General features: G+C 36.9%; 2 protein-coding genes across 10 annotated transcripts; one reads left to right on the top strand and one right to left on the bottom strand.

Moving 5' to 3' along the window:
* Nucleotides 1-22,968: 22,968 nt before the first annotated feature.
* SGCE (sarcoglycan epsilon) lies at nucleotides 22,969-93,615 on the bottom strand. Of its 9 annotated transcripts, XM_058424545.1 has the most exons (13): nucleotides 93,438-93,614; nucleotides 76,752-76,859; nucleotides 67,127-67,249; nucleotides 65,615-65,772; nucleotides 60,745-60,817; nucleotides 56,177-56,375; nucleotides 40,916-41,078; nucleotides 38,321-38,532; nucleotides 37,371-37,397; nucleotides 36,451-36,639; nucleotides 26,392-26,435; nucleotides 25,489-25,523; nucleotides 22,969-23,242 (listed from the first exon to the last, which is right to left on the bottom strand). In XM_058424545.1, the coding sequence occupies exons 1-13, from the start codon at nucleotides 93,544-93,546 to the stop codon at nucleotides 23,192-23,194; spliced, it is 1,491 nt and encodes a 496-aa protein (XP_058280528.1). In that variant the 5' UTR covers nucleotides 93,547-93,614; the 3' UTR covers nucleotides 22,969-23,191. The 9 variants fall into 9 exon arrangements, with proteins under 9 accessions (XP_058280528.1, XP_058280531.1, XP_032616914.1 ...); XM_058424548.1 differs by lacking the exon at nucleotides 25,489-25,523; XM_032761023.2 differs by lacking the exon at nucleotides 76,752-76,859.
* A 166-nt stretch (nucleotides 93,616-93,781) lies between these two features.
* On the top strand, nucleotides 93,782-106,930 carry PEG10 (paternally expressed 10). The gene is given in 3 exon segments (XM_032761022.2): nucleotides 93,782-94,040; nucleotides 100,567-101,738; nucleotides 101,741-106,930. Coding segments are annotated over 3 exon segments (2,352 nt in total). The 5' UTR covers nucleotides 93,782-94,035; the 3' UTR covers nucleotides 102,916-106,930.
* The last annotated feature ends 6,033 nt before the right edge of the window (nucleotides 106,931-112,963 follow it).

The following is a 112,963-nucleotide window of genomic DNA, read 5'->3' as shown; positions in this document are numbered from 1 at the left end:
GTCTGAGAGCACAGATTCAATTTTTTTTTTTTTTTCCTAAAGAGAACCTCGGTCAAACTCTAGAGTATTCTCTCAGAAACTACTGATTATTAAACTCAAGTTTGCCTAAAAGATGTCACTCCTACACCAGCTTAATGTCTCATTAAGACTGTTTTTCCTAGAACCCTAGGGTGGCTGAACTCCAGTCATGAACCCTCAGCTAGCTAATATCTATCTTCTATGGGTTTGACTGTGGTTAACAGTATTTATAAAGGAATATTAGGGATTTGCTTTTTATCACTTCCTCAGATACTTTAGAATGTACCTGATAATTAAGTCTGGCAAGCACCTAGCAAAGACCGCCTGGACAGTAACTTCCTGATTTACCCCTAGAATTTCTCTTGAGTTTGAAGCCATTGGTTAGCATTGCGGGACATTCTATAAACAATTCTATGAAACTCATTGTGTCAACTGTAGGAATGTTGATTACATCACACAATGGGCTCTTTTTGTGGAGTCTGAAGTTATTTCATTCTGACCTTACTGTAATATTTGCACCTCTTCTAAACAGTTCATTTGCTACTATCTTAGGTACATTGTGAGTTGGCTTTGTATGTTTGCCGATAAGAAGCAAGAGCTAAATTTGTGCTCCATCCAGAAAACAGGGTACTTTGGTATTATTTATATTAGTCTCATTCTTGATCCCTTTTTCCTTCTCATATACTTCAGATGATATTATTTGGCTATATTTTGCCTAGCCTTGTAAGCCATCTTACATTCTTTTTTGAAATGAGGCAGTCTGGTAGTCCTAAGTGTTTCTTCAGACCACACCAGTCAGGATGATCAAGAGTCATAGTATATACAAATAGTAGTAGTAATATTTTTGCCTTACTGGTTATGTTTGAAAATCCTAGTCTTCTAAGTCATTTATCTCCTCATTAGGGTCCCTGAGTTGCTCATGAAATGTCCCTATACAAATGTTCGCAGTTCTCTGCAATTCTCTTTATGAAAATAAGGCTGAAAGTTATCCTTATCCTGTTCACCTCGTGTGTTTCTTTTCAGCCAATACCGTTTCCTTTTTTTTTCTTTGAGATTACCAAAAATTCCAATGGTAGCTATGCCATTTCCTTCTCTAACTGCCAGTTGTTTCTTCTTTTGAAATTGCTGGTCTGTGGACCAGATGTCAGGCTGCAAACTCAAGATGTTGGTACACACTTGCCCTTATGACGTAGCAGTAACGTCTTCTATAGATGCTTCTTACTGCCATGTCAACATGTTGCAGTCTGGGTGTGGTTTCATTTTAGACCAGATGGTCTCCTACTGGGATGTAGTCTCAGCTGACCCCTTTTTCTTTTATGCCAGAGAATGCTGGAGGATTCAGGAAAATTCCTGTATTTTACAGCTTAGTTTTCCTGGCCCTTCAGAAAAATATGAGACACTGAAACAACCTGATATGATGGTGCCTAGAAGGAGTAAGGTCTTCCTTATGCTCAACCCTATCTTACATACAAAGGCCTTTGTAGAAACAGCAGTATCACCTTTAGGGGGGCTCTATGCTATGAATTTCCAATGATGTATGACAAAGTGAGTAGTGACCAAATTGCTAGAGCAATGAGTAGCAAGAAGGAACATGGAACTTGAAGACGTTGAGTGGACTACGCAAGAAAAGAGGTTATACTACCTCCCTCCTTACCCCCTTTTCCAAATATCCTAGATGGAGGCAATATTAAAGAGGCATCTTTCATGCAAGGGTCAGAAAAGGCCTCTGTGGAGATAATAGTTAAGCTCTGGAAAACTCTTATACATAGCTAAGGAATTTGAGGAAAAACAATTTTTTTGGTGGTTTGGCCAATTAGAGAATGAAGCCATAACTAATTACTTGCCATTTTCAATTTTTTTCTTAAAATGCCTGCTTATTTTTTTTTATCCTTATGCAACTTAAGGGTTTGTCTTTTTCTTGGTAATTTAGAAGTATTCCTTGTATAATAAGGATGACAACTCTGTCTAATTTTGCAAACACTTTTCCCAGTTGCCACTTGTCTTCTGTTTTGACTGTTATTTCTTACATTTTTTGTTTTATCAAATCCATACATTTTTCATTAATAGCATAACCCTTATTTAGCCCCCCTCCCCCACACCCCCGCTAAAAGCTGTCTACCATTTTTATCTTTTGGTATGTGTCCAGAGCAGTATCCCTAAAGTGTGGAATGTGTTGCCCCCAGAACCCAAAAAGCCTACCAGGCACTAGGAGCTTCTTTATTTGCAGTAGGGAATACAAGATGCAGCAATGTGTTTTTTATTTTGATGGACATGTCTTGTCATAGGCCTGACTGCTGGACTCTTAAAAAGTGTAAGTGGCAAGACTACTAGTCTTTTAATGACTTATTTCCCATACTCTAGAGTACATGTGTCTCACCAGGACCTCCAGTGTGATAACCAGTTTATGAGCATGATGTCCTCAACATAATCAACATCATATCCTATGGGATGTTTAGATAGTTTAGATCTCTTCAGACTATTTTATGACACACAGCAAAAGAGTTACCATAGTGAAGAAGCAAATGAGTATTTTTGTCTCTTTCATGTGAATGCAGACAATTTCTGATTAGAACGGAAAGAACACATTCATTAAGCCAGTAGACATGTACCTGAGGCCTTACTACTCTGCTCTAGCAATGAAACTGTGTCTGGCACAACAGTTGCAGTCCAGGCTACTTCTTGGTTGAGCTTGTTGTAGTGTACTGATATTCCTCAAGATCCATCTGGTTTCTACAGGGCCAGACTAATGAATTAAAGTGATATGATAGGGACCACTATCCTTGCATTCTTTGGATCTTTAATGGTTGCACTAATACCTTCCATCACCCCTGGAATAAGAAATTGTAATTTACCATCTTTGGCAGTTGGGGAGGCAGTTTCAAAGTCTTCCACTTGGCCTTCATCTTCTATGATAGCTCTTGCCCCTCAGGCAAAGGACCCAATTGAGGCTAACTTCAATTTTCAAGTATGTAAATTCCAATTATACATTCAGGAAATGACCACAGGGTCCTGGCTAAAGTAGTAGTAAATGGGGTGCATGGTCCAACAGGTTGGATCCATGGACGTAGTGAACCTACTTTGGCCAGAACCCCATTTACTACTTAGTCTTTGCGTGTGCCCACTCTGAAGGCCATGAAAATACTTTTGGTCTCCATGTATCAATGTCAAATAGTTATCAAAATGGCTGGTTACTCTCCTTTTAACACCAACAATCACATTAGTAAATGTCTGTAAATCTATGAGGGAAGAACTGAAGAAAGCTTTGCAGTACTGTATATATTTGTCATTGCATCGCAGGGTTCTTTCTCTTGGGAAATTGGCTAACTCTTTAGGTAATGGGTTCCAGATCTGAACATAGTCTCAGATCTGGGAAATCAGCAAGGAATTGCAGTGTTTCATTGGGCTACAGCTCTCAGCCTCCTGCTCCTCTATTCTTGCCTTCTGGTTGTATATGTTAAGTAACACAGTGATTCCCTGCCCATCTATTTTTCCCCTAGAGACACCATATTCTATTATCTATACTACTCCTTGCTGTTAAGACCCTTTAGCTACCCCCAAGACTCTAATGGTAAAGCAACTCTGACAATTATGTGCCACTACCTGGCCTCCATTGTTTTGGGGCCTATCAACCCATTGTGAATAACAAGACTAGTTCTGTGTATATTCCCAACCCATGTTTCAGAGTCCCAGGCTTCACATAAGGGTCCTAAATTTAGCGTAATAGACCTGCCTTGGCTGAGCATTTAAACACCTCTGGTGCTCTGTAACCCTAGTTATTAAATCCTGAACTTACTTCCCACTGAAGGTATAGTTCCTCTTTGTAAGCATCCTGAAAGATCCTGTGGCTATAAAACTTAGCTTATGTCTGTTAACTGCCTTCAGCTTCTCATCCTCCATCTACAGGACAGTCATACAACTGAGCGATAACCCATTGACTTAACTGTCCCTGTAGGTGCTGTTCCTCCCAAAACCTTCAAATGCCTCAATTGTCACATTAGTAAGGGTGCTTCCCTCCACCAGGACATTTTCCCAGGACACCACTAATGGAAATTTCAGCAATTAAGCTATCACTTATGCCAAGGACTTCATGATTCACATTCTGCTTAATAAGGGCTTCTCGTTGCCTGCCGAGCATGAGTGAGCCAGTCTCCTAACCTCATCTTACCATATACATTCTCAGACCATTCCAGGTACCAACTGTGTCACTTTGGGTTCCCTAGAAGCAGACAGAATCATATGGGCAATCCATTTACTTAGGAAAATACTTGTGAAGGATAAAGGAGAAAGGTACCAGAGGTGGTCAGAGAATTGGGTAAGAAGAGCTTCAGAATGCGATGCAGCTTCAAGAAAGTCTTGGCTAGGATGATGGGGAGCTCCAAAACCAAGATTACCATTGGAAGTGTCAATCATTGAGTGGGAATGAGCTGGCTCTAGTACCGCTTCCATGCCCAGTCATTGGCTGGGATCAGCAGCCCAGGGAGAGCCAGGACTTCCTCACAATAGGTTTTTTGAAGGGAGAGCTGAGCGGCACATTTTCACGTCAACCACAAAGAATGAGGTGAGCATTTATAGTTAATAACAAATAAATGCAGAAATTTACAGTTAAATTCATGGGCTTCATCAAAACGTCAGAAATAAAACTAGGAATAGAATCATATGTGAAAATTCTTAGTACAGTGTACATAGAATTTTAAGCAAGGAAAGAAGGGAAACAATATAATTTAATTTTTATCTAATTTCTGATACGGAAAGAATAGCTCAAGCATATAAACAAAAGAAAGCAAAATGAATGTGATTATAATACTTAAGAAATATTTCTTAGTCAAAAGAAATGCTGCAAACAAAATTGAGTCAAATTGAAAAAAAAAATTGACAAATAGACCACTTTTAACAAGAACTCTTACAATTTTTTTTTTAAACACAGGTTTTCTCCAACTTATGGCTGTTTCATAGTTTATGATTCCATATAGTACTTTAATCCCATTACTTTGGTCTCCATTACATAAATAGTTTAGCTTGGAGGGTGCATCAGGAAGCAACACTGCTTAAAGCTAGGCATTCTAATGGAAGCTTTATTGAGTTTTCTCTCTGTTTTTTTCAAATGTGCCATAGTGGGCTTTTGGTTACACCTTCCTTAAACATTTAACAGAGTAAAATTTATGAGTCTGTGCTATATGGAGCAGAAATCTGGGCCCTCAATTGACCATTTGTTTGTGATTAAGAGCAAATTCAGTTTCTTCCTGAGGAGAACCTTAGCCAGGTCTTAACTATCTACCCCTTGGCTCATCATGGTGTGGCAGTATGATGGCTCTTCTGGTTAGGCTTTTTAGCATGCAGAAATATTTCTCCTAACCCTGGGGGATCCTCTAGCAGTTTATACTTCAATTTGTACTCTCAATCATCCAAACAGAATAGCTATACTCCAGATATTTACCAGGGGTGTTATACACTTTCACATTTATTCTGCTAACTGTGATGTTTAGTCTTACTGCTTCCATCCTTTTTTTTTTAAATCTTTCTGTTACAGATTTATTTCCTATTGGAACCAAGTCTGTGAGTTCACACCCACATGCCAGATTTTGCTTCATGATTGTCAGAGGCTAGTACTCATCCATCTTGTTTTATATGTATTTTTTGTTGACTGCTCTTTATTATAGTGATTTATTTTTCTCTTTTCTAACATGTTGAAATGGCCTAGTTTTTATTTATTTTCTATTGATTTGAGCCTCCTATACCCTGCTTCTGTCATACCAGTGGTTACCTTATCTTTCTTCAGAATCCTAATATTATCTGAGTAGGGCCATGTAAAAGAAAGACATATTATTGAAACAAAAATGAAAATTGCCATGAGCCCATTTTTTACCTCATGAAGCATGTGTACACTTCATTTTTGGCAAGGTACTAGCCTTGAAAATACCAATGCAGTAAGGGGATTTCAGAAAGAAGACACCAGAGAGTTTGTAAGCCCCTCTCTCTCAACATTCTGGTCATCTTTAAAATACCAGGGAAGCTATGTGGAGAGAACCGAAATAGTAATGTCTACTATTGCCAGCCTATGCCTGCTAGCTGCTTTTTTCAAAGGCAAGGTCCTTTATTATTTCCTTGTTATGTATGTATTTTGAATAGGGAATATATTTAGATGGTTCAAAAATAAAATATTAAGGGCAGATAGTGAAAAGTTTTATTTTTCCTCTAGAATTCCTTATCTGCCTAGTTCCCATGACTGCTACTCCCCAACTACACATAGCCAGTCTTACTATCTTTTTATGTATTCTTACAGAGTTCCTTTATACATTATAAGGAAATGGAAATATATATTCCTTTAACATTTATCCTAAATTAACTTATAAAGTTCATGTGATTCCAACATGAATATTGATAGGTTTTTAAAGAAATAAGCTTATTCTGAATTATATTTGGAAAAATAAGAAGTGCAAGAAAACCTCTGATTTAAAAGAAGAGCAGTATGGGAGGGTACTTTCACCAGAAATAAAAATGTATTATTTTATAACATTGTGTGACATAATATAATAGAAAGCCTCTCTAATTAAAACTGTGTGGAGCTGATGCATGCATAGCTAGTGATACAGAGTAAAAAGTACATAAATTGTCCCATACATGTCTATGAATTTAGTATATGCTATAGGTAGTAACTCAAGTCAGTTGCAAAAAGATGGATTGTTTAATAAATAATACTGGCAAGAAGTATTTGTCATTTTAAACAAAATTAAGTTGGATCCCTACCATACATCATAAAAGTATAGAAAAACTACAAATGATATCCCGTATTACTTTGGAATGATAAAGTATTCTTTATTCAAAAAGTATTCAAAATCCAGAAGTCATAAAAGATTGACAAAATCTGCTATATTAGAAAACATTTTTTTGCAAAGCAAAAACAAGTAAATCCAAAGATAGACTGAGAAAAGACATTTGTATCTTATAGACAAAAGGCTAATCTCCCCAAAATACAAAGACTTCCTAGGCATTGATGAGAAAAGAACAAACGACAGATAAGTGAAGTGGGTGCTATGGTCTGAATGTGTATGAATTAGTATGTTGAAACCTAATCACCAATGTGATGGTATTTGGAGATGGGGCCTTTGGGAGATGATTAGGTCATGAGGGCAAACCCTCATGAATGGGATTATTGCCCTTATAAAAGAAGCCCCAGGGAGTTTCCTTGCCCCTTCCACCATGTGTGGACACAGAAAATGGCCATCTAGGAATCAGGAAATGGACCCTTTCCAGACATCAACTCTACCAGCACTTTGATCTTGTACTTCCTAGCCTTCCATACTGTGAGAAATAAATTTCTGTTGTTCATAAGCTACCCAGTCTCTGGTATATATTATAGCAGCCCAAATGGACTAAGACAGAGGGGAAGCAGTATAAGCAAACTGTTCACAGAAAGGGAAATATTAATGCCTTTTAAATATATGACAAGATACAAGTTGATAAGACACTGTGTTGAGTGAAGGTTATGGCAGGACAGCACAGATGCATTGCTGTGGGAATATAAATTCCTAGGGTCCCTATGGAGGGCATTCTAGATATACATATTAAAATAAAAAATGCATATACCACATCTGGTAACTTATACTCATATTGGTGGAAAAGGGTATATAAATAAGGTCATTCACTGCAGTATTACTTGTAATTGATTGTACAATTGATAATTGTAATTGGAACTAATATCATCAATAAAGGAATAGTGGATTGATGATGTGGTAACCATAACTATATAACACCATGTAGTGGTAACAAAGAATGGGGAGATTATGGGAAATTTCCTAGGGAAAAATCCCAAGGAATATTGCTAAGTGAAAAAAAAATTTCAGAAATCTGAGTATATTTTGTTTTTAAGAAGAGAGGATCTCACTCACTCTGTCACCCAGGCTGGAGAGCAGTGGTGCAATTTTGGCTCACTGCAGCCTCAACCTCCTGGTCTCAAGTAATCCTCCTGTCTCAGCCTCCCAAGTAGTTTGGCACCTCTGTGCTTGGCTAGTTTTGAATTTTTTGTGTAGATAGGAGTCTATCTATGTTGTCCAGACTGGTCTCAAACTCCAGGCCTCAAGTGGTCCTCCCACCTCAGCCTCCCAAAATACTAGGATTACAGGTGTGAGCCACCACACCAGGCATGAAGTGTGTCTCTTGTAGACAGCATATAGTTGGATCATTAAAAAAACTCCATTCTACCAATCTCTGACTTTTTTTTTTCTTTTTTGAAATGGAGTCTTACTCTGTCCTGCAGGCTGGAGTGCAGTGGTGTGATCTCGGCTCACTGCAAGGTCTGCCTCCTGGGTTCATACCATTCTTCTGTCTCAGCCTCCCAAGTAGCTGGGACTACGGGTGCCCGCCACCATGCCCAGCTAATTTTTTGTATTTTTAGTAGAGACAGGGTTTCACCATGTTAGACAGGATGGTCTTGATCTCCTGACCTTGTGATCCACCTGCCTCAGCCTCCCAAAGTGCTGGGATTACAGGCGTGAGCCACCGCACCTGGCCCAATCTCTGACTTTTCATTGCAAAGTTTATTCCATTTAAAATACAAGGATTTACTTCTGCCATTTTATTAATTATTTTCTGCCTGTCTTATTATTTTTTTTGTCCCCTATTTCCTCCACTACTGCCTCTTTTCATGTTTAGTTGATTTTTCTGTAGTGAAAGGTTTTGATTCCCTTCTCACTTATTTTTGTGTACCTTCTATAATTATTTTCTTTGTTATTACTATGGAACTCATTTAACATCCTAAATTTGAATTGATAACTGCAATAGCATACAAAATCTCTGCTTCTATACAGCTGTATCCCCTTTTGTGTTATTGATGTCACAAATTACATTTTTATGCATTGTGTGTCCAATAATATAGATTTATGTTTTACACATTTGTCTTTTTTTTGGACGGGGATGGAGTCTCCCTCTGTCACCCAGGCTGGAGTGCAGTGGCGTGATCTTGGCTCACTGCAACATCCACCTCCTAGGTTCAAGCGATTCTCCTGCCCCAGCCTCCTGAGTAGCTGGGACTACAGATGTGCACCACCATGCCCAGTTAATTTTTCTATTTTTAGTGGAGACGGGGTTTCACCATGTTGGCCAGGCTGATCTCCAACTCTGGACCTCAGGCGATCCAACCACCTTGGCCTCCCAAAGTGCTGGGATTACAGGAATGAGTCACCATGTCCAGCCCACGTTTGTCTTTTAAATCATGTAGAAAATAAAAAGTGGAGATATAAAGCAAAATTACAATAGTATCAGCTTTTTTATTTGCTGATGTAGTTAACTTTACTGGAGATCTTTATTTCTTTATATGGCTTTGAGTTACTGTTGAGTGTCCTTTACCCTGAAGTACTACCTTGAGCAGTTCTTGTAGGACAGGTCTGTTGGTAAGAGAATGCTTCAGCTTTTCTTTATCTGGAAATATCTTAAATTCTCTTTTTTTTTTTTTTTTTTTTTTTTTTTTTTGAGACAAGAGTCTCACTGTGTCACCGAGGCTGGAAAGCAATAGTGCAATCACAGCTCACTGCAGTCTTGACCTCCCAGGCTTAAGTGATCCTCCCACTGCAGCCTCCCAAGTAGCTGGTACCACAGGCCCATGCCACCATGCCTGGCTAATTGTTTAATTTTTGTAGAGACAAGGTCTCCCTATGTAGCCCAGGCTGATCTTGAACTCCTGGGCTCAAGCAATCCTCCTGCTTCAGCCTCCCAAAGTACTGGGATTACAGGCATGAGCCACCATGTCCAGTCACACACTTCCCATCCCCATTTTTGAAGGACAGTTTGCCAGACATAGAATTCTTAGTTGACAGGTTCCCCACTGCCCCCACCCCTGCAGGATGTAATAACTATGAGGATCTTGATCCAGAAAACCTAAACTGCCTTGAACTTATTTTTAGTAGAAATTTAGATTTTAAGGGTGCTGCCAGTGAGGGCTCAAAAGAAAATAAGAAACAGTATTTGAACCTGCATGAAGGGAGGTTCTTGTCATGTAGTGGTAGAAAGCTTAGGGAAATTGTTTCCTGGAAATAGAACTCACAAATGATAAACTTAGATACGTAGTTAAGGATATTTCCAAGCAAGATATTGAAGATATGCCTGGTTTGCTTACAGTAAAAAGTGAGAGAAAGGAGACAAAAAGTAACCAAGACTGTATGACTTTTAAAATTCCAGCTTCTCTGTGTAGCAAAATAAGCCTAGAATCAGAAATGGCTGCCAAAAGTGTGGCACAAAAAGATGGTCGAGTGTATGACTGTACAACCTTTTACTAAAACCTGAAAAAAAAATGGTCAGAAGATGAAGTTGTATAAATGACACTTATAAGAGATTAAGGTTGTGCCTTACAGATCTTCCCAAACTAGGGGGCTTCTAGGAAACATAAAAGTGGTGTCCCTCAGCAGGAGGCCAAAATAGAGAAGGAATTCTCTCAGAAACATCTGGGATTGTGGCTTTTGTCTAATGAAGTTAATATCCATGAAATCCATGGGATGCCCTTAACATTTTTTCTTTCATTTTGACCTTGGAGAATCTGATGATTATGTGTCTTGGGGTTGATCTTCTCCTGGAGTATTTTACTGGGACTCTCTAGATTTCCTAAATTTGAATGAGATTACAGGCATGAGCCACCATGCCTGGCTAATAATTTTTATCTTAAAGTTTATTTTTCTGATATCATATTCCAGCTTTCTTTTGGTCAACATTTTTCTGGAATATCTTTTCTTCTGTAATTTCACTTTCAACTTATTTGAGTCTCTGAATCTCAATTGTGTCTCTTGAAGACAACATATAGTTGGATTATGTTTTTTTGTTGACTTGGCTTGGTTGTTGGTGGTATATAGGAATGCTAGTGATTTTTGTACATTGATCATTTCTCTAATGATCAGTGATATTGAACTTTTCTTCATATGCTTGGCCACATGTATGTCTTCTTTTGAAAAGTGTCAATTTATGTCCTTTGCCCACTTTTTAATGGGGTTGTTTGTTTTTCTGTTGTAAATTTGTTTAAGTTCCTTATTGATGCTGGATATTAGACCTTTGTTAGATGCATAGTTTCCAAGTATTTTCTCCCATTCTGTAGGTTGTCTGTTCACTTTGTTGACAGTTTCTTTTGCTGTGAAGAAGCTCTTAAGTTTAATTAGATCCCATTTGTCAATTTTTTGCTTTTGTTTTGATTGCTTTTGATGTCTTTGTCATGAAATCTTTGTCCATTCCTATGCCCAGGATGGTATTGCCTAGGTTGTCTTTCAGGGTTTTTATAATTTGGGGTTTTATATTTAAGCCTTTAGCCCATCTTGAGTTGATTTTTTATATGGTGTAAGGAAGGAGACAAATTCCAATCTTCTGCACATGGCTAGCCAGTTATCCTAGCACCATTTGTTGAATAGGGAGTCTTTTCCCCATTGTATGTTTTGTCAGCTTTGTTGAAGATCAGATGGTCATAGGAGTGCAGGCTTATATCCTCTGTTCTGTTCCATTGGCCTATGTTCCTGTTTTTGTACCAGCACCATGCTGTTTTGGTTACTGTAGCACTGTAGTATAGTTTGAGGTGTCAGGTAACACAGTGCCTCCAGCACTGTTCTTTGTGCTTAGGACTGCTTTGGCTATTCAGGCTCTTTTTTGGTTCCATATGAATTTTAAAATAGTTTTTTTCTAGTTCTGTGAAGAGTGTCATTGGTAGTTTGATGAGAATAGCATTGAATCTGTAAATTGCGTTGGGCATTATGCCCATTTTAATAATATTGGTCCTTCCCATCCATGAGCATGAGAAGTTTTTCCATTTGTTTGTGTCTTCTCTGATTTCTTTGAGCAGTGTTTTGTAATTCTCACTGTAGAGATCTTTCACCTCCCTGATTAGCTGTATCTTAGGTATTTTATCCTTTTTCTGGCAATTGTGAATGGAATTGCCTTTCTGATTTGGCTCGTGTCTTGGCTGTTGTTGGTGTATAGGAATGCTAGTGATTTTCGTACATTGATTTTGCATCCTGAAACTGCTGTAGTTGCTTATTAGTGAAAGGAGCTTTTGGGCTGAGACTATGGGGTTTTTCAGGATGTAGAATCATGTTTGTCTGCAAACAGAATAGTTTGATTTCCACTTTTCCTGTTTGGATGCCCTTTATTTCTTTCTCTTTCTTGATTGTTCTGGCTAGGACTTCCAGTACTATGTTGAATAGGAGTGATGAGAGAGGGCATTCTTGTCTTGTACTGATTTTTAAGGAGAATGCTTTCAGCTTTTGCCCATTCAGTATAATGTTGGCTGTGGGTTTGTCATAGATGGCTCTCATTATTTTGAAGTATGTTCCTTCAATACGTAGTTTATTGGGAGTTTTTAATATGAAGTGGTGTTGAATTTTATTGAAAGCCTTTTCTGCATCTATTGAGATAGCCATATGGTTTTTGTCTGCACTTTTGTTTATTCATCATCAAATATTCATCATTAATATTTATTAATCATACACACATTTATTGATTTGTGTATGTTGAACCAACTTTGAATCCCAGGATGAAACCACCTTGATTGCAGTGGATTAGCTTTTTGATGTGCTGCTGGATTCAGTTTGCAAGTATTTTGTTGAGGATTTTTGCATCAATATTCATCAAGGATATTGGCCTGCAGTTTTCTTTTTTGTTTTATGTCTCTGACAGGTTTTGGTATCACGATTATGCTGGCCTCATAGAATGAGTTGAGGAGGAGTCCCACCTCCTTAATTTTTTGGAATAATTTCTATAGGAATGATACCAGCTCTTCTTTGTACATCTGATAGAATTTGACTGTGAATCCATCAGGTCCAGGTCTTTTTTTGGTTGGTAGGCTACTTACTACTGATTCAGTTTTGGAGCTTGTTATTAGTCTGTTCAGGGAATCAGTTTCTTCCTGATTCAGTCTTGGGAGGATATATGTGTCCAAGAATTTATCCATCTCTTCTACATTTTCTAGTTTGTGTGCATAGAGGTATTCATAGTAGTTTCTGATGGTTATTTTTATTTCTTTGTGGTCAGTGGTAACATTCCCATCATCATTTCTGATTGTTTTATTTGGATCTTCTCTCTTTTCTCCTTTATTAGTCCAGCTAGCAACCATCTATCTTAATGATTTAAAAAAAAAAAAGCAGTTCCTGGGCCGGGTGTGGTGGCTCATGTTTGTAATCCCAGGACTTTAGGAGGCCGAGGCGGGCGGATCACGAGTTCAGGAGATCAAGACCATCCTGGCTAACACGGTGAAACCCCGTCTCTACTAAAAATACAAAAAATTAGCCAGGCGTGGCAGCGGTTCCCTGTAGTCCCAGCTACTCAGGAAGCTGAGGCAGGAGAATGGCATGAACCTGGGAGGCAGAGCTTGCAGTGAGCCAAAATCACGCCACTGCACTCCAGCCTGTGTGACAGAGGGAGACTCCATCTCAAAACAAACAAACAAACAAACGAACACCCCAATTCCTGGATTTGTTGATCTTTGAATGGTTTTTCATGTCTCAGTCTCCTTCAGTTCAGCTCTAATTTTGGTTGTTTCTTGTCTTCTGCTAGCTTTGGGGTTGATTCGTTCTTGCGTCTTGAATTCTTTCAGTTGTAATGTTAAGTTGTTAATTTAAGATCTTCCCAACTTTTTGATATGGGCATTTAGTGCTATGAATTTGCCTCTTAACACTGCCTTAGCTGTGTCCCAGAGATTCTGGTATGTTTTATCTTTGTTTTAATTATTTTTAAAGAATTTCTTGATTTCTGCCTTAATTTCATTATTTACCCAAAAGTCGTTAAGGAGCATGTTGTTTAATTTCCATGTAATTGCATGGTTTTGAGTGATTCTCTTAGTCTTAACATCTGTTTCTTTGTGCTCTGGTCCCAGAGAGTGTTTGGTATGATTTCCATTCTTTTGCATTTGCTGAAGATTGTTGTATGTTCAATTATATGTGCCATGTAGTGATGAGAATGCATACTCTGTTTTTTTGGGTGGAGAGTTCTGTAGAGGTCCATCAGATCCATTTGGTCCAATGTTGAGTTCATGTCCTGAATATCCTTGTTAATTTTCTGCCTCAGTGATCTGTCTAATACTGTCAGTAGGACTCCCTTTAATATTTCTGGTAGGGCAGGCTTTCTAGCATTTTTTTAGTTTGTGTTTATCTGGGAATGTCTTAAATTCTTCTTCAGTTTTTCAAAATAAGTTTGCTGGATATAAAATCTTTGGTTGATGATTTTTTTCTCCCAAGGACTTTGAATATGTCATCCCACTGCCTTCTTGCCTACATGGTTTCTGATGAGAAATCTACTGTTAATCTTGTTGAGGAGCCCTTGCACATATTGAATTACATTTTTCTTGCTGCTTTCAAGAGTCTTTCTTTGTCTTTGTCTTTCAATAGTTAGATCATCATGTGTCTAAGTGTGGATCTCTGAATTTGTGCTTCTTGGAGTTCATTGAGCTCTTGAATGTGTAATGTTTTTCATCAAAGTTTTAGAAGTTTTGGCCATTGTTTCTTGATGTATTCTTCCTGTCTGTCTCTTGCTCTCTCTCTCTTCTCCTTCTGAGATTCCCATTATGCGTATGATGATATGCTTATGGAGTAAGACAGGTCTCTCAAGCTGTATTTATTTACTTTCATTCTTTTTTCGTTTTATTCCTCAGACTGGATAACCTCAATTGTCCCATATTCAAGTTTGCTGATTCTTTCTGCTGCCTGCTCAAATCTGCTGTTAAATCTTTGGGCAGGAGGATTGGGTTGCTCAAATCTTATACATTTCAAAGAAATGTTTATCTTCAGGCCTGGCCATTGGCTGGCCCCTGGAAGGTAGCCTCTGAGCCCTTGGAATATTCTTCCTGATATGAGTTTCTGTATGCCAAAAGCCCTGAACCATGCTGTATTTATGGTATTTATTGTAAACACCTGTTTTTGTATGATTAAGCCCTTGGGCTACACTGTACCAGTTTGACTGGATAAGTTTATCCTAGAAAATTGATTTATGATGAATGCCTGGTTTTGCTCTGTGGTGAAGACTGGATGGAGTCTGAGTAGCTGAGGTCATTCATATGGGCACTGCATGCCTACGTGACTGACCCCCAACAAAAACTCTGGATACCAAGGCTTAGGTGAGCTTTCCTGGTAACACTTCACATGTGTAGTCACACATTCCTGCTGGAACAATTAAGGGCATCCCCTCCACTGGGAGGGGATACTTGGAAGTTTGAACCTGATTTCTCCTGGACTTAATCCATGTAACTGCTCCCTCTGTCAACTGTGATATATCCTTTTGCTGTAATAAACTGTAACCATGAATATGGCAGTGTCTGAGTTCTGTGAGTCTTTCCAGTGAATCATTGAACCTGAGTATGGTATTGAAAATTCCCAATACAGCCCCTGTAGTGAAGTTTTCATCTCAGTTATTTTCCTGTTTATTTCAGAATTTCTGTTTCTTATAATTTATATCTTTTTATTGATATTCTCTATTTGTTGGGATATTAGTCTCATACTTGCATTTAGTTCTTTAGACACAGTTTCCTTTAGTTCTCTAGATATATTTAAAATAACTGATTTAAAGTACTTGCCTAGTAGGTCCAACTTCTATGTTTCCTGGGCAGTTTCTATTCATTGATTTATTTCCCATGTATGGACCATGCTTTCTTGATTCTTTGCACATTTATATGTGGTTTTGTGTGTTTTTGAAAACTGGATATTTTAAGTAATATGGTGATCCTGGAAATCAGATTATCCTCCCCACTTCTGCTCCCCAAAGCGTTGTTTTGTGACTTTTGTAAACTAATCCTATAAAGTCCATATTCTTTGTCATGTGTAGCCACTGAAGTCTCCGCTTAGTTATCTTAGTGGTCAGCTAATAATTAAGCAGATATTTTCTTACATGCCTTTGCAAAGGAGTTCTGTGTGAATGTTGGGGAATGCTTTAAAAACTGAGACAGGCAGTTGATAGCTCTGTGTTAGCATTCACTGTCTGATTGCACAGAGACTCAGGGTTATCCCAAGGTGAGAGCATAGGACTTTCTTAGGTCTTTACTGAGCAGTCACACAGCCCTACACATTCATGTGTAGATTCCAAAAAGATAATGAAACTTTTCAAAGCCTCTATGGAAATCTCATTCCCTAAGCTTTTCCTGATAAGTTCTTTGGTTAATCAATTGTTTGTCCCAGCTGTTATCCACAATTTTAGGCAGCTGGAAAGTTTATAAATTGCCTGTGTTTTCAAAAATACCCCAGGGAGAGCTCTGAGTCAGGTCAAATAAAGACAACTTTGCAAGTGGGTCATCAAGGGAACTACCAGACAGGTAAAATGACAATTCTCTTCATTAGAGGCTTAGAAGGAACTCTACCTTTGTTCCGTCTCTTTTGGGAGCTACCAAACAGCTGCTTTTCACCATGATTGCAGAATGTTTTCAAAGCTACTATGGTGCTGGAGAGGGAAAGATGAGAATAGGGCCAGGTAAAGTGCCATGAAGCTTGCCGTTCTTACCAAGATTCTACTGTTTTTCCTGAATAAACCCACCCTGGATTGCTAAAAGTGTAGCAAAGTTTGGTTAACTTCTAGAGTTTTACATTTTTTAGTGCTGACAATTTTTACCAGTTTTCTTATTTGTTGAGAAGAGAATTTTCTGTCTTTACCATCTTTACAAACCCAGAGTAATTTAAAAATGTAAATTGCATGTTATTATTCTACTTCAAATGCTTTATTTCCAATGTTTTTTTAACCTTCATAACTTTTATATTAGACATTAGGTTAATTCTGTCAACAAATATTTACTTAGCACCAACTAGTACCAGATAGTCTACTAGACTTTGTTCATTATCTTCCATAATACACTATGTTTTATTCACCAGTGCATAGTTCAATGCCTAGAACACAAAAGGTCCTAAGTCAGTATTCACTCAATGAATGAATGAAAGGGCCCTGATACTCAATCCAATAACATTTTTAAATGTTTAAAAAAAAAAAGGAAAGGGGGTATGTTATTCTACTAGGCCAGTTATCTCAATCTTTCTTTATTGTCTTAACATTTAATTTGCTTTAGGTACATGCATGGACTCCCAAATTAAGGTAATAATCTTAATCACATAAAAATTAAACATAATATGAAAACTACATGATAAACTGCCTAAAATGAACTGCACCCTATTAATTGAATGCAAAGTGAGATGATCTGATCACAGAAATCCTTGGAGCAAATGAACAACCTTTAAAAATGTAAGATTTATTAAGAAAGTAATAAAATTTGTACAAAAATAATAAGTAACGTTGTATTTTAATTTTGTGAAATGTTAATAAAATACCATCTCAGACTTTTTCTGATCGTTAGATTCTGGCAAATATCCAACTTCATGTACCTTATCGTTTTTGCTATTGGAGAAATAGTTGCGACACACTTTAGCTGCTGCATGAATGTTCAGATGACAAAATGAGCACTAGTTTTCTCATCAGATCCTGTGGTTTCAGTAAAAACCCATATCCAGATGACTTACCAATCATAGCACCAGCCCGAACCTCTACTCTGAGTTTCAAATTCATATATTCAATTGCCTACTAATTTTGGTTTTCTCAGAGGTACCTGAAGTTCACTTTGCATAAAACTAAGCTCATATCGTTTCCTCAATCCTGATTCTCATCCACTATTGTCTGTTGTCTATCACAATTGCCACCATTTGACCAAGAAAAACCCACACATCAGAATTGGCTCCTCTCTGTTCCTCAACAGTATTTCCAAAGAATCAATGTAGCAACAACTGCTGCCTTTTTACCTCCTAAATAGCTCTTGAGTCTCCCACCACTATCCTAGTCAAAGCTACCATTTCTCCAATTACATCTACAATAGATTTCAGACTGGTATAACCACACCCATTCTGCCCAACTGCTCTATCTGTTCCCTATATTATTGTTGGATTATTTGTACGTATAAAAAGGTCAAATATGACCACATCCCATTTTTCATTCTTAACATCCTTCAGACTTTATTTTTCTCCTTTAGGTTCATGCATGGTTTTGGCCTACCTTGGGTCTCACCTTCCCCTATACTTCACCATCCCTTGCCTAGTCTTCATTACTGTGGCTACATTGGACTTTCTAATGGAACTCTAGACTCACTAGGATCTCTTCTTCCAAAAGGGCTCAAATAATTCTCTTCTATCTGCCTCAAATATTTTTTCTTCATCATCTTAGCATTTTCTTCCTTTGACATTTCCTTAAATTTTTATTGAAGATTTTCTAATTACTCAAGTAAGATATGATTACATTCTTCCTTACAAAAAATTAAAACATTGCAAATAAAGTCAGGATATAACTTTCCTAATCTTAGCACCATCACAAGTTCAGTTAGTTTTGTTTTTCTAAAATCACCTTTGTTCCAACTGATGGCCTTAGAACTCTTGAGTCACTTGTCACCTGAGGCTACTCATCTTAGGCTGCAAAGCCACCAATTATTTCACAATGCACATAGTGTTTACTCCTGCCCTGCCCTTTTGCTCATACTTGGAATACTTCTTCGCATACCAGCACTGAAACATATCATTCTCTTAGTTTCTTTTCAAATAAACTATATTTTCTGTTGCAGTTTGAATTAACAGGGAGTAATCAGCCAAGGTGTTGCAAAGGATATCAATTGCATCATTGTCAAGAGTCCTCTCCAGGGAACACTTATTCCTTCAATTAACCATAGTCCATGGGCTGGCTTTTGGTATTACAGGATCAAGAGCCTGATTTTGCCAAAATCCCGTAAGGAAAGCTACCATTTAGGGGTAGACTCACATTAGACACATAGACACATAGGCCAATTTTTAAATATATAGTGAAAAATATCACTTTCCTAGTGCCATGACCAGTGCTGTGTCTCCTCAAAAGAGATAAACATGAGAATCCAAACTTAAATTAGAAATTGCTTGGTGCATATGAAATCAAGCTTAAAGGCTCTTAGAACGTATTGTCAAGTCTCTTCCCAGGAAAGTGGTACCAACTTAAAATCTCACTGGCTGTATATCCATGCCAATTTTAATACACTGCCCAACACTAGTTGTCAGGCAGACTTCCATTCTCATTCTTTCAATTGACATCAAATGACATTTTTTTTAATTTCATTTCCAACTTTTAAGCTCGGGTACATGTGCAGGATGTGCAGGTTTCTTATATAGGTAAACGTGTGCCCTATGGTTTGCTGCACAGATCATCCCATCACCCAGGTATTAAGCCCAGCACCTACCAGATATTCTTCCTGATCCTCTCTGTCCTCCCATCTCCTGCCCTCCAACAGGTCCCGGTGTGTGTTGTTACCCCGCCATGTGTCCGTGTGTTCTCATTATTTAGCTCTCACTTATGAGAACATGTGGTATTTTGTTTTCTGTTTCTACATTAGTTTGCTAAGGATAATAGCCTCCAGCCCCATCCATGTCCCTGCAAAGGATATGATCTCATTCCTTTTTATGGCTGCATAGTAGTTCATGGTGTATATGTACCACATTTTCTTTATGCAGTCTGTCATTGATGGGCATTTAGGTTGATTCTCTCTCTCTGCTGTTGTGAATAGTGCTGCAGTGAACATACACGTGCATGTATCTTTATAATAGAATAATTTATACTCCTTTGCGTATATACCCAGCAATGGGATTGCTGGGTTGAATGGTATTTCTGTCTCCAGGTCTTTGAGGAACCACCACAGTGTCTTCCACAATGGTTGAACTAATTTACACTCCCACCAACAGTGTAAAAGCATTCCTATTTCTCCACAACCTTGCCAACATCTGTTATTTTTTGACTTTTTTGTAATAATAGCCATTCTGACTGGTGTGAGATGGTATCTCATTGTGGTTTTGATTTGCATTTCTCTAACGATCAGTGATGTTGAGCTTTTCTCGCCCTGTTGCCCAGACTGGAGTGCAGTGGCACGATCTCGGCTCACTGCAACTTCCATCTCCTGGGTTTAAGTGATTCTCTTGCCTCAGCCTCCCAAGTAGCTTGGATTACAGGTGCCTGCTACCATGGCCAGCTAATTTTTGTATTTTTAGTAGAGATGGGGTTTTACCATGTTGGCCAGGCTGGTCTTGAACTCCTGACTACCCCTCAAGTGATCTGCCCGCCTCGGCCTCCCAAAGAGCTGCAATTACAGGCTTGAGCCACTGCACCTGGCCAGCTTTTTTTCATGTTTGTTGGCTACATGTACGTCATCTTTTGACAATTGTCTATTCATGTCCTTTGCCCACTTTTTAATTTTTTTTTCTAGTAAATTTAAGTTCCTTATAGATGCTGGATATTAGACCTTTGTCAGATGTATAGATTGCAAAAATTTTCTCCCATTCTGTAGGTTGTCTGTTTACTCTGTTGATAGTTTCTTTTCATCTTAGCATTTACTACTCATTCTTTTGGTATCAACCAAACTTTAGGGAAGCTTCTCTGACCTTGCTGACTAGGTCAAGTCCTGCTGTGATAAACTTTTATAGCATCAATTACATTCCCTCATAGCATTTATCACTATTACGGTTGTATTTTTTTTTTACATTTATTTGTACGATGACTTAATATCTGTCTTTTCCAGTAGAATACAAACTCCTCGAGAACAAGCCTATGTCTAATTTGGCTCACCATTGCATCCTTAGAACACTCTCTGACTTATAGTAACATATTAGGCATTCAGTAAGTAAGCAAATGGTAGCGGTGTTTCATAGGAAATTCTGAAATGCAAATTTTTGAAGCTGCCCTATTTTTGGATGGCTTGCTTAAAGGCTTTTATTCATCCTTAATTGGTATGGTCGAGATATGAGAATAGCTGAGATCTTGGACCATTGATCCCAAGTGTCACTCACCTCACCTGTTTGCTATGTATGTACTTGGAGGCACTGACCTTGATGTTATTTTCTATTTAATTTTCTTCTAAGTATTCTCTTAGCCTCAAATTTAGCCTTAATAGCTTTACTTAGTGCTCTTTTCTGTCATCAGTGTAGACTTACAGATGTGAATTTTTAATGCATATTTTGACCTAAATAAATGTTTAGGGGCTTTCAATTTCATTACTGCCATTGGCACTTCTGTCTAAAGATCAACAATTCCTTGTTGCTCACTGCCCAGTACCATTACTGATGTAGCCTCCAAGTACTGAAGGGGGATAGAAATAAACACACAAGTTTGGTGGGAGAAGGCCTTACTAAGGTCAATGTTTAAAAGAATCATGGTCCCTTAGTCAATTCTAAAGAATCAATTTATAGACATGGAACCTGTGGAACCTGGAACCTGGGAGATCTTGTAACCTTAGGTACACACCATGTGGAAATTGAACCTAGACCTTCCTCAAAGAGACGCTGTCATGTATATGGGTAAATATACCCTGGAGGATGGAAAAGCCACAAACTTTTAGGAATTATTTGGAATCTAAATCTGAGTTTACTTGAATTCCTGAAAATGTAGAGAACCACTACAGTCAGTATTTTAGGGCAAGGGATTATGCTGGCTAACTGAAAAGGTGTTTTAAGTTTACCATCAGGACCCAAAACTTACCATATAGTCATTTGCCCACTAGGAGAGTATAGTTGGGATAGAAAAGAAATCCTCAGCATGTGGCAGAATCCTCACTTTGTTAAAACAACAACAACAACAACAAAAAACCTTAATAGTCCTTAAGGACTATTAGGGTAGCATCAACCAAGGGGAAATTATCTGGACTCTTTTCCCCATCAAAATATTAAGTCAGAAGCAAGATCACTTTTTCATGGGGAACTGCAGTGATTAAAGCTATTATTAAAGATTTGTAAGATGCTGGCCAATGATTTCTCTCCCCATTCAATACCTCAATATGGTCAGTGCAAAAACCAATGCTAACTCCAACTGCACTTTGCAATCTCCAAATGGCTTCTTTACCAGAATAGATGAATAAAGTTCCTGATTTCTGATCTATAGTCCATGATATGTCGATCGTGCATTACTTTATTCTTGCTCACTTGGACTATTAGAAGCAGTTTGATTTCACCTGGCAAGAGCAACAGTTTGTTTACTCTGCGTCTGTGCCAAAATCTGGTCCTCTGGAGCCTTGACAACATTGCATTCCTCCTAGGCCATGACTCTGATGCAATACATTTACAACCTCAAGCTGATTACTCCTGGAGAACAGCAAGTGGCAACGCCTTAGTTAACTTAGGAAGAAATTAGAGTAAGAGATACGTCTTTAAGAAATAAGAGAACCTACATCCTCTGTCCTAGAAAGAAGAGGGAGGTTCTAATGTCAACGATATGACAGACCATTCTCCCTAAGTGGAAAACAAGTTACGGTACCTAACATTAACAGGGAATCTTTCTGGATTTCGGAATTTTTGTGACCTCTGGCCACCTAATAGGTGACACAAAAATTTGCCCAAAGTAGATTAAGAGAAGGTTTTCCAGCTAGTCCAGTCTGCAAGGAAAGCTGTCCTGTCAGGTGATGTGATAGCCACACTGATCCAGTAGTATCCAAGATGTGTGAAGCCGGCCAAAACTATAGAGCCTTGAAGATAAAAGAGTTACTGCAAGGTACTCTGGGGTTTTGGAGCTAACTGATGTCACATTAGCAGTAACTATTCTCTTTTTGTGTAACAGCTCCTATCTTGCTTCTAGATCCAAATATCCTCCCATTCCAGTAGGTGTAGCTAAAGAAAAAAAAACCACCAAATATCTGATTATGAAGTCAGGTAAGTATGCAACCTGGGCTGCCCTGAGTGATTGGGTGTCATCAGTTTCACAATCCATAAAACTAGGTTTATTCGAAAACACTCCAAGTGGTATATAAAACAACAGGATTTACAGGCCACAAGAGTTAAAGTATTATTTAAATGGGTTGCTCAACTGGAACACTGAGGCACAGGCATTTTATATATTTATAGGAAGCACTAAATAAAGTCTTGTGGAATGAGAATGAACACATAAACCTGTTTCTAGCGATTAAAAGATTTCTACTAAATAGGAAGCAAATACTTTATTGAAGTAAATTTCACCAGTAATTAGGCTTCATTAATAATATTTATTTTAAAGATCAGCTTTTATTGTAACAAATATAAAGTCATCAATGTTTTACAAATTGTCAAAAATGCTTTAAGTACAAAAAAAATACATTAGTAAAATGAAAGTTATATTGTATTATTTGGTATACACTTAATACTGCCAACATGCATAACATATGCCAGAAAAGCTCATGCATTATTGGAAGAGAAAAGAAATGTGATATAACTGCTATATTGTCTGATTATAAATTCATTGCTTCAGTCAGTTTTCTTTCTTCAGGGATACCATTTACCTGCAATGTGTAAGAATGAATATGGGCAGGAGTTAGTCAGGGCATGGATACTTTTAGATTTTGAGCAAAGCAAATTATGGCAAGGAGAAAGTTTCCATCTTCTTAATACAATGTAAAATAATTACATTGCATTATTTCTCTGTATTTGGTTTTTTTAAAAAACAGAAAACAAAAGAAAAAATTCTAAATCAGTCTTCTTCTTGGACCAGAGCTATAATATTTTGTATTTCCCAAAAGGTACAGTCTGAAAATTCCTCCCACAATAAACAAAAAGAATGGAAGTTGACTGCAGGATGTATAACTGTACCTTTTAATCATGGCTTTTAAAAAAATATCATGTGGGCTGCTAGGGCAGAGAAAATGAGAAAACCTGAAGGGGCATCAAACCTAATGGTTTGGGCCTAGTCCAAAAGTTAGTGCGATTGTCAGCTTTTAACTGCTCTATTATCCCAGCTAGTGCTCAAGTCCAGGAACACAACACCAGCAGCTAGTTCATTTCTTAAAGCTTTGATGGGAATTTCAAAGAAAACAAGGAACTAAATGAAAAAAAAAAAAAAAAAACTTCAGGATATACTTTCCCCTGATAAATTCCATATAGGTAGCTACAAATGAAATTACTTGATATCCAAGACGCAAACTCTTGTGCCTAAATTACCTTCATAAAGAAAACTGACATGGGCATAATGTTCTGTGGTACTTGGAAAACTATTTACTGTTTGATGATAATCATGCATAAATGTAGCTGCCTCTTTGCAGTATTAGGATAATCAGGGTAAAAGAAAAGAAAAGCTGCCGTACTCACAAAAATATATAAACAGCACTGAATCCATGCATTTGCAGATAGAAGAATTTAGAAATTGAGAAATAAACTTTTTCATTTAAATGAACAGAATGGAAATAAGGAATGTAAACTGCCCATTAGCCCTTCTCTCCAGGAGGCATGCGTCCATTTAGTTTTTTTTTGTTTGTTTGTTTGTTTGTTTTTTTCAGAGTCTCACTCTGTTGCCCAGGCTGGAGTACAATGGCACAATCTTGGCTCACTGCAACCTCCACCTCCCAGGTTCAAGTGATTTTTCTGCCTCAGCCTCCCAAGTAGCTGGGATTACAGGTGTATGCCACCATGCCCAGCTAATTTTTGTATTTTTTTAGAAGAGATGGGGCTTCACCATGTCGGGCAGGCTGGTCTTGAACTCCTGACCTCAGGTGATCCACCTGCCTTGGCCTCCCAAAGTGCTGGGATTACAGGCGTAAGCCATCGCACCCAGCCTCCATTTAGTTTTAAATGTACCAGAGGCACAAACACACCAATCTTTCATAATTATAAAAAAATGCTAGGGTGGTCTCTCTCCCTTTGGCACTTAAGATATTTTGGGGACTCACTAAAAAAAACAATAACAACAAAACAACCAAGAGGAGATAGTGTACTTTAGTCAATAATATGATCCAAATTGCAGAAAAATGTAAGAAAACAAGAAGGTAATAGGCTCTAGTATTAACTAAAAAGGAGAGCAAAGCTTTCTTCACTCAAGCAAAATACCTGCTCCCTAAAAATCTGTTTCAGAAAAATAATTTTATAAATTTGGTTAAACAACCTTAAAATCCCCTAGGAAAACTCTTTGGCTCTTTTATTTGTTTAGGCATAAATTGTCCTTGTATTTGGAAATGCTCTGTATTACTAAAATGTAGCAAGTTAACAAGAGTACTTGCTAAAAAATGTATGTGACTACTAAACAAATTGCCCTAATATCATCTACTCAAGTTTCCTAATTCCCCTAGTGGGTAAGTAAGTAGTATCTGGATTTTTAAATACTCAAAATAAATATTTACTGTTTTTCTAGAAATTGCCTCCTTCCTACTCACTCCATGCCTGAAATAATTAAGAATCAGAAGATAGACATCTTAGGAGAGATGGAAGCTACATGGTTAATAACGAAGAAGTTCTATCATTTCTATCGTAGAAATATTCTTTTAGAAATTTTCCTTTAAAAAAAATAGCCATGAAATTAGTGGTAGTAGGGATTCATTTATCTTTTTTCTCTCTTTAGGTGACTCATTTTTATAACAAAGTCTGTTCCTTCATCAATCTTCTGAATGCTTACAAAGTAGCACCAGCACATCAATATATTGAACAGTCTTGTTGAAACATGTTAGCATTTAATTAAAACAAGTAATCAAAATTGTAGGGAAAAATTCTGATAAACATTATCTTGTAATTAAAATCTGATGAACAATTTCATTATACTTGCCTCAAATCTTTGAAAAGTTGTCAAACGAAAATCTCCTTAAATTCACGAAAGCAGTAATAGAGAAGATAATTTCTGAATGAAAACATCCAATACATTTCTGTATGTGCCTGAAGTTTTTAAGAGACTTACTTAATAGTTTCCCTACCACAATGCCACTATTCATACTCAGAATTCCACACCCAACTTAGATTTTTAAAACTTCTCTTGCTTTTCCAAAAGAGCTACAAAGGCATTAATGGTTGCCTGGCAATTAGAACTAGGAATCGACCACTAATTAGAAGACAATCATGAATAAGTTATCTACTCAGTATATAGATGAATGAAATAATTGGCTGTGGAAAATTTTTAGGGACACTTGAAAGAAATAAAGAAAGCAAGTCTTAGGGAAATAGAATAATCCAAGGAGAATTGTCCGCCATCTTGTTGTCATTGGTCATGTTATAACAGCTTTTTAAAGCGGCTTTAAAACCAGGCCAGCCATTTCTCATTTATCCCCCTGAAGCCTCAGTGATTAGCCACAATGGTTTCCTTTTGTGAGAGTCAGTTTCAAGCTGCTCACTTACTGAGACAAATCCTGGATGCATCCAAGCTAAGAATCTTTCATACCAAGGAGAATAGGGAGCTTCACTGAAGGAAAGGGGTTTCATTCAGTCTTCCTTAATTAGACAGGACCTCCATGGATGCTTTTGCTCTAAGATCATTTACCCTGTGTTTATCATTCTGATGCCAATCTATGTAATAATCTAAGCTATTATTCTGAGGTTTTAAGTCTGATTAAGGAATGACACAAGTGTTTTGCCTTATTTAGTGAAGCTAAAGCTTCATAAATTATGTACTGCCATAATTATCTTTTAATCTATTAGATGCATTCATAAACATCAATTTATTATTCTTAGCACTCACCTGTAGTCTGCTGTTGGGGAATCTGAGTCTGATGTGGCAAGTTCCTAGAAATGATGAACATTTTTGAGTAAAACTGTTTGTTTACACACTTGTAAATAGAGAGCAGACATACTAGAATGAAAAACTTTACGGGTAAACTATGACTCCAGTCATGTAATCCAGCACAATTCCCCTCCCCTTTCATGAGCTTACAGATGAGGAAACTGAGGTCTGAGGAGAATAAAAATTAACAATATTTGATAACATGCATGAAATTTTCACTACAGGCTATACTCTAAAGTACCTCACAACAACCCTAAGAGGTAGGTGTTAATATTTTTCCCATTTTATAGGTGAAGAAATAGCCTTGGAGGTTCAGGGCCACATAGCTAGGACATGGTAGGTAAAGATGTGAACACAGTGGCTTGTGCTCTTAACCTATACACTTTCAGATCCAGATCACACATTTTCACGGAACAACATATATAACCATCTTCATTGACTATCCCAAACATCTGTGCTCTTTTATCTTCATGTCAGGAATGACACTGGCCATGCATCCAGATGCATTGGTGGAATGCAGAAGTCATCCTTGTTCCTTCCCTCTCCTTCAGTCCCCACATTCAACCACTTAGGGACTTTTGACATTTCTTTTTGTCTCATTTGGATCTGCCCCATTCTTCCCCATCTCCATTGCTAACTTGGTTGAAGCCATCATCATTTCTCACTTAGATCCTTGTAAGGGGATTGACTTGTTTCCTCATTTACATTCTTGTCCCCTTATAATCCACTCTGCACATTGCTGTCAGAATGATCTTCTAAGGCAGGAGTCCCCAACCCCTGGGCCACGGAACTGGGCTGCACAGCAGGAGGTGAGTGGCCTCATCTGTATTTACAGGTGCTCCCCATCGCTCGCATTACCACCTGGGTTCTGCCTCCTGTCAGACCAGCGGCAGCAGTAGACAGTCATAGGAGTGTGAACCCTATTGTGAACTGTGTATGCGAGGGATCTAGGTTGTGCATTCCTTATGAGAGTCTAATGCCTGATGATCTGTCACTGTCCCCCATCACCCCCTGATGGTACTGTCTAGTTGCAGGAAAACAAGCTCAGGGCTCTCAGTGATTCTACATTATGGTGAGTTATATAATATTTCATTATATATTACAATGTAATAATAGAAATAAAGTGCATAGTAAATGCAATGCACTTGGATCACCCCAAACCATCCCCCACTCCTAGTCTGACATGAAACCAGTTCCTGGTGCCAAAAAGGTTGGGGACCACTGTTCTAAGACACAAATCTGATTATGTCATTTAAATAACACATATTTCAATATTTCCTTGTATCTATCTGCAGATTAAATTTCAGATTTCTTAATGTGGCCTGGAAAGCCACAATATATCTCACTCCTACATGGAGTGCCCCATGTCTGCTTGAAGCCAACAACCAACCACCATGGCTACTACCATGTCCTGTACCCAACCAGCTCCCATTTGTTCTTACAAACTCAACTCAGAACTTGTTACAGCATACAGGTATTACTCTTATAATTTAAAAATTCCCATAAGAAATGTTATTAAAATTTTTTACATATTATTTTTAACTAAAAAAATCTCAAGAACCCCTTCCTATGCATCCTCACTCTCTAAGCAACCCACAATTAGGTTACCATTTAGCATGCTTTCATTCACATGCTGATGGTCATTGTATTCTCTGTACGTAATATTTAATTGCCCTAAAGTATATTAACAGTAAGAACCATCATATTTTGTTTAGTATCCTCAGCAGTAAGCATTATAAAGTATATACATTTATTAACTTACAGATTCAGTTTCACATTTTGATACTAAAATTAGTTTATGAAAATCTACAATTTAGGTTCTGTATGGAAGAAACTCTAGGAGTCAGTCCTTTGTAATAAAGTTTGATCCAAGCTGGGGATTTTCAGTTTTTTGTTTTCTCTTTAGCATTGGGATGCCTCTTAATTGAAACCCTAAGCAGAACTGTGATGTACAAAAGAGATAAATGTGAGGTTGCCTGGGTTGAAACAAGGGAGTTAGGAATCCTGTCCGCTTTGTTTTCTTTGTCCCTCATGCTGGCCCCTACAGCAATTCTAAGAAATCTGTAAAAAACAGTTTGAAAACCACTGATATGAATTATTTCAGCCAGGCAAATCTTATGTTCCAAATACAACAATCTAAAGTGGAAAACAGTGCATGCTAGTTAAATACTGTTTAAACTCTTAATTTAATCTATAGGTAACACCTTTGAGCGATTTTTTTTAATGTTTCAGTTCCACTTTAAAGATATTACCAGGGAAATAATAAACTCAACTCTAACACAATTTGAGGAAGTTACTTAATAATTCATCCCAATGATTATATTCTTTTTTATTGTTACTTATCAGCCTTATCCTTGTGTAGGCGAGAGGAGTATTTCTTTTTTAGCTTGTTTGTTCTTTCAGAATTTCACACAATGTATTTATATTGGTTTTGGTCACAAAAGTAAAAAGATCAATTTATAAACTACAAAGAGGGAATAAGTTCTACATTTAAAGATGGCAAGGCAAACATCTTTACTACAGAAGTCAAAATGCAATTAGATGGGCATCTCACGCAGGGTGGGAGGATGTGTTTTATTTTACCTACTCAGGTATAACTAATCTGGGTCTTATTCTACACTCAAAATGAACACAGTGCACCTTCTACACATAGGCACACACCACACACAAGCACTTCCTCGTTCCTTACCGTCTCTAGCTCTACCTACCCCGTTAGCAGATTGAATCAACACATTTTGACAAAATACAAAAATTAAACAGGATAAAGAAAGTATAGAATGTAGGTGTTCTAACATAGGTAGTGGTTAGTAAACAAAGACACATGTTTTCCGAAAGCACTAGATTAAAGATCCTCCAAATTCAAAATCAGCATTTGGATGAGGTAGTTGGATGCCCCCCACTTCTCTTGTTGGCCCTCCCAACTGACCTTTCTGTGGAATTTAGCTTGGAAACCACTGATCAAAGTCAACCTATGCCCTGTCATTTCTTTTCTAACCTCCGTTTTTTCCTCTTTTGCTACATTGCTAAACTTTCTAAATCACAATGGGCTGGGCTAGGTGAAAAGAGATGGCTGGTTGAGAAAAATGCCACACACAAACTAGCAAGAAATTTGGAGAAGATGCATAAGAAAGCAACTGTGTGTCTTACATTGATTTAGGGACTGAAAACAGTGCGTGTTCTGAGTGGTTGTGTTTGAACAATGCACATGCACTCCTTGCAATTTCAAAGGAAACTTAGATGAGTTATATTAAAAGTGCTTATGTGTGCAAAAAGGTGCTCAACCAAAAAAATACTGAGATTCAACTTCCCCTGATTGGGTACAATCTATCTCCTGTTTTGAAGGAGACCCTTGAGTCTCCAAGATGTGTGCACATAGCTCTGTTTTTGTGGCTTCCCAAACTTGTAACTAAATGCGAACCTGTAAGTATTAAAATGTGAATACATCTATGATAGGCATATTTAAAACTCTGTATTTCATTTAAGAGTTGAAGGGACATACTTTGTAATAGCACTGCTTCAGGCATACTGGAAAAATGCCTTCAACCCCAACTCTGCTAGTTAAGATGCAGAGAATGCAGGAAGAAAGTGGCGAATTCTCCTCTTTGGTGAGAGCAGGCTGCTAAAGGCAATTATACAGGAGGCGGGGGTCGACTTCAAATAGAGGCCCTATAATCCTTCCAAGGAAGGACCTTAATAAAGTCATAAAACAATTTAGTGATTATTAGACTAAGTGAAAAATTATTATGTATAAACTGCATTATGTAGAAATTTAAGAAAACTGTAACTAAATTATTAGCATTAATTATTTTCTCAGTTTATGTTCATTAATTTCATGCATTTAAATAGAAAATTGTGTTAGTTATTGCACAAACTTCATTCTTTAAGAATGTAAGAGTAATAACTTGCAAATTAATAAATAAGTGAGTTGGGGGGAGTACACAATTATTTCTTATTTGTACAACCATTTTAAAGTAATTTGACATTCTTGGATACCCTATACCGTAATTCTGTGAGTAAGGTTGATGATTATCAACTGATTATATTGCTACTTGTTTCAGACTAAAAAGCAAAATGATGATTTGCATAAAGCCACAGAATCCATGCCAGAGTTGAAAGAAAATGACATTAGTTGTGTGAAATACAAAACATTTCTCTTTTCAGTTAGTATGGTGACATCATTTAACAATAACAAATAGGTATATATTTTTGGAAAACAATGGCTCTGAAATATTCTTGGCTGCTTGATACTTCTCAACAGGACACCATAATCTTAGTCCCCTGAAACACTGTCTTCAACTGATATTAACTTTTATTAAAACTTAATTTTTATTTATGGAATTTTACCATAAAGTTAGTTGTCATTGTGACCAAAAGCAGGACAAATGGAAAAACATTTAAATAAAAGCTAAAATGATTAGATACTGTCTTCAATTAGAAGACTTAATTCTACTTTTATACTTGTTAATTTTCAAAAGATTAAGTATAACCTATCTCCTGTTTTGAGAGAGACCCAATTATCCTGGATTAGGAATTATGTTTAGAATAATGAATAAGGAAAATTTTTGTGTAGCAAATTAATATCTTCCTGAAAAATGTGTGGAGTACTATCCCCAATTATTCATTACCTAAGGGGCCTCATGAAGATGCCTACCACTCCAAAAAAATCAATTGGTATTGATGTTGGCATAAGAAAAGAATAGTGACGAGGCAGATCTTTCCCCAAAAGACAGCATACCTCACTACAAATTTAATAATAAATTTTTTTTAGAAAATCAAATATTTAGGATCCTTCAGTCAATGTCCCTTTCCCCAAGCCTAAGACTACAAAATAACATTTTTTCAATGGCTTTTAGCTGTTCCAGGCACTGTTTTCTGATTAGCTCTCATCTCGCAACCTCTCCACACCATTTTCCTCAGGCAGTTTAGGGAGGTATGGAAGAGTCTAGAGGCTGAGAAGTATAAACTCCCAAACAGCTCCAACCTCCTAGACAATGTGCATGGACTGCTCCTCTTTCAGTTTCACATGGGAGAATTTAGGAAAAACTGTTCCCCTTTTAAAACTCCATGTAGAGGAATGTGAATAACAACCCTTCTTACTCAGAGCTCTGGATTTTCCAATCCTGAAACTTAAGTCTTTTGATTATTAAGCCAGGAATTCTCAATCTTTGTTGAGAACCTCTCTGCAGGAGCTCTACCATAACATACACTCCCACCAGACTCCAAATTCCCATACTCAGAGCCCCAGAATGTGTACTGTAAAAGCTCTATGGTGATTCTGACACAACATGGTTTGGGAACAAGGCTAGACTCTCTCTTGACATTCCTTTGATGACCTAAAATGTTATTACTTGGAATTAAATTTTTTTCATTTAAATAATTACAAAGGGCAATCATTGAGGTACACCGGTCAAATATGTAATAGATTTTTGATGTGAAGTCTTTGGTCACAAACATAACCCCAGTCACAACAATGATTCTTTGGGCAAAGTCAATTTACTTTTAAGAATTACTTTACAATGTGATTTCCAGGAATGAATTGTAATAAATAAGACGAATGTCTATAGGGGGAAAATTATTCCTGCTATTAATGGCAACACTTATTCACTAGGCTACAAAGATAACTAAGTACAGATGCAGAAAAACTTACTATATGAGGGCATGAGGGACATACTACACAATACCTGGCTATAGCTTCTCATGACTGTCGAGGTCATGGGACGCAAGAAAGGTCTAAGAAAATGCCCAGACCTGAGGAGGCTAAGGAGACATAGTGATTATTGTGTCCTAGATGGAATCCTAGAACAGAAAAAGGACATTAGTGGAAAAGCGAATGACATCTGAAAAAAGTCTGAAGTCTAGGTAACAGTAAAGTACCGATACTGGGTTCCTCATTGTGACAAATGTACCATGGTACTATAAGATGTTAACAACGGGAGAAACTGGTTGAGGTGTACCTGGGAACTCTCTATTATCTTTGTAACTTTCCTGTACCTCTACAATCATTCCAAAATAAAAAGTTTATTAAAGAATAAATACATTAGCCAAGATCAAATTAAGTTGGCCTTACATTTCTAGACTGTGATAGTTTTAACAGCCTATTTATATTGTCTCTGTAATTTGAAAAGCAAAAGAAACACAGTACAAAATGAAACACCTCATTTCTAGGCATGTGCTACATCTCCAGGTTCTGCTCCAGCTTCCCTTTCCACTGCCTCTTTATTCATTTTGCTTATAACCTGAATCAGAGATTCTTCTGAGGTCAATGACCGACACTATTTATCCCTGCCTAGATATCAGGATAGGTAAATAATCTCAGTTCTGACCTAATTTAACTTTGTTTCTTATCAGTGTCTCAAATTTATCATCTGAAAGTGATTAAACATTTTTTCTTACTGACTAATTTATGGTGCCAGTCTGGAGCTCTGTGAAACATTCTACCAAAAAGAAAATATTACTATGTAATTGATAATGGTGGCAGCCATTCATTACATAACATTGTGAGTTCTCTATACCTCTGATGTAAATTGACATGTTTAAAGGAACAAACTAGTTTTATGCAGTTTTGAAAGAAAGCTTTGAATATTCTTGAGTCTTTGCTTAGAAGCCAATATAAACCTTTAGCCATATCCATGTCTGAATATTTCCGGTATCAATCTGAAGAATAAACATGAAATCCTTTGGCTAGCTAAAAATTGTTTATGAATGATAAATTCAGTACACTTAGTATGAATGTGAAGATGAAATGCATGCCCTTATAGGAAGGGTAAATTAATAAGTACAAGGCAGCATTATCCAAGTATATACCTGGTTATTGAGTACTGTAATGCCTCCCCAAATATAATATCGCATTTTAATCTTGAGAATTCATTTCAATCCAAATGACCAAAATATTTGTGTGTGTCTACTCCGTGCTGAAGTAAAACTTTTAAAACATGGCTGTTTTTCTGGGAAAAAGTAAAAGTTGAATTTGCATAAAGGACAGCTACGATGAACCCCATACAATAAATTCCCTATTATCTGGCATGGTTGGAAAATGAGGTTAATCACATATTCTGGCTTATAGGGAGTTACCATAGAGACTGTGCACATATTATCCATTTCTAAGAATAAAAGAAAGATAATATACACTCAACACTGAAACGACACCGAATGTAATTTAATTTTCCTCTGATGAGTCAGACGCACTTGATGATCCTGCAGTGCCTCAGAATAATCATTGTGAACATCATCAATTATCTATGTACCCTATTTATATAGAAGTGCTAGTTAATGGAGCTTTTCCATTAGCAGAAATCTGAATAATGTGAAGGTTTTCTGGACTTAAAAATACGTATGTGTTTAAATTATTGCAAGTTCAATATAATAGCCTATTGCATTTGCAAGTAGAGAGATCTGATCAACCTAATGACAGTCTTGAGGGGTTATGGAAGGACCAGAAAGATCCATTTGGTGTAAACTAGATAGAAAATTTTATTTTGCTTGTATATTAGTAGCAACATTGCAAAATTCTAACCACAGGGAATCAAAATACTTTTTAAGGAGCTATTCTTATTTTCAATATATATGGTTAGAAAGGGTTATCTTAAAATGACAGCAACCTTTTTCCTCTCTTAAATTTCACTAGCAATAGAGTTTTATTGATTTACAAACATATTCAAGTTCCCCTACTCATTATAACTAGTTTTCTACTCTAAAATTCTACAGCATTGTTACATTATCAATAGAAGCATTTCTCAAACTGTGTTCTTTGAAGAGTTACCTATTCTGAACTTTTCCTATCACAAAGTGTATCAGCACACTAAGGGACTGAAGACTGTTGTAGCTTAAAAAACAGAGAAATAAAACCTTTACATTACAGTACTCGATAACCAGGTATATGCTTGGATAATGCTGCCTTGTACTTATTAATTAACCCTTCTTAAAAGGGCATGCATTTCATCTTCACATTCATACTAAGTATACTGAATTTATCATTCATAAACAGTTTGGTTAGCTACAGGATTTGTTTCATGTTAGAATTCTGCAATGTTGCTACTACTTTTTTCCAAGTGTATTTGACCATTCCATTTTTGAAGGATATCTGTCAACATTTCACTGGCACGCTAGGGTAAACAATATCAGAAATAACAACCTTAAAGAATAAGTACAAATTCTTTTCATTTTGAAAATGAATGACAAAGCCATTTCATAATTTTCATCTAAAAAAGGGTAAGAGGTGGTTAAATTGTGAATTATTACAATATTCTTGAAATTTTACCAATTTTTCTCATCAGTATCTAATCCTGGTAAACTGGGTTTTATGATGACGCATAATAGGTGGGCTACTGACCACCAGAGAGCATAGAAACCCATCCGTTGCATTCAGTACAACTAAATTTTGTAGACTTTAATATTTATATCCCTGATATATTAATGTTTCAAAAATTCAAAATTCTAAACATATACAATTTCACCCATTTCTTAAATTGCCCACTACCCGTTACTTACTCTCTCACACACACATGCACATAAACAGGCACCTTAGTCTGTATGACCCTAAGTGATGTTAGAGAACTTTAGAAAAATATTCATAATACTTTTGGGTTTCTAAAGTATTCTGGATAAACTTATCTAGTCTATCTATACTACTTATATTAATTATTATTTAATCTTCAAATTACCACATGCATTCTACCTGGTTACAAAATAAGCACTCAATGGGAAAAATGTACCCAGCAGAGTTCCCAGGTAAATGTGTTCACTTTAATATTATATCCTAAGGGGTATGTATGTGTCTGTGTGTGTGTGTGTGAGAGAGAGAGAGAGAGAGACTGAGAGAGTGAGAAAGAGATTTTTCTGCACAGCTATTCCATCTATAAAAGTAAAGTGAAAAAGAGGAGGACCTCAAAAGCCAACTTCGTGACTTCTAGTGCTTGGGGCAATTGAATTCAACTCATTTTAACATATGGTTAAAAAGAAAAAAGGCCGGGCATGGTGGCTCACACCTGTAATCCCAGTACTTTGGAGGCCAAGGCAGGTGGATCACCTAGGCCAGGATTTCAAGACCAGCCTGGCCAACATGGTGAAACCCCGTCTCTACTAAAAATATAAAAATTAGCTGGGCATGGTGGCAGGTGCCTATAATCCGAGCTACTTGGGAGGCTGAGGCAGGAGAATCACTTGATCCTGGGAGGTGGAGGTTGCAGTGAGCCGAGATCGCGCCATTGCACTCCAGCCTGGGCAACAGGAGCGAAACTCCGTCTTAAAAAAAAAAAAAAAAAAGGAAAAAAAGAGACATGTTCTTATAAATAACAGTTTTACCCACCATCGCCTTATATAAAAATGTGGCCACTAGGCTACATTATATCAGCAATATATGATGTAGCATAATGCTGCATTACAGCATTATATAGCATGGTCTCCCAAATGCAACTGTACAATATCCTCACCCCTCACCCTTATCTACTCCTTACAGAGTCCTTCCAGGCTTTCTAACCCTGATCCCTATAGCGCTAGACAAGGTTTGCACTAATAAAATAGGTGTTTATAGCCCAAATTGGAGCTGCTTGCTCTGATGTACAAGCAGATCATAAAAAACAACCCAAACACCCTTAATTCTGAGGCAAAAATTTAGATTACAAAGGTCTATGGTAATAACATTTTAATAGGTTTAAACCAAATAATTTTAACATCTCTAAAAATAATCAATTTGAAATGTTTAGGATATGGTTCTTTTTTTTATAATTAACTCATCTTTGAGCAAACATGTAATGTTTAGTATCAGTGTCAATTTCTTAAATATTAAGGTATATGTAGTCTTGTTCGGATTAGTGGAGGGAAAAAAAGCGCATTTCCTAAAAGTAATTGTATTGTATATGTCAGGAGAGTAGGGGTGGGATTTACACAATTAATGTCCTTTTGTTATTTTCTCTTCCAGTTATAAACAAACAAATGCAACAACAGAAAGCTCTGTTCTTTACAGATATTAGTAAAAATATACATGCATATTAATAATTGTGGCTCTAAGTGGACACTTACTGCTGCGTTTGCATCAATGGCATGTTTGTGCTATCATAGTTGTCTGTGTGTAAAGGAGGTATGATTTCCCCAGTCACAGGGTGGAACACAGGAAGCGTTGACAGGGGCCATGCTATCTCTCTATTCTTGGACATGTCTCGAAGCTCCTTGGTAGATTTCTGAATAGCACTGTGATGGACCAGTTGGATGCTAGGTCAAAAAGAAATAAAACAATATATATTTAAAATCATATATTAGCCTGGTGGGTCATCAATTTGAAAAAGTTATGAAGTATTTTTATCTTTTAAAATAACGACATTATTGCACTTTGGGCATTCAATAAACTATTTCAGAAAGTCATACATCTCACATACTTTTAATGTAACAAAACTGAAAATTATAAACCGATTTTAAAATACATAGGTGTTTTATTAAACTAAGCTATGAAGCATTGTATTAATATTACTGTCCTAAGTAACAAACTAGTTTTCTATTTATTTTCTATGATTTAAGATAAAACTACCATAGCTTTTATATTTTTGCTTCTGGTGGGGCATTTATAAATACTCACAGAAGTTTCATTTTATGGTAGGTAATTACTGTAGATTCTGGAAAACTTGTATGAAAGGTCTTTTCATCTGTTCTCTGGTTTATAGAAATGCAGATTGGAAATCACATAATATAAATGGTAAGTTAATATTCTGAATCTGAAATATTTTAGGTTTAATTTTTATCTATGTAATCTTAGTTTTCAAACCCTTTTTAGTTTTAGTTTCTACCCCTCCTAAATATCTCTATTTAGAAAGCAGCTTTCACATTTATGAAATAAACTATGAAAGATGACGAATGAAAAAAAGCTTGACACACATGTATGGAGCATGATGGGCAACTGAGAGGTGGGAAAAAATGATGAAGAAAATAACAGGAAAGAAGACACTTACTCTGGTGTTTGCATGTTTCTCTTTTCCCTAGAAACAAAACAAAATTTATGAATTAAATAATAGCATTGATATTTGGAACATTAAGACTATATGCTCATGGGATCTTGCATGATGTGGAAATGCTGACATTGTCACTATTAAATGCAACCAGGCAGCGTTTGCCACCAGGTTTATGACATTACTTGGATGAGTACACATAGAGCGATGGAATACTGATGAGAAACACATAGAAAAATGAAAAAAATGGAGATTAAGAATCAAGGCCTTGATTGAAATAAATTCTGTGACATAATGAAATCAAGCTACATGTAAAAATGAAAGAATCTGTTACTTGCTGCTTTATTAATTTTTTTAATTAATGCTTTGTTGCCCTGACTTCCAGATAATCTTGGGAGATTACCTTAATTGACGTAGATGTCCTGAAGGTACTAACTAATCATGAAGTGAAGACTCGTTACTCAAATTATGCCTTATTTTCATTAATTTACTGCTAAGTTGGGTTTTAAAAATATATTTTAAACATTAAATTGTGTTACCCTGCTTGACAGCAGAATGATTTCAAGAGTTTTGACCATTACTTCTGATCAAACTAACACAATTTTTTTAAGTGCAATTACCATGTCAGTAGATTCTGCAGTTTCTGCTCATACAAGATGGCTTGTATAACCAAAATATCTAACCTCAATTATTCTTGGGACTGTTTTGCCAGTGCGAATTTACATCTAGCCTTAATAATTTTTGAATAAAGTAATTATATCCCCTAATTTGATTTACTAGACTCAAAACTATTTTAATTCATTTTAAAGGAATAAAGTATTGCGGTTTGGACACAATTTGAGTTCATTTACAAAGTATTTTATGAACTAAATGAAACTTCGCTTTTAATGGAATCTTCTATGTTGTTATCTTAGCAGGATCTCTAATTTTCTTATTAGTTTTAAAGTACTCACACGCCTTCCCGTCGGCAGCACATGATATAAGCAAGTATTAGAAAAAGGACCAGTGCTACTGCCGAGGGCACAGCCAGTGTAATTAGGAAATCCGTGTAATAGTCTCTGCTTTTCAAAGAATCAGAAGGGGGTTTGTATTCTCCACCATCAGGTAAAATCCCCTCTCCACGAATCACTTCCTGATAGGTGGACACTTGCTTTGTTTTATCAACCTGATACAAAAGAAGACAATTACACAACAAATTAATCGTTGCAAACATTATGAGATTTTAAGATCTGGATACACTAAAACATTCTTTGACAAATTATCTAAAAAGCCATCTTTTCCAATTACTTTATCACCTTGAATTTTCAAGTATTTATTGGAGGTAGGGAATGTAACAAATGAAAGTAATAAAGGCTTTACTTTGGTCTACTTTCTATGTTCTTCCTAAAACATATATACATATACATTTACATGTGTACATATTTAATGTGTGTGTGCCTATGCGTGTAGTTGTTCTTTTTCAGTTTCCTTCCTCTAAAGCAGTAGTCCTTTACACTACCATGTAAGTGTCTTACTTCCTAGTGGCAAAGCTGAAGTGCAGATTTTACCAAACCTAAAACTGGCTGAAAACAGGTATGCACGTATGGTTTCTAAGTTTAGCGAAAGAGAAAAGGAAAAAAAAAAAAAAAAAAAAAAAAAAAAGAGGGACAATTTCCAAACGTGTTGTCCTTGATCTTTCTGCCTTCCAGCTGACAGAAGTAACTTTTATGTTAGATAGTCTAGGGAATATGGAACCTATCCCAGTCTTACTTAATTCTGTCCCAGTATCAAAAAAAAAAAAAAACTACAACAGTTGCACTATGTTAATTTACCTCCAAATTAACTGAGCTGCTTTCACTGAAGTGCATTTAATTATGCTAAGGTTTTTATTGAAGGACACTAAAAATGTAGCCATGTGAAATTTGCTACTAAAATAAAATGCTGGGGAGAATTAGTTGTAGCATTATTCACTATCTTCTCCCAAAAAACTCCACTTGAAAAATTTTGTTAATAATACAGTGTTAGTAAAAACTTTTGTTTTCTGCCAAGGAATTGATGTGCCTCCTTTTTAAGAATGAGAACTAAATATGAATTTCATTTATTTTTGTCCTGCACATTAGGCGGCTTGTTGTCCAACACAGCCTTATGCTTAGTTTTGGGGGGTGAAATTTAGGTCCTGATTTTCCATTTCTTTTATATTTTATTTATTATGTTTACTGTATGACTTTTATTTAACCTTCTGAAATCTTTTGTGGCAAGATGTGACATAAAAATAAATACATGTAAAATAAAAATTCCCAACCTTTCCACTTATAAAGCCTTAACAGATAAAAATCTTCAAGGCATATATCATTTTTTAACTTTTAGACACTGGGTAATAATCCTAAACATAAACTCATTTTCCAGAACAATCACAAGTAAAATGGCATTGTTAGGGTCTGCTGTCCACTGATGATGCTGGGAGAGGAATCTAAGTTATGGTTGCAGCTGCTTAGTCTCCTGCACCCTTGTATAGTTAGCACCATGATTGAAATATTGAGCAAATTTGCCTATAATAATAATTTTGCTTGATTTAGGAAGGCAAAGAAGGCCATTTTTCTAAAGGCCATGAGACAAGAGGCATGAGAAGAAGAGTTCAAGGCAAAAGCCCACAAGGAGTGCTAAGTGTTGCAATGTGAGTAATATGTTCTGCAGGGTGCAGCTGGCTCTCTAACACATGAAGTGATAGTTGTGTTTATGTGGCAATAACGTTGTTCAGATGTCAACTTTAAACTTAGATCTAATTCACTCACCACCAATCATAAAGAATTGACAGAAGTTAAATCTAAAAGATCACTAAATAATTAAAACATCAGTTGGACACATTAATATGAAAAGAAAAAACAAAGAATTGAAACAACTCTCCTGCCTTTCAGATAACAGGATCAAAATATTATATACAGATATATAAAATATGCAAACATATATAAAATATTACACATATCTTACATATATTTGAAACTTTACATTTTCCTAAATCTGTTAACATGCAAATTAAAATGTGATTTGGAAAGAAATATTATGTTTATGAATTATGAGTAAGATTCTAACTTTCTTCACTTGGAATTGTCTCGTTTCTTGGACTTTCCCTATAATTTGAGTTGTCAGAACATTAAATCATAGCACAATATTGCTTTATTTTCAGATTTATTATTGTACTCCATCCTCTCCTTCCAAAGTGGGTTAGTGGCAGAATATTTAAGAAGAATCTTTCTGCACATATCATACTAACTCCATTATCTGTGCTCATTAGCAGCTATATGGATGTCCAGGGGGTTCATTTGGACCACCTGCCAAGCTAATCCAGCCCCAGCAACTAATCAAGGATAGAATAAGTACCAAAGTGGATATATTCTTTCCTAAATGGATGCACTGTTAACGAGCTTACCAGATCCTTAATCTCAAGGGAAGTCAACTGCAGTTAAAGTAAACCCAGGATTTATTCCTAAAAGCAATTCAGGTTTTAGTCAAATGTTAATTCCAGCCACATCATTTTTAATTAAACTTGCAAAAACAAAATAAAAACTTACCAATGAAATTTTGCACCAGTCAATGTAAAATTGAGCACGAAATTTTTTATCACATGTTATTACAGGCTCCATTTCTTGACTACATCTCAGTTGATTCTGTGGATTTTCAACTTCTCGTAAACAAGAAGAAAACGGGACATCTGCACCAACCATGACATAAACACTGTAAAAATGTGAAACTCTCAGGTTATCCTTTAAGAAAATTGAAAACACTAAAAAACAATCTACCTTAAAAGCAGGATTTAGCCTTTTGAATTGAGAGATTAACTAGACTCATCCCTGAGTTAGGGGCCTAGGCTTTAAAAACAATGATTCATGTAGGGGCTTCCTTTCATTCATTCCTTTATTCAACCAATATTTACTGAGTGCTTTGGTATACCAGATACTCTCTCCATTCTATGTTAATTTCTAAAAACTTTCTTTCATCCCATTTATTTTCATTCAATATAAACATGCATCATATTCTGATTACTATATTTAGTAATTACTATATTTAGTAGACTATTTACATTAAAAACATTATCCTTAAGGTAAATTAGGAAATAACCCCACTACTACAATAATAAATAGCTAAGTAATACATTTCACTTAATTTTCTTGTAATAAAACTCTTAAATTACATCCCTGGAGGTATGGAGCTTTGGGTAGACATTACTATTTTACCTATCAGTTCTGTTAGTTTTTCTACCACACAAACCCCTATATGCTTGGTCTCTCATTAGAAGGCCTTACAATCTTTTATCTAAGACATTAATATAAGAGTAAAACTATTGTTTGGTAAACACAAAGAGGCAAACAAAATCTATTTTGTTGGTGTGGGGGAATTATGGGGAAAGATCTCTACTTAACTGGCTAAAAATTAGATTTCACAACAGAAAATAGTGACAACAGTATTTAAATAATCTTGGAGCAGCTTGAGAAGATAGGAATCTCATTGGCCTTTCAAAAGAAAAGAGAAAACCAGGAAATACTACAAGTAAATACTATTCCTTTTCATAATTACAATGCTAAGAAAAAAATGACAATGTAAAATGAAATAAAACCATCAAAATTCCAGCTGCCTTCTTTGCAGAAGTTGACTAACTGATCCTAAAATTCCTAAGGAAGTTCATAGCACCCAGAATAGCCACACACACACACACACACACACACACACACACACACACACACACACAACACACACACACACACACACACACACACACACACACACACACACACAAATTTGGATAAGGAAAAACAAATTTGGAAAACTCACAATTCCCAATTTGAAAACTTAGTCACAGCTACAGTAAGCAAGTCATCTGGTACGGGCATAGGGACAGACATACAGATCAATGGAATAGAACTCAGAATCCAGAAATAAGCTCTCACATTTAATAAACTGATTATTATCACAGGTACCAAGACAATTCAAAAAGGAAAGAATAGTTGTTATAACTAATGGTGCTGGAAAAACTGGATATCCACATATCCTGTCCTACCTAAGAAGGCAAATGAGAAGCATATGTGAAATTCATGGTCCTGAGGCATAGGCTCACTAAAAGATTGAAAACTAATCATAGAATTACAGAATTCTTCCCCTCCCACAACACCCGACCACCATATTACTAAAGGTCTACTTATGGTCATTCCTTTTACTCCATACATTAGTCCAGCTATCAAGAAAAAAATTATAAAACATACTATACAGCAAAAAACACAGTTTGAAAAGACTGAACAAGCATCACACCAGAATCAGATATGGCAGAGATGTTGAAATTATCAGATCAGAAATTTAAAACAGCTATGACTAATATGCAGAGGGCTGTAATGAATCAAGTGAAACTACTTTGCAAGAAATGTTAAAATAACTTCTTTTGAGAGATGGAAAATGATATAGGTCAGAAACTCAGATCTATATAAAAGTAGAGCATCAGAGAAAGAGTAAGTGAAGATAAAATAAAACCTTTTATTTTTCTTAATTGATCTAACAGACAACTTGTTTAAAATAATAATAGCAACAATTATTCACCATGTATCCATAAATGTATATATCTACATATATGTTTATATACACTTATAGATAAGCAAAATAAATGACAGCAATGATACAAGAGAGATGAGGGAGAGACGGGGATTATTTTGTCATAAGATACCTGCAATACCTAGGAAGTAGTGTAGTGTCATTTGAAAGTGAACTTGGATTGGTTATATATGTATATTGCAAACTCTAAGACAATCACTAAAAGACAGTTTAAAAAATACAACTGATATGTTAAAAGAGGAGAGAAAACAATCATAAAAAATGCTCAATGAAAACTATAAAAAGTGGGAAAAGAGTGGAAGACAAAAAACAAAGGCAACAAACAGAAAACAGTAACAAATATGGTAGATTTATTTTATTTTATATTTTATTTCATTTTATTTTTTTATTTTATTTTATTTTGGAGACAGAGTCTTGCCCTGTCACCCAGGCTGGAGTGCAGATCTCGGCTCACTGCAACCTCTACCTCTTGGGTTCGATTCTCCTGCCTCAGCCTCCCAAGTAGCTGGGACTACAGGTGCCCACCACCACACCCAGCTAATTTTTGTATTTTCGGTAGAGATGGGTTTTCATCATGTTGGCTAGGCTGGTTTTGAACTCCTGACCTCAGGTGATCTGCCTGCCTCTGCCTCCCAAAGTGCTGGGATTACAGGCGTGAGCTACCATGGCTGGCCTCAATAATCACTTTAAACATCAATGGTCTAAATACCCCATTGAAAAGACAGAGACTGTCAGAGTGGATTGAAACACAAGATGCAACTTTACTCTGTTTACAAAAAATATCTACTTTAAATATGAAGACACATATACATTAAAAGGAAATGGATGGAGAAAGATATACTATGCTAACAATAACTAAAAAGCAGGAGGAGCTATATTAATTTCAGACAGAGCCAACCTCACAGCAAGGAAACTTATCAGAGACAAAGAAAGGCATTACATAATGATAAAGAGGTCAATTCTTTAAGAACATAAATCACTCCTTAACGTGTATATGCCTCATAACAGTGCATCAAATTACATGAGGCAAGAGCTGATAGAAGTGCAAAGAGAAACATATGAATCCACTATTATAGTTGGACATTTCAACATCTCTCTATCAGAAATGGACACAACCAGCAGGCAGAAAATTGGTAAAGACATAGTGAAACTCAGTATCATCATCAGTCGACAGGTTTTAATAGACACTTAGAGACTACTTCATCCAAAAATAGAATACACATTCTTCTTTAGTTCACATGAAACATTTAACAACATTCCAGACCATAAAAAATTAACACATTTAAAGGAATGGAAGTCATACACTGTCTGCTCTCAGACCCCGGTAGAATTAAACTGGAACTCAATATCAAAAGATAACTGAAAAATCCCAAACTACTAGGAGACTAAACAACATACACATGGATTAAAGGAGAAATCTTGGATGAAACTTGAAAATATTCTGAATTAAATAAAAATGAAACCATAACTTGTCAAAATGTTTACAAGTCAGCAAAAGCAATACTTAGAAGGAAATTCATAGCATTGAATGCATACATTAGAAAAGAAGAAAGATCTAAAATCAATAATTGTAACCTCCCCCTCAGGAAACTAGAAAAAGAAGAACAAATCAAATCCAAAGTAAGCAGAAGAAAAAAAAATTAAAATCAGATAATCTGCACAGGCCTATATGTAGTAGGGAAATTGAATCAATAATTAATAATCTTCTAAAACAGAAAGCATCAGCTCCAGATGGGTTCACTGTTGAATTCTACCAGACATTTAAAGGAGAAATTATTGCCAACTCTCTACAATATTTCTCAGAAGACAAAAGCCAAAAGAATACTTCCTATCTCATTCTATGAAACCAAAATTACCTTAATACCAAAACCGGAAAACAACATTACATGAAAAGCAACTACACACCACACCAGCATCACTCATAAACACAGGTGCAAAAATCCTCAACAAAATATTAGCAAATCAGATTCAACAATGTATAAAAGGAATTATACACAATGATCAACTGGGACTTTCCCCAGTTATGCAAGGCTAGTTCAACATCCAAAAATCAGTTAATATCACATCAACAGGCTAAAGAAGAAAAATCACATGACAGCATCAACAGATGCAGGAAATGCATTTGACAAAATCCAATGGCAATTTGTGAAAAAAAAATTCTCAGTAAACTAGGAATAGAGGGGAATTTCCTCAATTTGATACCTACAGCTAACATTACATGATGAGAAACTTGAAGTTTTCCCACTAGTATCAGGAAAAAGTTAAGAATGTTGCCTCTCATCACTGTTTTTTAACATCATACTGGAAGTCCTAACTAATGTAATAAAAGACAAAAAAAATAAAAAGTATACAGATTTGAAAGGATTAAATACTATCTTTCTTTGCAGATGATATGATTCAAAAGAATTGATTAAAAACTCCTAAAACTAGTAAGTGATTACAGCAAGGTTGCAGGAATCAGTAATAACCTTCCAAAACAGAAAGCATCAAAATACATGAGGCAAGAGCTGATAGAGCTGATACTAAGATTAATATACTAAAGTCAGTCACTTTCCTATCTACCAGCATGAACAGGTAGAACTTGAAATTAAAAACACAGGCTGGGTGTGGTGGCTCACACCTGTAATCCCAGCAGTTTTGCAGGCCGAGGCAGGTGGGTCACCTGAGGTCAGAAGTTTGAGACCAGCCTGGCCAATATGGCAAAACCATCTCTACTAAAAATACAAAAATTAGCTGGGCGTGGTGGCACACGCCTGTAGTCCCAGCTTCTCAGGAGGCTGAGCCAGGGGTTGAACCCAGGAGGCAGAGGTTGCAGTGAGCCGAGATTGTGCCACTGCACTCCAGCCTGGGCGACAGGGTACCCTCCAAAATAAAATACTTAAATATAAATATAAGTCTAATAAAATAGGTATAAGATCTGTATGAGGAAAACTACAAAACTGATGAAAGAAATCAAAGAAGACCTAAATAAATGGAGAGATACTCCATGTTTATGGATAGGAAGACTAAATATTGTCCATATGCCAGTTCTTCCCAAATTAATTATAGATTCAATGTAATCTCAATCATATTCTCAGGAAGTTAATTTGTGGATATTAACAAACTTATTCTAAAGTTTATATGGAGAAACAGAAGACCCAGAATAGCCAAAACAATATTGAAGGAGAAGAACAAATTTTGAGGACTGACACTACCCAACATCAAGATTTACTATAAAGCTACAGCAATCAAGACAGTGTGGTATTGGGAAATAATTGACAAAATAGATCAATGAAACATAATACACATTTAGAAATAGACCCACATAAATCTATTCAACTAATCTGTGGCAAAGGAGCAAAGGCAATACAATGGAGGAAAGACAGTCTTTTGAACAAATGGTGTTGAAAAAACTAGACTTATACATGTAAAAAATGAATCTAGATACATATGCCCTTCACAAAAATTAACTCAAAATGCATCACATATCTACATGCAAAATGCAAAGCTATGAAACTCCTAGAAGATAATAGAGGAGAAAATCGAGATGACCTTGGATTTGATGATGACTTTTTAGTTACAACACCAAAGGCACAATCCATGAAAGAAAGAATTGACAAGATGGACTTAATTAAAATTAAAAATTTCTCTTCTGCAAAAGACACTGCCAGTAATACAAAAAGTCACAGACTACAAGGAAATATTTGCAAAATGCATATCTGATAAAGGACTGTTATCCAAAATATACAAAAAACACTTAAAACATAAAACAACAAACAATCCAATTAAAAATGGGCCAGAGGCCAGGTGCAGTGGCTCAAGCCTGTAATCTCAGCACTTTTGGAGGCTAAGGTGGGCAGATCACTTGAGGCCAGGAGTTTGAGACCAGCCTCGCCAACATGGCGAAACCTCATCTCTACTGAAAATACAAAAATTATCTGTGTAAGGTGGCATGCTCCTATAGTCCCAGCTACTTGACTTGGGAGGCTGAGGCATGAGAATCGCTTGAACCCAGGAGGCGGAGGCTGCAGTGAGCCAAGATCGCACCCCTGCACTCCAGCCTGGGTGACATAGTAAGACTCTGTCTAAACAACAACAACAACAAAAAGCCAAAGACCTTAACAGACACCTCACCATAGAAGTTATACTCGTGGTAAATATGCACATGAAAAGATGCTCCACTTTACATGTCATCATGGAAAGACAATTGAAAACAGTGAGATACACAACACAAAGATTGGCCAAAATCCAGAACAGTGGCAATATCAAATGCTGGCAAGGATGTGAAGTAACAGCAACTTTTATTCATTGCTGGTGGGAATGCAAGATGGTGTAGCCAATTTGGAAGACAGCTTGGCAGTTTCTTACAAAATAACATACTTTACCATATGATCCAGCTATCACTCTCCCTATATTTACCCAAAGGAGTTAAAAAATTATTTCCACACAAAAGCCTGCACATGGATATCTATAGCAGCTTTGTTCATGACTGCCAAAATGTGGGGGCAACCAAGATGTCCTCCAGTAGTAGGTGAATGATAATTAAACTGTGGTACATCCAGAAAATAGAATATTCAGTGCTGAAAAGGAATAAGCTATCTAGCCATGAAACGATATGGAAGAAACTTAAAAGCATATTACTAAGTGAAATAAGCCAATATGGAAAGGCTACAGACTATATGATTCCAATTATATGACATTCTGGAAGAAAAACGACTATGGAGACAGTAAAAACATCAATGATTGCCAGAAGTTGGGGGGAAGGAGGGATGAACAGGTGGAACACAGATGAATTTTAGAGCAGTGAAACTACTCTGTATGATACTATAATGGTGAAAACATGTTATTATACATTTGTCCAAACCCACAGAATATAAACCACCAAGAATGACACCTAATGTAAGGTAGGGACTTTGGGTGATAGTGATTTGTCAATGTAGGTTCATCATTTGTAACAAATGTACCACTCTGGTGGGGGATGTTGATAATCGGGGAGGCAATGCAAAAGTAATCTCTGCACCTTATGCTTAATTTTTCTATAAACCTAAAAATTCTCTTAAAATAGTATATGCACAAAAAAATCAAACACTTTAAGAGCTAAAACTATTAAACTCTGAGACGAAAACAGGTGTAAATATGACCTTGGATTAGGCAATGATTTTTAAAATATGACACCAAAAGCTCCAGCAGTAAGTAAATTGAACTCTATCAAAATAAAAAAGTTCTGTGCTTCAAAGAACACCATTAAGAAAAGTGAAGACAATCCATGGAATGGGAGAAAATATCTGCAAATCATGTATTTAATAAAGTCTTGTATATAGAACATATAAAAGACTCTTACAACTTAATCAAAAGATGAATAATTCAATTAAAAATGGCAGAGGATATGAATAGACCTATTTCCAAAAATGATATACGGATATCTAATACGCATATGAAGAGATGCTCAACATCACTGGCCATCAGCAAAATAGAAATCAAAACCACAATGAGATACCACTTCACTTTCACTAGGATGGCTATAATCAAAAAGACAGATAATAGCTAGAGATGGTGAAGATACGGAAAAGCTGGAACTCTCCTATTTTGCTGGTGGAAATGTAAAATGCATCTGCTTTGGAAAACAGTCTGGCAGTTCCTCAAAATGTTAAATACAGAGTTACCATATGACCCAGCAACTCGATTCCTAGGGATATACTTAAGAAAAATGAAAATATATGTCTACACAAAGACTTGTACATGAATGTTCACAATGACATCATTCATAATAGTCAACAAGTGAAAACAACCCAAATGCTCATCAACTTATAAATGGAGAAACAAAAGGTGGCATATCCATAAAATAGAATATTATTCCATGATTTAAAATGAAATACTAATTTATTCTACAACATAGATGAAACTTGAAAATGTTATACAAAGTAAAAGAAGCCAGTCACAGAAGACCACATATTATATAATTCCATTTATACAAAATGTCCAGAATAGGCACATTTATAGAGACAGCAAGTTCCTTAGTGGTTGCCTAGGGGTGGGGGTGGGGGTGACTTCTAATGGGTACGAGGGTGGGTGTGTGGTGTTGGGATAATAATAACTTTCTAAAATTGGTTATAATAACGATTGCATGACTTTGTGAATTTACTAAAAATCACGATTTAAAATTGTACATTTTAGATAGGTGCATTATATGATATGTGAATTATACCTCAATAAAGCTATTATTTTTTAAAAACAAAATGAAATAAAAGTACAGCACAAAAGTTCAAAGCTATGTAAATGTAAATATGAAGTCACGACCAAGCCTGAGATGACAACTGTGTTCGAGAATATGTTCACACAAATTCATTTGCTCTTACATCAAATTTATATTAGGATTTAAGACTCATTTGAAAGATTATCTTTTAAAAAACCTATCGTACCTTTGGGAAACAAATAGTAAATAATGGGCTAAAATTAAAGATCAAATTAAAAATTCAGAACAAAAGTAGATATGAGAAACCATTGGTATTTAGATGATCAGTGGATATAAACATATTCAATTTAAAACAAGTTACTACTTTTAAGCCTCGCATACATTCAGTTTCTATCCTCTTAGTAACTACAAAGGCAACACCATATTTTTCCTTGGTAATTGTGAAATATATTTTTAAGGACAGAGATTAAATGAATGTTTCTTACAACTATTAATGGCCCTCTTGCTTAGACAAGACATTGATTTGTATTAGCAATTAGTAAGATTTTTAATTAATTCCTCTCAAGGTAACATAAATAGGCATAAGAGATTTTCATGCTTTGAAATGTTTTTTTTTCTTAAATTATAAAACCAATATAAAAACATTACAGAAAACCTGAGGTATAAAAACAAAACTCATTTATATTGCCAAAAGAACTATTCATTTTCCAATGTACCTTGCAGAATATTTTTCAAATGCATATATTTTAACCTAATTGCAATAATCTCTAAAATACAATTTTGTATCCTTTTTCACTTACTGCATCATAAGCATATTCCACATTGTAATCTTTGTAATTATAGTTTTATGGCAATATAATTTCTTTTTAAGTACACATGATGTATTCTGCAATTATTTCAGAGTTGGACAACTAAGTTGCTTCCAATTTTTTGAAGTTATAAATAATATTACAAAGACTATCTCTGCATATTCTTTAATGTGACTATCCTAAAAGGGAGGTCTAGAAGTGGAAACATTTTTATGACAGTTGACACATACTGCCAAATTACTTTCATCTCTACTTGGATGATCCATAAGCTTTTCAACTTAATATGTTCCAAACTGAGCTCATCATTACCCCACCCCACCTCCACCTGTTCCTCCTTCCATCTTCTTCTCTCTCAGTGATTGACATCCCCAAATGCTCAAGTCATGAACTCAAGCACCATCTCTTTGACTCCTCTCCTTCTCTCCACATATTCAATCCATCATCAGTCTCTGACATTTACCCTGAAATAACTCTCATACACACCTGTCCACTTTGTTTTGTCCCACCGCTACAACTGTAGTTCTAGTCACCATCACCTTCCACAGGGAGTGAAGGAACAGCCCCTTAATAGTGCTCCTTGAACCCAGTCTTTGCCACTGTCCTCAGGTAGCCTACTGGCTAAATGAATGCATGAATGAAAGGCATTATACCAGTTTAAAAACAAACGGAACACAAATGTCATGCTCAAAAGCAGGAGATATTGGATTTGTCTCATTAAGTTTTTTTAAAAAGCATATTTATGGCTTCTTTTGTAGAATCACTAAGTTTGAACATGCTGGCTTTTTAAAATATGTAATTTTGTCTGAGTCCATGTGTAATAATAATAACTATGCTACACATGCTAAAATTATGTTTTTCATAATCTGTTGTTTTCCTTTCAGCTAGTTGTTATGTCAAAATTTAAAATTTGTATGAAGTGAAAATGAGAATGATCTTTACCTTTATGACCCTAGCACATGTTTTCAAAATTTCAAATGTGTATAAACAGATGAGACAGGAGGCTATTATCAAATATAAGGCTCTCAATGAATGCTAACAAAACCTGGTACTTCAAAAGATTAGAGACTGGAGTGCACTAGATAGAGTTCTTTCTTGTGAAGAATTTTTTTTCTTCCAATTTGAACAATTCAATTTCTCTTCTTTGAGGTAAAATGCATTTATTGAGGCCTTTAGATTTATAATGTGAAGAAACAAGTAATGGTAAATAATTTAAGTCAAAACTCCACCTTTTCCAGCAATAGCCAAATAAATGGATCCAATGATTGTATTTTTTCCTAATTGCCCAATTAATGAATATACCTTGTTATTTTATGTATATAGAAGATAAAAGACAGTTTAGAGAAGAATATGTCCATATATGTTACATGTTGCCTGGGAAATGTTGAGCTCTCAAAAGCAGCAGCACAAAACTTCCTGCCTTTTCCTCCACCCCACTTCTTTTTAATGTACATATCTGCAATTAATCAATCAAAAAATAAGATACAAAATAAAGAGTAAAAGATGTATGGGATTATAGTAAAACACATATAATAAAATAAACAAGTGAAAAAGTGACCAGAAATTAGGAAAACACTGAAAACTCGAAAGGACTAAATTCTCTGGCAAGCTAGAGCACTGCATTTGGCACTTAATTGTCTTGTACCCAAATTAAAATTAAAAAAAAAAACAACACAGTAAATGTCACAGTTCTCATCATTAGAGAGGGGAAAGCATGACTATTCCTTAGAGACCTAAATGTTTTATTGGTACTAAATTCTAAAAGAATTTTTTCGTGTGTTCATGTTCCTCTTGTTCGGGTATCCTCTGGCAGTGGAAAATGGATGCTATTGGGTCCCCTAAAATCCCAGCACCTATATCCACACAGCATTTCCTCCATTCAGTGTTCCCTATTCTACAAGTGTGATCTCTCTAAAACAAAAATTTTAGTATCAACCATTTCCTGCACAGGTCCCTAATGCTTCAGGATGAAATCCAGATAACTTTTCCCAGAAGACAAGGTCTTACATGGTCTGGTCTTTGCCCCTTCTGGATCTATTTCTCCATTTCTACACTAAGTAGATTTCTGAATCCACTATGCTCTCTCCTACCTACGGTACTCGCCCAAGCCCTTTCTCCTGCATAGCATTCCCATTTCTCATTTTCTCAGCAGGCTAATTTGTACTTATATTTTCAACTCAGTCAGCCTTCAGCTCCTCTATAAACGTTTTCCAGCTGTAGACCTGTAGTGAGAGAGGAGCCCTCTCTGTGATGCCTCAATTGTGGTACTTAAAACACTGATTTTAGTTATCTGGTTATTTGCCTGCTCCCTAGTAGATTGCAATCCTAGATTGTGTTTTTAAAATCACTGTACTCCAAAGACTAATAAAATATTCTCCCATTAAAAAAATACTAAATAAACCTTAAACTATAAAAGAAAAAAATGATAGAACTCAGAAGAGTAGATATTAAACATATAGTTGCATTGACTTCGTTTTTTTGTTATAAAAATTGATACACGTTTCCAATTTTATTAAAGGCATTTGCAAATATCTCTATATCACCACTGTTCCATAAAAGAAAGGATATTTGTACCAAAATTATAGGAGGGACATCATTTAAGAATAAAGGGCAATTTGGCCAGGCACGGTGGCTCACGCCTGTAATCCCAGCCCTCTGGGAGGCCAAGGCGGGTGGATCACGTGGTCAGGAGTTCCAGACCAGCCTGGCCAACATGGTGAAACCCCATCTCTACTAAAAATACAAAAATTAGCCAGGCACAGTGGCAGGCGCCTGTAATCTCAGCTAATCAGGGGGCTGAGGCAGGAGAATCGCTTGAACCCAGGAGGCAGAGGTTGCAGTAAGTCGAGATCCCACCACTGCACTCTAGCCTGGGTGACAGAGCAAGACTCTGTCTCAAAATAAATAGATAGATAGATAGACAGACAGACAGACAGATAGATAAAGGGCAATTCTGTAAGTTACCATAGATAGAGACAATTTCAGAACTCTACTGAAATTGGCCCAGGATCATGACTTTCCATCAGACCAATATTGGGCAGCCATTGACTTCCATTCTTTTCCTCAAGTATAACTTCTCACTGAGGCCTTTGACATACAGCAAAAAGCAGACAATCAGCAGGAGTACTTTGTGAGATGGTCTAGAGAATAAACTAGGATTCTCTGTTGTTGATTGAAACTGGATCCACATGCTTTGGTAACCAGAGGAAATAGTGGTAGGTTTGACAATCTCTTAGGAAAAGTGAGTATATTATTTAATCCTCACACTCCATCATTCCCTTCATAGCCACCATTTACACTACATCACTCGCCTGTGGTTGGCAGCCATGACATGCCTGGAATGAAATATGAACCTGCTCTTCTTCCCACCAGCTTTATCCCAGGCTAAATACATCCATGAGGCCTTAGCCTCTGGCTCAACATCAGCAGCAAAAGTAGCACCAAGACCATGCCCAGAAACAGCACAGTTGCCTTGGGGTTATCAGTCTGGCAAGTGAAAAGGAATCTTTTCAGAGGGCTCAGCCTTCCTTTGCAGGAGCTTATTCACTTTGAAGTAAATCTTCATAATCATTTTCTGTTTGATTTAGGAGAAGTTTGAAAGCTGTCAGTGAGTTCTGCAGAGATTTAAAAAAATGCTCATCAAGAAGGATGAGGAGCTGAGATGCTGCAGGTTGGGCTCTTGGGGACTGACACTTAATGACACTTCAGGCAGTAGAAGGGCAGTAGATTTACTCTGAGGGTCTACTACTGAGGGCTACTCTTGGTCATCTGCTGTTTAACTGACTATACATATCAAATATGAAAAAATTTGCACTTAGTACTTGTGGCTGACATGTGAAATAGGAAATAATTTCATGGAGATCTTTTTCTTAAATCTGGGACTAAGACTTATGCTAAGTATTACACAAAACACATTTATTAGGTGCCTAGTTAATACTTCTGAAGTGTATGAATATATTTTTAAACAAAAATTTTTAAAAGGGATATAATTCCTTTGCTAGCTCTGAACCTATTTCTTGATCTGTTTAATATTTCATTTTTAAAGGATTTATAGCCTCTGATATTTTCAAAAGAATATACAAAGGCAGAAAGCATATTAAGTGAATAAAAAATCATAATATACACAGGTAAAAAGGAAAGAATTAGTTAAGCATTGGATTTTTTTTCTAAATTTAAGGCAACAGGGCTAAAAAATTGTTTCTATTACCATGATATTACATAACAACTAAAGAAAACATGCAAAATCATTTGCAGCGACAAACTTTTCTTTCGAATTATAACTCAAGTAAGATTTTATTTTATGAGTATTTGTATACGGACACTGGAGTAATAGAGTTGGCATTGTGTACAATTTATAGAAATGCTATTTTAAAAGACTCCATATGAATATTTTGTAAAGGTTAAGACTTAACATTAAATTAAAACTCATGGAAAGCATTTCAAGTTGGGAAGGGATCTGAGACAAGAGTCCAAATAAATGCCACTGGACTGATTCTCTCAAATATCTGACAGCATGTGCCACCCTCTAGCAGGTGTTGGGGGTCAGTCAGTTAGTGATTGAATTCTCAAACAAGTACTTGTAGGACAAAAATTCTGTTCTTAATATAGAGTCACATGCTCAGGCCCAGCCCTAGGCTGAAAGAATCAGTCTCTAGGGGGAACAAAGGCCAGGAACCTATCTATATTTTTAGTAATGTTCTATTGGCAATTTTCAGGCTAGATATAGTTGGAAAGCAGTGCTTTAGGTCACAGTTTGGTTTATGGAGTTACTTAGTTCAATTTAGTTTAGTTCAGGTTCTAAAAGTACCTCAATGGGTGGGACCTGCACTACTAACTGGAGAAAAAGTGAGACCAGAATAAAGCACAGCAATGAAAAACTCTACCAATGCCTTGTTTTTGTGCTGTTTCCTCCAACATTATTTGGTCATTGTTTTAACAATTGTGGAACACATTACCTTAAGAAAACTGTTTAAAAACCTCCATATTTGGAGAATGCCTTCAGGAAGATACTCCCCATTCATCTCATTCCGCGGTTCTGCTTTAGTTACTTTATACGAAAGAGAACCATGTTGTGACTATGAAGTAAAACTTTAAGCTCTAGAATTATGTTTTCATATAGAAAGCCAACTAGCACATAGACAAGAGATAAAGCAACCATTTTCCTCAAAGGACTTCTATGTATGCTTGACTGATTTCCAAATCCATTGCTGTAAAAAAGAAGATAAAATTTAATTCTGAAATTTTTAAGTTGGACTTTACAGCTCACTGTTTTTTCCCATTTGCCTTTTACCTACTCCCACAGACTGCATCCATGTGTACGTAGTTCTCCTTTAGAGCTATCCTTAAATTTAATTCTTACTAATCCAGGTATTCTAGCTAATTCTAGATATCACCTGTATAAAAGTGTTTCCAGGATTATGGGTGAAGAAGTTGAAAGGAGAATATGCTATGCAAAATGTGATTTATTCCAGAGAGTATACTTTTATAGGATTGAGGGAGGAAAAGAAAATCTGCCTCAACCTACAGATTAAAAATTAAAGATCAAAGTTTGTCTTGATAATAACTTTACCCAGGCAGGATTGTTTCTTGACCTCTACAAGGTCAGAAGTCATGCTTTCTACCTGCACAGCTTGAGAACTGACAAATACCTTTCAAATGCATTATCTCACTTAATCATTATAACAACTCTGAGGCAGAACATAATCCCCACAGGTACGGATGAGGAAGTTGAGGCACTGAGGAGTTCAGGGTTTGCCCAGTGTCACCCAGCTTGTGAGTGACAAGGTCAGGCTTTAGGCCTTTGTGTCACAGGAATGGGTTTCAAATCCACCCTAGCCATCAGTCACCGACACATGGTGGAAAGAATGTTAAAGACGAAGAAATAGTTTCCTAGAATAAAGTTACAGCAGTCTGCGCATCCTTCTGCAGCTAATAACTGGGGCGTCAATTTCCTTTGAAATTCATGGCCCTAAATAATCAGCTTCTTTATGGAAGGTACAAAAGACTTAGTGCTATAATTTATGATGCTGATCCTCATCTACAATTAGATTTCACAGACCAGGAACTTGAGATATAAAAAACCATTAACACAACATCTTTGTCAATATAGAAAATTACTAGTATGTTCATATCTTTATAATATCTATTTCTTATTAAAAAGAAAAATGCAATAGGCCATCTTCCATCTATAATAAGTTTGATAAGATCACCATATTTAAAAATCTATATTTAAGGCAATGAGATAAAGGTCTGCTTACCCCTCCTTCAGGTCATTAATGGGAAGTGGCACCCTGCCACCCCTGTCTAGGGCCGATGTGATGTTTATGGCATTCAGGCGCTCTGGCTGCCACACATTTTTCACTGCCCCAAGAAAGTCTCCAAGAACCTCACTGGCCAACATTTCTTCTACATTCATATTCTTAATGAAGAATTCTGCTTGATATGGCAACGGGAAGTCTAATTTTGGTGAAAAAGGGCATGCATATCTTTAATGAAGTAGTCTTTTAAAAAGGAAATGAAAGAACAATTTGTAATTTGTTGAGTTCTGTCATAATCCTGGCAGCAGGAAGCAATATTAATACTGACTTTAAAGGCTTTCTGTATAAGAGAGGATGTATCTAAAAACATAACCGACATTAGAAACAGAACTTTATCTACAATATAATAAAATCCAAGGCTCACCAGAGGCTCATCAGGGCAATTTATAGTTATAGAATTTGGCAAAACAACTAAGAAAAGCTAAATCTGCATTTTAAATTTATAATATTACTAAAATATTACTTTTTCTGAAATAAAAATCAATTATATGTCCAAAAGGAATTCTAAAAACCAGAACAATTCCACAGTTTTTAATCACACTATAATTAGATATTCTAGAAAAATTATAAAGTTCTCATGGAATTCCACTTCACATTGTTGGAGATTTAGTGTTTTTTCCTCCGCAATGTGTCATCAAAATTTCCCTCTCGATATTTCATGATTAACATCTTAAAACAACCCCATGTCAAATTCAGCCTTTCAACATGAGAAACTTTAAGTAAATATAAAGATAATTTGTTACTCAAATGCTACTCTTCAATTACAAATCATCACTCTCTATATTCTAATTGTTCTCTTATGATAAATAATAGCTTTCTGTTTATTTGATAATATTTCTGTAAGAATAAAGATTAATTTTTTAAATGTATTTACTATGAGGCAGGCCAAGCTAGGGGACTTAGGTGAATTAGAACATTTAATTCTCACAACAAGAGGGTGAGTAGCTGCTTGTGTTTTTCATTGTACTTTCATATGTGAAAGCTTATCTTTAGAGAGGTCCAGAAGCTTATCTCATAATGTGAACTTACCTTGTATAATTTTTATCTATGCTAAAATAGACTGCATATATAAGGTGCTCAGCAGAGCTACCAAAACATAGTAGGAGCTCATAAAATATTAAATGTTAGCTCTAATCATAATAATATGAAAAGGTTGATTATCTGAATTTGTACTTTAAAAGGACAAGAAAATGTTCTAGGTGCTATACAGATTTAAATTCCCCAGTAGTAATTACACTATGTATATCCTCTCATTTATTTCAATAAAATACATGTATCTGTAAGATATTCCACTTTTATTTAATGAACAAAAAATAAAAATTACATTAAGTACCTGAAATCTTGGTTAACTTATTTCTTATGAAGCATCCTATTAAAGGACATTTGATGCCTGAGATGAAGTCAAAGAAGAAACTACAGCTTCAGAATTTTCAACAGAGTTTTCTAGAGTGTGGTCATCACTTTTTAAAGATTTAGTTTTTCAAAGCCCTAATCATAGAAAGTTCTTTGCTTATGTCCTATATTGTCACTTGTTCTGCTTACAATTTTGTTAGATTTGCTTAATGTACAGCCCATCTGCAATCTAAAATATATTTATTCTCATTTATGCAAATAAATTTCCTGTTTTATAGACATATTTCCTGTTTTATACAGATAAATAGCTTAATCATGCTACATTTATCTGCATACCTAGAAATAGTCATGCAGAAATGTGTTATGAGAAAGTTTCTTGGCAATAAATAATAAAATATTTATAAATAATACAAATACAGCTTTTGAATATGCCAGAAGTCTAAAATCTATTCATTTCATTCAATGTTTTTACATCCTGTTTTCTTAAAAAGTATCAACAACTTTTTTCTTATGATCAGTCCTACTTTTTGGAGAATTATTATCTGGCTTTTCCTGTTCCACGTGACCCCGCTTCATGGCTCCTTTTCTGAGACCTGCTGCAAAGCCTGTGGTTGCCACCACACCCCTCAGAGGCTTTGAGCTGGGCAGCTGCCTGCTATCTACCCATCCAAGAGCTGCTGCCAGGCCTCCCAGAGATGAGTCACAGCAGCTTTCTAACTCTGGGGAAATCCCATGCCTGCTATATTTGGAAATCACAGAGGCCAAGAAAACAGTAGGCCAACAGATTGGTGGCAGGCCTCTGAGGCACTAAACCCAATTTAGAGAATCACTTTATGTACTCTCCTTGAGCTTCATGCGGTGTGAGTCTACATGACTAATTTCCCATTAGGTCTCTCAGAAAAGGAGACAGCTGGGCAGGGAGTTGGACAGAGCATGACTACCCTGATACACAACTTTTGTTATTTCTTTTCCTAAATCTAATCTGGGATAAATAACATGAGTGTAGGCCATGCTCAAACATGTACATCCTACTGCACATATACATTTCTGTCTAGACCAGCAAGGACAAATGCATGGACTTTAGTGCAGTGGTTCAAATAGGTTTGGGCCACTAACCCTACATAAAAAGCAGAGGAACAAGCACTGCCTGGAGTAAAGGTGGAGGCTTCTAAAACCTGTCTACTACTCCTTCTCACTAGCACACCTTCCAAACCCGTTATTTAGACAAAGAGCCCTGCTGCCAATTTTCAATCCTACAGTTGTCTAGCAGTCTTCCATTAGTATCTACTTGACCACGGGTCCTCATATATCAACAACAACATCTATTGAGATGCCTTGAGTAATCTGTATCTACAGCACTGAGACTAGATTTGAGAAGGAAGAAGTTCAAACTATAGACCAAGCTTTCAATTTGTAGGGACTTTTACACCTGACAGAGTTTCAAGTCCCTTTGAGAGCATGATGGTGAGGTGAGATGGTCCAAGGCCACTGCAGTATAACTTTATAACTATAATGATGAATTCCCAAGGAGGAAGGAAACTTTTCAATTATTCTGCTCATTAAGTGTATTCCAATTCTGCAGGGCCAGCTTAGACAGCATGTAAGCATCCAATCACCACTGCAGTCAAGAACGAAGTCTCCCTGATCCAAACATAAATACCTACCAAAAGCCTTTGGGGAGTGGGAGAGTGGACAGGGACTCTTCTGTCCAGGCCCACAGAACTGGCACTTGGACTTGCTTTTCATATATGAAGGTCATTTTAAATTTTAAACTTGCACATTTGTTGTCTACAATTGATACCGGTAAACACCTGGGGGAAAACATTCACTTAAGGGGGTTAAAGTCTTCAAGCAATCTCTCCATACATATGTTTAATTTTACAGAAATTCCTTCTTTCATATCGTGTAAAAGTAATTTTTAACCCAGCCTTGACTGCATTATCATTAATGCTAAATTAGTAGATTCTGATAAAATGTTTGGTGTTTGCTCATTTGTTTTTAGTTGCACTAGTAAATAGAAGCAAAAATTCCCCTATCAAGAATGTACAACTGTTTTCTTGTTTTTAGAGGGAAAAAATTCTGAATCAGTTTCCCTCCTGTCATCCTCATAAATGATATCTAACATAGGGAGGATTATTTCATGATTTATACATTTCAACTACAGGCCAGGTGCGGTGGTTCGCGCCTGTAATCCCAGCACTTTGGAAGGCCAAGGCAGGTGGATCACATGAGGTCAGGAGTTTGAGACCAGCCTGGCCAACATGGTGAAACCCCATCTCCACTAAAAATACAAAAAATTAGCCGGGCGTGGTGGCAGGTGCCTATAATCCCACCTACTCGGGAGGCTGAGGCAGGAGAATCGCCTGAACCCAGGAGGCAGAGGTTGCAGTTAGCTGAGATGGTGCCATTGCACTCCAGCCTGGGTGACAAGAGCAAGACTCCATCTCAAAAATAAAAAAAAGAAAATTAACTACAAAGTATTTGGTGGCATTTTCCCAGTCGATTGATTAAAATACTTGAGAGTGTAATTCTGAGAATACTTCCTTATCCCTAACCTTCAAAATTCTTAGGAAATCACTTACAATCTGAGCATAAGAAACTTTAAATTGCTGAAAGACTCTACAAATTACTAATACACTATAAACTATTTAGGAAGGAAACTGTACCCTAAGTTATGGCTTATTTGTTTTCCAGAAACCCTATATTATCACATACACTTAGACTATTACCTACAGTAAATTTTTAAATAAAATAATAAAACTAGTTAGTAATTTTTTTTTTGAGACAGGTTCTCACCCTGTCAGCTAGGCTGGAGTGCAGTGCTCCAGCCTTAAATTGTGAATCCTTATCCCGTGAATCCTTATCCCATACCTATAAGAGAAGTGCTATTGTTAGTCCCATTTCAAGGTAATGAAAAAGGCTTAGAGAAATAAGAGGACTATCTGTTTGGCTTCCTATCTGAGCTTTTCACCATCATAACACACCATAATATTTTATAACAAATTACATATTACTTAGTTTTCTTTCCTACATCTTATTTCATCAGTTATATTAGGTATGTGGCATTTTAAAATTCTTAACTATATTTTATGTAGTTATAAAACAATGAAATACTTCTTGTAAATAAGAAATGATCAACATATTTTCATACCTACCTTCTGCAGACATTATATTAATTATCAAATTATGCCTTGCAGTCTCAAAGGTGCGCCTATTGTAGGCAGTTATCTATTATAAAAGGAAAACCATATTAAAGAAGTGAAATGTTCTTTGTAAAATGAAATTCATTAAGGATTAAAATGAAAACAAATTGTCATTCTTTCCATTTTCATTATTTGTTGATATACTTACAAAATATTCCTTCTCTGGGCAATGAGAACTCAGAGCTTTTAGCAATATTATGGGAAAATAAATAATTAGTCAGGTGTATTTAATGTACTGAAACAAAAAGTTAAAATCAGACTCTTTCATAGAAGGCCATTAAGCACTGGTAGCAATGCAGATGCATCGTTAGTAAATGGATTAACCATTATGAATTACTTACCGGTGATGTTCTAAGATTTCAAAAAAAAACCCAATAATTTTTGTACTTTTAAATGGAGTTTAAGAATTATAATGAAAAGTACACTTTAAAACAAGCACATCTTTGTGTTTTTTGCATTTAGTACTAAACTGCACCCCAATCAGTCAAAAAATGTCATAAATAACCCTTTGGAAATCATATCTCACTTACGATGGGAGTAAAGTAGTAAGGATCATAGTCCATGAAGCTTATGGAACATGCTCAAAAACACAAATCAATCTCTTCATACGGGCAAATATTAGTAAACATTTGCAGAGCCAATAGACTTACATCAAAGTCAATTCAGAAACAGCCAGTGCAAACAACACACAAAGCAAAGGCCAACAACAGGATATGGCTTCAAAACTTAAGGCCTATTTAACTTTATAACAGATATTAAATCATTCGGACACATCTGCAGTACCTCAAAAAAAAAAACAAATGATTGTGTCAAAATCTTAGAATCCCAGCACTAACCTTCTGGCAATGATTGCAGCTGGAGGTGACACTGAGACAAAAGAGTAGGATAAAACTGACTTCAACTAAAAATAAATATCTTGTGCATTTTAAAACAAATATCAAAGATTTTTATACATTACATGAGTGTCAAAAAAAATAAGTTGCAGTCGTTGAAAATACTGAGTTAGAACAGTAAGAATTTTGAAATAAATAATTCCAAACCTTTAACAATGTTTAAAAGGTATATATTTTGAAAGGCATATTACTCCATAAAGTTAAAAGAACCTCCCTCTCCAGGATTTGTCAAATTTCCATCATATTTAATTATTTCCTTGCTGCTATCTGTTGGGACACATGATCAATTAATTTCACACCAGACATTAAAATTAAGAGTAGCCATTAAACAAACTAGGAACTTTTGCTCAAATGAAACATACAAAAAATGCAAAATGATTTTGTTTGAGAAACTTCATCATTTGAAAAGTTTACCCTGCAAAAAATTTAATCACATTTTCAATAAAAAGTATGATCCTCTACTATTTGTTACAATATCATGAAGCTTCAGCTCAGAAAAAAAAATAGATTTTTTCAAATTAATAGCAATATTTTTATGGGTAGCCTTCCCTTAATCATCATAAATTTCATTATTATAAGTTTCATAAATTCCAATAAATGTCTTTATTTTTAAATAATGCAGACTACTGAAGGGAGTGAAGAATATTTCATATCAGGAGGAAGAATTTTATTATCTGATTTTATAGTTGATGCTTAATTTTAACAGCTATAACAGAATGTAGTCCTTCTATCATTTCCAATGAGACATTTAACTGCTGTAATATCCTCAGATTTTACTTATTATGATGATGTGAAGACCGTCAAAGCAGAAGAGTATGTGTGTCTATGTATGCATGCTTTATTTTTGATTCCCCAATTTCTAAAACAGAGCTGATCTATTTTAGATACTTACAATCTAAATATTTCAGATAAACATCCATTGAATGAATGAAATACTAGACTCATATGATTAAATATTATATATTTAAGATATAAAAATTATTGACTAACTTAATAGAATATTTTAAAATACCATACCTGTTACTACACATGAATGTAAAAATGAGCTATTTACAGATAAGTCACTACATTATATGAAAGATATGGTAAAATTTCATTTTTATCTTTTTACTATATTTTTATACATATTCATAACACTGTATGTTAGTCATAAAGTATATAATGAATGCACTCACAATGAACTCTTATGAAACCATCTCAGTACATGTGTTTCTCTCCTAGCCTAAGCCTTTACCCCTCCCCAACCAGAAGTAGTCATTCTGGATTTGGTGTTTAACGATCCATTCATTTAAAATACAGTTTTATTATAATTGCATGAATGCTTAAAGCATATGGTTTAGTTTGCCTGTTTTTGAGCTCTACCAAAATGGCAAACTATTACATGTGGTCTTCTAGTACTTTTTTTTAAATTGAACATTGTGTTTAAAACATCCATATTGCTGGGCAAGCTTAAGTTCACTATTGCTCTGAACATTCACTGTGTGAATACACCAAGATTAATATATTCTCTTGCTGATAGACTTTTGGGTCTCTATTGTTTTGTGGCTTTCCAGTGTTGTGCTATACAAATGTTGCTTGATGAGCATGATTGTACATGCCTCCAGGAGGGCATTCGCAAGTACTTCTTTGGGGCATATTGCTAGAAGTAGGACTGCCAGATAATAAGGTACAGGGATACTCAACTATATGAGATATTCAGTACTGCTTTCCAAAGTAGTGATGCCAACTCCCACATCCACCTGCAATGCATTTTACTGATGGCAAAATTTTCATTGTGATCTCCATCTGAATATTCCTCATTACCCATAAGAGTAAGCTACTTAAGTTTATTAGCATTTATGTCTCCTCTTTAGCGAAATATCTGTTTCTTATTAAATTGCAGGATTTCTTTTTTATTTTAGATACTCTTAGTCAGCTATATGTGTTGAAAATATCTTCTCCCAGTTTGTGGCTTGTCTTTTTAAATCATGCTCTGGTTTAATGGTTGATAAACAGACATTCACAAATTTCATATAGTGAAATTGATAAATTTTTTCTCTTAAAAATATTTAGGTCTTACTTAACAAATCCTTCCCTATCCATAGGTCAAAAAGAGATTTTTCTACATTTTAATATCATTGTTTAAAAATTTGCATTTTACATGTAATCCCGAATCTACCTAGACTTGAGACCTGGCATATATTCTGTTAGATTTATTCCCAGTACCTCAACTTTTTGTTGCTATTAAAAATGGTATTTTTAAAAACGTGTATTTTCTCAATATATGCTATTCATGTATAGAAATGTAACAATAATTTATAATGATCTCACAGTTCACTGCTAGCCTTTCTTAAGGTTCTTAATAGTCTACAGACCATTTATATCATTGATGGTTTCCATTTCTTCTTTTTAAATCCTTAGGGATTTAATTTCTTTTTCTTTCTTTACTGTACGGGCTGGGACCTCCAATACATTCTGTAATAGATTTATCAGACAGAGTAATTCTTGTTTTGTTCCTGAATTTAAATGAAATTTCTCTAACATTTTACTATGAAGAATGATGTTTGCTATTACTTTTGGTAAAAACTGGCAAATTAAGGAAATTCACTTCTATTCCTAGTTTGCCAAGAGCTATTTTTTCTTATCAAGAATAGGTAGTAAATTTTAATAAACACTTTTTCCATATCTATCATGACAATTATGCTGTTTTTTCCTTCTTTAATCTAATAATGTGGTAAATTACATTTATATATCTTTTATAACTTTTACTGAATATTTAAAAAAATTAATTTGACAATAGCTCAAACTAACTTGCTTCTTCTAAGTAACTGTCTATCTTATAGCTACACTGCCTTAAGGAATACAATTTATAGATAGAAATCACTGAACAGTTAATACAAACTTCAATTCCAACTGAATTGGCCAATATGGAAGCTCACATCCAGAGTACACGGCTGACTAAAACTTTGGAGAAAAATTCATAGCATGTTATCCTCTGAAAGGACGTATTCTTTTAGTTTATACATCCATTCATTTTTTTAAAGTATTGTATTAATTCCCACTAAAGATTCAATGTAACAACTGTTTCGTTTTTGTTAATTTCTAGTATCTCCCAGCTACAATGCTAGGTGCTGGTGAGGACCTGATGAATGGTAACATCACCATCACTTCTAGAATAAAGGCTAAACACACCAGGATGGCTTACAGAGCCCTCAAAGTTCTGCCCCTACCAGCATCAACACCTCCCATGTCCATCATTTGCCCACTGGGGTACATCCTATTCCAGCCACACTTATAGTTCTCTGAGACTATGTGACTTTTCTTATACCTCCAAGATTTTGATGTGTTGTTTCCTCTGCCCAAGATGGCCTTCCTTCTACTTTGTGAAGTAAATTCTTTACCTTCTTACAACTCTGCATCAAACAGCACCTTCTTACTATAGCAGTTATTACAGTGTTGGCTAAGTATTTGTTTGCATCCCAGTCCTCCAACCCCTGAATTGTAAGAAGACATGGCAAGATTCACCTGTTATTTATCATTCTATCCCTAAGCACCTATCACAATGCTTGGCACATAGTAGGGGTATATAAGATGTCTGTTGATGGCTATATTTCAATGAACATAAAACGTGAATTCAAAATACAGAGCAAATAAGTCTATCAAGTCTACAATTATTTTTTCAAATAGAATTCATATTATAATCTATTTCTTTTAAAGTCATATTTTTTTCACAAATTTAGACTGTCATTTTTAATATAAAAGCTGAGACAAAAACTTCATAAACAGAAAAGAATGGCACATTTCCAAATGTTATCTACTGTGTTTCCATGCACAAAATATTAAAAACCACCATCAGGTAACTTTAGTTTCAACACTTAAAACTCAAATTACAATACACACACAAACACACACATATATGTATAGTTTTGCTCTTTCTAGGTGTAAATTACCTCAATGATTGTTGGCTTCCCCACATTTTCAGCTGTTGGGGACCCATATAGGACTCCATCACTATATGGTGTCCTTTGGATATATCGAAGCCATCCAGGTCGGTCTGGGTAACCCATTAAATTTGTATTAAATGTTATGGGATCATTACTAATCTCGCCTAGATAAGAAACAGAGAATTAAGACATAAGACACTTATTTTCACACATGTTGCTTTGGTAGTTTCAATCAAAACATTCTGTCTAAAATTTTTTTCTTACATTTGTAGCCAACTAAATACACACATACAAAACCCATCTGGGAATTTAAATTAGGGCACCATGTTAAAAAAAAAATCCTTTTGGTTGTTTAATTTGTCTCAAAATCTGATGCAACAAAGAAAGCAGATTCATACAATTTTCTTGGAAATATATTTTTCATCACCTAACAGTGAGATAGTTCTGCCAGTGAGACAACTATCTTTCAGGATAATTCCTTAATCATGCTGATGTACTCATTCTTTTGCAAAATATTCCATTCATGAAACTCTGGACACTATCATATGAGTATTAAAGATACTCCAAAATTATAAGTCTCATCAAAACAAAAATAATGTAATTTTAAAACACTGGAGGATAGGATGAAAAAGATGTTACAAATCCATAACAACTGTACTAATGACAGCATTTATTAATCACAAGCAATAATAACAGCATCATTTATTAGCACATCCTGGCCCTGTGTTAAATGCTTTACAAGCCATATTTAATCTTCTTGAATACTATTAGGAACATGGCTAACTACATTGTGGGAGAGTTTTCAGGTACAGTATTCATCATATAATCTTCAAAAAGAATAGTTATATCAATTCTAATGCTAAAAACATTCTTATACAATATAATTTTCAGAAAATTTGTTTTTATTTGCTGCTTAAGGAAGAGTTATAATGATATCTTTTCTCTTGCTATTCTTTGTATATCTTCATTAACTTGATGGCATTTATGATCATTCAAAATAACATATTTAAACCAATAGTGAATTAAATAAGACTTCATAATTGGTATCACTTAAAAGGAAAAATTAATTTCCATAATATTATGGAGTTATATAAAATCTCCTATTGTAAAAGCTTTTTAAAAGCTCTTACCTAATGCCATTTTTCATTCTTCTCTACAACATATGTATAGTTTTCCAAAAAATTAATGTACTATGTGAGAATCTAGGTCTTAATATAGAAAATCATAAGTTTACAGCTATAATTATTTCCATGTGAATATAGGTAGGTCACTTGTCAGAGACATAAAACTCAAGACTGAGAATCCAGAAATATGCTTTCTTTAACATTCAAAAATAAATTATTTTTGTCTGTAATTAAATTCCTAATCTGAAAATGAGAAATGTCCTATAACAATTTATCACATATTTAGACCATTTGAAATAATGTTAATGATATTTTATCATATATGTCTAGATTATGCAAATTAAACAAAAAATTTAGTAGGTTAACTGCTTTTTTTTCCTCACAAAGAACATACCAGGTTTTGGGTAAGGTGGAAATTCCCCCTTAAAATATTCTCTTTCCAAAACATGAACAAAGAGGACACCTGCTGATGGGTATACATTCCGATCAGAGTGTACCTTGGAGAAAATACTGTACACTGAAAACGAAGAGGAAAGATAAGTGACAGAAAGACAAATAATGAGATACACCCTTGATAATTCAGCTTACACTGTTTATAAAGAGGGGTCTCACTATGTAGACATTTCTGGAAAAACTGAAGCAACATGCAAGGAAACCGTTAATAACAATTTGTTTTAAATGGACGTGATTTCAGGACAAAATGAGAAAAAATTCTTTTGATTTGTGTTTACAGCCTTTTCAAACACTACATAGACAAAATGATGCACATTTAATATTTTAGACTGTTATTAAATAATGAAGCTATCCATAATATCTTTTTGATAATTTCTTTTTATTTCAAGTTATTACCAACAAAATACATCATGAGAACTGACCAGCTACATAATTGCTACAGATTTTTTTCTTCTTTCCTTTTTTTTTTAAAGCAAAGTACATAAAGTAATTTTTAAGTGGTAAGAATCCATACTATACTAATTGTTTTCCAGACAAAGCATGTCAGACTATATAACACTATCAATACATGTAATGTAGTTTTTACGTATACTTATAAAAATGCATTGGATACTTTTTCTGGGTATTCATTCCTTGCATCTCTCGTAGAAATGATTTATTCAATTTTCCCTGATCTTGATATTTAATAATTCAAACAATATAATCTATTATATTATGCTGCATCCTAAATAAGCAATAACAATTACATAATAAAATTCAGGCAAAATAATTTGTTTAAGTGAAATAAGCAAATTTCATGATTTACCAGTTACTTAAGACATATGATATGAGCACATTAAAATGGCCAATTGTTTTGATTAGTTTCCACTTGTTTTTGCTCTGATAGCATCTTCTCCACTAACACATTATTGCCATTACTCTTGTCACTTCTACAATCTCTTTTGGGTTTCTATTTTCCTGATTGGCTAGTGGCTGCAATTTTTAGATAGATAAACCCTATCAGGCCAGTTCTTTCTTTTAAGTCATTAATGGATTTGTAAATATGGTAATTAACCTTATGAACCACAAGGCTGCTCACTCCAAGCTCACAACTTACTAAAAGCCTTGGATAGCAAGATCACTGAACTACATTTTTCAGCACAAAAATAAAAAATCCCACAAAATGTTTCTTTGTCTGTGAAAACTTGTTCCTGCAGTTCGGTGGATGGCTGCCAGAAAAGGGGGAACTGAGCTAAAATATTTGACTTGTAGCTTCACGTATCTACAGATTTACTGCTAAAAACATAACTTCAAAGGCAGTGTAACAGAGGGAAGGAAGCTAAAAGTTATGTTTAAACTAGGTATGTAGAGAGATCTGTTCTTTCCTGATTTGTTTTGTACTAGTATTCATAAGTGATCTTCCCCGTGGCATTTACAGTACCCAACTTCTACTCAAGAACAATGTACTTACCAGCAGGAATAATCCCATTTCCCAAAACAAGAATGAATGAATCACAGAAAAATAGTAAAGATGAGAATTTTATACTTTTTTTTTTTTTACCAGTTTGATACCACAATGTACCCCGAATGTGAGGTGCTATGGGGAATATGAAGATGAAAGAGACCCAAGAGACCCTGCCACTGCCTTCCAGGAGTTCACCATCTGGTTTGGGAGACCAACATCCACCTAACTAGGTATTATCCCAGAGGTAAAACTGCTTTGGCAACACCTGGAAATACGGGAGGAGCAATTAAGGTTGGACAGATTCGGAAAAGATTTATGGAAGAAGTGGAATTCAATATGGCTCTTAAAGTACTACAGTAGTAGGATTCTGAAACTCAGAGATGTGGAATTTCAGCATTTCAGCAGTGAACATATGTGCAAGATACAATACTGGATACTGTGGGGGCCTTTCAGGGAAGGGAATTAAGTCAGTAATGCTGGATCCTGGGGTAAATTTAAGGTAGGGAGAGGCAAAACTGGGAAGAAAAGAAGAGTCAAAATAGGGAGTTTTGAACTCCTGCTAAGAAGTCATTTCAATCTGCATATCAAAATATTTAAATTCAGGATCACAACCCTACATCCAAAGCAGAGAACATTTCAAATAATCTAAAGGAATCTCTTTGTAGTTTATCTAATTATCTAATTTATTCTTTCGAGAAATTAAAAATACCTTGAAGTACAGCACTAAGTTTTATTTACCTTGCTATTTTCTCGGCAGCTAGAAGAGAGTCTGGTATATTTGAATAATTGTATCAATGCCTATGGAATGGATGAGTACATTCTAATACAAAGTACGGCAGAGGTAAACACAAGTTTCCTATTAGTGAACTAAATATATATAATACTTAGAGGGGTAGCATTCTGTAGATTATCATCCTTCATTGACATTATAAACTAATAGTCTCCCTTAGTATTTGCTGCTATAAGGTGGTAAAAGCTAGCTAACAAAGCAAAATGAAAGGTTGTTCATATTAAATAATACTGAAATGATCCCATTTTCTACATTGCCCTCCACAGGTCCTGAAGTGGAACCATTAAAGAAAGGGTACCTACCACTCCATATCATCTCACTTCAAGAACTTGCATAGAACATCTCAGTTTCTGCTTTTATAAAAAAACATTTCTGCATTCTACAGAGCCAAGACACAATCTACCATGGCCCTCCTGGGTTTGAAGATGACAAGCACATTTCTTTATTCATGTGTACTCAATTGCCTTTCAGCAATCTGCTGAACTGCATACTTGCTGGTCAGTTACCTTGGCAACTCCACAGTAAAGGCTGCTTCACTTTAAGTATAGTATGCCATTCACTTTGAGAAAAACATGATACAGATGTATGACACATTCATCATCTAGAAATGGAAAATGACTAAGCCACTATGTTTTGTTTGTAAAAATAATACTTCCTTTCTGTAGCATCAGTTTAAATTACAGGCACCCACACAACATTTTAGAGCAGTGCCCTTTGCCTTTCCCTTTCGCATTTGTTACTTGCAAAACAAATAGCTCTTCAACAGAGGCAATTTGGGCAGTATTTACACCTATGCTTCCTTTCAAAAACAACAAATGACACAGAGAATTCGAAGCTATAGGTTCTTGTTCTAAACATGAGCTATATAAAGCTGATTGGGGTCCACTCCAACACCCACAGAGGCTATTACTAACAGTTAACACATGTTGCACTCACATATACCTAGGCAGCACTCACAAACCGTAAGCTTAAAGCATGTTGTTTTCCTTAAGAGCAAGTCTTGAAAATCAAATTTAAACACTCTAAGAATCCACAAGACTAAGATCTAATAATATCTGAAATATACATGTGTACAGTGCCATGCTAATCAAGCCAAGGTAACAGGGTCTGGCCTCTCTGTGTATCGCATGGTTTTGCAATCTTCTACAGCTGCAAATCCATTACCTCTGCAAACATACGCCACTAGATATAAATGAAACTGGAAACCTATGGGTGGTTAAATCCATGCAATTCTATCACTATTAATGGGAAAAAAAATGAAAACCAAAAGTCCAACCCACAAGAGGTCAAAAACATCATCTCCAAATAGCAAGCATAGCTAGATTTACAAAGATTAAAAACTTCTGAAGACAGGTAGTCATAAGGAACAGAATTTTTTAAGTAATAATTACATATCTGAGTAGAGAGAGCCAAAGGGGTATGTAAGCCAGTAGCTGGGATCATTATCTCACTCTCACTAAACATAGCTCCAATGTATCTCATCACCATGTTACCAAAACCTTGTTCACAAAACTGTTGTATGTATGTTTCATTCACAGGGTATAGAATCTGCAGCCATTTCAACAACTCTATATTATGTGACAGCACAGAGCCCAGAATCAAATAACAGACCATGAAAGCAGTAGCAAAAAAATTGGGACCTCATGCTAGCTAAACAATGTCTTGTTTTCCTTTACTAATAGTCCAGTAGAAACTTTCTCTCTCCATAATGAAGATATAAGGGTGTGCATGTGTGCTTATTACAATTACCTTCAAAGCAAGTTTGAATGTATTTAGTAAACATTAAATTTTGAAAGTATTATGGTGGTACGTTGCCAATGAATCCACAGCATATAACTTCACAATTCTCACAATGATTATTCTTAACGGCATATGCATAAGCACAGGCACACACACAGTACCTTCGCTACAAAAATGTCCAGAGAACACTTGCCAGCCCTTTTTCTGCATCACCAAGAACAATTACATGGCTATAAAGATAAAATAACAACTGAGTATAAGACCCTGCAAGTTTGAGCTAGTTTTAAATGTTAAAGCCATCTCTCTTCTGAAATCTTTGAGAAGAAAGTCATAAAGTATTGTCAATATTTATGTCCAGGTGACTTTTATTAGGTACCCAGTATGTTTAGGTCTCTCTTATAGATGCTTTATTAATAAACTAATCACTTTAAAATGTCCATTTATATCATCATTTTCTAATTTTTAAGGTTTACAAGGATCTAATAAAATCTCAGTTTACCAGAACCACATGAAATGAATTGTTCCATGGAGCTGATGTTTCTGAAGTACTCTGCAGTTGATTCTTTTTCATGATGGTATAAGATCATCATTTTGTACATCAATTGTTGCACTCTGCTCTATTATACGGTGATACCCGTATGGACTGTTTGGTTGCCTTGTCATTTACCGATCACACTGTGGGTCCCAGTCTGCTAATGCTTTTTAAGGTTGTGTATTTTACAGATTTTGTTTTCTCTTCTGTAGACAAGTTGTCAGCTGTCATTTCTCATTGCTAGCAGTATGTTTCCCATAGCAGCTTCTCTATTCCCTCTAATTTGCTGTTATTAATCGGCTGCAGGTTTAGAAACCAGACTACCAAATGAGGCAGGGTTGTGCATTAAAGTAAAATCAAATGCGTGCTGTTTAACGCACATAGGGCTCTGCTAGATGTAAAAGACAGGAGCCTGCATTCGCATCATCTATTTTGGCTGCCGAAAGACTCTTTTGTGGCGTATTTCCTGGTTCTTAGTTGACGCAGTACACTTCTGAATAGATGATCTTACTATACTTGAGAGAGAGCCATTACTTAAGGCGATGGCAGCAGAAACTCTGTTATAAAATACATTCACAAATAAATAGGTGTACAATTGAAAGTCTTAATTCAACCCATATATTACATAACCATGAACTGTCAAATAAAAAATGGATTGAATGCATTGTATAAAATAATTACTTACATATTTGATATGTGGGAAAAACACACTGCACAATTTAAACAAGGAGATCTATGGATTAAATGATATATTGCCTTTAGTTATAGCTAAATCAGCCTAAGATACTATAACACAATATAATTAATAAGTAACTTATTAATAAGCAATTAAAGTCTATTTCTAAAAGCATTTCAATTTTATCAATTTGTTTCTCACATGAAGAGTTTGAAGATGGAAGCTATTCATTGGGAAGCATCGCAAAGGTGTTTTAACTAAGTTCAAATTATTTAAATATGATAGTATATATTTCACAGCTAGGAAACTAGTTGTTCAAGTAATTTGAACTTAGTTTAAGTATTGCCTTAACAGTAAGTATTATCTAAAAAAATGTTTTGGATAAGAATGATTAAGAAGGTTTTAAGGTATGTCGAGGATATAAAGAGAGTACTAAACAGCCACCTATCTGCTGTATCTTTTAAAATAAATCGTTACCTAAGCAACCAGGTTTCATCATCCCTGATAATTAAAAATGTTAAGTACTGACAGAAAAATAATACTTCTTGTCTCATATTTTATAGTTTTAACATCTAAAAACTCTTTATGAGATTCAGAGTCCCTGTATACACAGGAATTGATTACAATAGGCAAATCTCACTTGCTGTCTCTGCATCAAAAGAACTCATTTCAAGGTTTGCACAGCCTGATACATTTATGGATTCCTTTCTAATTTATTTTTTAACATGTTGTTACTACAGTCAAATTGAAATTTAATTATTAAACCAGGTAATTGCTGTAGAGAAATATTTTAAGAGATATCAATATCCAGCCAGTTAGACAACCTGTTTTTGTTTTTCTCACTAAGATTTACCTTGTGTTTTATCAATACAACTTTATGAATCTTGGCTTTGAATCAAAAGCTTTTCTCAGCAGTCTGCCCTTCACCTTTAATTCACTCAACATCAAAGTACTGCAGGCCATTCATCTGGCATTGGCCAGCTATTGTTTTTTTTCAGTCACAGATAGTTCATGCCTTGGCTGTGGAATCCATCACTGAGAAGGCATTACAGTGTCTTTGTAAGCTTCATTTCTCTAAGAGATATGGCCACTTTTCTTTACATGAAGTAGGAGAGGAAACCATTAATTGAATCTTCTACAAAAAAGCAGAAGTTTCTTCATGATATTTTTCCCAACTAAAACCACTTACTTTTAATTTTTCCAAAGTGAAACTAAACATCTTGATTATTGTGTGATTTCATGTGTATGAGTTTTTTAAATGTCAGTTGGTAAAAGGTTGCAAACCATTGCTAATTGGTGATCAATAAGCTTAGTGTCATAGCATGCTACATTGAAAAGAGCTTTACATGTCATCCTGTCTGGGCATGCCAAATATTTTCTTTATTAAGAGACAGATCATAACATTATTTCCTACCTGCATATGGCCTCTGCCTCCTACTTAACTCAGTAACCCCTGACAGTTACTAACAATCAGAGTTTGCATGCATTTGCTCTCCTGGAGAGTTCAGTCCATTTTATAGATAACAAAATTGAACATAGAGGGACTAAGTGACTGCTTCAAGCCTATAGACCCATAACTAGAAAATAGAAAAAAGGAAGAGTGGGTGTGTCAAAGAAGCTGATGGCCCTCAGCTTGCTCAAGTAGGTCTCCTACTCCCATTCCAAGGAAAAAAAGAAGAGATTTCATAGTCCATACCTGGAGTATTCCTTATTACTTTTGTAACCACTTACTGGGTGCTGGAGTAGAATGTCAAAAGTGTTGTTCTAAGGCATTCAAATTCCTTGGAATCCTATTTACAGAAAAAGTACCATCCTACTGCTTTAGCTAAGAATTGGAATATTCTTTGCTGGGCCTGGCAGCTCACGCCTATAATCCCAGCACATTGGGAGGCCAAGGCGGGCAGATCACCTGAGGTCAGGAGTTCAAGACCAGCCTGGCCAACATGGTGAAACCCCATCTCTACTAAAAATACAAAAAATTAGCAGGACATGGTGGTAGGTGCCTGTAATCCCAGCTACTCAGGAGGCAGGAGAATCGCTTGAACCCGGGAGGAGGAAGTTGCAGTGAGCTGAGATCATACCATTGCACTCCAGCCTAGGCAACAAGAGCGAAACTCCATCTCAAAAAAAAAAAAAAAAAAAAAGCTAAACAAAACATATATTTGTTAAATTTATTTTATATATAAATGATCCTATCATCTTTTGTGCTCTCTTGAAATTTTCAAAAAGAGATGACTGGGATTCATGGTCAAGAACATCTCAAAGAACATTCTATATCTGAGACAGCATTTAAAATGGCCTTGCCATACAAGCTACTAGTATTTGTTATTATAATTTTAAAAGTGATGAAACAATTCTCCTCATACAGTTGACAAAACTTACTCCCTGTATAAGGTATCTTGATAATTCAGAACTATAATGATAGGATATAAATAGGATGAGAAGAAAGAAAAATAATCTAAAGGATGAGATCAAGCTAAACTGAAGAAATAAGAAAATGTGATAATCTAAACTCATTACCTCCGTAGATTCAAGATGGAGTGATCATTTCTATTCTCTTGGGTCCCAAGGAGAAAATCAGTGTGAGGTTCAATGACACTGTGAAGTTTGAAACAGAAGAGACTGGCGTCTCTTAGAGATTCTAGATGACACTATATGTCAAGGTCTTGAAATGCATTTCCCTGAGAACAGCACCATAATAGATGACTCTGCTGAGTGTAGCAGCTGTTGAGAGAGTATTTTTTTTTTGGCAAATCAAACAGCAAGAGGAGAGAGAGGCATGCTCAGAGAGGATAGAGGTTCCAAGGATCAAAGCTAAAGAGAAAAGACTGAAGAAAAGGGATGACTGCAATCTAGTGAAAAATGATGTGAAGTCTAGAGGAAGAGTCTTCAGAGATCCTAGGTGAGGGACAAGGAACCAGGGCATGTCCCAAGTCCTTTGGAGATGACAGAGCAGAAGTGCAGTGCAGATTGCAACAGTGAAGGACACTGAGGACCCATAACCAGAAAATAGATTAGAAAAAAGTAAGAGTGACTGTGTCAAAGAAGCCGATGGCCCTCAGCTTGCTCAAGAAACCAGCCAGATAAGGGTGTAATCAGGGGTGATTCCCTTGAGGGAACTTGGGAGAATCTGATGGCAATATCTAAAGAGAATGTGGGGAAAAGAACTATGAGATCATGGGCCTGTGTCCTGGAAAAAGTGCGTCTAGTGATTTTTAAAACAAATTTTTGTGATCTTTTCATGAGAAGTTACTTGTATGAAACTCTATGTATGTTTTCTTACAGATCTTAGCAATGAAAATTCCTTAAAAATACACAAGTATTTGTAGGTTTGTTTCAAAGTCACTTGGGAAAGAAGATGTTGGGAAACTGTCTCATTGTGAAAGAGATCTGGGGGTAGAAGTGTTCAGCTGAAGAATAATTTGGCTCCAGCTATAAAAATGTTAGTGACGCCCAACTTCAGAGATGTATGAAGAAAATGAAGTAAGCCAGGAATCAATCCTACAAGTACCCAGCAGGTTTCATCTGGCATTATCATCTTATCACATAAAATTACTGTTCTTTTGAAAACATTGTAACATTACTATTATTTTTATAGACATTTTGGTTGCTCCAAAGTTAGAGAAACTACTATTCTGCTGATGTTCATGAACACATGTAGTTAATATTCTGTGTGAAGGATCATAAAGCCAAAAAAAAAGATATATTAAGTGCAAGTTCATAATGGTAACTGATATTTTGAAAACAACTAATATTTTGACTGTTAAGTAATGCCTTTTCTCCCTAATGAAATGCGTTATTTCAAAGGTCTTGGAATATTGCTGATGGTCACATTTATAGATATTGAAGAAAAATTTAGAAGGATCAATCAATCACTTACAGGTCAAGCCATCTTTCCAATAGAAAACAAGTGCCACTAAGTAATAGCAAAACATATCAATTTGGTTTTGCAACAGGAATCATCCAAAATTAACCAAAATATGATTATTTTTCCAAGGTTACATACATGCTATTTAAAATGATACATGTTAAATGCACGTTTTTCAATATTATAGATAACTTGTTGCAGTAACCACAGTAGGACAATTTTTATAAGTGGCAAGCTAGTGACTGGATAAAAGTTAGCTTAAAAACATAGGAATGGTTTTTAGTTTTTCTTTTAAAAGGGCAAAGCTACAGCCAAGGAAAAGGACTTGAAAAATAATGGATTAAGAATACAGAGGATCAGAAGTTTTAGAAGATTAGGAAAACAAAATTTTATTTTTTCAGACTTACTAACAACAACAAAAAAAAGCCACACATGACTAAAAAAGCGAAGAGACTATTGGAAGCAGACATTTAATTGGCTCCCCCAAAGGGATTTAGATTTACAACCTAAACTCACCATCTTTCATCCCAGCAGCCATTTTTCTGCTGATAATAAAATTGTTGGCCTGTCTGGTCTTCCAGTTAACTGTTCCATTTATGCCATCAGCACAGCTTAATAAAAAAGCTTTTCAGAATAAAACAAATGTACAAAAAAATAAAATTAATGTCATGTTAAAATGACTGTCACAGATCACCTACAATTAACTGGGATCAGATTCCTTCCAGCCCAGCTAACTGTTTAATTCTAGTCAGCAAATTTTTGTTGTATGTCGATACAAGGAGTATGTGGGGATACAAGACAACCAAGGCATAGTTCCTGCCCCTGAAGGAGCTTACAATCTATGGGGATTGGCAATTCATGTACATATACATATACATACATACACATATATATACACACACACATATAATAAATCATACTAATTATACACACAAATGGTAGAAAGCATACGTGCTATAAGAACGCTAATGGGGAAGCAATTATCTCTGGCTAGGAATGTTGTGTTAAGTTTAAATAGCTTTTAAATTCACAGTTGAATTTTCCTTACACTGGCAGCAATGACTAGGATAGGGGTTAAGGAATACTAAATAGGGGCTACTGCAAGAGTATCAGATAGCAGTCAGGGTGAAGCACAAGGAAACGAAAAGTGGTGCCAATTACAAGACAACATGGAGATAATACTGACAATACTTTTTCAAATTGCTAGGTGTAGGGATAAAAGGAGAATCAAAGACGCCTTTGAATATTTTATCTAGAATGACATAGAATAGCAATACGTTAGGAACCTCAGAAAAGTCAGTTTCAAGAGAAAGATGATTAATTTGATTCAGGATATGTTAAACTTAGGGTACTAGTTGGACATCTAGGTGAAACTATCTGAAAAGAAGAAGATAATGTAATGCGGCTTCACATACAGATTTAAAGTTCTTCTCCAGAGAAATGATTATTGAAGCCAAAGCCCTAGTGTGATTCCTTAAAGATACCAAGTCCCTGGTTACACATACATCAGGCTCTTACATAGAAAGTGATCTGGAGCAAATATATGTTCCTGTTCTTGACCCATTCATCGATCCTGTTTTTCATCATCCAAACTGCCAATCTGCTGTCTACTTTCTGATTTTTCACCCTTACATTTTAGACATGATAGATGTGGGCACCATTTTTTCTGATTACAATATTGGCTCTCCATCCTATTCTCCCTTGGGCTACTTTAGGTAAGTTCCTTCTGGATTCAGCTCAGCCCAAGAATTGCCCATGGGATCTGTCCTAGCTTCTCTGTGTTTGTTTTTTTGTGTTTTTTGTTTTTGTTTTTGTTTTTTTGAGATGGAGTCTTGCTCTGTTGCCCAGGCTGGCATGCAGTGGTGCAATCTCGGCTCACTGCAACCTCCGCCTCCTGGGTTCAAGAGATTCTCCGGCCTCAACCTCTGGAGTAGCTGGGACTACAGGCGTGCACCACCATGCCTGGCTAATTTTTGTATTTTTGGTAGAGACGGGGTTTCACCATGTTGGGCAGGCTGGTCTCAAACTCCAGGCCTCAGGTGATCCACCCACCTCGGCCTCCCAAAGTGCTGGGATTACAGGTGTGGGCCACCGCACCCGGCCTGTCCTAACTTCTGGACCTGAAATGCAGTAAGAAAGAATGCTCAAAAGGTAAGACGGACAGCAAAAGCAAAACAACATTAATAAATACATTAACATATCAAAAGCAGAGGATGATTCAGCAAAGAAAGAAGACAGAAGCAGTCGCAGAGGTTGAAAAATGAAGTCTGAAGAGTCACATAAGCCAAGGGAAGAGAGATGTCAAGAAGCAGAGTGTGATCAACATCCTCACTTACTGCAAAAAGGTCAAAGAGGATGAGAGCTTAGAAAAGACTGCTAGATTTGAAAAGTGAGAAGTTACTGGTGACTCCTTGAAAGTGGAGTTCCGATAAAGTGGTGAGAGTAGAAGCCAAGCTGCAAAAGGTCAAGATGTAGATGCAGAAATTACAGTTAATCTTTCAAGAACACTGGTCAGAATAGGGAAGCGAAAAGATCAAATGATAGACTGAAGAGTAGCAAGGTGGACAGAAGGTTGGTTATTTTAGTAGGGATGACATATTTTGTATCTAAATAGAGGAAAAGATGTAAGGAGGGGAAGAGATTAAGGATAAAGAACAGGACCATAACTGGTAAGATACAATCCAAGAAAAGGTAGAATGGGTAGGACCAAGCATGTGGAAGTAAGGAAAATACTTTGGGCATGAGAAAAGGAAAGGAAAGTGAAGACAGCAACAGTTAGTGGGGTACGGCAAACTTAACTTTAAAAGAGCTCCCCACCTTAATAAATCAGAAATAAAAGGCATATTTCCTTTTCAAACTGAATTTTCAGTAAAAATCTGAACTTAAACTAAATTATGAAAAATCCAACCCTTCAAAATGAGAAAAGAATACAATTCAAAACCCAGATTATTACTATTATTATTATTAGTAGTAGTGTTTTTAGAGATGGGGTCCACTATGTTGCCCAGGTTGGACTAGAACTCCTAGGCTCAAGCAATCATCCTACCTCAGCTTCCCAAGCAGCTAGGGAACCACTGCTGGGACCACTGCAGCCGGCTAAAACCGAGGTTACTGATTTAATCATTACACACTGTATGCTTGTATCAAAATGTCACAGGTGCCCTTTACATATGTACAACTATTATGTATCCATAATTAAAATTTTAAAAAGTTGTTAAACCCAGGTTATTAAAAACAAACAAAACCTCAGGTGATCATGTCAGTGACACCTAGGAGTACAAATCAAAATCCACAGCACCCCCCAAAATAAGCTACTTAATTTGTATTCAATTTAAAAAAAATGTCAAATTAAGAATATTAATTTTATCTACTAAATGACCAAACTTATGAATTTCTCTAATAAACGGTTTGTTTAATAACTAGTTATGTATTTTTAAATCTAGATGAATAATACAGGAGGCATTTCCCAATAATTTAAGCTAAAACAGGATCAGAAATGCTAATAGTCTCTTGTGGCAAAATACTCCACCCCCAGGGTTTTCCTGATGGCTATGTTCCAAAAGCAACATGCTGGTTACATAGGAATCACGTAGGCAGCTCCCCCAAAATACATATTCACATGTACCCCCAAAATATACATAGTAAAAAATTCTAAAACACATATTCATGACTCCACCATGGAGAGTCTAGGTAGGTGGGTTACACAATTCCATCAGGTAATTCACATACAAAACTGTGAACTCTAGAAGACAGAGAAGCCATTACAGAACCCAAAGAAATATAAACTATTACCTAAAAACCCTACCCATTCCAACCTCCAACTGATTTACAGATACAACCAATTTGTAAAAACATGCAAGACCTTGCTGGATAGTGGAATATCCCAACTAGAAGGACAAGAAACAGGTGGCCAAATTCTTCTCTACAATGTTCCAAAGAACAATGTATGTGTGGATATGACAAGCAACATTTAGATTTAACTGCTTCCCATCACCAGCTCCTGAGCAAGGTGCTTTCACATATACTGTCTAATTCAATCCTTACAAAACCAAATCATCTATTAATGTGTCTGAAGATTATAGGGGCTTAATCTTAAAGCATAATGAAGTAAATCCTGCAGGCAAGCAGACACTCTATAGAACTCTCCATTTCTCCATGAACTGGGTAGTTACCATAAAGAAAGAATGGGTTGAGTGCCCAGACAGCTTCTCTTTTGTTCCTTCCTTTATTCTAGCTCAGGAGTTCTCAGACTATGTTGTGCATTAAGAATTATTGTTCAGAGTTTTATACACAAAACTACATATATTATACCTTATGGGTGATTTAAAGGATTTACTAGGATAACTTTAGGTCTATGGAATTTTTTCTTACACTCTTGCTTTTAAAATCCGACTAACCCAGCATAAGATTTAACACCACTACATGTCCTTGGCTAGTGAATCAATGCATCATTGCTCATACTTTCCAGGTCCTGTATAAGGGCAGTCTAGTTGGCTGTTACAGGATTCAAAAAGCAAATTGAAATGGTGTCTCAATTGTTTAAACAGAGTGGCAGGGTAGAATAGTTTAAACACAACACACAGATGTTGCTCTATTTCAAGGCCAGCACTGCTTTTGAGCACATTCATTTTTTAAAAGTTTGTATTGATCCAGATGAAGTCCTACTTTAACCACAGAAGACTGAAGTCCAATAAATCTCAATAAAAGGACAATGTTTTATGGCTCTACTCCCCAGGCAATATCACTAAAGGCAAGACACGATGCCACAAATGATGTGCTTAAACCAAGTCCCACATATTGAGGGAGAAACTTTAATAATAGGAAATAACTACTTATTTTTAATTGTATGTCCAATATCATGGATCCACTTGACTAACTTCTCGTATAGAAAAGTATTATATTCTGTACATTGACAAGTACAGAATACTCATTGAAAAAGGCTAGTATTTTAAAGTTTAATTTTTATTAGAAAAGGAACAATGCATTTTTTTAATGTGAGAATGAATTTCTCTAGGACGGAAAAATATGACTCAATATTTAAAATATTTATCCTACCTACAAATTTTCAAGATTAAATCTAATGTGTCAAGATATGTCAACCTTGTAGAGACTGGTTCTTGGACTTCCTCCAAAGACACTGGACTATCCTCAGGAATCTAAAAAGGAAGAGAATGCCACTGTGCTCACCAGGTTCATGGTAATCTACGTTACAATTATATCTGGGTGTGAGTTTAACTCTAGTTCATAAACACAAAAACAAAAAATCACATGCATCTTGCATTTACAAAGCCCAAGCTAAGAAGGCATTCACACAATTAGCCAGGATATCACTGTACATAATTTAATCATCTTTTCAATGTTCCCCCTTCAAACTCATCAAAGCCTAAATTAATCCAAAGGTGGCTGGCATGCCTTCACCTTCCCTAGAAACCATACGACAGTTAAAGTTTGTCTTAAGATTCCATGATTCCTTTTGAGTCTTCTAGCAGCATGACTACATTTCATCTGGCCTGGGGCAAGCACTCTCTGAAGAGATATTACTGTTTCCCAAACCTGAATAATTTGCTGACTAGGGGAGGAGAGGATTGCTATTTAATAAAAGTAATTGAAGAGCTGTGAATAGTGACTGATTGCTGATGAGCTAATCAGAATATCAAGGAATGGAAATAATAAATAATAACTTATTCAGACATCACTGTCCAAGTAAACAACCGGATATGCCGAATGAAATTTCATCTGATTATCATACTCACCTTAAAACCAAACTATCAAGTCTTTCTCTGTCCACTACTTCATTTGTCTCTTTCATATTCCACTGTAAGGGGGATGGAAAACTTTGTTTTCAGAAGTTGGTTATATAGCTCACGTGTCCGGCATCCCTTCCCTTCTCTTACTATCCCCATCCAAGTTGTTACACTGCTCCCTGACCCTCTACATTTTTCTCTTCCCTTCTTTTATGCAATTCTCCTTATTTCTTTTAAAATTGTTTCCTATATCAAAACATTGTTTTTACATTTTTCCCTGTAAAAAATGTAAGTTGACCATTACTTCTCTTCTTTAGCTACAATGTCTTAAATACTAAGTGCTGGCTACTACACCAAGGGTTGTACACACATTAACTAATGCAATCCTTACAATGACTATGTGAAGTAGGTAGTATTCACTCTATTTTACAATGAGACTACCAAGTTTAAGAAAACTATGTTAACTCACCCCAGGTCTTATGTTTACTAAGTGGCAGAGTTGAATTTTGAACCCATTTCGTGGCTGACTGCAAAGTCTATGTCATGAACACATCAATACTACCCCCAAATACAGTCATGCATTGCTTAATAATGGGGATACTTTTTGAGATATGCATTGTTAGGTGATTTTGTTGTTGTGCAATCAAAGAACGTACTTACACAAAATGATATACACATTTTTATTTATATATTTTTTTCATATAGAAAACCAAAGTTCCCATCACCGTTACTATGCTATTTCTGTGCAGTGGAAATTAATCTCATGCACTATGGGTACCAAAACAAGAACAAAAACAATTTGTTGAAAGAAGAAAGCTTTAAGTTTTGGAACCTATGGGGGAAAAAATGGCTTTACTGAGGAGGACTGTCTACCCCAACCTCTGAAAGGAGTTGGGAAAAGATAATCCTAAAAGAAATGTTACAGCAAGGCTTTAAATGAAGAATGCCAGAAGAAGCTAAAAAAATTAGATATAAGAGACTTTAGAGTGAAATAAAACTGTAGTGCAGAAAGGCAGTGTTTCACATCAGTCTTTACAGACAGAGTGTCTGGGTTCAAATCCTAATTTTTGTCCATTGGGCAAGTTACTCAATGTTTCTGTGCCTCATCTGGAATAGAATAGTACCCATATCAGTGACATACTGTTGAGTATTAAATGACATAATGTATTTAAGAACTTTAGAAGAATGCCTAGCATATAATGATGTCCCCCCAAAATGCAAACTATTATTACATTTACTCTTCAACTAATTTGAATAAAATTTTGGATTTCTTTAAATACAATCATTTTTAAAAATATATCTTCAAATGAAAAAAAACTGTCATCACTACAGGTGGCATTATATAATAATACTGCACTCTCACTTTTTTCCAGAATAATGACACATATGAAAAATGATATTCTATAGAAATATATAGTACAGTCAACTGTAGAGGCTACTCAGAAGAGGCAACAGCCATATCCAACTCCACTACATGGTTGCCCAAGGACTAAAAAAGATGGCATCTCAGCCAGTCCTCATTCTCTGCACTCAGCCAAGTTGAGGGCTGCAGTTTAACCCTTTTGAGGGAAGCCTGATGTAATAAGAAATGAATTACATCGATATTTACATTCTGACTCTCATAAGTTTTTAGATATTTATTCAGAGGAAACAATGCAACAAACGCAAAAAGTTATGTGTGAGCAAGACTCAACTGCATTAAACACAATATCAAAATTGAGTGGAAAGTTAAACATTAAATATAACAAGTTTTGGGTTGACAGAATAGTTAATGGGGAAGGGAAGGTTACTAACTTATCTTGGTATTTTCTGCTCCTTTGCTCAAATAGCCTGAGAAGATAAGTTTGGGTTTCCACTCATGGGAACAGAACTATATATATATCTCAGGTGAAACAGGAACACCAGTGGGAAATTTAACAAAAACAATGTATATAAGCAACAGTTATATGCACCATTACAATTTAATGTCCTCACTTGCACAATGTTGGACTATTGTGAAAATAATAAAATTAGTGAAAAGCAGAATACAAAACAGTATACAGGCAATGTAAAATCTAGTGTAATAGTGCAATCTAGTAGAAAAGGATTAAAAAGCCAAGTGTATGAGCTATTGGGTTAGGGACGTAAAGCTGCAGGAAAAATTTCTGTTCACAATAAAAAATATAACAACGCTCACATGATCTTTCCAACTAAGTAACCTCTAAAAAAGAAATATTCTTATATTGTATGTTTGCTTTAAATTGTTATTAATTTCCTTAATTATAAAAATCCATACATTCTCATTGTATTATGATACTTTCTAATAGTATAACCAGGAGGGTACAAAATATAAACGTTCTCTCTCATATCCCTGTTGCCATCCCACCAATGCCACTGCCTAGCATATCTACCCTTAATCATCTTGGCATCATTCCATATTCTATGTATGTACACACAAAAACACATACCGTGCTCTTTTTTGCATAATATGATCACATTTTTTCACTTAGAATATATCTTGAACATGTTTACATGATAGCACATTTTAAGGCTACATCATTTTCTGCTATGTGTCTCAATCATAATTTATTTATCATCACCTCAAACTAAGCTTGTCCAAACTAGGACCCATAATCTTTCCCTTAAAAACTGATCCTATTCCAGCCTTCTTCATCCCGTGTGTGGTACCACCATCTGTCCTCATGTAGATGACAGAAATCTGGAAATCATCCTTGAAATCTCCTCCCAACAAACTTAGCACCAAATTCAATGCAACACTCACTCCTGTTGGCTTTTACCCCCTAAAATATCCCTCCTATCTTCATCTCCCCATCCCCACCCTAGCCCACAAGGTCATCATCTCTATCCTCAGTTACTAAAGGAGCTAACTTGTCTGCTGCAAGCTATTCTGACCCCTCCAACCTTTTCCTCACAAACAGCTAAAGTGTTTTTGAAATGCAGATCTGATCATGTCCTGGTTAAATCCCTGCAAAGATTTTCCCATTGCTCTTAGTATAAAGATTAAACCCTTTAAGGCTGTCTACCAGGTCCTGCAAAAGTTGTTCCCTGACCTACTCTCTAGCCTCATTTAACATTGTGCTCACCCTTTTTCTGCTCCAACTCCACTGGACTTCTTTTAGCGCTTTCTGTTTACCATATTCAACCTGCCCCAGGGCCTCTACAGAGGTCTTCCTTTTACCTCATATATACCGCCCCTCCTTACTAATATTTACTCATCCTTAAGATCTGACTACTTTCTTGGAAAAGTCTTCCTTAAACCCCCTATCTGGCCAAATCCTCTACTTACAAGTTCTAGTCAGGTTCGTAGCACTTACCATAGTTTTAAGGGCACATTTATATGTGTAATTGTTTGATTAATCCAACAATCTTGAGAAAAACGCTGTTCTTTGTCAACCCCACTAGCGTAAAAAGTTCCACGATAGCCGAGCTGTGTATTCCCTAGCATCCAGCATGGGGTCTCAAAACTAGTCAACACTCAAAAAAATGAATGAATAAAGGAATTACTGGCAGGGTGTGGTGGCTCACACCTGTAATCCCAACATTTTGGGAGGCTGAGGTGGGAGGATCACCTGAGGTCAGGAGTTCAAGACCAGCCTGGCCAACATGGTGAAACTCCATCTCTACTAAAAATACAAAAAAATTAGCTGGGCTTGGTGGTGGGTGCCTGTAATCCTAGCTATTTGGGAGGCTGAGGCAGGAGAATCACTTGAACCCAGGAGACGCAGGTTGCAGTGAGCCAAGACCTCATCCTTGTACTCCAGCCTGGGCAACAAGAACAAAACTCTGTCTCAAAAAAAAAAAAAAAAAAAAGAATTACTAATTAGTAAAGATGACCAGGATTTTTTCTAGTTTTTTAATTATGATTATCAATACTATAATAAAAATCCTTATCTGTATCTTTGAGCACCTTCACCATTATATCTGTAAGCTAGACTTCTAGCACTAAAATGGTTAGACAAAAAATAATACTGTACATTTCAAATTCTGATAAGCACATGTAGTAATCTGTTCTTCTGTTTCTACTTCTGCAGTACTGGTCTTTCATGAGAATCAACCCTGTAACTACAGAAAATGAAAGATGTTAAAAGTGCTACACTGATTAACTATTTCATAGAAGAGAAAAGCCAATGTCATTTTACTGCACAGCAAGAAACATGAATTTGCTAAGAAGGAGAAACAAAAAACCTCAGGGCTATTTTTTCTCTTACTTTGCTTTCCAAGGTAAAAGAGCAACTATACTTCCATGCATACTGCTGAAGAAATAGGTAACAAATATTCCACTTTAACTGCTGTAAGAAAATTACTGTGATCCCTTCTTTCAAATTTGCAGCGAACCCCAAATCTCCATAATAATCAAAGTGGTGACCAGATAAGGAAGTGAAAAGCTAAAGAATGGGAAAGAATTCATACCAGAGCTGCCTAACTCCTATACATTTTTTTAAATGAGCGGCTTCATTTATCAGAAAAGAAAGTCTGCGTACATGTCACAACAGATGCCGTGGCGATTCCCGTGGTACAGGATGCCAAAGATCTATTCCAAAAAATTGATTAGTCTAAGACAATTAGATACAAAGTGAAATGTGCTAAACACGAGTGGTTTCTAAATAATAAAATGCACTTAAACTGCTATTGCATAAACATTGCATAAAAATTCTTACATGAAGATACAAAAAAAAAAAAAATTCTACCAAAGAGTGACCAAAGAAGAAAACAGCACTGTAGCTTTTACGAACATATTATTTCCAAGAATATAACAATAATCATGCCAGCAACTAATGTGTTGAGGCTACCTATTTATTTCCCAAGGTAACATCTTTAAGTTTTAAAATGTAGACACTGGGGATTATTACTTCCAAAGCAGGGGAGCCGGAGCCAGAGCAAGCAAGCACTGCATTCAAGGAATTACAAGTAGCGGCCTGTAGATCAGCTGAGCGTTGGCAAGCCAGAAACTCATCTTTGAGCTTTTCTGTCTTGGAAATATGATCTCAGCCCAAGAACGCCTGTGGCATCTTCAACAACAGGGATGCAAGCCATCGCATATTGCTGTTTGCATTATTACAATCCCACAAAAGTGCACGGGGACCTTTTATAAAAGACAGAATAAGGAAAAGAGAAAGTTGTTCAACATTAGAAATATACTTCATACAGCCAGAGTGAAAGTGACTGCATTTCTGACCTAACAACTAGAGTGGAGGAGAAAGTTCTAAGTATGAGGCAGAAGTGAAAGCTGCAGGGAAAAGTTAGAAAATATGACAGAAGAATTTTTCTATTATTTCTTCACCTCTCTCATTGGACTTCTTAGTTTGCAAGAACTAATAACTCCATATATATAAAAATAGCTTCTGTAGAATCCGAAACTACTCACAGAAGGGGTCCTGTAAGGAAGCCCTATATACTCCACAAATTCATTTTAAGAAATCATATTTTCAAAGTTTGATATACTAACCAAAATAAACAATCAATAGGCAGATCACCATACAGGAAAGAAAAATCTGCCTTAAGACATGTTTGAGACACTAAGAATGTGCCCTTAAGCCAGGCAGAAACCAGGCTAACCTGAAATGGACAGAAGTTAAAAACATTTGATAAAAATATTTTATTTTGCTATGTAAAAGCTAAAAATTGTAACTGTTAAATTTTGTAGGGAGATACATCACAAGGGAGGGGAGGTTGCAGAAGGGACCCTATTTCCCCCTGGAGAAGAGGCAGCTGAGCTCCAGCAGCCAGTCTGCCCCCTCTAGCCCTAGGTACCCTCGGCATCCACGGCCACTCAGCCCCAGTAGCCTGCTCGGACAGAGCAAGAAATTCCAGGAAAGAGTAATTCTAGGAAGCAAACTAAGCAAGTTAAGACACTTTGCAGGGGGAAAAGGAATCTTTCATTTTCTTCTCAGGTTTTCATGTTTGAAACAGAATGGGAGAGAGAGGAGGGTGTGTGTTAAATTACCCTGTTGCAGCTATTTTCAAGCTGTAAGAAATGAACTTGTAACACATAGGGCTATTTAGACAGTTTATCAGAAAAAATAAAATGTTCTCATCACAATTATCTTTCAGGTCTACACTAAAATGTTATCAAGGTCTTCAAGTTAAATATTCATTGCAAGAAAGGTGAATATTTCTGATATTTAAAGAACAGAATAAATAAAGTTGATTGTTTTGTTGAGCTGCAATGTTAGGAAGGCCTCATGTTGAAATCTATCTGTACCTTTAACCCACCGATGCTAGTTCTACTTTCCGAAGCAAACATCAGAGAGTTCATGTTGACTGTTTAGTCTTCTCAAGTTAAACACTTCCAGACCCTGTGAGGATACCTCCTATGACAGGATTGCCAGACCCTTCAACATCCCCATGGACTGCTCTGGAAGTTGTCTAATTTGTCAAAATCTCTCTTTAAATGTGACAGCCAGAAATGGACACAATACTACAGATGTGCTTGATTACAGCAGGGTACTATTAATTTTTGTGACATATGGACACTATGCTACTACCAGAACCTAACTAATTTCTTTTTCTTTTGCAACCATATCATGCCACTGGTTCATATTAACCTTCATTTTCCTAAAGAACTGCCACCATACAAAGTCATCTCCATACTTCCATACCAATGAATTATGATGCATTTACTACTATAAAATATTTTTTGCTTTCAGCACAGCATTGCAGCCCACTTAAAAACCATGTTAACTCTAAATTGTTATCTATTTCTAACAGCTATCCCTTTTCAATTCATCCATGGATTTTAAAGCAAGCCTCTTAGATCTTCATCAAAGTCATTCGTACAAATGCTGAGGAAGAGAAAACTCAGGGCAAAGGCTTATGATCCTTAACCAGGGACAATACCCTGACCCAAACCCAAGAACGTATACACCTCGCCGGTGCTGGTTCAGTCTGCCTCCCGCTCACACAGCAATACTGCTAATTAATCTGCACACCACCTCATACACAAGAGCATCCTGCATCCTTGACAAATGCTTTGCAGAAAGCAGGATTAACCTACCTTTCAAAACAAAGTGTAAGAAATCTATACATATTAAAATTATAATTATATAAAAATATTTATGTACACAGAACAAAGACTAGAAGGGATACAACATTAATGGAAATGGTTGTTCCAGAGTCAAGCTGTGGAAACTGGAGATTTGTTTTTTACTTAATACTGTCTTTAATACGGTTACATTGTTTACAGAATTTAAAACACTGGGAATTATGAAGAGAGAATTTGGCTTGGAAGAAATCCATGTGAAACAGCATTTAAGAGCATTGAGACTCTATCTGATCCTATCAACCTGAAAACTTGAATCAGAAACATATTCACTTGAAAAGACTTGTTGATACCTAGAAACACTGGCTTTTTCTTCTTTATTTTTTTTGTTTCTCGTACTGCTACTTTAGGCTTAATATTTCTGGAAATCAGGGAGATAACAGACTGGAGAACTGGATTCCGAAGTTTAGAAAAAGCCTGAATGGAGTGTGCGTTAGTCTATGTATGCCCCTCACATCTGTCTGTCTGTCTGTCTCTGCTGGGGAGGTTGAGAGGGATAGAAAGAAAACAGCCATCATATTGATATTTCTGTGAAGCTATGGACTAAGCGGTCTCCCCTCCAGCCCAAGAATTTCTAACGAACACATAGACCCATATCATCAATTCCCCTAGAGTCATTTTTTTTACACTGGAGGTAGGAAATAAGTGTTAGAATATGCATTTAGGTGTTTACAGAATATTGAAGGGTGAGTTTTAAGGAAAGGATTTGGGTAGAGTATGGATAATTAGCAAAAAAGGAAGAAGGTGGCTGGGTATTTTGGAGAAAATGTGATCTATAATTACTGCACTTATTAGAATCAGAAACAATCTGAATATTTGACTTGGGAATTTTTTTAACAAGTCAGGATTTCTTCACTACTTCAATATTTTGTGTATTGCATGATTTTCACCAGTGGAAAACTAATGTTAGAAATTGGATACAAGTTATCTTTATTTCTTTGAGGTTGTCGCTAGTGTTAGAAACTGGATACATGTTATCTTTATTTCTTTGAGGTTGTCGCTAACCAGTTTTTTCTGGTGTTGTCCCTTATTTTCAATGTCTGTGAGACAAGTGAAAATGCCACTTTGCTTAGAAATGCAATTTATCTACCATACTATAGGTTAAGTAAAATACATGAAGCAAATCAACAGCTTTTAGATTTATGGCAAACTGTTGTAAAAATGGATAAAATGTTCAATACAAAGTCCACTTACTCTTTGACAACTGGAAATTCTACTTTGCTTAGAAATAAATTTTCCCTACCATACCAGAACTTAAGCCAAATACAGGTGGTAAGTCAGCAGGTTCATAAATCCATAGCAATTGTCATTAAAAATGAATAAGGTGTCAAAATAGAAAGTCCAGTTATTATTTGACAACTGAAAATTTTACTTTGCTTAGAAATATATTTTCTCTATATTAGCAATTAAGCCAAATATATGTGGTAAGTCAGCAGATTCATAGATCTATAGCAAATTGTCATTAAAAAGGGATAAAATGTCCAAATAGAAAGTACAATTACTATTTTACTAGTGAAAATTCCAGTTTGTTTTGAAATCGTTTTTCTAAAACCCTGGAACTTAAGCTAAATACATAAGGTAAATTCAACAGCTTTATAAATACATGGCAAATTTTCATTAAATGGGTAAAATGTCCAAAGAGAAAGTCTAGTTATTATCTAACAAGAGAAAATCCCACTTCGTTTTGAAATACAATTTTCTTACCATACTAGAAGTTAAATATAGGTGTTAAATCAACAGCTTCGTAGATCTACAGCAGACTCTCATAAAGATAGATAAAATGTCTAAATACAAAGCCCAGTTATTATTTGATAAAATAAATAATACACATTAACTCCTCTTAGCTGTATATGCAACCGTGTGCAAAATGGGCAGAAATAGTCAACACCAGAAATAAATATCTGAGAAAATCCAAAATTCACATAGATATTAAATATCCAAAATATGTTTAAAGTTCTTATCTGTTAATTTTGTTTTGGTTTTGAAAATTTTTGTTGTTCTAGACAACACAAAAATGTTACCTAAAGTATTATTGCTCTATTAATGTTATCTCTGTTTTATTTTTAATATTGTTTTGTTTTTTGGATAACAAAAAGGTTTTATCTAAATTACTTACATACTGATGCTGTTTTTTCCCTTAGAAAATTCTATTTCTAAGCAAAGTGAACATATTTTCTTATGTAGAGGAATAAAAAACTACAATATGTTAGAATAGTGAGATGAGAGAAAATTCTTCTCAGTTTTCTGGTTTTAAATATTTAGGTACTAAGGTCGTTCATTTAAAATTTTAATTAAAAAATTAATTAATATTATTTCCTTTAAAGAAAGCGCTGCAAACTTAATGTTATTTAACATTTAAAGGCTCTTTGGAAAGAAAACAATCGAGGAGAATTAATTTGATCTTGTTTTTAACTTTTAGAAAGTATTTAACTGCAATCCTATGAAAAATATTTATTGTATAGCTACCTATACATGCGTAGAGAACGTCTGAAAAAGCAGACTCTATAATGTTTACTGGTGTTATTGCAGGGTGAATAGGTTACAGGTGACCTTTTCTTTAGAGTTTTCTAGGGTTTTCTCTCCTGAATTTTGTACAATGACCTGAAATTACTTTTATTATGGTAAAATACTAATTACATTTTTTTTAAAAGTCCTAGTTAGCATTTTGAAATGAAAAAATCAAATTGGTTCAAACTTGTTCAAACTTTTAAAGTCTTAAGATGGATTTTAGAACTTTAATTTGTCCTACTTTTCATCTATACTGGTTTTAAATCTCAATTTTTAGAAAAATAATGTCTCAGTTAACTAGGTGAAGTAACTTTCGAATTTAAACAAACAAACAAAACTGGTAAGAATTTGACAGCGGTCACCAGAACAGTATTCTACCAAGCATAAGAAATCCTGGAATTATTCTATCTTGTAGAAGAGGGTGAACATCCTAAAGATTAAATTAAAAGGCACTTCTAAAAAGTATAATTGTGTTAACCCAACTTCCTAGGGAAATGTCTTTGTTAAAAAGCTGCATTTCATTCATTCGTATTCCGGATAGTGGATATTTTATCTCTAATAAAATCTCAGTAAATGGGCTACAGTTTTGTTTATTCCTAGAAAGGCTCGCTTTTAAAGTGCGAGTGTCTCCAACGTTGTTATGACAATAAGTCAAATTCTTATTGATATTCCAAGTATAAAATAATCCGTAGCAATGTTACTAAAATGTGCTCAATTTTGCTCTTCAAATATGAAGGGGTTTCATCTGTGTTTCAGAAACCTAACTCAGCTGTAGACAATTTGGTTTTCCCTTTTAACTTAAACTTGTTTTACTAAGATCATCAACAGATTGTCAGTTTCCCAAGCGCCTAACACTGAGGCGCTTAGATGGGAATCCGCGTTAAGGTTTTATTTAGCATCCTTCCTGATCAGAATTTTAGCGTCTTATCAGCCACTGCAATTTTCCCCGACATAAAATATATATGTTCATAGTACAAATGCACGCAAATATTTGTGGCCGAATCTCGGCAACCCGCTGGAAAGGATTAAACGTGCGGTTGCCGTGACTAAACGCATTCATTCACCCTACAAGATTTAGGAAAATGTAACGTTGCAACGGAAGCAAGGTCTCTGTGTAAACCTCGTAATCGCCACCAAAAGTCCGTAGCTGGGAGCCTTCAAAGCCCGCCAAAACACACTGGAAGCATCCACAGCTGTTTTAAATTGGTTTTGGTTTCTGGAAACAGCGCACTCGGTAGGGCAGCATCTCTGGCCTCCAGCCGGGGTTAACCCTGACCTGAACGCCCTGTTTAGCTCCCAGCATTTCATGATTCCGCTTCCCTGCTCCGTAAAACCGAAGAAAACCGAGATTTCCGCCACCGAGAAATGCACTTAGCAAGAGGGGGAAATTTGGTGTTTTAAATGTCACATTTTTGTGTTCTCTATCACTATCAAGAAAAGGAAAAAAGATGTGTTTGTGTAGCGGGGACGCAGCTTGACACCCATTTCCTTTGGCTCGCATCCCGGCCGCAGAGCCCAATCGCGGGGAAACGGGCCCCCCAGAAAAACATGCAACGACCCCCAGCTCTTTGCTGCAGGGATCGGGAGAGGACTACCCTGGGGCTGGGCGGGGAAGGGGATGTTGGGAACAGGAACTGGAGATGGAATTTCTGCGCCCGCAGAGCAGGGAGGGGCCCGCGGGGGCGCGGAGAGAGAGAAAAAAAAAAGGCCAGGGGTCAAGCCTGGGGAGAGAGAAGCTGGGCCGGGGAAATGGGGTACAGGGTGTACCGAAGGAGGGGTACGGTGGGGTCCGGGACAGAAAGAGAGGCTGGTGCCCAAAGGGAGCGCCCAGGCGCCCGGAACCCGAGCGGGGGAGGGGGAGGCGGCGGCCTGTTGGCCCCGGGACCACCACGTCGCGCGCAGGCCACTAACCTGTCAGCAAGAATGTGCCAGTGGTCGCGGGGCTCATCCTGCGTGTCCCCCGACCCTGTCCCGTCCAAGCACAGGGGTCTCCCAGCTCCCACCACCGGGGCAATTGCATTCTTGGCCTGGCTAGGCCGTCCGTCCTCGATTCTCCCCTCCCCTCCCTTTCTTCTTCCCTCCCAGCTTGGCCAGTTCAGCATCAGCATCCCGCACCCCCTCGGTAATCCCGTACTCCCTCTAGCGGCGGGCCACTGTAGCGTGGCCACCGCCCCCACCCCCATCCCCCATCCCCCGCACCCCCCTCCACCCCCTAGCCCGCGGAGCACGCTGGGATTTGGCGCCCCCCTCCTCGGTGCAACCTATATAAGGCTCGCAGTCTGCGCTCCTGGTACACGCGCTTCAACTTCGGTTGGTGTGTGTCGAAGAAATCTGACTGCGCCCTGAGGAGAACAGCGGAGAAGGTCCACCGAGCCTGGCGAAAGGTCCGCTGAGCGGGCTGTCGTCCGGAGCCACTCCAGGCTGCGGGACACCCAGTTGAGACCGCGCCTGGCTCAGGTGTGGGACCCCATCCTTCCTGTCTTCGCAGAGGAGTCCTCGCGTGGTGAGTATGCGGTGAGGACGTTTTTTTTTTAAAGATCATGTTCATTCCCTGTGCTTATCGGGAGCTGCGGGAGATGGAGTAGCACCCCAGAATGTCTCCACGCAAATCTTGTCACGCCTTCACTGGCTGTACCCCCCAAAAAATGGGGAAACCAAGCCTTCAAGGCTTGGGTTTCCAGGACCAAGTCCAGATATGGACTGTAGACAGAGATGAGCTGCAGACAGTGATGAGCTGCAGACGGTCAGGAGCTACAGATCGATTTGCAATTTGCTCTTCGAATGCGCTACCAAGTGCCATGCTTTACAAACTGATAAGCGCTTCAAATGCGCTACAAACTGGCGCTTCAGATGCGCTACAAGCACGCTTCACGCGGGCGACAAACTGATGGGCGCTACAACTGGCGCTTCATTGCGCTATGAACTGATGGGCGCTTTATGTGCCACAAACTGACGGATGGGCGCTTCAGTGGCGCTACAATCCAGAACGAGGAGCAGCGATATAGGAGCTGCAGACAGAAAACTGAATTGCGCTTTACACGCGCTGCAAAATCTGAGCTGCAGAAGAGTAGCACTACAAAAACGCTACAAAAACGATGCGATAGGCCAGCCCGACAACAGCGCTTCATTGCGCTCTGAGGCACATGAACTGCAGAGGTACATGAGCTGCGGAACAATTAACACCTAAGATGCACTACAAAGTGGTAAGAGCTGCAGAGGTACAGGAGCTGCAGACTGTTTGCGCTACAAATAAAGCAGCCGTAGTGGGACATGAGCTGCAGAGTACAATTCCTCTGTTTTCTTGGAGCAGGACCCCACCCTTTCACCTTTTGGAATGGCTCCCACTCTATTTTTCTGCAGGACGGTTCTCTGCATGATGGTGCTGGTAGACAAAATGGAGCCCCGGGCAAAAATTAGTGTTTAACATTCTGCCCACACCATTCCCGCTATAGCAGTGGAGTGGAGGGGCGCTGATTCGAGTGGAAACGGGAATCTTTTGGTGATGGCAGAGCAGCCTGCCTGCCTACTTGTGCTTGATTGAAGTGGCGGTGTAGTTGTGGTGGCGCGAATCAGAGTCCAGCAACAGTTTGTGGAAACTGTGGGTTTGCTGAGTATGGCGGGGGAATTGGATCTGTGGATTGCTCTTGCTGCATGAAATGAATCTGGCTTTGGTGGCTGGTGGGAGGGGTTTGGGAGGGGGGATTCTGGCGCAGGGGGGCGTGCAGATACTCTGCAGCCCTGTAGCAGCCAGTCTCAGGCCTGCCCCGCCCATCCTAGCGTGCCTTCTCTGCGGTGCTTAGCGCCTCCTCCCACAGCGCCTCCTCAGAGCGCGCCTCCCCTGCAGCGCGCCTTCCCAGAGCGCGCCTTCTAGATGCGGCCTTCTCCGGCCCCTCCTCCCAGCTCCTTAGCGCCTGCCTGCCCAGGCCCCACCTCTCTCTGGCCACCTCATTCTGAGGTGAGCTGCTTAGGCCCCGCCTCTTCCAGGCCCACCTTTTCTGTGGTGAGGTGCCCAGGCCCCGCCTCTCCCAGGCCCACCTCCTCTGAGGTGAACTGCCCAGGCCCCGCCTCTCCCAGGCCCACCTCCTCTGAGGTGAACTGCCCAGGCCCCGCCTCTCCCGGGCCCGCCTCCTCTGAGGTGAACTGCCCAGGCCCCGCCTCTCCTGGGCCCGCCTCCTTTGAGGTGAGCTCACCCTCCTCTGAGGTGAGCTCAACTAGATCCCGCCTCCTCAGGCCCACCTCCTCTGAGGTAGCCTGCTCAGGCCCCGCCTCTCCAAGGCTTGGCCCCTCCCTAAGCCTGCCTTTGTCGGGCTGGCCTATAGTCCCACCTCCCTCAGAGCCCGCTAGCACACATGCGCAGTGTGAACCCTCAGCCCCTCCCTTCAGGCCCGGGTCCTCTGCACCTGCGCACTTTTCTTGCCTGAGCCCTGGCTATACAGCCCCGCCCCCCTGCGGTTTCTCTGCTGTGTGGGTTTTGCTTTTTGGCTACTAGAGTCTAATAGAATAATAAATAAAACAACAATAATAATTATAACTGGAATTTATGAGCACTTTTAATATGTTCTTTGCATATATTCAATAACATAATCCCACAATTTAAACTCCTGATAGTGGCTTATGAAGGGACCCTGTAAACTGACATGGCTAGTGCCTCTAAAGGCAATTTAGCCAAATGTTTTTACTGCAAATGAAAACCAAAACTTAACAATTTATTTTTAAAAACTTTAAAACTATTTTCACATTTAAGGTTTTTTTAGAGGCACTAGTGGACCTTTTGGAATCGGATGTTTTGGTGGATACAAAATTGGTGCTGTTGGTTTGGCCTCTGAGTGAGGATAAGGCTGTTATTTGCGTGCCTATGAAGCTAGGTGTTTTCTTTGGATCTCTAGGTGATTAACCCTAGCCTATTTGCCTATGTATAATAAATTATGCCTGCACATGGTAGGCATTCATTAAATATGTGTTAAATGACCAGAGTAAATTGGTTTATTCAGTGTCTTGCTTGGTGTCTGTAGGTCTCTTCTGATTTGCTCCTTTCCTATGGTGCTTTGCTGTCCTGGGTTGCCTTGTTTGCGTTATCTCTCACATATAACAGAATAAAAAAAAAGTGTATGTGTTTTTAAACTCCAATAATATAAGCTGTAATTATAATACAAAACAACTAAATTAATTTTAATTATTCCAAATAATTAGCTTTTTTCATAAAAAGCTAGTTATTCCAAATATTAGCTTTTTTCATGAAAAGCTACTTATTCCAAATAATTAGCTTTTTTCATAAAAAGCTAGTTATTCCGAATAATTAGCTTTTTTCATAAAAAGCTAATTTAAATTTGGGGCAAGCGGATTATTAATGGTACATATTGGTATTAAAGTTTGTGTAATGTAACATAAAGTCACATTACAAAATATAGATTGTTTCAGCTTGCATAATTAAACATCTGTATAAAACAAATTTATAACTGATTGCCAGTAAGATGTACCATGTAAGAATTGTGTTTCTAGCTGAATGAAGAAATTTTAAAACCTGGTTCCATATATTACAAATCATGAGCCAGGACTTTGGTAGGGGAGGAATTGGGGGCTTTGGCTCCCAAAAATCTCTGTCACGTACCCCCTCCCCACCAGAAGTACACAATCTATGGAAAATGTGTGCTTATCATAATTACAGCTTTAAGTAATTCCCCCTCCTCTTTGTATATTGTATATTTGCATATTAAAGAGGTTCAAAACAACGGTAATAACATGCATATTAAGAGAATTTGCATTTCATAAATAGTACAAGATAGTACTAAAAAATTGGACATTTGAAAATATGAAGCAACTAAGAGTTGCTTAATGAGATGTCATTTCCTAATGGGATGTTTATTTATGGTTTTTGGCTACTATTGCTCTTTGGTGTGTTTGTGGAATAGAAATTATTCCAAGCTATTGTGAATAATCAGCAATTAACCAAATGTATTTAATTCCTAAAAAGACTAAAACTGAAATTATTATCATGTAAAGATGGTATCTGTCCTAGGCAGCTTGGCTTTATGCAGTTTGTCCTTTCAGTTTTCAGGAATGAGACCTTTTGACCCCTCCCCTCCAGTGCAGCCCCTACTAAGGGGGAGTTTAAGGAGCCATACGTAGTTCTATAATTCAAATCAAGTAAACATGCTTCTTGTGCCAGGTTAACCTGTGCTGCCTCAGTCGCTGTTTAAACATTTTTATACACACTGTTAACCTGCCTGCCCATTACCCTATTACTTTTAATGGATAAACTACTGTTCCCTGGGCAGTTGTCTCTTTTAACGTCCCACCCTAAACTTGCCAACCCTCATATGAAGACCTCAGGCTTGTTATTGGCAAAGGTCAGAAGTCTTAAGCTAGTGACCTTGCAGGCTAAAGCAGGCCTTGAATTTGTTTGACCAGCACTATATTAAAAAATAAAAAAGAATGAAATGTCTGGTGGGGGGGGATGGTAAGGGGGAGGGCATGCACCCCCAGTTTCATTGTTGCAGCCCCTCCCATCTTAACTCTGGTCTCGTTTCACTTTTAAATTACCTTCCTTATATACCAAAGGTATTTGACTTTTTAACTCTTATTGATCTTTTATTTCCCTAAACCATGTAGTAATTATTTGCTGATTTCCTAATATATTGTATTTCTGTCCCATCACTGTTTTTTGCAGATAATAAAACCATCAGACCTGGGCTTCAATAAAGCCCCCCTTAGTGGCTGTGATTGACAAGTGGTCAGGCTGCACCAGGCCATGCTGTGAATGCTCTTTAGAAGTCTTGTCTCAAGGTTTTGAAGGTATTGATGTCTAGATGACAAAAGTGGTACCTTAGTCACCTTACTTATGCTTATTAGTTGTTCGTTAACGGGACATGAAAACTCCTAATTTAATAAGGAAAAATTGCATTATGTTGTGATGTTATATTGTCAGGGTCACCAATACAATTGTCTTTAAGGAGTTGGAAATGATACTGAATGTCATGGGTTATGATGTGTTTATTGTGTTTTCTCATTTTTTCTAAACTTGAATATTTTATCTTGAATGTCAATTATTTGTTGTTTTTGTAGCCTAAGTTACTAAAGTAATTAAGTAGTGGTGTTAAAACTGTTAAAATGTCACACTACTCCCTGTCTCTTAAAGACCCTGCTTGCTGTATAGCCACTCCTTGGAGAGGCTACACCAACTGCAAAGGACACAGGGATAGTATCTGTGGGTGGTGACATTGGGGCATGGGAAGTACCTAAAGGGTTTAGGAGTTGGAGAGGAAGGAGCATTTCTTTACAGCCAGGGGCTGGGCATCATGTTTAATTACCACTTTCTTTTTTTTTTTTTTTTTCTTGTACTCCATTGGTTGAAAATAGTAACTATTTTTCACCTAACTTCTCTAATTACCAACTGTGTATCTTTTTGGCCTTATTCTATGTAATTTATTTGGCATCCATTTTTGCAGGTAAATCACATAGTGAGTATCCAGAGAGGACCAAGTTATGTATTTAAACTTTTATTTATTTAAAAGTTTTATAAACTTTTTAAACTTTCTTTAAAAGTTTTAAACTTTTTAAACTTTCTTTAAAAGTTTTAAACTTTTTAAACTTTCTTTAAAAGTTTTAAACTTTTTAAAGTTTTTTAAACTTTTTTAAACTTTTACATATTATGTTTTAAACTTTTTATATATTTAAATTTTCCAAATATGGGACTTGAGATTATTAATAAAATTTAAAATAATTAAATCATTCTAAATGCATTTAACCGTATTTTCAGGAAGTACACAGGCAGACACTGTGTCAGAATTTTTTATGTGTGTGATTTATTGTCATTACACTCATAATTAGAATGTTTAAACACACGCCCTACCCCCACCTCCCCACACACATCCACTCACCCCCTAGGAGTGCAGCCCTGTCCCACCTTAATATTACAAACCTTAATTTGGGACTATGCTGACAAATCTTGGTTAAAAACTATGGATTGCAAACTGGTGACCTGCAAGACAAATAAGGCCTTGAATTTGTTTGACCAACACAATATTTTTAAAAAAGTAAATATCTTCAGGTGGGAAATGCATGCCCATGTTGCCATAGTTGTAGCCCCTCCCTATTTTAATCCCAATCTCTTTACACAGATAGTCACCTTTCTATTTTCTAATTAATAATTTGTTAATATCAGCAAACCGTTGTTGAATACTCACTACATAATTTACCTGCACTATTTAATTAAGTCCTCATAATTAGTTTGAGGTATACTATTATTGGGCTTCTTTGAATGTCCCATTTTATAACTTTTCCTAGGAGGCATCAATTAGTATTTCTTGAATGACTGCATAATGACAAGGGAAACTGACATACACATATTGCTGCTTAGTGCCATTTCTGTCCCATAGATAATTTTCTTTGGGGATTTAAATTATGGTCAGAAAAGTAATTTAGGCAGTCCTGTGGTTTTTGTGGTGGTGATTGTTTGATTTGATAACCAGTTACCTTCTCTGTGGCAGTGGAATTAGGGTTGTGACAGTTGGCCAGAGTACCCTCCTGCCCACAGGGCTGATGAATACATGCATTGTGATTTTAATACTCCCCTCTTGCTTTAATGAGATTCTATTAGTTGTAGTATTAACTATTTTTGGCCTAGCTTCTTTAATAACAAAAGTTATTATTTTGGCTTTAATTTGCACAATTGATTTGGTATCCATGTTTGCCTTGAAGTTTCTTGCTGTGTTTGAATACAAAACTACTTGTTTAGAGGGTTTCAACATTCTTTTATAGTTTATAAAGGTAAGCATGCTGTTGATAATGTATTGTTGAATCATAATGAACAGGTGGCCTTTGAGGAAGACAAGGTCATTTGAACATCAAAAAGTAGTTTGCTTTTTGTTATCTATGGTGCTGATTAATAACTTTCTCTTGAGAGTTTATTTTCTTTGTTCACTAATTATTAATGTAACCACATAGAGCAAGGGATAATTTAAATACCAAATCCTTTGTGTCTGCATTTTGCTGCTTTGAATGTATAAGTTGGATTTATACATACATTTATCTTTATTTACAGAAATAAGCGGGTTTTGAAAACAAAAAAAAGAAGGAGTGGAAGAGGGGGCCAGGATCCAGGCCTCCATCCCCACAGAAGTGAAGCTACAGCTGGGAGGTCTCCTCCCACCCCAACCGTCACCCTGGGTCCCGACTGCCCACCTCCTCCTCCTCCCCCTCCCCCCAACAACAACAACAACAACAACTCCAAGCACACCGGCCATAAGAGTGCGTGTGTCCCCAACATGACCGAACGAAGAAGGGACGAGCTCTCTGAAGAGATCAACAACTTAAGAGAGAAGGTCATGAAGCAGTCGGAGGAGAACAACAACCTGCAGAGCCAGGTGCAGAAGCTCACAGAGGAGAACACCACCCTTCGAGAGCAAGTGGAACCCACCCCTGAGGATGAAGATGATGACATCGAGCTCCGCGGTGCTGCAGCAGCTGCTGCCCCACCCCCTCCAATAGAGGAAGAGTGCCCAGAAGACCTCCCAGAGAAGTTCGATGGCAACCCAGACATGCTGGCTCCTTTCATGGCCCAGTGCCAGATCTTCATGGAAAAGAGCACCAGGGATTTCTCAGTTGATCGTGTCCGTGTCTGCTTCGTGACAAGCATGATGACCGGCCGTGCTGCCCGTTGGGCCTCAGCAAAGCTGGAGCGCTCCCACTACCTGATGCACAACTATCCAGCTTTCATGATGGAAATGAAGCATGTCTTTGAAGACCCTCAGAGGCGAGAGGTTGCCAAACGCAAGATCAGACGCCTGCGCCAAGGCATGGGGTCTGTCATCGACTACTCCAATGCTTTCCAGATGATTGCCCAGGACCTGGATTGGAACGAGCCTGCGCTGATTGACCAGTACCACGAGGGCCTCAGCGACCACATTCAGGAGGAGCTCTCCCACCTCGAGGTCGCCAAGTCGCTGTCTGCTCTGATTGGGCAGTGCATTCACATTGAGAGAAGGCTGGCCAGGGCTGCTGCAGCTCGCAAGCCACGCTCGCCACCCCGGGCGCTGGTGTTGCCTCACATTGCAAGCCACCACCAGGTAGATCCAACCGAGCCGGTGGGAGGTGCCCGCATGCGCCTGACCCAGGAAGAAAAAGAAAGACGCAGAAAGCTGAACCTGTGCCTCTACTGTGGAACAGGAGGTCACTACGCTGACAACTGTCCTGCCAAGGCCTCAAAGTCTTCGCCGGCGGGAAACTCCCCGGCCCCGCTGTAGAGGGACCTTCAGCGACCGGGCCAGAAATAATAAGGTCCCCACAAGATGATGCCTCATCTCCACACTTGCAAGTGATGCTCCAGATTCATCTTCCGGGCAGACACACCCTGTTCGTCCGAGCCATGATCGATTCTGGTGCTTCTGGCAACTTCATTGATCACGAATATGTTGCTCAAAATGGAATTCCTCTAAGAATCAAGGACTGGCCAATACTTGTGGAAGCAATTGATGGGCGCCCCATAGCATCGGGCCCAGTTGTCCACGAAACTCACGACCTGATAGTTGACCTGGGAGATCACCGTGAGGTGCTGTCATTTGATGTGACTCAGTCTCCATTCTTCCCTGTCGTCCTAGGGGTTCGCTGGCTGAGCACACATGATCCCAACATCACATGGAGCAGTCGATCTATCGTCTTTGATTCTGAATACTGCCGCTACCACTGCCGGATGTATTCTCCAATACCACCATCGCTCCCACCACCAGCACCACAACCGCCACTCTATTATCCAGTAGATGGATACAGAGTTTACCAACCAGTGAGGTATTACTATGTCCAGAATGTGTACACTCCGGTAGATGAGCACGTCTACCCAGATCACCGCCTGGTTGACCCTCACATAGAAATGATACCTGGAGCACACAGTATTCCCAGCGGACATGTGTATTCACTGTCCGAACCTGAAATGGCAGCTCTTCGAGATTTTGTGGCAAGAAATGTAAAAGATGGGCTAATTACTCCAACCATTGCACCTAATGGAGCCCAAGTTCTCCAGGTGAAGAGGGGGTGGAAACTGCAAGTTTCTTATGATTGCCGAGCTCCAAACAATTTTACTATCCAGAATCAGTATCCTCGCCTATCTATTCCAAATTTAGAAGACCAAGCACACCTGGCAACGTACACTGAATTCGTACCTCAAATACCTGGATACCAAACATACCCCACATATGCCGCGTACCCGACCTACCCAGTAGGATTCGCCTGGTACCCAGTGGGACGAGACGGACAAGGAAGATCACTATATGTACCTGTGATGATCACTTGGAATCCACACTGGTACCGCCAGCCTCCAGTACCACAGTACCCGCCGCCACAGCCGCCGCCTCCACCACCACCACCGCCGCCGCCTCCATCTTACAGTACCCTGTAAATACCTGTCATGTCCTTCAGGATCTCTGCCCTCAAAATTTATTCCTGTTCAGCTTTTCAATCAGTGACTGTGTGCTAAATTTTAGGCTACTGTATCTTCAGGCCACCTGAGGCACATCCTCTCTGAAACGGCTATAGAAGTTCAGGGCCACCCTGGACTGGCACACATCCTAAAGCACCAAAAGACCTTCAACATTTTCTGAGAGCAACAGAGTATTTGCCAATAAATGATCTCTCATTTTTCCACCTTGACTGCCAATCTAACTAAAATAATTAATAAGTTTACTTTCCAGCCAGTCCTGGAAGTCTGGGTTTTACCTGCCAAAACCTCTATCACCACCTAAATTATAGGCTGCCAAATTTGCTGGTTAACATTTACAGAGAAGCTGATACAAACGCAGGAAATGCTGATTTCTTTATGGAGGGGGAGACAAGGAGGAGGAGGACATGACTTTTCTTGCGGTTTCGGTACCCTCTTTAAATCACTGGAGGACCGAGGCCTTATTAAGGAAGCCAAAATTATCTGTGCAGTGTGGAAAGGCTTCCGTGATCCTCTCGCTGCACCCTTAGAAACTTCACCATCTTCAAACTCCATTTCCATGGTTCTGTTAATTCTCAAGGAGCAGCAACTCGACTGGTTCTCCCAGGAGCAGGCAAAACCCTTGTGACATGAAACATCTCAGGCCTGAAAAGAAAGTGCTCTCTCAGATGGACTCTTGCATGTTAAGACTGTGTCTTCACATCGTGGTGCAAATCACATGTACCCAATGACTCCGGCTTTGACACAACACCTTACCATCATCATGCCATGATGGCTTCCACAAAGCATTAAACCTGGTAACCAGAGATTACTGGTGGCTCCAGGGGTGTTAGATGTTCATGAAATGTGACCACCTCTCAATCACCTTCGAGGGCTAAAGAGTAGCAGATCAAAAGGACTCCAAAATCCCATACCCAACTCTTAAGAGATTTGTCCTGGTACTTCAGAAAGAATTTTCATGAGTGTTGTCAATTGGCTGGAAAAGCACCAGCTGACGTTTTGGAAGAATCTATCCATGTGTCTGCCTCCATATGCATCTGGGCATTTCACCTTCAGTCCCCTCATTAGACTGTAGCATTAGGATGTGTGGAGAGAGGAGAAATGATTTAGCACCCAGATTCACACTCCTATGCCTGGAAGGGACATCTTTGAAGAAGAGGAATTAGGGCTGTGGACACTGTCTTGAGGATGTGGACTTCCTTAGTGAGCTCCACATTACTTGATGGTAACTACTTCAAAAGGATTAGAATCCACATGATGAGAAAGGTCCCTCTAGAGGATGGAGCTAATGTGAAGCTGCCAATGGATGAAAAGCCTCAGAAAGCAACTCAAAGGACTCAAAGCAACGGGCAACACAAGAGTTGTCTTCAGCCCAGTGACACCTCTGGTGCCCCCTGGAAGCTTTGTGCTAACCTGGGACTGCCTGACTTCCTTTAGCCTGGTCCCTTGCTACTACCTTGAACTGTTTTATCTAACCTCTCTTTTTCTGTTTAATTCTTTACTACTGCCATTGACCCTGCTGCAGGATTTGTGTCATTTTCCTGCCTGGTTGCTGAGACTCCATTTTGCTGCCACACACAGAGATGTAAGAGGCAGGCTTTAATTGCCAAAACACAGTTTGAGCAGTAGAAAACAACATGGTGTACATCTCAAATTGCCTGACATGAAGAGGAGTCTAACGGTGAAGTTTCACTTTTCATCAGCATCATCTTTCACACGTTCATTATCATCCGCTCGTATTCTTGCATGTTTAAATACTTAAAATGTTTAGTATAATTTTTAGTGTAAGTGTTTTGAAGTGGTGACTCGGCTTTCAAAAATTTCCATTGAATTACAAAGTACTATCCAGTTCTTATTGTTAGAGTTAAACTAAGTAAAAATGATAAGTAACATAGTGTAAAATATTCCTTTACTGTGAACTTCTTACAACGCTGTGAACGAGAGGCTCCTCAGAACTGGAGCATTTGTATAATAGTTCATCCTGTTCATCGTCAATTTTAACATCATATATAATTTCAATTCTATCAATTGGGCCTTTAAAAATCATATAAAAGGATACAAAATTTCAAAAGAGAAACCTAATTGCTTATTTAGTCCAAAACAACTTTTTTTTCCTTCAATGGAATCAGAAAGCTTGTCAATCACTCGTGTTTTAATTACTTTTAAAATGGTGCATTTGTGCTTCTGAACTATTTTGAAGCGTCACTTCTGTTTACCTCAAGTATCAATTCATCCTCCATACATTTGAATTCGAGTTGTTTTGTGTCAAATTTACAGTTGTCAATTGATCTTCAAGCTGCAGGGTGCCTAGAAATGGGCCGTTGTCTGGAGCCCTGGCATGTGCACACGGACATTTGTCACCACTGCAAGCAAAAGTCTAGAGAAGTTCGCCAACGACAAGAATGACCAGAGAAAATATGCTGCTGTGGGTTAACAACTCAGAAAGTCCCTGATCCACATTTGGCTGTTTACTAAAGCTTGTGATTAACTTTTTGGCAGTGTGTACTATGCTCTATTGCTATATATGCTATCTATAAATGTAGATGTTAAGGATAAGTAATTCTAAATTTATTATTCTATAGTTTTGAAGTTTGATTAAGTTTCCTTTCACTCAATTGATTTATTTTGTTGTTAATCAAATTTATGTTAATTGGATCCTTTAAATTTTTTTTGGCATTTTCCAACAAAAATGGCTTTATTCATAAGAAAGGAAAAAATCAATGGAATTTGATATCTAAAGAAGTTAGAAAGGGAGCAAAATAAAAAACGTAAAGGATATAGATGAATTATTAAGCAAAATCAGTAGTCGAGTTTTTCAAACTGGCAAAATTAATTAATTGACTTTTGGCCCAAATTTACATTGTTAATTAAATCAAGAAGGAAGAAGATCTAAGAGCTCTCATTGATAGGCAAGCCTAGAGAGAACTAGCTAAATTTATCATGCTAGGATATTGAAACAGAGAAAGTTTACATACATTTCTGAATGGTCATTTTAGTTTGGAGAGTGAGGTATTTGTCTTAGATAGTGGAAAAAAGGAGAATTAGTCTGATCAAATCGTGAAGTAATACAGTGAACTTGCAGGTGCACAAAATAAGAGGGCCACATCTATATGGTGCAGTCTGGAATTCTGTTTAAGTTTGCAGGTACCTCTTGGACTTCTGAATTGATCCAGTTGTCATCCACCACAGACATCTCACATCAGATACAGACAGTTCCAAGATTGACAACAGAGAACAATCTGCTGGAAAGACCCGGGCAGAAATGGAGAGCCCTGCGGGAACCATGCTACATTTTCATCTAAAGAGAGAACGCACATCTGATGAGACTGAAAGTTCTTTGTTGTTTTAGATTGTAGGATGGTATTGAATTGGTCTGTGGAAAATTGCATTGCTTTTATTTCTTTGTGTAATCAAGTTTAAGTAATAGGGGATATATAATCATGAGCATTTTAGGGTGGGAGGGACTATTAAGTAATTTTAAGTGGGTGGGGTTATTTAGAATGTTAGAATAATATTATGTATTAGATATCGCTATAAGTGAACATGTGTACTCACCTGTGACCCTTTACCCTATAATTGCTATCTCCTTAAAGATTTCAAATAAACTCGGAGGGAACTGCAGGGAGACCAACTTATTTAGAGCGAATTGGACATGGATAAAAACCCTAGTGGGAGAAAGTTCAAAGGTGATTAGATTAATAATTTAATAGAGGATGAGTGCCCTCTGATAAATTACTGCTAGAATGAGCTTGTCAATGATGGATGGCAAATTTTCATGGAAGTTATAAAAGTGATAAATGAAAACCCTCGCTTTTACCCCTGTCAGTAGCCCTCCTTCTACCACTGAACCCCATTACCCCTACCCCTCATTCAACTTTATTGCTGTATTCTCTTCACTCTATATTGCTCTCTATTTGCTAATATTGCATTGCTGTTACAATAAAAATTCAATAAACATTTAGTGGTTAAGTGCAAACTGTGTCCTGATCATTTCAGCATCTACTAGCATCGAGGGAATGGGGTGGGGTAGGGGTAATGAGAGAGTAGGGAGAGTGGGAGAGGCTAAGAGTGGGGACACTAGAGTAGGGTGGAGCTGTGGGGAGGGTGGGATTGTGGGAAGGGTAGGGAGGTGGAAGGTAGGAGGGTGGATAGGGTAGGGGTGGAATTGAGTTTGGGATAGTGGGGTGGTGGTATAAAGACATTATTGATTACAACCTAGTATGAATTACATAGCCAGAATACTCCAGGAAATCAGTTATTCCAGCTGCAAAAGTTTAACATATAAAATAAAGATACACAATTAATAGCAACTCTGGTTGCTATTATCACAAACTTTAACATCAGTTTTACTTTAAATACTTGAGATTCATTAATAGAAAATTATGAAGTATTAGGATATAGAAGAAGAGTTTCAAAGGGTTGCTGGGTTCATACGACATGATAGTCGCATAAATATGAGTGTTTATTGGGAAGATAGTGACTAAAAGGAAAAATCTAGAACCAATGAAAACACACAACTAAAAACTGTCTACCCTCAGAAGCAGGCTACCAGAGTAGCTATCCATCAAGCAGAGCTCACAAACTCAAATTGTGTGCAGAGTGGTGGGTGGGTTTGAAGAATTGGGAGTGAGGGTCCTCGGCCAAGAACTACTGAGTTATTAAGTACCTGCCCTGGGGGTTTCTTACAGTTTAACCTGATACAAAAGTGATTAGCCAAATCAAGTTGAAAGAAAATGGAAACATCTTATTCCAATTTGTTACACCTAGACTCCTCCCCATCTGGGCCCCACTTCTTTCCATAATCCTTGTGATTAAACAAAAACAAAAAAAAAGGTGCTCAGCCTCAAGATTATGTTAAGTTATGCAGCTGTATGACAAAGCTAGTCCAGAACAATAAACTTATTTACATAACAATTGCAATATTTTTTGAAACCTTTTATGAAATGAATAAAGACTCCCTCTTATCTAGTGTAGTGGAAGCTAGCAATTAATCAAAACAACTAATTACAATCAAAACAATTGCAATCAAAACAATTGTTTAGAATGATGACCACACTATGTTAACTTAAAACACAAATGTACATTCATTTGGTCAAACTTAAAAGAGGTCCATATTCCACTGATTGGAGCTCTGAATTGCCCTTTTGAATAAATCATCAGTACAAAATGTTATACAACAATGGGAAAATAAACAACTTTTAAAAACATAAAGGCAATTAAATATTCATGACGGTAAGAATCACTCTTGATCCATACCTCAAAAAATACACTAACGAATTGCATAAGGACTATCAGAAGGAAGAAGAACTTATTGGTATAAGGAGGGTAAACTAATACATCTAAGATGAATTAAATTAATAAAGATAACATGCACAACAGAATAGAAACATATTTGGTACATACCTATAAATGATTTGATAATGAATTCATTACCCAAACCACCTCATATTTTCCTGGAAAAATTAAGTAAACACCCAATCCCCACCCTTTATTCCTTATCCTCGGGTTCTACATCTACAGATTCAACCAACCTCAGATGGAAAATACTCAGAAAAAAAAAGTAAAAAAAAAATACAACGATAAAAATAAAAATAATATAATACAACTATTTACATAGAATTTACATTGCATTAGGTATTACAAGTAATCTGGAGATTAAAGTATACAGGAGGGTGTGCATAAGTTATATGCAAATACTATGGATTTTATATAAGGGACTTAAGCATCTTCAGATTTTACTATTGGCAGGGAGGGAGGTCCTAGAACCTATTACCTTCATACACCAAGGGACAACTGTACATGAAGAAGAATCTGGAAGGACGGATAAATAAAATAAGAAAGAGAGCGTATGTGTGTGTGGTATGTTCCATAACAATTTATTAATTTCTTTCAGTGTTCAAGGCAGTAGGCTAGGTCTGGGGGAATGCAACTCAGGGCACAGACCTTGGACTGCAACACCTAGTGCGGTTGAAGGGTGAGCACCCAAGGGTTCTCTAGCTAGGGGTCTTAGTCCATTTTCGTTGTTATAAAAGAATACCTGAGACTGAGTAGTCAATAAAGAAAAATAGTTTATTAAGCTCACAGTTCTGCAGGCTGAGAAGTTCAAGGGCATGGTCCTGGCTTCTGGCAAGGACTTTCAAGCTTTGTCACAACATGGCTGAGAAGTCAAAGGGGAAGCGGACATATGCAAATGAAAAAACCTGAGGGGCATCCTGGCTTTATAACAACCCACTCTTGAGGAAACTAATCCAGTCACTACCTCAAGAACAGCAACAAGCCATTCATGAGGCATCTGCCTCCATATCCCAAACACCTCCTACTAGCTCCACGCCCGTCAACACTGCCACATTGGGGATCAAATTTCAACACGAGTTTTGGTAAGGACAAACAAACCATATCCAAATAATAGCACCCGAGTACCCCAACTGCTCTTAGGCACCATAGTTGCCCAAGTCATTTGTGAGTAGGCACTGTTTAATTATCATTTAGTGCAGACAAAGGATATTTGACATTTAAGATTTTTTTCTAGAATACATTAAATTTCTTAAATATTTATTTTTACTAATGTTTTTCAATTGGAGATTAGAAAGAATGAACAAGAGAAATGATTCCTCCCTCCCAAACTGACCTCCCAAGCAACCCTTTTTGTGGGAGGGAAGGCAGACAATTTAGTTCATAACAAATATGTATTGTAAGAATTAACTATATATATATAAGTATGGAATTAATCAACATTTAGAAATTCTACATAGACTGGGTGTGGTGACTCATGCCTATAATTCCAGCACTTTGGGAGGCCGAGGCGGGCAGATCACTTGAGTTCGGGAGTTTGCGACCAGCCAGGCCAATGTGGTGAAACTCCGTCTCCACTAAAAATACAAAAATTAGCTGAGCATTGTGGCGGGTGCCTATAATCCCAGCTACTTGGGAGGCTGAGGCAAGAGAATCACTTGAACCTGGGAAATGGAGCTTGCAGTGAGCCAAGATCACACCACCACACTCCAGCCTGGGTGACAGAGTGAGACTTCATCTTAAAAAAAAAAAAAATTCCTACATAAAACTAAACCATCTAAACTACACTTTCCTATTTATAATAAAAATAACTCACACATTCCTTTGGAGTAGGTATAGAACACCACCTTTTAACCTCTAGGTGGGTGTCTGTGATGGTTCATTTATCATCTCGTAGGTAGGAATGCGTCTTCTTCAAAGTGATCCTTTAGGCTATCACTGTGGATTGGAATCACTGTGAGGACTCTCATCACTGTGAAGTCCAGGGTATTAGGTCAGAGACTTGATCTTTCAATGTCAGGGGAACAAAGGACAGCAGGTCCTCTGAAGCAGGAACAAGTGTCATCAAGCTCCTAATCAGGATTTTTATATATCAATATATATATATTGAAGCTCTGACCCCCAGTGTGACCTATTTGGAGAAAGGGCCTTTAAGGAAGTAATTAAGATTAAATGAGTGCATAAGGGTGGGGTCCTAATCAAATAGAACTAGTGTTTTAAAAAAAAGAACCACCAGGAACACCCGCACAGAGGAAAGGTCATGTGAGGACACAGCAAAAAGGTAGCTATCTGCAAGCCAAACACAAGGGTCTCACCAGACAACAGCTCTGGCAGTACATTGATCTTAGAATTCTGACATCCAGAACAGGGAGAAAATTAATGTTTGTTATTTTAGCCAACCAGCCTATGGTATTTTGATACGGCACCCCCAGCAGACTAATACAATATTGTATTTTGTATTCTATAAATTTTCTATTTATTATGATATAATATAGAGGAGTATAACATATAATATAGTATAAGAATACTAAATATTAGTATATATTATATCATATATTATATAGTTATTTAATGTTTTATAATAGTATAATATAGTATAATAGATGTAGGTAAAATAAGCATAAATATATTATTATATGTTATATAGTATTGCCTAAAGACAGGGATATATTCTGAAAAATGTGTCAGGCAATTTTGTCATTGTGTGAACATTATAGAGTGTACTTACATAAACCTAGATGGTATAGCCTACTACACACCTAGGCTATATGGCTATTGCTTCTAGGCTACAAGCCTGTATAGCATGTTACTATACTAAACATTATAGATAATTGTAACACAATGGTCAATATTTCTGTAGAAAAGTTACAGTAAAAATACAGTATAAAAGATAAAAAATAGGCAAGGCACAGTCGCTCATGCTTGTAATCCAGCACTTTGGGAGGCCAAGGCAGGCAGTGATCACAAGGTCAGGAGTTTAAGATCAGCCTGGCCAACATAGTAAAATGCCATCTCTACTAAAAACATAAAAAATTAGCCAGGCGTGGTGGCGGGCACCTGTAATCCCAGCTACTCGGGAGGCTGAGACAGGAGAATTGCTTGAACCTGGGAGGAGGAGGTTGCGGTGAGCTGAGATCATGCCACTGCACTCCAGCCCAGGCGACGGTGCGAGACTCCGTCTTGAAAAAAAAAAAAAAGATAAAAAAAGAGTACACCTATAGAGGGGACATACAATAAGTGGAGTTTATAGGACTGGAAGTTGCTCTGGGTGAGTCAATGAATGAGTCATGAGTGAATATGAGGGCCTAGGACATTATTATATATGACTGTAGACTTTATAAACATAGTATACTTAGGCTACACTAAATTTATTTAAAAATTTTTCTTTTTTCAATAATAAATTAACTTTAACTTACTGTAATTTTTAGCTTCATAAACTTTTTAATTTTTTTAGCTTTTTGACTATTGTAACATAGCTTAAGACAGAGATATTGTACAGTTGTATAAAAATATTTTCTCTTTTTATATCTTTATTCTATAAGCTTTTTTCTATTTTTTTATTTTTATAGATTCAGGGAGTACAAGTATAAATTTTTTCATATGGATATATTTTATGGTGGTGAAGTCTGGGCTTTCCGTGTAACCGTCACCCAAATAGTGTATGTTGTACCCAATAGGTAATTTCACATCCCTTATTCCTTTCTCTCCCTCCTACCTTTTGGACTCTCCAGTGTCTGTTATTCCACTCTCTATGTCCATGTGTACACATTTATTAGCTCCCACTTATAAGGGAGAACATGTGGGATTTGCCTTTGTTTCTGAGTTATTTCCGCTGAAGAAATACACACATAGTGAGGCATACACACACTGAAGGTATATACACACATACACCATAAAATACTACTCACATTTTCTTTATCCAATCATCCATTGAGGGACACTTAGATTGATTCCATGACTGTGTTACTGTGAATAGTGTGGTGGTGAACATACAAGTGCAGATTTCTTGTTCATACAATGATTTATTTTCCTATGGGTAGATACCCAGTAGTGGGATTTCTGGATCAAACAGTAGTTTCTGTTTAGTTCTTTGAGATATTTCCCTACAGTTTTCCATCCATAAATGTTGTACTAATTTACATTCATACCAACAGTGTATAAGCATTATCGTTTCTCCGCATCCTCACCATCTGTTGTTTTGTTCTTGTCAATCTTTTTAAGCTCCCTCAAAACATGGGAATCTGTTGTTTTTTGACTTTTTAATAGTAGCCATTCTGACTGTTGTGAGATGGTATGTCACTGTGGTTTCATTGGCATGTCCCTGATGATTAGTGATATTGAGCATTTTTTCACATTTGTTGGCCACTGGACAATTCTCATTCTGGTCAGTTATTCATTTGATCTTGTGAATGTCATGGTGAAAGGAACACCATAGTTACCAGATGAAATGAAAACACTCACATGCATCATAGACACAGAAATTTGTCACAAGATGGAAAAGACATTGATTCCACTTTGAACCAAAGTTTATAGAACACTATTAATGGAAATTAGTGGAAATGGCTGCTAAAGTAAAAGTTAAGGTGAATGATCTAATCTGACTTGATTTATTGAATCCAGAACCTTTATGCTAAATCCCCCTGGTAATAAACTAAATAAAAATCCCTTTATACCACTACTTAGTAAGTTAGTAAAGGTTTGCTACTCATTAGATGCT

Source organism: Hylobates moloch, unplaced genomic scaffold (assembly GCF_009828535.3).
Source record: "Hylobates moloch isolate HMO894 unplaced genomic scaffold, HMol_V3 SCAFFOLD_1, whole genome shotgun sequence".
NCBI classification, from domain to species: Eukaryota; Metazoa; Chordata; class Mammalia; order Primates; family Hylobatidae; genus Hylobates; species Hylobates moloch.
This window is presented reverse-complemented; position numbering and strand designations above follow the sequence as displayed.

Excerpts from the sequence above, each read along its gene's own strand:
- SGCE (XM_058424545.1), bottom strand. The coding sequence starts at position 93,546 with ATGCAATTGCCCCGGTGGTGGGAGCTGGGAGACCCCTGTGCTTGGACG. Across the intron at positions 67,250-76,751 it reads GGCTGCTGGGATGAAAGATG|TGTACAGTATTTTCTCCAAG; the intron begins GTGAGTTTAGGT and ends CTTCGTTTTCAG. Across the intron at positions 23,243-25,488 it reads CAACTTTTCAAAGATTTGAG|GTAAATGGTATCCCTGAAGA; the intron begins GCAAGTATAATG and ends TACACATTGCAG.